Raw genomic sequence first — 144179 nt, forward strand, 5'->3', positions numbered from 1 at the left:
TAAATATCAATATCTTTAAATTTAATTCTTAACAGCAGTGGCAAATAAACTGAGAAATTAGATAACTGTGCTTGAAGTACAGGTTAGACTTAACACCAACATATATAAAAGGGAGCAATGATAATGGTAGTTTTAGTATAATTATCATAGTTGTACATAATTTATTGTAAGGGAAATGAAGGCTTGAAATTGTTTTATTTTTATTATCTGAACAGTTCAAATTGTCCTTGACATTTAAAGCACATGTACTGAACAGTTGCCGGAGATAGTAGAGTATCTTCAGGGATTCTTTGTAATGAACTGTTTAAAAGGGAAGAAAATTGGAAAATGTCACTGAGCAATCACTGACTCACTAAATCATTCCAGGAATGTGAGACTGTAAGTGTACCTCAATCACTTCTTTCCTGTATTACTGTAAATATTATAAACTTATTTCATGTTTACATGAACTGTGCTGCAAGTTGAGTTTAAGTATGCATATACTTTAGTGTGATGAAGTGTGTAAATGAATGTTTATTCAGTGATTTTCTGAGGAAATAGGGACAGGTCCTTACTGACGTTATGCAATAGAGCTGTTTAAATGTGTATTCTTGAAATTGCCTTAAATAGATAATATAAGATATTTAAAATTTAGGTGCAGAACCTTTCAGGACCCTTATATGACTCATTATTTAAACATTTTTATGTTTTGTTCATAGATTGTCAATTGAATTGCCTTAACTGATAATTGATGCATCATGCTATACATGCTGCAGTTAATGTAGTTGTCCACACAAGGACGCTGTTGTGCATTGAATTATAGGGACCTGATTCTTTAAAGGCACACTGGCAGTTTCATTGAAGTGCCATGTTCTCCCACAAAAGAAATGGAAATGACTTTACTGAATCTACAGTGACTAGTGACAAGTGAAAAGCTTTCATCGTGCCAACATCACCAGAGCCCCTGTTTATGATGATCAAGTGGGAAAGGATGATTACGCCTGCTCGAATGTTTTAATCTGTATTGTCAACAGCAATGGAAGGCATAGTACAACCCCTATGAGCAACTTGTGAAGTTTTTACCAACATTAAATAGGTCACTATTTAAACACTGGATTTATTCCAATTTCCTGCTCATGTGCAATCATTACTGATAGCTCATATTCAGTATTTACTGAAATTGTAAGCTTTAAGACATTGTCTTAAAGAATGATAATAAAAAATGACTTTATAATTTTGTGTTTGACAATTTGTCGGTGATTATCTGTACAGACAGAAATATCTGTATGTGAACCCACACTTCAGGGCCTCACTCTCATAACTACATGACTTACATATCCGTAATACTCAATAATTTATAGTACATTTTATAATTAATAACTAAATAATAAACATAGAGTTTAAGGGGTTAAACATGCTAAAATTTAAAACCTTCATTAGTGCAGTAGAATTGCCAATATTGAATCTAGGACTACACTTCAGATGAGGGCACTAGAGCTATAAATAATTTGAATTTCACCAATTTTTCATCTCTGAACTGCTTAAGCTGCACAATCGGTCTGCATTCGTCTCAAGAAAATGCACTTTTCACCCCACTTGGTGCCCCCATGGTTGGAAAAAGCGTTGTTAAAGAGCCCTCCAGAGAGGCAGAAATGAGAGGAAGTGTGCTACTGGATGCCCTTTACATGAGAAAAAACTGACTGAGTGCCCCCTAGGATGCCCCTTCATGCAAGAAATCATGCTGATGTGCCCTCTAGAGCAAGAAAATTCAATAACGTGTCTTAATGAGTGCCCTTCTAGTGGAGAAAATGTGATGTGGTGCCCTTACAAGAGTCTAAACTTGATGTTACCCATGATTGCTCTTCCAATGGAAAAGGGTGTCATTATGATGGGCCCTCTATGCCATCCCTACATGACAGTGTCCTAAAGGGTGCCCCTCCAGTGAATAAAATGTGATGTGGTGCTATATAGGTGCCCTCACAATGGGACAAACTTGATGTTCCCTACAGGTACCTTTCTGTTGGAAAACTCATGAAGTGCCCTCGTAGACACCTTCCAAGTGAGAAAACACAATGAAGTGCTCCTGCAATGGAGAGAAAACAATCACAGTGAAGAAAATGAGATGCAGTGCCCTACAGTCTCCCCTACAACATGCCCTCTAGGGCAGGCTTTGCGAAATTGGGTGCCGTGTCGACAGTCTAGGGGTGCTGCCAAATACTTTGAAAAGTATCTTTTCAGCAGTTTTGCAAGGGGCCGATAAGTTAGGCTAATATCTAGGTAGCATTTTGATGTGATCTCATCTGCACTGTCCCTGTTTTTTTAATTTTCAATGTACCCTGTGACTGTTAACTGAATTTGCTAGTACAATGCAAAGGAAATTGTTGCCAACAATGACAAAAAATGTTAAAAAACTTACATCTATTTCATCCATTTAAGATGCTAGTTTTAGCCACACCCCCTCTAGAATGTTCAGAAGTCAGACGGGGCTCAATACAGTCTGAGCTGTAACCCTGACATCCTTCAGTGTGTGAGGGAGTAAATAGAGCAAGCTTTCTTTGAGACTGAAAAGATTGTGTTTTACCATTGATGCGTTACTAAACACTGGTGTACATACACAGCAAGTGCTTTTAAAGATAGCCGTATCACAATTTTAGTCTAGATTCCTAACTAACAGAGGAGTTAATCGAACTAAATAGATACCTTGCTTAGCTGATTCTATGATAACCTGTGGACTCAATTTGGAAATCAAGCAGTAGTGAAGAAATCTTTCGCTTTTTTTTACAAAATGCCGATAAAAATTAGGTGTGAATTGCATTTTCAATTAATTTAAGAGTGAGTACTTCTGACTACCATGCTCCTAAATTATAGTTTTCTCATTGACATTATCATGTCTGCTTGTATGTGTGTGTTTGTGAAGCAAATGTTAATAGTTCCCTCTCTGTTCTACATCAGAAGTGTGAAACAAACATTTTAAAGGTTTATAGTTCCTTGTGTAATGTAGATCACCTAATAATATAATGTTAATCAAGGATGAAGACTATTTCATCATACACAATGAATCATAGCTTTTTGGTGGGGCCCCATGTCGTGCAGTAGGTGCCCTTTTTATTTTTTCGCCCCTGCCCTTTAAATAGCCTGAGTTCGCCACTGGTCCTCAAGGCTCCCCAGGTCAGGTGGCCCTTCAGGCCCAGTTTGAGAACCACTGCATTAGACTTTTCAAACTTTGGATTCCCACCATTCTGACTCTGAACAGTTCTGAAACTCTGAATAGAGCATTTCACATCAAACCATGACTGTGACTTTGTTTACATCTTAACAATTGAAGTATGCAGAAATATTACAAAGGAGAAATTTCTCAAAAACGTTATTGTGCAAGGTCTGTACTCACACTCATGACTCTCAGGTCAGGCTTGCGCAAACAGCTCGGTGCTGCCCCAGTGTGGCCACTCTGCAGTGCTGACAGTGAGTCCGCTGCTAGGCTACATGCTGGTGTTTGGGTGGACGGCTGGGTCACTGAGGCCTTGTCACTCTGCAGCTGTGCAATACGTTGACAGTCTATCAGTGTACCCGCTGAGTGCTGTTAACAGAGATGTTTACACTGCTGGGAGGAAGTTGATATGATGTGTTCTTCTAATAGCTGTGCTGAAAGTGAGCCCAGGTTATACAGTGTTAACAATGGAGACTACAGCTCCAAATTTTGCTCATATTATTTTCAGAAGAAACTTCAAGGCTTGTAAAGAAATGCATTTCTTTAAAAGTGTCCCACAGTGGGTGATAGTGGGAGACCAACAGCACTGTGTAAAAGTCAGAGACCACATTTTCATTTATTTAATTTCTGGTCAAAACTGCTATTAAGTACAAGTTGTTACTTTTTGAACTTCAGGAAAAAAGAATACTTATTTAACAGAAAACTACACAGAAGCTTCAACAAATAAATATAATATCAGTGTATTTTTCAGTATTTAGTGTGACCACGCTTTGCCTGTATTAGAGCTTCCATTCTTTTCACGAGACTTGCTTTCAGTTTTTCAAAGAATACGGCAATGATATTTACCATACCCCCAAAGTTCAGTCTTAGAAGTTGGTTGCGTTTTCTACTGCTCATGATATAAATAATATCAACTGCAAATTTACATCAATCAGTCCATAAAACCTCACTCCAATCGTAGGTGTCCAGTTTCAGAGTTCTAGTGCAAACGTTCTTTCTGTTTGATCTATTTCTTTTTCTTAGTAACAGCTACACATCCTCTCAGGCCCATAGCTTTAAGGTATCTTCTCACAGTGGAAGAATGGACAGAAACACCTATGGATTGTTTTTAGATTTGAAGAATGGAACTTAATTTCTCCTGAAATCTTGGATTACTGTTTCAGAAACTCCTATTGACACTTTTTCCCTCTGTCCTTTCATTTCCTTATTCAAGTGGATTACCTTATATAACAAAAGATGGATGATCTCTGACTTTTGCACAGTACTGTAACTCACAGGTAGGAATGAGCAAGGACTAAACTGAAGGAGATCCCCTCCTCTTCTCCAATGACTGCTAATGAAAATACTGATCATGATTGTTTGCGCTCCTGTTTACTTTGCTTCGTCCTTGCTGAATGCTAATATACATGCTAATATCTACCATATGGGTGTTCCTGCAGTTCTCTCCAGTGACTTTCCCATTAAACTTCCTCTCGCCAGCCCTCAGTATATTTTAGGCAGTCTAGCACACCGCTATCAGGCCTTGATAGTGTGCATGCCAGGTCCTCAGTGTCAATGGAGCTAAGCATATGCAGAGTGAAGCTGATCATCTATCCCCATGGTGTTCTCCATCTGAAGGTGTCCAGCTGCTTATTGACGGGCACTGGCAGGGGTTTTGCTTGACTAAGCACAGGTCTCTTTACTGAGGCTTGCAGTAGGTGGAGAAGGTTCTTCGTGATCGATGGATGCCAACCCTCTATGTCCAGCCCCCCCGTCCCTCATTCCAGACACACACACACACACGCACCATCCCACACCCCCCACTACTAGCCATCTTTCAAAACCTGGTTGTGGACGGCAATGCTGCCACACTGCAGGGACAAGATCCCCACGCATGATGTGCCGGCGCAATGCAGAGAGGGGATATGACTACAACATCTTCTGTCCAGCTGCGGCCACACACAGACAGGTAAAGAGTTTAATCTTCTTATACCTGAGCCATTATTTTCACCTGAGAAAACATGCAGTTAATTGAGGAACCACTATGATCATAGACTTTTGATTCATCAAAAAGTTTTCTGACCGGTTTGAAATTAAAGACCACTCACTAAGCCTGCATGATTCTTTCCTTGCGCCTGGATAGGCACTGATATTAATGGAATTGTCTTGATAACAATGCAACAACAAAGTGTGTTCATTTGCAAATACGACTCGAATGTTAAACTAAAATCTAGTGATTTTAAATGAGAACAAATTGAAAACTGGTCATTCGAGTGCATATGGACCTTCTGAGTTATAAATCATATGGTAAGCATATATGCATTCTAGACTTTTTTTGTCATAGCTGGCAGTGCTTTACTGTGGACAATGATTTTTAGCTTTTTGAAAAGACAAAAAAGTATCACATATTCAAGAAATCTGATTCACAGATTCTTTAAAATCGGCACTCTTTGCCTTAACCGAATGCATCATGTTTGAAGCAGTTTCTAAGTTTAAGCAGAAAAGCACTCACATGTTTTGAGTCAGTTTGAGTTAGTGAGATTGGGCTTCAGACTAGAAATTGCAGATTATAAGAATAAATCTATAAGAATAGACAATCACAAATTGGTTTAAGCAAGTGTACTCAAGCTTTTGACCTGTAGTCTATGTTTTATTAGTGGATAAGTAGGACCAAGACAAACTATAGGAAGATATATGATAGCTAAGGTGCTGATTCTGCAACTCCGTGAAGTATCATAAACAATCTATTTTAGGATGCTCAGAGTTCAGACAGGGCAGATTGAGTCTGAGATTGGGACAGTAAGATGAAGAGACCCTGTGTTGCCTTATTGATTTCTTTCTGTCCTCCCCGTCTCTCCATGGCCAATTCCGCTTTGTTCCCAGGCAGCTCTACTGAGGCAGAGAGAGGGGCTGTGCTTGGCTGCTGCACACTCTGCAGTCTACCTGTCCAGTAAAAAGCCCTGATACAGTATTACTAGAGGCACACAAAAACACTGCTATAGCTTTAACTCCTTAAGCTCCGCTTTACACAATGTACCTAGACTTGATACCAGTCAAAGGACAGAGACTTGCATGTCATCACTATCTTCACAAAACCTCCCAGACATGGCAAAAGTCAAAGACCAGACTTCATATTTTTAATTTCAGTCAAAACAGCCATGAAGTACAACACATTAATTTTGCAAGATATATTTTTGAGGAATACATACAATGAAATAAAATAAATGAATATAATGAAAGGAAAAGTCAAAGGAAAAGAAGTGAAAACAAATAGAGTTTCCGAAACTACTTTCAAAAAGTTATTAAAAGGTATATGGGACTCCTAACAACCGTGCAAGACCTGGTAGACCACCAAAATGGTTACCATCAGATAAACATACTTAAGACTTTTATCTTTAAGAAAGAGAGGACCAGATAGATCAGATCAGGACCAGATTTTAACCATTTATTGACCAGATAAATGGTTAAAAATTGTTTTAAACAATGCTTGAAAGCCTTTTGCGCAGTTTACACATGTCCATTTGATTTTCATTTTTTAAAAAAGTGTCTTTGTTTCAGTGTGTATGTAATGTATTCGATACGCTACATTTCGCTGAAATAGCTTATCCTTTTTAATAGATCTTCTCCTTGGAGGAAATGATATTCATACACATGCTGTATTCGAACCAGCATGTCATCTCAGAAGCTTTTGTGCACAGCAAAATCTCCAGTGTTGAGTTAACACCTGCAGTGCTGAATGACCCCCGGAATGTTTATATAAGTCCCACTGGAAACGAATAATTTACCACTGTAGGTGTTAATTCTGCACTGGGGATTAAGCTGTGTGTGACCAGTGATTTATAGCTACATGTCCCAGGTGGTCCCTGCCTGCTAAGCAGCTACTGTAGAGACTGTGTTTTTGGTTTAAAGGAGCTATAGGCTTTCTTATAATCTATTGCCCACCCTAGCCCACAAGCTATCCACAGATAAAGCAGCAGGGTGAATGGTTATTGCCCTTTTGACTCATGTAATCAGGGCCTCCCAGAGGAGAATGGGTTTTTCCTTTTGAATTTTGGTTCCGCTTCCTGCTTCTCATGGTCTTAAGGAGTTTTTCCTGAGGCTGTTGCCTTTGGTGGTGCTCAGGGGTCCAAACCTGGAGGCCTGTAAAGCTGCTCTGTAGCAATGTTTGTTGTAAGACATACAAATAAGATATAAGTATAACTGAACTGAACTGACTTCTCAGTGCTTTACCCACAAATGCATTCTATCATAGGAACTGTTGCCAGAACAAGCTTTACTGAACAGTGTAAACATCTGGTCTGTTGGTTAAGGAGAAAGGTCACTGGCTTGGCCATGTATATGCCTCCAACTACATCAAGAAAGTCAAGACACTTGCTGTAAGTGATAGAAAGAGACAAATCTTTAGATCCTAATGAATATTGTTAAGCAATATAAAGACCATATAAGGTGACAGATACTTGCTGTAGGGTGAGATTACATGACGAAAAATACTTCAAATGGGCTCACTGGTGTGTGAAATGAAAAGAAACTTATCAGTCTTAGAGTGAGTTGTCTGGCCCGTTCATTTCTTGCCTCGTATTCAGCTTTGACGGATGAGTGGGTTTCTGTAGCCAAATGTGTGAGAGCAGAAAGAGAGAGTCGTGTGCTGAAATTGTGCAGGAGAAAGGGAGGGAGGGGGACTTCTCCAGCTCAGTGCAGAGCTCTTGTGTGTTTTTCTGCAGCTTCCCCACTCTCCTTCTCTTCTTTCTTTTCAGAGGAATGCAGAAATCTCCCCACATGAGTCCACGTCGCCTGTCAGATATCAGCCCCCAACTCCGACAGCTCAAGTCCCTTGTCGTTGATGAAGAAATAAAGGAGGAAGTCAAGTGTTCCCGGTCTGTGGAAGACATCAATAATGCGTCCATCGAGGAGCGCATCCTCAGGATCACAGGCTACTACGGGTACCAGCCGTGGAGCACAGCTAACAGAGGTGAGGCAGCACCGGAACACCTGAAGATTACACTGCACACACTCATTTTAAATCATACTTACTATACATACCATAGCTCATTAAATCTTAACATAACTCATTATGCGAACATACCGTAACTCATTATACCTTAACATAACACATTATACTTTAACATACCATGACTCAGTATACCTTAATGTAACTTATTATACTTTAAAATAACTAATTATATCTTAACATATCATAAGTCATCACACCTTAACACAACCAATTATACTTTAACTTAACTCATAATATTTAAACATACCATAATTCATCATACCTTACCATAACTCATTATAACATAACATTTGAACTTAAAGTTATGTGTGGCTTATGTACCAAAATAGTCATAATTCCATTTTTCATCCTCTCTTTATGCCTTAGAATTAACAACACTGTTTTTGTTACTGTTTTCAAACTCTTTTATTTAAGAAAGGAAGTGAAAAATGATCAGTTTTCCATGATATGGGCCCTTTAACATAGCACTCTTCATTATTAAACCTTGAATGTAACACACACCCCTTAAAAACAAAGACCAAATGGAACCGGGGTTCTCTGGAGCAAGACAGTCCATTTCTGTTGTCTAAAGAACCTTTAAGTGAATGATATCTTTAAAGAACAAAATTTGTGAAGAACTGTAAAGAACTTCCACATACTGTACAGGGTCTATACTAATTAAAGTTGTATTCCTAGAACTGTACATTCAAGCCAAGAATTTTAAGGATGTAACCTGTAAGCTTTTGCTGTCTTTCCCTTTTTTCACACTTTTCTAGTACATCCATAATCCAATTGTCCAGATTTTTCAGGCTACAGTATTTCCACCTTTTAACTATACTCAGGCTTTTCCACCACTACCTTTTGAATTCGAATGCTTCTTCTCTTGATGTCCCATAGTTTAAAATACAGAGAGCTGGAACTTCTTGGAACTTTTGCTTGGTCATTGTGAAGTAGGTGGGTACACTGAGATTGGGGTGGATGATGGATGTTTCAGTTGAAGCGAGCACTTTATGGTCACTGTAAACACATTGATCTTAGGCTGCCACTACAAATACACCTCTGCATAAGTTTAAGCCACTCTGCTCTGGAGCTTCGCTCCTCAATTCAGCAGCTCTCTGCTATGGGTCTGGATTTGCATGTGCTAATGAAGCATATATAGAGGCAGGAACACACAATCAGTTGCATAACTAAAGCAGAAGGTGTCGGTGATGAAGGTTATATACAGACATGATAAAGTGTAATGTTTCCATTATATGATTATATGTGCACACAGTTACCTGTTGCATCTAATTACAAACCATTAATAAGCCTTTGTTCTCTGTTGGGGGCATCAGTGCTACTTTCTCCAGCTGAATATGTTATTACTATACCTCTGTCGTGATTCTACTGTAAATGAGAAAGTAGCAAAGGCTGCTTCTGCTGAGTCATCAGAGCTCGGGGAAGACTCCTAGCGAAGCTCAATCTCCTTCTCTTGCAGGATGTGGTATAGCGTGGATGAAGGTTGATTTGTATGCACTCTCACGTACAACTCCACCATCCCCACTGTGCCTGTGTAGCGCAGTGTTGAGAAGAGAGCGAAAACTTTAATCTCTGCCGTATCGCTGTGGAGTCAGGGGTGGTACAGCTTGCTGCAAAGTTAACTGCACATTCTTTGCTTTACATTCCGTGAAATTATTGTAGGGAGCTGTATAAATACTGGAACAGGAGATGCATTGAATGCCCTTAATTCACCTGCACACTTACTCAGTTATGAAATTATCCAATTAGCCATTCATGTTGTAGCCGTGCATCTCTAGAGTTTACACAGAAAACATCCAGTGAGTGGCAATTCTGTGGGGAGAAACACCATGTTAATGAGAGAGTTCAGAGGAGGATGGCTAGACTTTTTCCAGGTGACAGGAAAGATACAGTAACTTGAATAACCACTTGTTGCAGCAGTAGTGATCAGAAACTCATCTCTGAACACACAACACATCAATCCATGAGGTGGATGGGCTACAACAGCAAAAGACCACATTGGGTTCCTTCTGTCAGCCAAGTAGACACATGCTCACCCAAACTGGACTGAGCTGAAAATTGGAAAAATGTCACCTGGTCTCATGAATCTCGATTTCTGCTGTGACATGCAGATAGAAGGGTCAGAATTTGGCCTAACAGCCAGAATCTATGGACCAAACCTGCATTGTGTTAACAGTTCATGCGTGCAGTGGTGTTGTAATGGTGTAGGAAATGTTTTCTTGGCCACCTAATGCCAATCAAACATCATCTGAATGCCACTCTGCAAAAAAATAAATCCTACACTCTCAAAGAGATGGTTAAAAAGATGGTTCTTTAGTAAAGACAATGGTTCTATATACTTATGAACACTCAAAGAACCACTGGCATGCTTAAAGCGTTCATTGCATCAAGAAATTGTTTTTCAGATTGATGGAGAATGTGTTATACAGCACCAAGAAAGGTTCTTCTATTGTTGCAAGCTTGACAAACATTTTCAAGAAGGTTCTATATAGATCCATATATAACACATTCTCCATCAATCTAAAGGACCATTCCACAATACACAGAACAATTAAGTATGTAAATAGTTCTTTGAGTGTTTATGTTTCTATATAGAACCTGTCTTTACTAAAAGAACCCTTTGAAGAACCAAGTGTAATTATCTCATAGCGAGGCCATTTTTTTCTAATAAGTTGCCTTACAAAGCACTGAGAATATTAGATTATTTTGTTTATGTTAAAAACAGTTACCTTTAACAGCCCAACTGCGAACATTTGCCTTATTTTAAGTCATTTATAGCACAAAACAAGTCACTCATCAGCTTATTATGATTATTGTGTCAATGGTTTTTTCACTTGTTTCGAGAAACAGCCACTTCTTTGTCTAACTTCACGGATCAGGTTATTGAGATGGCATTTGTTATTTGACAGACTTTGAAGGACAGAATTCAAATATGACCATTTTGAGTCTCAGATTACTAGCAATATAGTCTTGACAAGAGGCTTGAATGAAAGAAATGGTTTGTTGTTATTTTGTATGAAAACTGAATCTTTGATGAATATTTCACACACTAAAATGAAAAATTATATGGTTACATATTTTATTATTAGTTAAAAATAGGTTGATGTGAAGAACCAGACATTATGGCTTATTTCAAGAAATCTTAAATTTTGCTTATGCCACTGGCAGTTTTATTTGTTTGTTTATTTGTTTGTCTGTTTGTTTGTTTTACTTAACATAAGCATTTGCATTTTCAATATATAATCATTTACATCTCATTTTCAGTATGTTTTTTCTAGTTTTTGTGATTGTCTTTTTTCAGTGCCAACTTTATCTGTGTATATTGTCTCTATTCAAAAGAAACACAGTTCTCAAAAATAATAACTTTACAGGTGAAGGCAGAGGAGAAGGCAAAAGCCTTCTTAGTCATTTTAATGTAAGTTAATGTAAAAAGGTTTTATTCCATGTTATTTTGGAGAATTTGCATTGGTCCAATCATCATGCAACTCTCACACAATGTAAAGCACAGCTGCTTTGCTCAAATGATGTTGGAAAATAAAGAAACAATAATTGAGATACAGGATTTTCTTTGGGCAGCAACAATTTGACTTTTTCATTGAAGGGTAGCTAATGCAGTCAGCTCACTGACACTATACAGCATTCATTTTCTGACTGCTCTGTATGTATAAGTTCATCCAATGTGTTGGAGCTGAAGTGATCTGATAGAAGGTCTTTGAACTGTGCCAAGAGTGACTCTGTGCTCTTACACTTGTGGGGTGAAATATGGAGTGTGACGGCTCCTGTCCAGATTAAATAGCGATCGATGGTGAGATGAGACTTAGTGGTCAGAAAGATGAGACTTTGTGGTCAGACAGTGTCACAGAGGAAACTATGTCTCTCAGACAGAAAATAAAACACTAGCTAAAATGGGCCCCTGTCAAAGATATCCCCGAGTCACTGCATAGAACAACTGGTGTCTTTGTGCCTCTTTGAGCGGTAGCACAACGCACTATTTTCCATTTTCAAGCTCCCACTGCCTAAAACTGCAAGATTAGCAGCATCAGGGTTGTGCTGGGAAACAGTAGCTCAATGCACTGCGGAGAAATGGAAATATCTTGTGAACCATGTCAAAAGCTCTTGCTTGTTCCTTTAATTCATCCAAGGCAATATCGTGGTTTGACAGTTCTTAAAATTACATCACATTAATGCTTAACTCTCTATAGTTCTCCCTGAGGCCAGAAAGAAAAGAGCAGGGAAAGAGAGGAATTAATGTGAGCCTGAAAATGAGAGGCACTTTAGTAAGAAAGACAATCTTGGTCTTCATTATAAAAACAGAAAGCATTTGCATGAGAGAAGGAGGCATTCATTTAAGATTCTGCATCAGCCCACTGACTGAACATACCCAGCCCTTCTACATATCCACTGAAATTTCTTCACAAACTAGTTAGCTTGTATTTTTAAGTGTGAAGCTGCCTTTCACTCACTCTCACGTTCACTCACTCACTTACTCACTCACTCGCTTGTTCACTCATTCACTCACTTATTCATTCATTCAATCACTCACTCGCTAACCCGCTCAATCACTCATTTATTTACTCACTAACCCACTTATTCATTAATCCACTCATTTACTCACCCACTCACATGCCTGCTCACTCACTCACTCACTCACTCACCCACTTACTCATTCATTCACTCACTCATTTATTTACACACTTGCTCATTCACTCACTCACCCAACCCCTTCCTCACTCACTCACTTATTCACTCACTCACAGGCTAGCTTGCTCATTTACTCACCCACCCATTCACTCCCTCACCCATTCACTCCCTCCCTCACTCACTCACTCACTAATTCACTTATTCAAAACAAATGCTTTGGTCTTATGATTCTGTAACTGAAAATCACAGCAGCCTCCTGGATCTTCTTGGAGTATTTCAGCTCTGCGCCTACATTATCTCTGACCTGCTGATCGCTGTGTTTGTTTAAGGGACGATCGATACCACTAATTTTCTTTTCAGTCCGATGCCATATAATTCCATGGCTAATATCCTGATACCAATATTGATATTATTATTTTTAAAAGCGTCCTTGTACACTTTAAAAGGGGAATTCATTGTTATTTCTACAGTGAAAACCAGTAAAAATATGGTAAACATTTTTGAAAACCTTAGCATTAGTGTCGAATAAATTGCCACATAGTCTGACTGTTTAGGGAAATAACTCTCCCACAGTCTGATGAGGCTGAATGTGCCTACGAGTGTGAGAAGCAGAGGGAGAGAGTGGAAGGAAAAGAAGTTCCTACATGTTCATTTGCATAGTAATACTTCTAGTTTTATACCACTAATGTTTATTCACTTTTCTGCTTAAAGAAAATACTTAATATCAATATTGTCTTTTTACTGTCTTCTGTTCTTGGCGGATGACTTTCATGCAATTCTACACTATGTTTCCAAGTATGCTCATTGGTACCTCTGATTTTTGACTTTCATCTGCCTTTGTTGATGACTGGTCGACAGATTTGCCTGCATTTTCTATTTTGTAACCCCTGCCTCTTGAAACTCATCCAGTGAAACTTCTTATCTACATCTGACATGCAGGTAGACTGCATGTCACTCAACTAAATAAGGAGTACAGACAACTCAACTTAGTCATCTTTATGCTTGCATATTAGGGGCTTGATTGTAAAGCTGCTCTGTGACAATGTCAGTTGCACTGTATACTGTTGTATGCAAAGATTTGGGCACCCCTGACATGTTTTTGTTGGTTTTCTAAGTGAAAATAAGTTAACTCATCCTCTACAGAGAACACATAGCCTGTGAAAAAGTTGTGGCACAATTTATGTTTTATTTTTTCCAGTATGGTAATCTCACCACAAAAGTAGAATTCTTACTAAAATTTGCAGGAAATGCCATATTCATGCTTGTTCCCTGGAGAGAATGTGTTCACTTATTTTCACTTAAACATATGTAATCTGTCAGATGAGTTTAAACTTTTGCAAATGGCTGTAAGTAAAATTGAATTGAAATGAATTGATCTATCTATACTTAAACAAACAAGTTTTTCTGTAGCTCCCTTTGCCAAGTTGGAAAAGTTTTACAGAACACTGGCAAAAGTCCCATTCAACCTAATGAGACATTGCACCACTCTTTGTTTAGAGTTGCTGCATGATTTTCCAGTTTAAAGTGTTGCACTGCCTAGCTGGACTGTTTTGCTGTAGCTAGTGAAAATATCCAGGTTGGAAACAACAACACTGAATTTGCCCCCATACATACATTAGCTTGATTGCACAACAAATAATGCCCAATCTCCTCTAACAGTATGATCTTTCACCAGTGTACAAAGTAAACGTTTTGTAATCAATGCTGTACAATGTCTCATTAGATTGAATGAGATGTTAGATTCAATGAGATGTTTACCAACAATCTATAATTCTAGCAATTGCTACCCCCAAAAAAGCACATTTGCAGGCAAAGCATGGATAGGTCAATTGCACATAGTTTATTTCCTACTCAATTATAAAACTCAGAAGTAAGACATTGCTTGTAAGTTGTGTCATTCAGAGTTTTGGAATAGAACTTCAGAACTATCAGTTGTTTTATCAGATCTTGATTCACATTACTGTACAGTTTCACTATACATTGCATAATAGTGTAATCAAAGTGTGGTTTGCCTGTGTGCCCATTCATTAGTGCTTCTGCTGTGTAGTGGCCAGCTCTAGGGCTCAGGTCACATAAGCTATCTTAGTGATTGGTCCCTGGCGTCACCATGATGGAATAATGAGCGTCTCGCTTTGCTGCTTGGGGACAGTCTGTCTGCCTCGAAGCCCTTCAGCTTACTGACTGCTGCACTGACAGCTCAATCCAGCCCTGGCACACACTAGAGTGGCTGCTTAACCTCCTGCTACAGCCCTACCAGAAAAGTGTGAGTCAGGAATTTAGAGGGAAACAAACAACCATGACAGACACAATAGTCTGTTAAATCTGATTACTGGAGTTTACTCTGATGGTTTATGGAAAGTCATAGTCTTTGCTTTTTTGAGTTCATTCAGTTTGGCTGCACAAATGACAAATGAAGATGTTTTTATTAGAAAAGTCTTTTGAGTAACTTGATTAGTCAGGTTTAATAATGACATTTATTGTTGTTAAATGTTTTCATTGAGCACATAAAGGTATTCTCAACTCAACTGCCAGCACTGCATTTAAATTTGCTTCAATATGTTAATATTAAATCCTGTAGCAGATGTTGCAGGTAGGGATATTATACTATCTCACTTGAAGTATAAGCTGTAAGCTATAAGCTCTCCAAGGTAAATTACACAAGGGTACTTCCTCACTTTTAGCTCAGGAAGGACAGACATGACAATGTACACTGTGTCGTCATTTTTGTTATATACAAACACCTTGTACCTACATTCTTTGGCCATTTTAGCAAAAACAACTACCATAGTGGCACATTTTGAAGGTATCCAGTTACTGACTGTAGGCCATCTGTTCCTGCACAAATTGTCAGGCATCCTTTAGCCCGTTCATTAATTTAAAGGGACCACCATTGGACCACCACCGAGCTCCTATAATTTGGTGGACCATTCTCAGCAAAACAGAGGCACTAATATGGTACAAGTGTATCCATGAGATACTGTCCACCAGTCTTATTAGTGTGCCATGTAGGTGTACAGTTAGAGACTATAGCTTTTCCATGTGTGGTTTGTGTAAACATCTTCTAGTCCTCTGACCACAGAAACTAACCACAGAAATTGATACTTTTGGCCAGCAGACTATTCTCAACCCAGCAGTGACACTGAGGTGTATAAAACCCTACATGTAGTGTATACATTCCTACTAACGGAACCAGGGTTCAAATTGTGGCAGAGGTATTGGTGAATGCTATCTTCACAATGTATTTTTGTGAGGTTTACCCCTGTAGGTTTTACATTTACATTTATGGCATTTGGCAGACGCTCTTATCCACAGCGACTTTTTGATCAACTTACAGAGGTAGGAGAAGGTAGTGTTAGGAGTCTTGCCCATGGACTTGGTACACTATACTATATTGGTATAGTGTAGGGTGCCTGCCTGTATTAATATGAATGCTTTGTACACGTGCTGATGAGAAGACACAGCAAGTAGGTCTAAGAGGGAATATTTTCTCAGTTAATGGATTAAAATATTTAATTTAGGATAAAATATTTAGGATCAAATTTACAATTAATTAGTCTTTAGTAGGCAGGTTTGTTGTAAAATTGAATTATGATTCAATTTGCTGAACAAAAACATACACATCTTATTATTAACGCATGATGCAGTAGGCTACTGTGAATGTTACCCATTGTATGTTCTTGAATAGCCTAAAATGAATCTTTGTGATCAAAAACACATTAGTTGTCTTGCATAATTATATTCAAGGATATAACACTGGACCCTCTAAGTTCAATTTTGTCTCTCTCAATAGAGCTGCTTTTGTCCAGGACAACACTTTCTGCCAATTTGAACCCTGAGCTTTACACACATAACCATGTCACTACCATATTGGCACATCTGCTGCACTAAAAATGGTCCACAACCCAAATAATATTTAGTCTGCAGTGGTCCTATGGTGGTCTCTTTCCATTGATGGACAAGATAGGGTCCTGCTGATGAATGTGCAGCAACAGATAGGATATTGTACACCTGCATTGTGCATATCACTGTTGTCGGAAGAAAACCTCGTATCTCCAAAATGGTAACTTTACAGGAAAAGGAAAAAACCTACTTTACTTTTAATGTAAGTCAATGAAACCAGCCTTTTTTTCAAGTATTTTTGGGTTGTTTCTTTCGGTCCATTCTTCATGAAATTCACACACAATGTAAAGGCCAACAGGCATTTTTAAATTATGTCAAAAACTGAAAACGACAAAAATAGAGATACAAGGTTTTCTTCTGACAGCAGTGATATGGTAGGTGTACCTGACAACATGGTCAATGAATGTCAGTACAGGTATAGGTACTGTACAAAAGTCAGAGGCCACCCTTCATTTATTTAATTTCCAGTCAAGATGGCCAATAAATATAAAGTTTTTCATTCAGGAAAACAAAAATCAGAAAACATACCTAATAAACTAGTAGCTCAGTGTATAGCAATTTTGCTATAGCTAAATACTCCTTTCAGTGTATGTTGTGACCGTGTTTACAGCAATGGAGCAGTCGAGCAGAGAGAAGGTGGAAGTGAAGGCTGATGGCCATGCTGGAGCGGGCATGGTGAAGTCAGAGGGCATGAGCAGTAGGCAGAGAATGCGCTGCTGTCTGCGTGTGACTGCAGTCCACCTGCGGCGGGCGCTCTGGGGGGTCATCACCGTTCTCTGCATCTGCTCGTCCTGGTCAGGCTCCACCCAGCTGGCCAAGCTCACAGTTAGACAGCTCAACGTTCCCTTCACACTCACCTGGTTCGCCACTTCCTGGAACTGCATCATATTCCCCCTCTACTACCTGGGCCACCTGTGCTGCAGTAAGGACCGGCAGACCCCTCGACAGCGCTTCAGGTGAAAGACCTTCCTGGAGAATCAACTTACTCAGGCTGACCTTTGGAAAGGCTGATTAAGTGGATTCTGTGGTTCTGATTACCTGAACTGTAAAGGCAGAAACTCTGACCTTTTCCTGATTTCCTTAACTGGCTCCCATGGGCCTGCCTGCAGTTCTTTAGTTCTTTCTGACAGCTCAGCAGAAATCAGAAAGGTTTCAGAGGTTTGAAGTTAGACTTAAAGTAGGCAGAGTTTTTTTTTCAGACTTTTTTCATTAGGTAGACAATTTCATCATTATTGAAGTGGAAGTTCAGCAAAAATTCAAATTTTACCAATTTTCTGCTTTCTCCAAATGTGGTCAATCAGCCAAGATGTTCTCGGTGCCCAAAGTTTGTTTCTTTAGTTTTGTACTGGAACTAGGAGGCTAATGCAGTTAACAAGTAGTGGAAGCTTATTCACCCATTAGCACTGTGCAAACTACAGGCTTTAATCATTACACCCTTGCCTCAGACCATGTCTCATTGTTAAGTAATCTCAACAAAGGCATTTGTATAGATTTGAGGGCCCTAAGCAACATCCTCTTTGGGGGCCCTTATCACTTCATCCATTTTTTAAAAGAAAAAGAAAACTGGTAAATAGTAAAGACAGTAAAACAATAAATAACTATAAACAGCATATAAGTTGTATATGTAACATAAATAAACTAAATACTACATGCTTGCTAGGGACATCTGGTGGCTCAGAGACATTAAGCAACTGTTTATACCACAAATAGCTAGAAACAGGCCCTGAGTCACAAATAGTCTTGTGGTTTCAGGCAATGTATGACATACTGTTATCTATAAACATAGGCAAAGTGATAGCTGCTACTACTGTTTGTAGTTCAGTGGTACACTTTTATTATTTGTATAGATGAATGTAGCCAATTATACAGATAAATTTGGAGATCAAATTTGACCATATTTTTGCTACATTTAGGGTAAAGGAAAAATTGTGCAAATTAGATTTTTTGCTAACTGCCAATTTAACCCCTTAAACTCTAAGCTTATTGTTCAGCTATTAATCTTAAAGCTTATTCTGCAGTAATTACCGTACATTACACAGTAAATACTAGCAAACTAATATGCTAAGTATGTAGTTCCTCAGGGTAGTTGAAGTCAAATAGTGGCATTTACATGTTGGCGTTGAAAAACTGTTCTGTGCCTCATAGCAGTACATTGGCATGGCGACAGCACCATGGGTAAAAATGTTTGGCTATCAGAGGAGAGGACAAGCAGTGCTGATTATTTATTTCAGTTGGAAAAAGGAAGGACACTGAGCCCTTTTATTTAGTTAGTTTTTGTTGTTGTATAATACTGGACATGAGATGTTTGGCATTTAGGTGTAGTCCACATCCATGGTTGACGGCAAAAGTTGGCGGACCTCTTGACGGAAAGTACCGCTGACCCCTGCCGTTGCCGCTGGCGGAGGCAGAAATTTCCACTGCTGCTCCATTGAAAACAATGGACTATCCGGTTTGCTGTCAACTGTTTACTGCTATTATGTAAATAAAGCATTATAGAGTTAAGGATTTGAAGGGTAATTGCACTGTTTTTTCAAAATTTCTCTATAACTCAGTTGTTGAGATGTAAACAAAGTAATTCAGAATGATTTGATGTGCAATGGTATATTACAGAGAAGCAGAACAGGCTTGGATTTTTTTGCAATGGTAGTGATAGGAACCAGGTGTTGTAACATTGCAATGGACAATTTTGCCTTACAACACCTTGCATGTACCTCTTTCCTTTGAATGGATTAAAACAATGTGTTTTGGGCAGAACTCTTCTCTAAAACTATTGTAAAACAATGTTTCAGGCATCAGGCAGCACATTTGTAACCATTTAATGAAACAGTTTTCTGTGAGGTAGCTTTAGAGGAATTAAACGCTTCAGATGTCTGGTTCCTATCACTAGCGCTGTGGAACAATTCTGACTTGGTCAGATCTCCAGAGCGGGATGTTTCACATAAAACCGCTCTGCATAACTTTCTTTAATGACCTTAATGATTTGGTTATGCAGAAATTTTGAAAATCAGTTGAATTCCCCTTTAAACCTGATGCTGTGCTCACAGTGTGAAGTTAGGTCGGTTTGTGCTGAGTGATGATCAGTGTTTATCTGGGCATAAATGCAGGGAGTGCTGTCAGTTCCTGGGAGATGATGGGCTATCGGTGAGGACGTTGCTGTCACGGGTGGCTCCATTTGGAGTGCTGTGGATCCTCACAAGCTACCTATACCTGCAGGGCCTGCGCAGGATCCCCCCCACAGACGCCTGTGCTCTTTTCTGCTGTACTCGCGCCTTCATCTTCCTCATCTCCTGGATCGTGTTGCGTGACCGCTTCATGGGCATCAGGGTGAGAGTCACACTGTGACGACAGTCGCCAGTGGGATTTCATATTGAGCAGATACTAAACAAAGTGATGGTGTGGATTGGTGGTGCTTTTCTCCACTCTGATTTAAAATAAAATTCCATAGTTTTCATCTAATCTTCATCTGTAATGTACAGTCAATTACCACAAACAATAATTATGATGTATACCCCCTATACTTACTAAAGAACAGAAAACAAGTTGCCTCAAAACACACAAATATTAGAAGCTAATTGGCAGGTGCTGGACTTGAAGCACCCTTATAAACACTCTTATAAAGTATCTGCGCATTGGCTTCAATTAATTAGTACTGTGCAAAATTCAGAGACTACCCTTCATTTATCCACATTAAAACAACCATTAATACAAGTAAAAATAGCCAGTAAGTACATGTTGATCATTCCTTAGGAGATATTTCTGAGGAGATAACATACAAGATAATTCACTTTCATAAAGAAGGGGAAAGTCAAAGAAAAATAAGTGAACAGCAAGAGTTTCCAAAGAACTGTTAAACGATACAAAGAAAATGTGATTCCTAACAAGGAACAATCAAGCTCCACTGTTGCTTCAGATCTGAAAAAATTCACAGGTGTTTCTGTCCATCCTTCCACTGTGAGACGACAACTCAACACTGAATGTGAAAGGATGTGTACTGTAAAGAAGCCATTACTGATAAAAGAAAGCAGACAAAAAAGAAGAAAATGTGCAAATCAAAGAAGCTGCTGGTTTTCTCAGAACATTGGACTGACCACCCCAGAGTCCAGACCTCAACATTATTGAACATGTTTGGAAGAAGAAAATGCAATCGGCTTCTAAGACTGAACTTTGGACATGTGGAAAAATATCCCTGCAGATTTCTTTAAAAAAATTGAAAACATATCTCCTGAAAAAAAATGACTGTAATAAAGGCAAAATGTGGACACACTAAATATAAATATATATATATATTTATTTAGTTGTTGAGTCTTTTGTGCAGATTTCCATTACATAAATGTTTCCTGATTGTTGTTTTGACTGGTATCTGACTACTGTAATTATGTCTAGTCAATGTGTTTTCTGTTCAGACTAAAGTTCAGGAAAACTATTGTCTGTGGTAATTGACCATACTCCAGATGTGGCAGATAGACATTAGGCTGAAAAACGCTGCTCTTTTAACATCTGTAGAATGCCTGTCAGACTTTTCTTAAAGCTAAAGAAAACCCTTTCTGTTTCCTCTCTGCATGCAGATTGTTGCAGCCATTTTAGCCATTGCAGGCATAGTAATGATAACCTATGCGGATGGTTTCCATAGCCACTCTGTAATTGGAATTTCACTGGTGGTTGGATCTGCATCCACAGCAGCCGTGTACAAGGTAAGCAAATATGAATGAGTTTTATGCAACATTATACCATCAAGCCCCCAAACTGGGCACTAAAGTGCTGCATTGCTTTCTGAGCATGACTGAAGGGTGATTTATGAGCATGCTCCTGTCTTTCTGCAGATCCTGTTTAAGCTAGTTTTGGGTAGTGCCAAGCTAGGTGAGGCAGCGTTGTACCTGACTGTCCTTGGAGGTGCCAACATGCTCTTCGTCAGCATTGTTCCACTCATACTTCTTCTCACGGGGGCAGAGGATGTTGGCTCTCCTGGAGACATACCCTGGCTCAGTCTGTGTGGAATGGCTGCACTTCTGCTGGGTAAGGACACCCTTAATTTTCAATCACACATGAATTAAATTATGTCCATTATTTCCAAAAACAATTTAAAAGATGGATATGTCAGACCACAGGACACATTTCAACTTGGTGTCAGTCCATTGCAGATGAGCTGGAGCCCAGAGAAGTCAACATCAATTCTGGATGTTGTTGATATATGGCTTCCACTTTGCATAGTACAGTCTTAACTTGCATTTATAGATCCAGCAGCAAACTGGGTTTACTGACAAGGGCTTTCCAAAGTATTCCTGAGTCCATGTGGTCATATTTATTACAGAAGCCTGTAGGTTTATAATGCAGAGCCACCTGAGGAATCAAAGGTCATGGTCATTCAATACTGGTTTTTGGTCTTGGCATTTGTGCACATACATTTCTCCGGACTCTCTGAATCATTGACTGTAGATGGTGAAATCCCTAAATTCCTCGAGATCTTGCATTGAAAAAATGTTGCTCTTGCAATTTTGTGCAAGGTGGAGAATGTCATTCCACAAGCTTCCCAATCTTATATTGCCCCTGTCCTAATTGGGGATGTGTTGCAGGCATCAAAGTTGGAGTTACAAAAGTTTTCAGTAAAGTTAAGATAAGGTAAAAAGATCTCTTCTTTGTGCTGCTTTCAATTAAATACCTGTGAAAGGTCACAAAAAATCGCTGCTTTCTGTGCATTTTACCTTCTGTCCGATTTTTTTAGAATTGGGTTTGTAATATTGTTGGTTTATTGTTTATGCAAATATTAGAATTTAATCACATTGTACCCTTTTACTTTTATTTTTTCCCAGTGTTCAACTTCCTGTTAAACTTTGGCGTGTTGATAACACTTCCTACATTGATTTCTTTGGGTGTTGTCCTGAGTGTACCTGTGAATGCAGGTAAGTTGCCTTCACACCTGGACTGCATGGACATCTTACACTGAGTCGCCAGTCGATCAACTAAAACTCTTTGGCTAGTGAATTATTTGCATGAGCACAGCAGCAACACAAGCATTCTATCTGCATGTGAGTGCTTGGGGTGCTGGTAAGTGTGTATCAGGCCTAGTGTTGTTACTGGTGTTTTAGATGAATAGCACCTCATGAAACTGGTTTGTAACTCACACACTCACATTTAGCAGGCTGAAGATTCTCCACCAGGGGGCCCCATTAGCAGTCAAATAGCTTTCATAAGAGCAGTGCTTCGCCCTCATGTTGCTTTGTGTTCTTATTAAATTTTGTGTACACTCATTGGCCAGTCTATGAGCAGGCGTGGAAAATACTTAAGTAGTTGTCTTTCGTTACTATACTATGTAATTGAATACTATTATCCATTATCCATATTCCCCCTTTGAACTAAGTAAGATTTTGTGTAGTTGTGTTAGCCATTCTCTAGTCCTTCATCAATGGTCAGTTTCTTTAGAAGGCATTACTTGTCCGCTGCAGTCTAGTTTGTATATTTTGCCTAATAGAAACTGCACCCCCTCCCCTTCTTTTCAGTAATAGACCGCTACATGTGTGAGATCCAGTTCAATAGTGTCCGAATCATCGCAGTGTCCATCATCTGTCTGGGCTTCCTGCTGCTGCTGCTGCCAGAGGACTGGGACCAATGTCTGCTGCAGCTGCACACAATCCTGAACAACAGGGACAAGCCACAAGAGGGCACAAGAGATACGAATGCCGAAACAATGCACATCCGACCCAGCCAGGCCAGAAACTGCAATACCAAACCAGCTCTTTCACACTAATCTGTAGTTTCTTTGATATAACAACATCAATACTGCATTCCAGCCCATTCTTTATCTGCCTCCGAGGAATGGGGGTTGCTAAGCAATTACATTGCAGTAACAGAATCCACATGGAAAATAAGGCGCACACTTTTATTGTGGCTAACTCTTTATTTTCCTTTTGCTGAGTTTAAGACACTGTTGCAATCTGAAAAGAGAGAACTATGCAATACTAATGATAGAATAATGGTTTTAAGTCTTCCAGTGGAAATATAAAGAATAAGATGAATGCTGAATTAATTCAGGGTGGGCTGTTTTAGAGTGAATTTTTGTAAGATTCTTTTCAGACATGAAACACCAGACTGTATAATGTAGCATCTTTCATATTTGAAAGTGAGAGTCATAGGTAGTATAGGTAGAGAGTATTTCTGCACCTGCTGCAGTTCTATTCTATATTGCATTATGATGCCTTATGTAGGTGAATATATGCTACTTGTGTACTGAATGCATATAAGGATTTGCTGAATATTATTCTTCAATTTCAATACATTGCCACAGCCTTCGCAGTCCTGCTCTTGTAATATGCTATATAATCACTATAGTGTCATTTTTCTGGGCTTTTATGTAATCCTGTAAAATCATGGGTTTATCAAATCAATATTAGATTATATATTTCAGTAACAGTGGCAATACATTTATACTATATTCCTGTGGAATTGTGGCTTACTGTAAACCTTTGTAAGGAATGACAGTTGTACTTAAACATGCTGAATACCTAAAATAAAGAACTCAAGAACACTTACTGTTTTGGAGAAAATCTATACGATGCATGTATTGCACACATATAAGGCAATTTCCTCAATATAACAGACACTCATAAGCAAGATTGGGATGTAATACACGCCACTGCAATCTGTATCCAGTCCAAGTTATATTTTGTAAAGGTAGAATCCTTGGTAACCAATAATAACCAAGCAGTGCTTGGTTATTATTTTATAATAAACGCTCAGCATGTAAAAACATAGTTTGAAGAAGAGCACAGAAAACAGCTTCTTTACAAACACTGGAGTTCCAGCTAAAGCCTGAGTAGACTGATAAATCAGTGATAGAGCCCATAAGTAAGGCCAAAATAAACTCACTGATCACTTTATTATTTAAATATAAAAAAAACAGTTTCACATGTATGTTACTGAAGTAACACAGACAGGTACAAAGCAACTTTAAACAGATGTGTCACAAAAATCAGGCAGTATAAACATACATCATGGCGCGATATTACAAAAGAACTCTAAAACAATCTGTTTTTTGGACTGAAATGTAACATTGTGCCTCCTCATATTTTAGTTTTAAAAATGGAGTGTCACTGCTGAAACTTCCTTAATGATGCAAGACAGACAACTACTCTGAATGATGGGCTTTGCCTACAGAAATCACAGTCGCAGTGCTACATTAACTGGCTTTATCCTGTCAGATAGTTCTATTGCTAAAAATATTTTGCTATGCGTAAGGATCAAAGGCACACAATATACATCACTGCACTTTCCCTTTTAGGAGAAATTTACAATCTTCTCTCCACTTACTCCTGAGATGTTTTGGAGGCAGCTTTAAAATTTTGTCCTAACAAACACCAAAGAAATGGGTATACAACAATCCAGTTGTATGAGGATACTGTATGTGCTCCAATGTCTCTCGCATCAAGCAGGCTCCCAAATATATTCCAAATATATGCAGCCCGTGCTTCCTTCAGATGAGGTATAAAGTCTCTTTTCTGAAATGTAAGACTCTTCCTTTGAACTGGTTATTTTTAAAATGTAGGCTTCGTTCTTCAGAAACAAATGTTCCACAAGGATGGACAGCAGAGTAGCCTGTTCAAATCTAAATGATTTCTTTCTGGGCTGAGCCAGTTGGTCGGCGGAAGCATTTGTAGGCAAGTAAGCCAAGGACAAGTATCATCAAGGAGAGGAAGACCATGAGTGTGACATAGCCTCCGTAGGGCAGGGGTGGAGTGTCCGGAGCTTCTGCAGGGATCATGTTTGTCAGGTTGAGCATGTAACCCAGCGTCCAGCCAGCATCACTGTCCCCGATCTGCAGAGACACAGGGAGTTATACTGCAAGCCACACTTGAACAGCTAAAAACAAGACATTTAAGCAATAGAACATGAGAGGGAGTGTGTTATTGTTTCAACTGTGATGTTATGCACAAAAACAGAAGACCTTGAGTGGTACAATGTAAGTGTTACAATGAGTGTTACAACAGTTTTACAATGTAAAAAATAAGGTAAAGCAAAGAAACTCCAAACAATGTTTCAAATATTTTTAAAATTTGCTACTTTTTACTTCAAAATTTTGTATAATTAAATCATTGTTCTGATGTGAAATGCATAGTTCTAGAGAAACTTACTGATTTAGAATTGTTGACAATGGTAGTGATAGGAACCAGACGTTCAAAGCGCTTAATGCCTCAAAGCTACCTTACAGAAAGTTTTACACAAAATAGTTATGAATATGCTGCCTGATTCGTGAGACACTGTTTTCAGATAGTTTTGAGATAAACTTTTGGCCATTTAAATATGGCAGAGAGCTACATGCAGAGTGTTGCAAAGCAGTACTCAAATAACCTTTTTCTTTTTTTGAGTATTATCAACATTATATATAAAAACTTGTGTAGTAGGCTGACTGGTCATTTTGGATAGTAAATACATCGCCTATATTTGCATTGCCAACATGGTAACCCCTAGTTCAAAAATTCAATTTGGTACGTTTTTCTACAATGAACCACTTCACATCAAACTACTCAGAAAGACTTTGTTTACATCATAGTGATTTTGAAAAATCAGTGTAAGTTCCCTTTAAAGTAACCAGTGTTGTTACTTAGCAACCAGCTATCATCAGACATAACACAAGCAGAATGCTTTTCAACCATATCAACCTTTTCAACCTATCAGACTATGTTGCCAGGACACACTGTTGTAAAGTATTTGAGTTCAAAGTATTCAAATGGGATTATTCATCAAACAGATCAATAATCATTATGATCAATAAGCTGTGCTTACCTGCTTGATAAATTCGATGTCTTTCCAGTTCTCAGAAGTAAAGTTGTATCCATCTTCCAGCAAAGTCAAAATGTAGGTACCTGAGAAGCAGTATTCGGAAAGATACTTTTCCTTCACGTCAGGGTGGTTTTGCTTTATCTGCAAGTTCAATATGAAGCTTCAGTTCAAAATAAATCAAAACAGGCTCATATTTTTTTTAAGTGAGTAGAAAATTCTTACAATGCTCCATGGTGTGGCACAGTATCTTGCCAGCTGTTCTTTAGCCTCATCTAAAGAGTAACTGGTCAGGTTCAAAAAGTTCATCACAAAGTAGAAAGCAGAAAATGCCTAAAGACAAACAGTGAAAGTCAGCTATGTCATATTAATGTATTTCTCTATGCATTCCACAGATATTATACAAAACTGTATGTATTTTACATTTTTTTCCAATATTGCATTGCCTTACCCCAAACTTCCCATCCACAGGGGGCTGGAAGACACCATTGAAGGAGCAGGTTGAATGAGTACAGTGACTGTCATTAAACACTTTTCTGACTGCTGCACGACATGCTGTTCCATTCCCAAGACCCACATGCATGAAGTCTTTCTGGGTCAAACTCAAGCCTTCTACACAAGGGCTGTTAAAGACATTCTCAAAGTTTTTGGGAGCTTTGTAGCCTTCATGGAAACAAGGGTCCTTCAGAGTAATGTTACCTGTCTTAAAAAAGAAAAGATATAGAGAGAGAAATATAAGATGCACTTGCCTGGCATGAGCTAAATGTAAAATGCTCTTCATTTTTCTCAAATATCTTACCAATTTTTGATATGTTGATCGTATTTCGTTTGCCAAAGAAAGCTTAAGGACCTGATCCTTTCCATAGCAGAGGAAACTGTGGGTGTATAGTTGGTAATCGTTTCCATAAAGCCTAAAATCAATAGAATTGTCTGGAGACTCCAGATTCTGTCCAGACACAAAAGTGATCTGAGTAGAGGCTCCACCCAAGTCAAGAGCTCCTAGAGTTCCTGAAGCCTGCATTTAAACACATACACACAAACTTTATTACCATTAATATCCCAAGCTACCAATCTAAATATACTTTTTAAAGGAATGATTAAGTAAAAAATCTAACTTATACAATTTTCTACTAACTCCAGAAAAGTCTTAGCTTGACTACATTTGAGGTTAGTAGAAAATTTTGTAAATTTCGTTTTTCAGTAAACCATTCTTATAAAGATGGCCAAGTAAACATAATAACTAATAATCATTTAATCTGGTGGTTCATCTTGTTCAACTGGATTAAGGAAGATGGTTTTAAAAAAAAACATAAGTAGAGATGCACCAAAATTCTGGCCACCAAAACATCTTAAAAATGGTTAAAAGAGGCACTTTTGTTTTTTTGGCTGAGAAAAAAGCCTCAGGTTTTGAAATAATTACAAATTTCACAAACAACAGTGCCAAAGTGCAAAGTATAACTAAAAAAGTAACTGTCTTGGATGATCAACCATTCTGTTTTTGAGGACGCTGGATTTCACTGGCACATTCTGTAGCCTATATACTGTAATAATATTTTTTTTAATTGTCAGCTCAGTTTTGTCTTATTAAAAGCAGATTTGATCAATAATGAAAATGTGTTTTCTTTATTATCTTGTAGTTTTTGTTTAGTAACTTCATTCTAAATAATAAATTAAACTTAATTACAACTTAAAGTTCAACAAGAAAACAAACAAAAAAAAAAAAAGATTTTTTTTGTTGTTGTTTCTGTTTTCAGCCACGTATGTCTTCATTTTCAGTTTTGGTTTTCATTTTGGTGCATCACTAAATATAAGTAATCAAATGTTATGTGTTGTATGTTATGGTCCATCTTGTTAATCTGGGAGCAAAAGACTAGATGAATGGACTTCTTAAGTACCTTTCTTAAATAATCACTCAGGTAGTTGACAGTGATCCAGCCAAAAGCTCCCTCTTCTTGGCCAGTTATAATTCGAGCTCCCTGATAGGAAAATGGGTAGGTTTGCAGGAATCGCTCCACAGACTCCAGTACCTTTTCTGAGGCAGCGTCATTCTCCATCCTTAACAAACATTCTGTTATCTATAGATATTCACTACAGTGCAGTAAAGAATTAGACAATGACACAAACGTTGTAGTTTTTACACTCCAGCAAATGGAAGAGCCTAAAAAGCTTAAACGCAGGGTGTTATCAAGGGTATATAGGTCTATATTGGGCGAACCATGTAGGAATCAAAGCTATAGTGCTCTCAAGTCAGAGGACTACAAATTATGTTTAATACTGGTTATCTGCTAGATTGTTTGTTATTACTAAGCATCTAAATAGTGCGTTGTTGCTTCTTTAAGCAACGTTTCGATGCACTTAATTTTGGCAATATTGATCAATTTATGCTGATTTTGCGCATTGTGATGATGTGCTTTACTCACACTGATTGTTCTTGGCTCCTTGACAGACTCCATTTGCAAATGCACAACTACACAACTAAAAGCAATTACAAGTATTTTGGTAGAGCTTTTCTGCTTGACTTAATGACTCAACAACACATAGCAGACTAAGAACCAGTTTTCCAGTTATATTCTTTTCACCCAACCTAGTGGTGAATACCATGGAATTAAGACCGACATTCTGGACTTTAACCTCATAGTCAATGTTTAATTTCAAACAAAATGTTCTGGAGTCAACAAAAATGATACCACTGTCAAATTTCTTATGGCTAAAATATTTGGTAGTTGGTAGTTGCAATAGTTGGTAATAATAGGTCAGTAAACAGTAATGAATACTGTATTATTTGTTAAATGTAGTCAAATATAATAAATGATTAGCATCTTTCTTTCAGTGAAGTAATATGTGTTAAATTTTCTGTATATCCCACATAATGACTTTCTCTACATCTTCTAATGATATTAAATATTATTTACTTGAGCAGTCTCATGCCTGCTGTGGCTCCGAGGTACACTGGTGTCTCATGGTGCCTGTGGTCAGGTATGGTATTCCTGGCTTCATCCATGCATTCCTTCAGAGACTCACCAGCCTTCTTTGGTTCAGCTGAATAACTGGAGATGCCCTTGCCTGTTAAGAAACCACATCAAGTGCGAAGGAGAGTTATTTACTTTAAAAAAAAAGTACAGAAGCTCTTACTGAGTAACAGACAGCTGCAACATTCTAATGAGTTTTATGCCAAAACTTGTTGCAGTAATAGAGCCTAAAGCATATAGTTTTCAAAGCTCAGCTTGCTCGAGGCATGCATAATTGCAGTCACGTGGTGAAATCTGTGTAGGTTTAGAATTTAAAGCAGCCTTTCTGATGAATATGGTTGACTATGCTGTTAAACAGTATATTTAAAGCAATTGTTCTGATGTACCTTTCACATTGCAGGCATGCTTCTGCTGAACCATTCCAGTGTTGTTTTCTTTTTCTGCTGGCCACTGGTAGATATAGACAGATGTATGGGAGGAGCCTGCATCCAGAACTATCCCATACTGCAAAGCAAAGAACAGACACAAAGCACTGAAAAAGAGCATCTATGACAGTGCAGAGCACATCCAAGCTTGCATGATGCATGAGAACAGTCTAAACTTGTCACAGCAATTTTTCTTAATTAACTTATTGTTTGGCCTATAACCACTCTCCATAAATCAGGCTTGTAAACATTTATTTCTGGGCACATTTAGAAATTTTATTGCTATGCACATGTTAATAAAGTGTCAGTATGATTAAAAACCAAAGTCAACAAGAGCTCATCATAACACATCATCCAAAAAATGGAAACTGTGGTATTTTCTCAGTAGACAATTGTACAATCTTAGCAGTAGCACCCATATAAGCATCAGCACGGTATGTTCTGACTACTACAAATCATGTTTTTTTATACTTGTCAGCAAACGAGAAAAGGTATTTTTGAAGAAACTACAGATTTTTAAATCAGAAAAGTATTTGTAACCAAAATGTTTTCAGCTGTGGATGGTTACTGCTGATAAGTTACATTACATCATTAATAAGTTTAAAGAGGGATTCTACCTGCAAAATTACCTCTAAACAAAGTAATGTAAAATGCTCTTTTGTATAGAAACTTGCAAAGTCAGAACTGTTCACAGTGGTTGTGATAGGAACTAGATGTCTGAAGCGTTTAATGGTTCCAATCAACCTTGCAGTTGATTATTTCTAAAATATATTTATGGCGGAAGCGCACATGCAGGGCATTGTAAGGCAACACAGTCCCCAAAGAAGACATATTTTTTCAGATTTGCCACTATTTTAGCATCATCATGCTACCATAACATTAAATACAGAAACTCAGAGCACAGTGTAATTTCACCGGTCATTTTGGATCATAAATGAAAATATTTACAATTCTATATTTGCATTGTAGACCTGATGACCCCCTCCTATCATCACCACTTTAAAGAACTCAGCAAGTAGGTAAGTTTCTCTACAATACACCATTACATATCAGACCATTTTTAGCTATGCTTACATCTCCATGACTTAATTGTGCAGAAAAATCATAATTTCCATGTAAACATGCTAAAATAAATGGAATGCTCTTAGCACATATATTTACAGTTCAGCTGGTTCTGTGAATTGTTTGTTTATTATACTGACAAATAAGAATTTGGCAATCCAATAAATGAGTAATCCTACATTAAAGACATCTAGAGAGCCCCATCATTGTGTCTCCCGGAAACATTACCATTTTTAGCCCTTTATGGTTGTACTCAAACACTTCTAGAAAAGGTTTTGATATACGACCAAAATAGGTTCTATGAATTATAACAATAACAATTGGTATTATATAAGACCATGTCTAAAAGCTTCTTTAGAGAACTATATAGGACAGTTTCTCCATCATGGAAATTATACATGATAATAATAATATGCCTAATAATACTAATAAAAATGTATGTAATAGAGATTATTATAACTGACCATCAAAGCCTTGTGGAGGCAAATGTAGTATACTTAGCATGGCACACATTAAAAGAATCTAAGCAGTGAAAGATCTTTTTTGAGGTCTCTTAGTTCTATATACCATGGTATTTACTAAGGAACTGAAGAACCCATTACCTTGTACTTCTGGTGTAGAGGTTTGTTCTGTACTACTGCAACGGCCACCATTGTGATGATTACAGCGGCGAAAAAGACACCGATGCAGATGATCCACGGCCTTCGCCACGGATTCTTGGCTTTCATTTCTAAGATAAACAGTGAGGAGAAGAAAGGGACTGAGTTCATCTGTTAATGCACAAATGTATTAAACGTGTCTAAATTTAAACTAAAAAAAAAAAAACAGTTTTAGAAATTGACGTTCTGTGACTTTTTAAAGATCATAAAACCGCACCAGTTTAACTAATGGATTATCACGGCATCTAAACAGCCAGACACCATAATGAATAACATTAAATTACCTGTCATGTCGGAGAAATTCACAGTTTAAACAGAATTGTGGAGGAAAGACAATGAAAGGAAACACTCAACTGTGAGCCTCGTGGAAAATCAAATAAGGTATGAACCATCACACTGTTTACCCGTCTCCTCTCTATCAGGTACTGCGGCTTTCCACTGTTTATACAAGGCCATGCTCTGCTTTTGATCTGACACAGGCTTTGCTTTTTCTCAGCCAGAATATAAAAAGATCACACTGAGTGCAAACTATACACATACACTGTGTGGTCGGCAGGAAACTGAACAGTCTGTGGCCGACATTTTGTTGTATTTTTCTTTTTCTGCATTTTAATACTTAAGATTTTAAACAAAACAGTTACTGTACATTTGAGCTTTAACCTAAGGCTGAATCTTTTCATACATAGTGTTCCTATTTTAGGGAATATAAGTAATCGGACAAATGAACAGAATCTTAAATAAAATAGTCATGACTAGTACTTTGTTGCAAATCCTTTGCAATCAGTGACCCACAGACACCAGCAGTTTCCTGGCAATGATTTCCCAGCCATTTCTGTTCCTGCTAGTGTAATAAATGCCCAGTTGGGTTCAGGTCTGGAGACGGACTTGACCAGCCAGGACAATTCCAATTTGGTCCCTGAAAAACTCCTTAATAACAGTATGTTTGGGTCATGGTCATAGGTTAAGTACCATTCATTGCATTTTGAGGTATTTGGCTAGATTTGGATCATAAGCAGTTACCTGCTTTTCTCTAATCTTCAGGCCATCTGTCCATTAGACTTCATCTCAAACAACAACATTTCATGTACTAAATACTATAATTGTAGCTCAGCATACTGTTCTTGATGCTATTCTTGAGGCTTACCTCAGTTAAAACCCTCTGAGGTCATGCAGGTGTATTATTTTCTTTAGGGTAGTCTTTGACACAGCTATACTTATAATCTGGACATGATTCTTGGTCTGTTCAACAGTTTTGTTTGTGTGTGTGTTTCCTTTCATTGTTTTAAGTATTATTTGACCATCCACTGCTGTCATTGTCTGAGATCTGCCAATTTACTAAGTTCATCCGTGTATTCTTGTTTCTTAATGCACCAGTTGATTTGATCACATTTTGATTTGGTCTTTGATTATTTATTCTGATTTTTCAGTCCCAAACTGATTAATTCTGACAGCCTGCTTTCACCCATGAGACAAAATGTTTTCTTTGGAAAGCAACAATATGTAACAAGCATCTCCAAAATTGTCACTTTACAGCACAGAGTAGAAACTTTCTTAACCTTCAATGTAAGTTTATGTAACTAATCTTTATTCAAAACAATTTTGGAGCATTTTTATAGGTCCCATCATTGTGAAATTTTTACACTATGTAAAAGACAGCTGCTGAGCTCAAATTATGCAGAAAGCTAGAAACTGAGAAAAAAAAGAAAAAAAGATTGAGATACACATTAACTACATTCATACCCGTTGCCTTTTAGGGCAGTGGTGTACAAGGTCAATCCTGTAGACCCCATGCTCTGTACGTTTTTGTGTTTTCTGTACTCTTTAACACACAAGTAGCTTATAAATTAGTTACTGAGTTGAAAAAGTTGTGCTAAATGAGGGAAAACACTAAAAACGTGCAGAGTAGGACTGGGATTAGGAATCGCTACACTTGGGATAATGACTAAATGAACGCTGGCCTATTGCCCAACGTCTGTTCTATTTCCAGCTATATCTGATCCAAAGTAGCATATCATCTTGATAGAAGGCCAAACACAAATGCATCTTTAAATGAGTAAGTCTTGTTGCTAAGCTGAATGCCATAGGGACGGCAGTGGTGTGCGGCTGCTTGCTGCTGTTTAGGCAAGCGGCAGGTTCAATCCCAAGTCACCAGACACACAGAAAAGCAGCTAAAGGAGCTACAGGAGGCCTCTAAGAGAGACTAGCTTGGAGCTAAACGAGCTGAAGGAGCTAAATGAGGCCACTAAGAGTGACTAGCTTGGCCTCGACGGCTACATTCCTGAGCGTCTGCGCTTCCTACAGCACATCTCCACTCCACACGCAGTTCTGTGAGTAGTTAAACAGAGAGAGAGAATAGCCTACGGCTACGGGACACAGGAGTAAGACTACACCTTTACCTAAAATCTGGCCTACATTCCCACCGGAAGAGGTGCATGAGGAAGGTGAGTCCATCAGAGGAAGGAAGAGCGTTTCGGTCACTTCCACTGTGAGGGCTCTGCTCGCCATGGAAACCCGGCTGAGCCGTGTTAGCGTGACCGCCGGCTGGAGAGCCCCTGATCTTTGATGTGTTGCTCAACATTAGTGTTGAATGCTCTGTACACCGGTCCTGTCTAACTGCAGAACTGAACGTTTCCTTAGTTGCGCTATGTTTAAATTTAGGCCGTAGCCCAGGGACTCGTTGTTTGCTTTGAGAGTGGGGGAGGTTGCCAGGGCCACGTCTTCTGTTTATTTTTCCCCCCAAAGTCACTTACGACGCTTGTGTGGATTAAGTTCCAAAAACCGTCGTGTTAAATTCATTTTAAATGACCATTTCCAACCTCTCTGTCCGTTTGAATTAAACAGACTGTTTTGTTACTGTGTCTATAAAACCGATAGCTAAATGTAAATCGATTGCTCTGATTGCCTCGTTTCGTTCAAAAAGCAGTCCGGGTTGAAACGCTCCACATAATTCATAAATCCTCCTCCTCGGATGTTCCTGTTTAAGATTTCGGAGGTCTTAAGCACGAGGTAATTTGTGTTCTGGTGGTTTTGGTCAGAAACAAGATGGCCACGCAGGAAATGATGCATTTTTGCATTTTTTTTCTGTGATTAAAGATAGTAGCTAGGTTTTGTGTAGCTGCAACAAAATGAAGAGCAGAGGATCCTTCTGAGATGAGTAGTGTTTTTATTCAGGTAATAGCTTCACATAACATGTGCTTATATTTTTATTTTGAGTGTGAATGCTTTTAGCCGGCAGTGTTCAGGTGTGGCTGCTGAATAACTAAAATGCAACCAGTTTACAATACAGTACAACTATGAGTGGCTGCCATTGCTTTATTGTTGATGCCCCTCACTAGGAAAATTGGGGCTCGTAAAAGAATCAGAATAAATACAACATTGTGGTGGCGCTTATCTCATAAATACCACATTTCCAACACAACTTCAATACGTATGGGTGGAGCTAATCTGCTGTAGGCTGGATAGGCGTAAATACGTTGATTTTTGTGACATCACAAAACAATTAATTCAAAATAGGATGTTGTATGGACTGTATGGACTGGGGAGTAAACGGTACCTTTTAAAAGAATAAAACAATTTACGTACTACATCAAACTCTTTTATTTCAACAATGCAAGGAAGGTTTTGGTTTGGATATGGGCCCTTTAAAACACATTGCAAGAATCTGCTGCTGCGAGACCAGTGCTTCTGTATCTACCAGCTTCTATCATCTGAGTAAAGGCTTGCATGCAAATAGAGTCCAAAGTCTAGCACCAAGATAAAACAGTATTAAATTAAGGCAATAAAATATTTTACATCTAAATAGTCTAGGCCAATAGTTTCCAACCCAGTCCTTAGGGCTCTCCAGATGGTCCACATTTTTGCTCCAATCTAACTCGTAATATGTAGGGATAAGGGGGGTGGTCCATCTGGGAGGCCCTGAGTACCGGGTTGGGAAACATTGGACTAGGCCAAGGAAACTAATGCATTGTTTCATTACTGCATTACAAAAAAAGCAAGGACTGAGGCAAAGCCACTCATGTAAACTGTGATAGGCAGTATAGCATTTAACAATAACAAATGCAGCAGTAGACTCTTATCACTGCTTGCCTCACTTCCCTCTCAGCACTGCCCCGCTCATTGTTCACCATGCCTTCTGCTCTAATGTTTACATCCAAACAATATCCTTTTGTTCCACAACTTATCATTTTTGGAGTTTTTTTACCCTTGCTTCTCATACTGTGATATGGTCAGCTATGGGACTGAGACACCTCAGGTATGATGCAACTGAAGCATTGTGGATCATAAGTGTCCATTTGCATGAAATAGTCTGAGGTCCGTTTAAAAAACAAACTTGCACAACTTTTCCTGTCTCGCTACATCTACGTGGAAAGGATAGGTGCAAGCTGAAATGTAATGAGATATTAAGAAAATGATAAATATTTACATATTGAATATGTAAGGGGGAGCAAAGCACATGGAGTAAAATGTAACATGGACTTTTTAAGTAGTTAAACAGATTCAGGTCAAATACTGCTGCTGTCAAAAAAAAAAGCCCAAAAAGCTTTGTCAGTTTTGGTCAATTTTTATTTTTGTATGTGTTTTGAACACGCTGACCTTTGTGTAAAAGATATCATGATATCATGATGAATGAACCAACAGAAATGCTCCAAAATTGCTTAGAATAAAATCTCTTTACATTAACCTATGTTAAAATTAAAATCGGTTTTTGCCTTCTCCTGTGAAGTTGAAACTCCTTGGACAGCAGCAAAAGCTTTTTTGGTCAGGTTCTCATATTCCCATAGCAACATAACCCATGAATTTTCTCCCTCAACATAAAGACTGTTTTTGTGCCCTAAAAGTAAGTATTTTTTATCATAAATGTTTTTCTTATTACTAAGCTGTGTGCATGTTACAGAATTACACAGATATTATTTTAATCCCGCTCTTGGTGGCTGCAGTGTGGAACATTTTTGAAGCATGTAAATAACTCACAGTGACAGCTGGCCAGGCTAATGTATAGCCTCCATGCAGCAGGGTTAGTTTAGTAAACTGTTACAACTAACACTCCCAAAGAACACATTAAGAGAAGTGTAAATCCCCCCCATTTTGAATTCAAAATAGTTCTTTATTTTTTGGAAATTTTTATGCATATCATCACTGTTAAAACAAAACCTTGTATCTCTGAAATGGTAACTTTACAGGAGAAGGAAAATCATTCTTAACTTCTAATGGAAGTTATTGTAAAGAGATTTTTGTTCCAAGTAATTTTGGACTAATACTATGGGTCTGTTCATGAAATTTAACACAGTGCAACATGTGACTGCAGTTTTCTATTTATGCCAAAAAAACAACAGAAATGGAGATACAATGTTTTTGCCTGACAGCGACAACATATTCATCAAATAATAATAAAATCTATTCACACGTTATTGTTCTGATATTTGCTCTATTACGTTGTGAACAAAAATAAGTTTGCCATGTTTGACACAGCCTCTTTTCACAATTTATTTTTTTGTGTGCATGTATTGTTTGTATTTATGCTGGAAAGCTCCTCTCATTCAAACAGTATATATTTGTATTGAATTAATTTACTTTTTGGCAACTGTTGCAGCTGTCCCCTGTGTAAGTAACTCTGCCTGTGGGATAAGTTGGAGCATTTGCACTCCCCCACTTTCATCTGAATTGTTCACAGATGATAGATGCTAGAAAAAAAGTTTATGTTGTTTGGGCAAAAATGATGCAAATTACTTTTTCGTCCAGTACCTACAAAGCTGCGGCCACTAAGCCAGTAATATGTGACTAACAAACAACGTGAAAATGTTTACTCACTGTTTTTACTGTTCTTTTTTTTCCAAGGAACAGTGATAGAGTGAACCGTGAAATGCTGCATTTCTAAATAAACCACTGTTTACTTAGTAGTGCAATTTAACTGTAAGCATGTTTTGAGAAAGTTTCTCTGGAAAAAAGCATTTCTTTTTAAATGATCAACAAGAACACACACCCACACTTCACTGAGGACTGTAGATTTGTATACTAGTATAAGTTTTGTGATCTTGTCCTTGACCTTTAACATAAGTGATTTAAGGGGAAGTTTGTCTGATCATGAACATTGTGCCTTCACTGCGTTCCTGCAGACCCCCGTGCCAGATCAAACACATCATCTCTAAGCTTTCTTTGCCTAATTGTGAGTCGTTCGCTAACCCAGGAAATGGAAGTCGTTACTACAGTAACAGTGGAAACAAATAAACTCTACTAGATTAAATGACCTGCTGCTTTGCTCTAAATAGCCAAATTATCTGCTTTAAGGCAACCTCCACATGTCTCTGATACAAACTGTTAATACACAATTATGTTTGTTCTGTAGCGGTTCATGTAAAGAATATGTTATGGCTCAACTCTCTAAGAGAAGACGGGAGACACTCACCCTCTCTGCCTAGTAAATCTTCACTTCTGGTCTGGCTCCAATGCAGTATGTCTCCCATGAAGTTTTTGACCATTCCTTCTATATGTATTTCTTAGGCACTTTATAAGTATGTCCCTACACCGCATTGAGTATCAATGAAGGAAGAGACTAGACTGAGGCTGGGGTGCCTTAGGCTAAACCAGGCACAGCAAGATTTACGCATCATCTGTAGGCTTGTCTGTGCTTATCCTGCTTCATTTGCCTGAGGGTTGTGCAATTCAAAGGATTGTTGTCTACCTGAGCCTTTTTGTAAACAGTCTAAAACAAATGGAAGTAGATACATTTGAACATTGTATAGTTCCGTAAGGTCTCAGTTACTGGTGTCTATTAGTTCAACAAAAAACTGTAGACATGGTTACAAATTACAAAATGTAACATTCATTCTCCATTTCCATATATGGATGCTAAGCAGTAAAAAGGTTTTTAAATGAATAGTTTTTTGGTATCATGAAGACATTTACATACTTCTGCATATTCAGCAGTTTAGCTCTGCCCATTCACACTGAAGTCATAAGAAGTGTTTTAGCCTGGACTGCTGTTTGAATGAGGCATGATACAGAGTAGCCGATCAGAACAGTGCTTAAATATCAATCTTAAAGTCATATTAACATAAACAGCTAGGTGTAAAGAGATATTTGCCATGTAATATGACTGCTCATGTAAAAGTTAATTTGATGGTTTGCTACATTAAACCATATAAAAGTCATACATGGACCTGTGTGGAAAAACAACTGTTTTAAGCATTGTAACAGCAGCGGCTTTAACATAAAGGTCTCTTTGGGTTTTCGTTGGTGGAATAGAACAGAAATATCAAGAAATGATAGTGCAAACAAATTAAAATAACCTAGATAAAATACATTTCCAAAACCAGACAGTGAGACAAAAACACATTACATTTTCACTTGTTCATTAACAGTAAGATCACACTGGGGGTAAAAGATATTTTAAATGTATTATACTGTAACTTAAGAAGTCTGTAGTGAGATCCTGCTAGAAGAAAATGACATTTTACATTTAGAGGATGATCATCTAATAAAATAATCAATTCAGCCCTATTTAAAGGGCCTACCTTGTGGAAAAACAACATTTTTTTTTAAATAAAGGAGTTTGATGTAGATGTAAGCTGTTAAAGTTTCACTCCCCAGTTCTAACAGTCCATTTATTAAGGCTAAGCTGCAAAAACAGCCTGTTTTGAATTCACTGATGTTGCACATTTATGTATGTCTACCCATTCAGTCCACAGCAGTTAAGCCCCGCCCCCAGCCCTTCATGGTGAAGTTATAAAGAGTGTTTCAGCCCAAACTGCTTTTTGGATTTGGTACTAAACAGGACAGCCAATCAGAAGTTTTTTTGGTGCTATATAGAACTGTTTATAGCACCAAAAAGGGTTCTGCTATTGTTACAAGCTTGACATCGTAACAATAGAAGAACCCTTTTTGGTGCTATTTAGAGCCCTTTTCAAAAAGGTGCTATATAGAACCATATACAACACATTCTCCATCACTCTGAAGAACCCTTTTACAATGCAAAGAACCTTTTAATCATGCAAAGGGTTCTTTGAGGGTTCATGGTTCTATATAGAACCATTTTCTTTACTAGAAGAACCCCTGAAAGCCATCTTTTTAAAGTGTGTACATAAACTTACACATATGTGGACCTAAGGGGAAATAATTCAAGTACACCTCTGAAATAGTTGTTAACATTTTATAAGCTGTCCACTAATTTATCTACACCATTAAGGAGTTTCTTGTTTCTGATACTCCAGTAATCAAGCCAACAGATAAACGCAAATGTCAAAACTGACCCAATAAAAGACTGACAACACAATGTCCTAAGATGTGAGCATACCTGAAACTTAATGAATTTTGTCAAAGTTTTGTTTTTCTCTGGGTGCCTCATTTGATATATGATGAGTTTTAGTATTTACACTCAAAAAAAAAAGAAATTAAATAAATAAATTGTGTTGTCTTTAAGTATCTGGTTTATGTAAGATTGACAAAATCTCAGTGAATGAAAACTATATACATTGATCCATAGAGAATTCCATCTCAATGAAACCAAAAATTTCAATTTTGTTTCCTCAACAGTCAAACTTCGTGTTGAGGTAACAAAGTCTGTGTAGACTGACTACTCAGTTTGACTGAATGGAAATGTTTGGCATAATTGAATTAAGTGCATAAAACAGCAACAGCAAGGTTGAAATGGAACTTTGACAGGTTGACAGGTGAACTCGCAAATCTCATTGCAAGGACAGATTTCAGAATTAGAGTGGGACAGGAATCAGAAATAGTTAAATGACATTAAAGGCTTTTAACATTTACATAAATCAAAGCTCAGCTGTGTACAACACTCAGCTTTAAGCTAAAGAATCACAGCAGGCCTGGAGAAGGTGCATGGTATCTGGTTATGTGAGACTGCATTATGAGGGATCAGAGGACTGAAACCACATTTTAATGACAGTAGGGTAGGAATTATGTTGATAACAGGTATATGATCACTTGGATACCTTCAGCTTTGTGTGAGGCCTGCAGTCAGCTCATTACAATAATCCAGATGTCGGGCTGACAAAGCCACGCATCATCACAAAGAAATTGTGTCTGAGCGTTGTGTCACACATGTCAAGTATTTAGACAGTCTCAGTACTGTACCTCATTCACTGAACTGAAGTTTCCTATTCAGTCAAGTGCTTTTAGCAAAAGATGAGGAAATGCCTCCTTGTGCTACCGCTGTTGTCAAATCACCTAACAGAGTAAAAAGAACCTTTGTCCTATTTTGAGAAAGCACTGTGATGTCATTGAGAGGGTTAAAACCACCTTTTAAACTAGGAGCCTTAGATTAACTACTCTGTTAAAGGGCCCATTAAGTTATTTTTTGCTTTGTTTTCTGAAGTAATATGTACACACAGTGAAAGTATTAAAATGTACTATTCACTTCCCATCCAAACATGGACACTAAACAACCCATTTTGAATTAATTGTTTCTGTGATGTCACAAGAACCAACACATTTACATATATTCACCATATAGCATTTTAGTTCCACTCATTCATATTGTAGTTCTAACAGGTGTTTCAGCTCTGAGTGCTTTGTGAATAAGGTGCTATTCAGGACAGCAGATCAGAACAGAGATCATTTACAATATATTAGACTTAAAGGCACAGAAACAAAAAAAGCCTATTTAAATTAAGAGCTAAAGAGAGGTTGAAAAATGGTCTTGTAAAAAAGGAATTATGACTGTTTAGGTGCATAAACCACACAAATGTTATAAGTGCGCCTCAAGGAAAAAGTGGAAATTTAAGAAAAAAGTCAGATATGTAGGTCGTTTAAATAAAGACATAAATAAATTCTGCGATGTTCAGTTTTGTTGTGCTCCAAAAGCTAACACTGCATAGTTGGTGTTACCAGTTGAGCAAGTGGGGAAATCCCTTGTTGTATCCAGTCAGGAGAACAGGAGAAACAGTTTCTCCACCAAGGAATCCTCAAAACAAAAACTGAGATCACTATTAGGACCTCACAAGATTCAGGGTGGTTTTCTCATGGCTATGATTTACCATAATGAAAGGAATGTTCCTGACTGAGAAAGGAAAGAGATGTGCTTGCAGTTGAGATTTAGGAAGAGATACAGAGAAAAACCACCAGGCCTATTCTGTGTTTGAAGTGCATGTTCTTGAGGTCTCCCAGGTGAATGCAGACAAGTCAGTGCAAACGTATCTTTCTGATGTGTTTCCCAGCAAGGGAGGAAAATCTACATGTGTGACTACATATGGTCACATTTATCACGTTAGCATTGTGAAGCTTTTTTCCATTGTCTTTCAAACAAAGTGCTTGAACTCTGTAAGATGTGCATCTGAACATAATTAAAATGAGACTAATGAAATTATTTCCTGTATAATTAGAGGAAACGCCCTGTTTCCAGTGGCTAGTGGTGATACTTTATACTTTGTTTTGGAGCTAACATAACCAGAACTCTGACATTGGAGAGTAGAGATCTACACTATGATGTTCTCTGATTAGCCTGATTAATCTTTACTTTAGTAAATTCTCATCTCAAGTAGCATAAGGTATATTTTTGAAACAAATAGCAGATAGGCCTTGTAGCTTTAAGGTCAGAGGATGTCAGCATGTCTGTGCTGCGTGTTGTTAACTTGTGAAATGACTAACGATTGCAGACAGAGCTAGACATGCAATACCTCCCCCCCTTTTCCGTGATGTCATCACAGCACAATGGCTTTGTCTCAACACCAAATACTACATTTTTGTATTCTACTGACATTAAACAAGGAACCTGTGTAGTGTAGTGTAGTGATCTCTGTGTAGTGATCATTTAAATTGTCTTTGGCTAAAGATTGTTTGCAATTAATTCATTAAAGGGTCAATATTCTATGTTTTATTGTATATAACTTTTGTGTTTTGTTTTGCATGCCAAAAAGGCCATAATTAATTTTTATATGACCATTTTCCAACCTCTCTGTGTCCCTTAGTTTTAAACAAACCACGTTTGTTGCTGTGCCTGAAAAATGTGTATCTCCAAAATAGTAACTTTACAGGAGAAGGCAAAAACATTTTATACTTTTAGTGTAAGCTAATGCAAAGACATTTTATTTCAGACAATTTTGGAGCATTTCTATTGATCCATTCATCATAAAATTTTCACACAATGTAAATGGGAGACGATTTTCTAAAATAATGTCAAAAAATGAAAAATTGAGATACTTGTTTATTTTGTTTTTTTTGGACAGTGACTATATGTAAATGATCTCTCTTTAGATTGACTGTGTTGTATTGCACATCATATATATATATATATATATATATATATATATATATATATATATATATATATATATACATACATATATGTGCTAGTTTTCATGACAAAAAAAAACAATTAAATCAAAATGGGCTGTTTTTGCAGCTTAGATTCCATATATTGACTGCATGAACTGGGGAGAGAACAGTATGTTTTGAAAAATTAACAACATTTACATACCATGTTAAAGTCTTTTGTTTAAAAACAAAGTGATTGAAATGTTGTTTTCAATAATGTGGGCCTTTGTGTTCTAGGTATAAACCTTGTGCCTTTAACTCTTATCTACATAAATTACCTCTAGTCAACTTTATATTTTAAGGTTAGGTCAACAAAAGAGTTTAAACTGAACTAACGCAACTTAAAACAAAAAGTGAATGTGAAATGTCAAGTTGACCTGAAAATTTTCAGGTTGACCTTTTTATAGCGTACCTCATTTGAATTGTCTCAGCTGAAAAGTGCAGGAAAAAATGTTTGGACTGAAATCCTCAGGAAAAAAATCAACTTCAGGGACTTCTGTGGATCCTGTGGGAGGCCGCAATAACAACTTTTGCGTCCAGACACTCGGGAACAGCACAGTTTAGACATTTTCTACTCATCTTCCACTCCAATAACACTGCTACAGACTGTCTGCAGTAACAACACTCCTTTTCACTTCAACATGAATGGGTGGGGACAGAACTAAAATTAATCCAGCATTCATTTGCATATATGAACAATGCGTAGTACAGTAAATCCTATATTCCAAACTGATTGCTCAGAAAGAGCCCATCATCGATGGCCCATTGATTTACCAAATCCTAAAACTTTCATGAAACAAAGACTGTTTGCTTATGGTGTCCAAAACTGTCAGGAGGCATGAAACAGTACATAATCATGTCCTTTCAAGCTAGAAAAGTCACTATGTCTCATTTCCTAGTAGTGGCACTCTCCTTAATCTTATCAGTCAAAGCCAAGCCCAGGACACTCACTCCCCTTTGTACACTAAAACTTCCTCTGGGAGGCCCTGGGAGGGTGAGCACACACTGAATCATGTTTTATTTTATTAGCCATCACATTTATATTTATATAAAAACAGCAGGGTGAAAAGGCTGTTGATGATTGCAGCCATGTTGGTTTGTTTTTGTTTCCTGACATTTTTAACTATTGCCCTCCTGAAGGAACGAGATAATCTGTTACATCCCCTTTGGCTGACCTCATCTTTGACCCTTCCACATACTACTGTTTTGTGCACCTCAATAGCTGAATGCATTGTAGATTCCTTAATGCAGTTTATAATGAGATAATCATCAACATAGCTGTAGAGATGATTGATATACAAAGTCTTTTCAGAACCTCATAGGCCTTTTCATGTTTCCATGGCTGTGTCTAGAGACCCCATTGTCTCTCCTTTGTTATTTAAAGTAGGTGTGGGTTATGATTAACTGCTGTCAGGCTTTCAAGTAGGAAAAGCCAGCTCATTGCTACCAGATGCTTAGTGCTCTTGGTGCTAGTGATCGGACATATGGCCATATATGGATGGATAGATACTTTATTGATCCTGAAGGAAATGTAGCTATATATATATATATATATATATATATATATATATATATATATATATATATATGTATGTGTGTGTGTGTGTGTGTGTGTGTGTGTGTGTGTGTGTGTGTACATATATATATATATGTATCATAAAGAGTCAGGTATATTTCAAAATATATGTACACATATATATTGAGCACATATATGTAAGTATCAAATATTGGACATAAATGCATAATATATGGATCATGCATATATGTCTGATAGCTGCGTAAACAAATATATCTCTGCTGTTGGAAGAAAACCTTGTATCTCCATTTTTGTGGATGATGAATAGACCAAAAGAAACGGCCCAAAATGACTTGGAAAAAAAGTCTTGTTCCATTGACTTACATTAAAAGTAAAGTAGGTTTCTTCCTTTTCCTGAAAAGTTATCATTTCGGAGATAAAAGATTTTCTTCCGACAACAGCGATATAAAAACTATATGGATCATTTATCTTACGTAGTCTGATCTATATATTAAATTATTTAAATGTGTCAGGAAAAATATTTTCACTTATTTCATGTTTAAATGGTTCTATAGCTTGTAACAAGTTTAGTTATGTAGCTATTGTACAAATAATACTAATATTATACTAATGTTTATATATTGCCAAGTATGTGTACAGATATTTGTTTGCACATATGTGTAACACACATTGATATTGTTGAAATATGGCTGAAATATATGTGCCATATTTGAAAATGGCCAATTTCAAATAAGTTGGCACATATATCAGATATATGCCCATATGTGACAAAAATAATTTGAAAATAAGGAAAATCTATTTATGCTAATATATGTCATATGTTTAAAATCCATACATTGCCATATATTGGAATTCTGTATTGGCTGGTAAAGTAATTAGGCATTGGTCATTGTTTAATAAATTGGAGCTAAGAAAGGGAAATATTTGTTAACATGTCAGGAAAAAAAATACATTTTTATACTGTGAGAACTGGGATCTCTCAGTGCTCAGTGTCTTAAGGGAAATGACTCACTTAAAATGTGATTTCAGCAACACTTGAACCAGTCAATTCATTTCTGCACACGAGTGCAACAGCTTTTGCCCACAAGTTGGCCACAGTCTGAGTGCATATGACACTGCTTCACATGTGGGCCAGCCTGTGACCAGTATAGATATATATGTGTGGCTGATATGTTTTAAAAAGCCATAAGTGAAACTTTAGAAAAAAACATATCCTGTGTCTGTGCCTGTAGAGGGTCAGGTAACACTTGCCTTTACAGTCCCCTAAGTCTTAACCAGGTAACTGTGAGATTCAAGCTCTTAAGTACTAGATAATTATTTTGAGCAACATGTTGGTATGTTCTGAGGTAGTTTAAGTAAGCTATTCTGAAATACCCAAAAGGTTCTAGGTATTAACTGAGTATGTGTGGGGAGCAATCTCCAAAGTTCTGTGTAAGTATTCTAAGCGCCAACACAGTCTCAGTAAGCTACACTGAAATGATTAACAGGTTATTAAATTGATAAAGAACATTTAAAATTTGGTCCCTGTCCAAGTGATTGCTGCTGATGTGGATTCGTTAAGGGGCAGGGAGTATAACTGGACCTTGGGTGAAAAATATAATACAAGAATAATGTAATATTTTGGTCTTTTCAGGGACTGTAAAAGAAGACCTTGCCTGTCATTCTCTTAGTCTCTTCTCTGTGTGCCAATAGGGCGCATAAGTGGAGTATGGCATGTAATATAGTTTAAATTGTTTAACATGTGTGGCTTTTCAGCAAGTCCATATTCAACAGTACTGTGATGTGTGAGAACAGTCACGATATAATTACTCTCACACAGATCTGGAGCTGGTCTCACTGCTCCTCATTAGAGCACTTTCACTTACATTACACCTCCACTGCGGAATGATCATAGACTCTGCCAACTGTGGACATCAGCACTGTTTATTCAGCTGTGCTTTTAAGGTTTTAAGACAGAATATTATTCATTTAAGTTATAACACAATCTCTTTATTTGACAATCCTTAACCATTTAATCATCCAGGCCTAGATGTTCTGATGTACTGATAAGGCAGATAGCGTTGCAGATGGTAATTAGCTATACAATCATTTTTTTTCTGTCTTCAGCCTGCATGTTTGTGCCTTGCTTGTGAGCAACTCGCCCTATAAAAAAAGGGAATCACCGAGGCCCCATTTCTATAACAGTCTCTAGAGGACTTCCTCAAACAACACATGACTGGAATAATAAGGAACGTCCACACCGACCTTGTTGTGTCAGCGACAGGAAGTTTGGTTTCCCCCAATGCAGTAAAAAAAGAGGGGCTTGTTGATGGGGGACAGGGTGGTGGATGGCACTAACTGAGTGACCAGGTCCATCCTCCAGCATAAGAATGAGACATCAGAGTCATCTGCTGTTCCCAAATGTATGGCCCTCTTTGTTTTAGAAAGACTTAAGGTGAAATCAAGGTTTAAGACAAGGTTTAGTTGTAAAACTTTCTTGTAAACCGTCTGCACTTTAATAGCTACATTGTTTTGGAAACACTGCCAGGCCTTTGTTTTGTACTGTTGGCTTTCTTCGTTTCCAGATGGCCTGTATGTACTCACAGAGCAATTCCTCGGGGTTATGTAACGGTCTTTCCTCGCACTTTCCTCTCAGACTGTCCCTCTAGCACTCTGAGCACAAGAGCAAACTCCCTGCCCCTCAGCGAATCCACATCAGCAGCAATCACTTGGACAGGGACCAAATGGACATATTAGCGTACTGGTCTGAACTTCATGTCTTCGTTCACAAGAGATCCGGTAACTTCCATTAGTTGTGGTTCTACTCATAATGGAAATCCAATTTTAAATCAGTCATACTATGAGGCAGCTTTTAGCTCTTCCTAAAGCCAGGTGCAAGTCATCCCAGTCATTTTTTCAAGGAAGTCGACAAGTCGACTAATATAGCCATTCTAAAACTACATAAGCTTCCTTTGAAAAATGATGTGCTGTTGAAGGTTTGTTTGACAGCCAAACCTGATTTCTTTTTGGCTCAGTGGTGTATACTTTAAAAGACCCTTTCCAGCTTTTTTGAAGGTTATTTTCGGTCATGCTCTTTTATGGAAATTTGGCAGACGTCTGAAGGCTGTGTTCACTCATGCAATTTACAATTGCTTCGTTATGTCAAATGCACATGCCGCTGAAATTGGTAGGCTGCATTCTCAAACAAGTCAATGAATCAGTTAAGGCCGGAAATAAAGGCAGAAGTCTGTTAAACCACACACCAGTGTCGGAATAAGACAAATCAGATTCAGACGTGATGAGATATGTATATAACCGCTCTACTGTCCACATCAATAGTTCTTGGGGAAATCATCTGTAAGCCATCTGGACCCAAGTAATTTGACTCCGCTGGACCGCAGCCTCCTGCTTTATATGCAGCCTCTTTCCCGCCATTCATGAGCTTACAGCTTGTCCTGTGGTGAACAGTCAGAGTGCACATAAACAAGAAAAAAAACGCTTGACCTACCTGGCTGATCATCCATTTGTGCAGCTTCTTTTTATTCCTTTCTCGCTCCCCCCTGTCTTCTTCCCTCTGTCACTCTCTCTTTCTGGGTCTCCCTCTGTTTGGTCTTCTTGCTTGATGGCTTGTATTTCTCAGCCAGCAGGTCTTTCCCATTCTTGAGGTCCTTTATAAGGTGGGGGTGGGGGGTGGGGGGCTTAAGAGTGGGCGGGATTGCCGCCAGCAGTCTTTTCCCCTTCTCTCTCTCTCTCTCTCTCTCTCTCTCTCTCTCTCTTTCTCTGTCTGTCTCTCTATCTCTTTCTCTTTCTTTTTGTCTCTCTCTCTTTCTCTGCCTCTGTCTCTCTCTCTCTCGCTCTCTTTTTTTCTTTTTGTCTTTCTTCCCTTTCTCTCGCTCTGTCTTTTGCTCTCTCACTTCCTCTCTCTGTCTCTTTCTCAATCTCTCTCTCACAAACCCTTACTCACTATCTCTGTCACATCACTCATGTGCCCATGTCGTCCTTAGAAAGCGGTAACAAAACCTTGTATCTCTGAAATGTTAACTTGATAGAAAAAAGCAAAAAACATTCTTAAATTGAATGTACGTTAATGCATCTAGATTTTATTTCAAACACTTCCTGGCAATTCCTCTTGGTCCGTTGTGTACTGTAAAAGTGAGAGAGAAAGAGACAGAGAGCAAAAAATTGTGTTCAGCTTATAGAGGAAACACAGCTAGGTGCCTGCAGCTTCAATACATAATCCACACTCTCACACTAGCTGCCATTGTCCTGCCACTGTTCCCCTCCTAAAGGGACTGACTTCCGGCCAAGCTTTCATCCAACACAAAAGCATGCTTGTTTTTTTTTTTCAACGGCGACAACTGCCTTTCACTCCCGCTTCTCAAAAAATATACTAGAACATTAAATGCTAAGTTATTGAAAACTGAAAACCATTGTTGCAACAAAAATTCTCATGGATTAAATTACAGCCTTTGTCCCTGTGTATTATACATCATTTCCTTGGGGAGCGGAGATGGCGCAGTGGATGCTGAGAGAAGATACTAAATGCTGGAGGGAAACAGACCTGAAAGATCAAGTGTGGGGTTGCGCCAAAAGAATGGGAGAAAACTAGATATAGAATATCTTCAGTCTCTAATTCCTCAACAACTCTTATGTTTACCCATAGTTATAAAAAGAAATATGTGGCACAACCTAAAGAAGGGCAAAAACAGGTTCAAGTAAAACATGCTTCTGGACACTTTTCTCATTTTTTTATAGCAATGCAGAATCAAACATTTCTCGAGATCCACATTTGTCACAGTTGTACACTTTTGTATGATAAAAGTATCTTTCTTTTGCTGGCTGTAATATAGCATTATTTTGTAGCACTATATAAAGAGCTCACAGCAACAGCTAGCCAAGCTAAAGTTCAGCTTCTACATGATGGGCTTAGTTTTAACACACACTTTTAAAACCAATGGGGCTCCAAGGGTTCTTTAGTAAAAAAAAATGCCTCTATATAGGACCATGAACACTTAAAGAACCTTCTGAATGATTAAAGGGTTTTTTGCATCATGAAAACATTTTTCAGATTGATGGAGAATGTGCTGTAGATGATTCTATAAAGAACCTTTTTGAAAAGAGTTCTAAATCGTACTAAGATGGGTTCTTCTATTGTTATGATGTCAAGATTGTTACAATAGCAGAACCCTTTTTGGTGCTATATAGAACACTTTTTTTAAAAAGGTTCTATATAGAACCATCTACAGCACATTCTCCATCAATCTGAAAAACGTTTTCATGATGCAAAGGGCTCTTTCAGTGTTCATGGTTCTATGTAGAACCATTTACTTTAATAAAGAACCCTTGAAGAACCATCTTTTTTTAAGAGTGCTGTTTTACAACTAAGCATCTCAGAGTCTGGGAGAATAAGTCTAAACATGTTACAGAAGAAAGCAAACATGGTGTTAAGAGTTTTTCCCCATTCACACTAAAATAGTAAAAAATGGGTTAACTTAAAAAGATTACTTCATGTGGTAGCAAGCAATTGAACTAGTTTTATTTAGCTCAGAAATACTTGTTTACTAAATGCATGTTCCCCTCACTGCATTATGTTTGGTTGTTGCTTTTTATACCCATATAATGCAGTATGACATTTTCTTAAATAGACATTGTTGGTGATTTATCATTCATCAAGCCTCCCATTATAAACAATGAGAGAAGTCCAAACTTTTTATTCACAGGTACTATGAATGTTATGAAAATGAAATACATTTTAATTGTATTTAGGTTGGAAAGCACTGTATTGATAGAACTGTATTTAAATAATTCTGTTTATCAGAATTTACCTGCAAGCATTACAATTAGCCCCTCAGTGTGTTACAATTAACCCCTCCTGTGTAACATTTGTACTTGCACCACTTTCAGCTGAATTGTTCACGGTAGTAGGTGCTCGAAATAAAGGTTAAGTTTTCATTTGTAGCAGAAATGTGTAGGTTGTTTGTTTAATGGTGCTCATATTTTGTTTAGAGGTACTGGAGCTGAACAGAGAATGGGGGAGTGATGTTAGTAAGAGTAAGAGAAAGAGAGAGAGAAGTTTAAACGCTGATTGCCGAGGACTCCCTTTTTCTCCATCAGCATTTTCAGTTCTCATGTAAAAATTAGGAAACTGTGCAGAAAAAATTAGGAGGAAACGTAAAAAAGGAATAAAGTGTACTTTCAAACTCTGTAATACGAAAACGTTAAATGAAAGAGGAAGAAGTGCGCTTTCCTGGTGAGATTATGAAAGTTACAGATCCGCCCTCTTATCGCAGCTGTAGATTTAGTTATCATATAATCTTTGTCTGGAGGGAGCACAGCTGTGCAGTGCTACTTTGAAGTCAGAGTTATTTAAAGATTCTGTGAAATTACCGCTATATCTACTTATTTAAATCAGACTGTATTACTGGGAGAAGCTGTGAGAAACGAGTTCATTGTATTCTTTGATTGAAAATTATTTACTGTTTCTTTAAAATCTGCAAAATAGAAACCTGCATAAATACAGTATTATAATTTGTGTTTTTAGCATGTAATAAATCAGCAGACTTTTTGACATATGAAGAATGGTGAGCATTGATGGAGTCATGGAAATTATCTTGAAAGACATGGTCTCACTAAAAGGAGCATGATCTACCCAGTCTATTTAGAACATACTTATGTCTCTGTGGCACCAAATGCATAATTCATAGCATGAAAATCTCATCTCTCCAGCTTCCTTTTGGAGAAAACACATGGCCTCCAAAGGGGCACAGACATACCACTTTAATTAAGCTTTCAGAATGCTGTTTCTAAGGGGATGTTTGTTAGAACATAGGAACGTAAATAAATGTCGGCATTTGGTCATGTTTCCATGTGATTTTTTTTTTCCAAGGCAACTTTAACCATGAACTAAAACACTGGATGGGTGTAAAAGTCAAACTGAGCATTACTGAGTCTTGGTTGATGCCCAGCTTATACTTGAAACATTGTTTCCCATTATAACATGACCATTCAGAGACCACTTAGTGTGCTGTGCATGACCTTCACTGAAATATGAACCAGGAAATATACCTCATCCAGACATTAATCATATTCAGCCCCTAAAGGGAACTAAGCATAAAAGAGTTTCATGTTCTAGTCAGTTCTTCCAAGAAGCTATGCAGTCTTATATGACATAAGAAGTATCACTATCTTTACTTCTCTCAAAGTCTTCTGAGCTTTCGATTGAGTTTCATTCAGTTGAAGTTTTCATTATGCATATGCCCAAGTGTACATCACACAATGTAAAGAGCAGATGGTGCATTCAAATGGTGCAAAACAATTGTCAGGCATTCTGTACAAACTGAAAGGGTGCATAAAGAACTATGAATGTGACAGACAAGTGTACACAAGATAAAAGACTCAGTGTGAACCCTCAGGCCCTTCTAATGATTATTGTGAAATAATTAAAAAAGGCTGTACTTTGTTTGTTTATTTTTGTTGAGTATAGTTATCATGCTGTCATTTTGTAAACTCTACGATTGTTGTAGTAATTATCTTACTTTATTATTAAGTTTTTATTTGAAACAAAAAAGTTAAATTCTTGAAGCAGCCCAAATTGAAATTGCCCAAAAATATTTTTGCCTTTGATATCTAGGTAGAAACAGCCAAGCGAGCTCTCCCATTAGTTAGGACTTCAGGAGCTGAACTCAAGGCCTAATTGTCATATTCACCACTAAAATAATTAAAAACTAACAGAGCAATCAACCAATCTTATTTTGATTTACAAAGGGTGGGACCAGTTCCATGAGAAAAAACATCACTGTCGGCCTTCTGGAAGTTCTAAATACATCACTGACTGCATTTCAGTCAAATGTTAGAAATAGAAGACAGCAGCATCAGCTCCATCCCAGAGTCCTAAAAGAGACACTTTAAAAATACTACAAGGTAAAATATGTAATAATGTCTGTTGCAAGCTTTCAATAAAACATTGAATGCCTATGTTTATCTAGAATGACCAAAAATGTTCAAATGAATTGTTTTTAGCTTAGCGCTAGCTACTAAAATCCAATAGGGGCACTTGCAGAAATTAGCATTAGTTAGAGTTTTTTTTCCTTTTTTTGGGTTTTGATATTTATGTCCCAAGAAATGGCACAATGCTAAGAGAGGTCTAGTAGCTGCTGTGCCATCTTATTTACAGATACTGTAACTGCTTTGTTGGCCATCTGTTACTTCTCAAACTACTCGAACAGTCTAGCACCAAAAGGCTTCCCCCTACAAATCTTGATAAATAACAATAAATGATAACTATCTTTTGAAGTAGTACTGTTTAGAAATCCCTCAGATGTTCCTAGTACTTTTATTGAGACTCTGAACACCTGTGAAAACAAAGTTTCCAAAAAAACTGCGAAATTAGAGTGTCTTAGATTTAGAAATATGCAATAAATGCTGATGGATATTTTAATGATTGTGCAACGTGTAACATGATTGTCATCCAATTTATATTCTTCTTATTTTTCTTTTGCCACATTTTTGTCTTCTAACTTGTCCCACAGTTTTTGAGACATCGGATGCTTGGAGTGATTGTGAGAAGTGTGTAAAAGTTTTTACACCCCTCTTAGGTCAAAATTATACAAGTACAGCAGCAACACCAGAGCAATCACCTGAAATATAATAACAACCACCTGGGATATGTTAGCAACCACCTAGCAACTCCCAAGCAATCACCTGGAATGTCATAACAACCACCTAGGATACCATGGCAACCACCTAGCAATCCCACTCTTATTTTTCAGTTTCAGTCTGAATAAGGACTCTGAATAAGGAAGCACTGGAATGTGGTTTCAGAACAGAATTTATTTCTGCTCAAATCCCCGCAGTGGTTTCTGAGAAGGTTTAGGGGAGGAAATGGCCTTGATGCTATATTTATCATAAAAGTGTACTTAGAAATGAAATTGCTGATTGATTTGATTTGAATTTGGCTTATGCGGCTAGAAGGGGGTTTGAAGCATCATAAATTAATTTGTGCGTGGAGAGATACTATGTCGTAATGCATGGATATAATTTAATCAAGCTATCTAGGCTGTCTAAAAGAGGCTTGAAAATCACACTTAGACATCGGAGGATCAGTCCAGAGCAGTACAGCTGGTGCATGTACACAAAAGCACACACAAACATATGGCAAAAAGCACAATTCCATGCATACCAGACACTTTTTATGGCAAGAATATACCAGTGTGATGAGAAAAACAGGCTGAAGAGTCTCTGTGTTGGCCCTAAGGTTATACAGGCCTTTGATGCCTCTGTCCACCACTGGGGACACATTTCTCACTTAGAGCTTGCAAGTGCGTGACTGCACAGTGTGGAAAATGAATGACACCTGTGGGTACATCTGGATGTTGTCCACTATAGCAAGTGTTCTTGATAATGATCACGGCTTTGCCATAGGCCAGGTGTAGGCTTTTGCAAACCTTTTACTCTAGAATTGGCGTAGGCTATTGTAGCTCAATTTGCTGTAGGAGGGATGTACCTGATAAAAATTCTATAGCTTTGTGGGGAGGGGGGGTAACCTATTGTAACGTTTTGTCTGAAATGTGCACACAAACCAAAACAATCAAAGATTAAAGTAAGCAATCTCTTTAACTCTTTATTTGAAGGATACATACCAAGAGGCTTCATAACACATGCATAAGCATTGAATAATTTATTTAGAAAACACTTTGCTATATTGATATCCAGACCTTAAATTAAAGTGACAGACATTTCTAACACTGTTATAAAGCATTATTCCCAGATAATTGAACATATAAGACAGAGAAGCCTGGTTAAAAACTATTTCTACTTATGATACAGTATAAAAGTACAGTTTCTATTAAAGAGACCTGTGTAGATGCAAACTGAACAGCTTACTCATTTATGCAGATTTTCATTTCTCCAGCCACACAGGGCATCAAAATAATACAGGGAGTCTCATAAAAATTGGCATCATTTGAGATGTGAATATCTGAGTAACTACATGTCCTGGGCAAACGAAATTAAATAGACTTCATGTTGAACAATACAAGATTTATTTATCAAAAGTCGAACAAGAAATTCAGAGGGATGTAGATTTTAGAACCGATTTCACAAAGCTTCACAAATGTAATATCTTCCGATACTGGTGGTCATCCAGATCCCTTTGCCCTGCACAGACAGCCTTCCTCTTTGAATTTTTTGTGCCATGTCCAAATCTGCTTTCCAGTTGGTGCATTTGTATTGAATTTTCTTGAAAATGCACGCTGCACACTCTTGTTTGACTGTGTTCGAGTATATTCTAACACACAAAATGCCTTTTCATTTCTAGTGAACGCCATTCTTCAAACTAAAAAAAAAACATTAAAAATTAAACCTGGTTAGTTTTTACACATTTTGTTAAAATTTGAGATCATTTGAGGGAGAATTGTGTTAATAGACTATGAAATGATGTGAATTTTTTTGGGACACCCTGTGTAACACAAAATCTATAAAAACTCACAGTACTAATTTTGATATACAAACTGTTTAATTTTGTACTTTAACACAAGTAAAATATAGATACAGGACTTCTACTTTTAGCAATATTTTATCAAGGGTATTTCTAATTCTGCTTTCATTTTGGACTTTATCAACCACTGGTAGGCTATTTACATGTGGGAAAGTATGTATGAAAACCACCACTTTAGTTTAAGGGCATAACAATCTTTCATTAACCTGCTATATTTTATTCTGAAATAGGGCCACCGTGGTATAAGTCCCACTACATGACAATGATGCTTCATAGCAGTGTTATGAATGAAACAAATCTGTCATGGGCTGTTATGTCAATACAATGTAATTGACATCATAAAATATCTTTTATCATTTTAGGAACACTGACATTAGCAACCCATAAATGCTGAAGTATTGAAAATATCTATTTATTTTATATATTTTTGTTATTTATGGTTTAGGCATGTACCATGAGGTTCCTATGTAAGTAGACTTCAAATAAAGTGTTACTGCAAGCTCTTACCAGAGAATTTGAGAAGAGAGAAGAGAACTGCCAAGTGTTCCACATTGGTCAAACACTAGATGGCGCTCTCGAGCAAGTCCAAAATAAATAGGTTAATCTGGAGCATTTGAGCAAACTCATAGTTTGTAAATGATTAAACATTTTTATATAGAAGAATACATCCATTTCTTGAACACAGAACAGCATAAAACAGTTTAACACTGCTGTTATATTTTTAAGTACTTGTGAACTTTTGAACCCCTCATGTACATTCACTCAGCTAAACAGCTGCTTCTCGCCTACCAATCAGCACGCAGTAGCAGTAATGCCAGTGTCCTACTGCCCAAAGCCCCTTTGCTACAGAAAGAAGTAAGAAATATACAGAGAATTTCTTTGTTTTTTAGTGAAATACATCCTTCTACTTTATAAATGCTGTAACATTTTTAATGCAAAAGAATACATTCATTTCCTGAACACAGAGCAGGATAAATCATTTTAACACCAATGTTATATTTTAAGTGCTTTTGAACTCGAGTTATATCGAGTTTGAAACTGCGCCTTGTGTACTTTCATGTCGTCAGTGAGCGCAAACAGCCAATGAGCTACTCCGCTCGCCAACCAATCAGCACTCAGTAGCAGTAATACTAGCGTCCTGCTGCACAAAACCCGTTTGCTGTAGAAACTCTGCAGCTGTATATTTTTCTGATTTTGCTTATAACGCCACCTGCTGTTATAGTGTAAGAGTGTCTTGCACCCATTATCACCACTTAATCCGTAAACCCACATGTTGTCGGCACTTTTGCTCAAAATCTCCCCAGGTCTATGGTAGAAATTCGAATGAGCTCGTTCAAGTCCATGTTGGTGACAACTTTTCTGAAACGAAAGTTATGTGTTATTACTGAGCAAAGATGTCATATTTATTTTAGTGTTTTTTTGCTACGTAAATACATTTGTGAATCGCGCCACTAGGCAGCGCATGCGCAGTCTGCGTTTCCACGTAGCTGCATGTCAACATGGTCGAGGAGAGAAGCGGAGCAGCCACGAGTTGATGTGGCACTCAGGACAGCAGCCCAAACACACTGAACTTGAACCTGGAGACGAAGTTTAGTAGTTTGCAGAACAGGGTATGTAAGAGTGCACTGTGTGCAGATGTAACGTTAACTTCTTTATGTTTTTCCAGACAGTAACTTAGCTAGCTGTGGGATTATTATCGTAAATTAGCTGCTGTCTGTTAGTTTGCTCGCTAGCAAGCTGGGTTAAATGACCCATATAGCGTTAGCTCGCTGTGTTTATGGAGATGCCAGCCACACTGCAAGCCTGTCTGAAACTATGAAGCTAACTTTAGGTAGCGCTACCGCTTTTATGATTCTGAAGAATTAGCAAACGGGTAACGTAAATCTAAAATAAGTTCAGAGACCTTTATTTGGCCCAGGTTGCAGTAGAGTGGTTACATGGCTGGCTGTTTGTTATCGGGATTTACGTTAACTCGTTAGCTACATGTTTGTTAGTTAGTTAGCTGTGGAAGTTACTTAGTTTCACAATTTTCTCGTTCAGGTAGTCAGGAGCAAAGTAAACACTAACACTAACCACCTAACCGAATGTTAACTTGTATGTTCACCCATGTGGTTATATCCTACACTCTTAAAAAGATGGTTCTTCTAGCTATATAGAATAAATTAATTCTTAAATGGGTCTTTGCATGGTGAAATGGTTCTTCAGATTGATGGAGAATGTATTGTATAGGGTTCTATATAGAACCTTTTTGAAAATGGTTCTATATAGCACCAAAATGGGTTGTTCTCTTGTTACGATATAACGTTAGCTAAAGCTTCTTACAATAGAGGTACCCTCTGTGGTGCTATCTTGGACCATATACAACACATTCTCCATCAATTCACCATGCAAAGAACTACGTAATATTTACTCATGGTTATATAGAACGAAATAGAACTATTGCCTTTACTAAAGAACCTTCTAAACATCTTTTAAGAGTGTAGCTTTGATAACCTTAACAGCCTGTTTGTTGTATTGAAAAAGCTCAGGTGCATTTAATAAATGATGCAATGTCGGTTTTCAACCACCTGCTGATTGCAGCATATGTGTGTGATGAAATAGCAGATTGTGATGGATCATTAGGTTATTTGAGACTAGGTTGCTGGATCAGTAGCAGAGCGTTTCATCCAGATAGGTGGGTTTGTTTATAATGAAACCTGCGGTGACAGACAAACCAGCTACACTGTACAGTACCATTACTTCCACAAACTATGTGAAGAGTAATAAAGTGGCTCTGTTACAGTGTAACACAACCCTAGCACTGCAATGTCTGGTCTTCCATAAGAATGCAGTGAGTAATATTCTCTTTGCTCCAAAAAGCCATGTACCATCTATTCTAGCACTGAGCGTAGTTTCTCTGGTTTCTCTGAGCAGGTTAAAGCACTCCACAGCACTGCTAAGTTGCAGTGGTATGCAACTTCTGTGATGGGTAGTCTACATTAGACTATGATAGGTTAGTGAATTATAAAAAAAAATAAGTATTTAAGTACATACATAACTCTGTGTGGACCATTTTAGAGAATCTGTGCACTGGAAACCACATAAGTAGGCTTTGAATTTGATTTCATTCTAAAATTCTGCTTTGTATATATGTTGCAGTTTAAAGAGCGTGGCCGCCATGTTGCTGCAGAGACTGTCTCTATGCTCCCGGCTCTCTGTGGGCCCAAAAAGCCTCCGGACCTCCACAAGATCTGTTTCACAGGGAAAGAGTGGGTTTCCTTTTCATGTATTTTGTAGTATTTTACATCTTCATTAAAAGTAGTGAAGGATTGCAACCTGTTTGAAAGCCCTAATTATTATTATATATTTTGTTCCTTTAGTGTGTTCTATGTTTGTTTTTTTTTCATTAATTTTTTTTTTTAAATGCTTAGAGATTTATTTTCCGTTATTCCCTGCCCCTCCCCACATTCTTTGTGTCCCTGTCTGCTGCTCTCATTCATTCAATTTCATGCACTGTTCTGCGTTCTGTGCTGTCAGCAGTGGGGCTTGCTGGCTGGTTGCCTTTGCTGATGTGGCACTTTTAACACTGTCATTTGCTTTCAGTGAATGGGGGTGGGGCGTGCTTGTGTCTTTAGCAAATTGCAGTTGTTTAGATAATATCTAAAAATATTTTTATTGGTCACATAAATTGACTATTTTGTTCATATTTAGGCATAAGGCCTAAAGCTCACTGCTCTTTTGTTATCTAAAGTACTGTGGGAAATCCTGCTGGCAAATGCATGACTTTGTGGCAAATTCTGAATTGACCAAGTATTTAAGTCAGTAGGCATCCTTAGTCTTCATATATTTTAGGAAGGTGGGTCCTTCAGTTTAATGTCTTTCAGCTGTTTCTCTACATCTATCATTACCTTACACATTATCCTACACTACACGCCACCCCTAACCGGATTGCTGCAAGGCTGTTTGCTAACTCACCCATCACTCTCACCTCCTCTTCATTGGCTCCCTGCATGGCACGGCTCCTCATTGGCTCCCTTCGTGGCTTTTTCTTCCACCAGATCCCTCTACCTCTCCATTTGTCAGACTCCATGCTGTTCGTCAATGGAGTAACGTGCCTTTTCTTACAGTGCCACTGGCGCGTGCCCATGGTAAGTCATTCGCCCACCGCAGCGAGCTTCGCCAGGCCAAAAGGATTGTGGTCAAGCTGGGCAGTGCTGTGGTAACTCGAGGTGATGAGTGCGGCCTTGCACTTGGGAGGCTCGCCTCCATTGTTGAACAGGTAAGAGAGGTCTAAGGTCATTCTTGGAGAATTTGCCTGCTTACCATTGTGCAAGCAAGCTGGAGGTTTATGGCTCAGTGTTTTTTAGTCATAGTCATTGTCATAAAGGTTAATAAAACAATTATTGTACATGCATTTGCAACCCATGCTGACGTATTTGAACTGAGTTGTTGTTGTTGTTGGGGTGATCTAAGGTGGCGATGCTGCAGAATCAGGGCAGAGAAATGATGATCGTCACTAGTGGAGCTGTGGCATTTGGGAAGCAGAGACTCAGGCATGAGATTCTTCTCTCTCAGAGTGTCAGACAGGCTCTCCACTCTGGACAAAATCAGCTCAAAGACATGGTGAGTAGGGCTGCAACAGTTATGATGTTTAATAAATAAATAAACAAAGCCGACAACACTGACATTTAAAACAAAAGCGATCATATTGCAACCCTTTTTTTGCTAATTATGTTAGCTGATTCATTGAAAAAAATAGTTGATCATAAAATCATTTAGAATTGATTGAAATATAGAAATAATTGCAGCACTAGGGGTAAGCAGAACAAATTAAAATGGGTATACCCATCACACTCCACATAATAGTGCTGCAGACAATCGTTATTGTTGGAAGTGTGATTAATCAGTTGAACAAAAAAGAAATCAAGTCTAAAGAGATGTCCAATGTAAAGCATGAAATATTAATCCGAACCTGACGAGACCTGACTACTTGTGCACGTTGTTTAAAATCATTTATCATGGTAGTAAGTGTGTTATTGCTTGTAAAAACACAATATAACCTTAGGGTTAATGCAAATAAACATAAATAGAGGAAAAAATTAACAAAAATTTATTTCTTATATCGAAAAAAGTAGTTGATATCCTGTTAGCTGGTTTGATTCCCCATGTCTTCTGGACTCTTCCAGCCTTCACATTACTAAATTTCATCACCAGCACACTTGATATAACATAATGAAGCTTTGATTGACCAAACTCTGTTTTGGATGATACCCACAAAGAATACTGGGCAGTTTGGAAATGGTTAAACGAACATACTGACTTGCATAAAATCACTACTAATCCTATTAATATATTTGTATTTATTCCAACATTATTGTTTTCCTGAGCAAATAAACAAGGCCTGCCCAGATAAGCTTTTTAATTCAATTTTTTCAGGTGCTTAAAGATTTGCACAATACTGTATATTTAATTTAACTTTAGATTTAAATTAACTGACGCTGTTATTAGTTATATCGGGTTTTATTCATCACTTTGGGTGATGTGCCAGTCTGGGTTCCGCACAAAATTTTGTCGGGCTCAGGTTAGTGTTAGATTCCAAAGTTGTGGTACCAGTCAGGTCGGGCTTGAACAGAAGGTTGTCAGCATGTACTCAGGTTCAGATTGAAATTTCAGATGAAAGCTCTAGTCCAGTGATGTTTTCTGCTTTTCTTTCCAGTCTCTGCCCGTTTTGGAGGCAAGGGCATGTGCCGCTGCAGGCCAGAGTGGACTGATGGCTTTGTATGAAGCCATGTTCACTCAGTACAGCACCTGCACAGCACAGGTACACTCACACAGTTTAAATGCCTTACTTTTTGGCTTTCTTGGATTAAGTAACTCACCTGTAACGTTTGAGCACATTAATTGAGTCTTCTGTTTTTTTCTTTCCAGATCTTGGTCACAAACTTGGACTTCCATGATGATCAGAAGAGAAGGAACCTGAACAGCACCTTGCATGAGCTGCTGCGTATGAACATTGTGCCCATCATCAACACCAACGATGCAGTGGTGCCTCCTCCAGAGCCCAACAGCGATCTGCAGGGGGTAAACGTGGGTACAGAACAGAGGGGATGGGAAAAGGGACTGGCAAACCACCCCAATTTCCCAGTGGCCATTGAGAGCTGCATGCAGGGAAGGAGCTTTTAACACATGCATGCTGGAAGCCAGAGCCTAGAAGAGGCCGGAGCTGAGTGGAAAACATTCGCGCAGCTTGACTCTTCTCTTATTTCCTGCACTTACATGGAAAATGCCATCATCATTCCATTTTCTGTAAAATGCTGTTGCTTACATACAGCATTCCTCTTTGCATGCTTTGAAGCACTGATTTAGTCTTCTACCATAGTGGTTTTTGTAAACATCAGGGGCTAGTCCCACTTAATCTGTATCATTTGAACTTTTTCTTATCTCTCTATACCTTCTGAAGTATCAGTTTATTAGGTAACATCTACTGCTTTGTAGGTGCTGACTCTTGCACATCTATTGCTGCTTAATTTGTGTCACCCTCTACCCCATCCATCACTGAAAAGGACCACCATAGGACGCCACTGACCAAATATTATTTGCCACTGGTTTACAAATTGTCCGCCAAACAAAAATGTCCAGACAGTAGTGTTTTTGTGGTCGGAAACTGACCAGTGATGAAGGTTTAGTGGGTGACACAAATAATGCATTGATAAAGTATATAAAGTTGGAGTTATTCATGAAAACATTCGATAGTATTTCAAAGAGTGGGCAATCCATTGTAGCTTACAAAGTCCTTTGGATTTGACTGTCATGTACTCCCTTTTGTCATATCACAGGTCATAAGCATCAAGGACAATGACAGTTTGGCAGCTCGGCTTGCTGTGGAGATGAGAGCTGACCTCCTCATTGCTCTCTCTGATGTAGAAGGTAAGACCCAAATAGCCATCATTATTTTGAACACACTTTAATGATGGGTCTTAGGAAAAATATTTTTTCTTTGAAAGTTATAAAGTAATCTGCTGCCTATCACAGGTCTTTATGACAGCCCTCCTGGGACAGATGATGCCAAATTGCTTGACACTTTCTACCCTGGTGACCAGCAGTCTATAACGTATGGCACAAAATCCAGGGTTGGCATAGGTGGAATGGAAGCTAAGGTTTGCCTGCAATCTCACTGTTTGAAGTATGCGATCCAATAGTGCAGCTCAGCTTTTCATTATTAGGATAATTAAAGATGAGCTGTTGTGATTTTTTTATTTTTTTATTTTTATTTATTTATTTATTTTTTTTTGCGTTTTCTTATGTTGTCTGCAGGTGAAGGCTGCTCTTTGGGCTCTTCAGGGGGGCACTTCCGTAGTAATTGCTAATGGCACCCACCCCAAGGTCACTGGGCATGTCATCACTGACATTGTGGAGGGCAAGAAAGTGGGAACATTCTTTTCAGAGGTTAAGCCTGCTGGTAAGTGATTAGTTTTAAGTCACTTGACACTGTGTACTGTCAGTGTACCGATTTTGTGTTTAATTGTGTTGTACCCTGATCTCATCCCTAGTACAACATGCGGGCATTTTAGTGCCCAAAATGTATGTTCATTATGCCTGGGCCATCTGGTCAAAATTATCTTTACATACAGCTTCCTTGAGAACCCCAGGCTTGAAGCTTTAACATAGCTTGAAAACAGTCACTAAATGAATGTAGATGTATTTAGTAGCCTTAAGCGACACTTGGTAGTGCTACGTAAAAGCAACATGCAACAACATTTGGCCAGCCATAATAAAAAAGGTTTTAATTGTAACTTTTTTTTTTGTTTTGGTATTGGACACAGTTTCTAATGATGTAGGCTAATAAACATTAGGAAGGCAGGCTCTTCAAGTCAACTATGTCTGAAAATAGCTGACCAATACTCATGACCAGACCACTACAAACATTCCAAATGCCTTTTTTTAATAAAACCAATATATGATTAAAAAAATAGCAATTTCCCCTTGGCAACGACAATGTTAAGGTTATACCCCTTGTAAAAATAATCTTAGATCATATTAGGTGATATTTATCATGTTGTTTCCAATGCTACAGGGCCCACGGTGGAGCAGCAGACAGACATGGCTCGCACTGCAGGGAGGACTCTGGCTTCCTTACTCCCAGAGCAGGCAAGCACACAACATCATCTCATAATGCTGAATGCAGATGCTCATAATGATATGCAGTTTTGTTTGTTTGACATGTTTTCGTTAGTGAGGCACGATGAAGTGCACCAATTATAATTTCACGTCAACATATGATGTTTCTTCTCACAGAGGAGTGAGATCATTTACACCATGGCTGACCTTCTGACTGAGAAAAAAGAAGAAATTCTTTCTGCCAATAAGAAGGACATGGAGCTCGCTATTAATTCAGGTACATTTCATCTGAACCAGCAGGATCATGTTATGTGTTAAATAAAGGGCCATCTTAAATTTTTCTTGAAATTTTTTTCTTGGTCCCTGTGTGGTCATAATTTATTTTTGCGTGGCTGTTTTCTAACCCTTTTTAATGCCTTCAAATTAAACAGGCTCTGTTTATTATTGTACATTTAAGACTGAAATATGTAAATGATCTCTTTTCTGATTGGCTACATTGTATTGTGCTTCATTCTGGACTGAAATATTCCTTATAACTTCAGTGTCAGTGGGTGGTTCTAAACCACTGTAGGCTGTATAGGTGGATGTATGTAAATGATTTGGTTTTTATGATTTCACAAAAATTCAAAACAGGCTGTTAGTTGAACTGTATGAGCTGGGAAGTGAACGGTATGTTTTGAAAAACTTCAACAGCATTTACACACTACATCAAACTCTTATTTCCAAAAATGCTTGGGAAAGTTGTTTTCTATGGAATTGCCCCTTTAACACTTAGCTTGTAACCATAGGTCACCCACCTGATATGATGAAGTGAATTTGGCCTATTTATTTGAGAGGTTTCAGTATTTTTACAGTAAGCTGAAGACTTTACTGCTTCTCTCTTGTATGATAGGGCGTATGCCTCCTTCGATGCTGAAACGGCTGAGCTTGTCCACATCTAAACTGAACAGTCTGGCCATTGGCCTTCGGCAGATTGCAGTGTCCTCTCAGGACAGTGTGGGAAGAGTCCTGCGAAGGACCCGTGTGGCCAACAACCTGGAGCTAGAGCAGATCACTGTTCCCATCGGAGTACTGCTTGTCATCTTCGAATCCCGACCAGACTGCCTGCCTCAGGTCCATCTCTCTTTATGTCCTTCTCCATGCATACACAGAACCCATGTTAAAATTTGACTTTTTTTTTTGTTTTGCTGTTTCTCTCAACAGGTTTCTGCTTTAGCTATCGCAAGTGGGAATGCTCTGCTCCTGAAGGGTGGAAAAGAGGCGGCTAACACCAACCGCATTTTACATGAGCTAGCCCAGGAAGCTTTGTCCGTGCATAATATCAAAGATGCCATCCAGCTGGTAAGATGGTAGTGTGATGTAAATATTAATTTCTTGCTATATTTTGACTGTTTTCTTTGCCATGATTATGCTCTGATATGTATCTGTTATCCAAGTCATAAAATGTGTTTTGTTGTGTGTTGTAGGTGAGCACACGAGAGGAGGTGGAGGATCTGTGTCGTCTGGAGAAAATGATTGATCTGATTATTCCTCGTGGGTCGTCTCAGCTGGTCAGAGACATCCAGCGTGCTGCTAAGGGCATTCCTGTGCTGGGCCACAGTGAGGGCATCTGTCACGTCTATGTCGACCATGAGGCCAGCATTGATAAAGTCATCAAAATTGGTAAAAAGTAACCTGCATATTTCATGTGGTTACATACTACAGTGGTAGCACGTGCAGTGAATATGTATGTATGTATGTATGTATGTATGTATAATGATTTTTTTTGGTTTGTTAATGTTTCTCTGCAGTCAGAGACTCAAAATGTGACTACCCTGCAGCCTGCAATGCGATGGAAACCCTCCTGGTTCACAGAGATGTGCTCCGAACTCCACTTTTTGACCAGATCATTGACATGCTGAGAACAGAACAAGTAAGATTGTTGGAAAAACATGCTCTATTTCTGTTATATTTACCTAGCTGTACTTTTTTGATTGTTAATAGATGGGCTTATACAGGTGAAGATACATGCTGGCCCCAGGTTTGCATCATACCTGACGTTCAGCCCTTCAGAGGTGAAATCTCTGCGTACAGAGTATGGAGATTTGGAGTGCTGCATAGAAGTGGTGGACAGCATGCAGGAGGCTGTAGATCACATTCATAAATATGGCAGTTCACACACTGATGTCATCGTCACTGAGAATGGTAAAGCTCCAATCTCTCTTTGTCATCTTAGCTGATCTATTCTGATTTAGTCTTAGCACATCTACCAAGCAGTGCAGATCTGTTGGCGATCTGTAGAAATAATTAATTTTACGTTGTGTTAACTTGAGTTTTATTAGTTATTAACAATATAGTTAGATGTAGATGTTGGATGCTTGAATTAAGATGCTGCAGCCTTTACTGACTTGGATGATGTAATATTTTAGCTGCAATAGTGCCATCTTGTGGCAAAGATGGTATCTTACACAGGCGCTAAAATAATTATTTTGGCCAGTCATTTAACTGTTCTTTATTAATAACAAATGTAGTTACATCAATCAATTAAAATGTGTTTATGTAACAAATTTACTGAATTTCACTGTTTGCAGAGGAGACAGCAGAGCAGTTTCTGCAGTTGGTGGACAGTGCCTGTGTGTTCTGGAATGCCAGCTCACGGTTTGCAGATGGATATCGCTTTGGTCTTGGTAAGATTGCTAATGCTCATATATTTGTTTTGTTCTGTTTCTACACTTTTAATCCTTCGGACCCTTTGCTTATTGTTCATGTATTATATCTTGTGATGTATTGCTCAGTAGCTATCATTCATTTCATAGTATTTACTAGTAACTCATATGGAAGTTATGTAGAGTGAGGATGTAGGGAATGGGGTGTGGGTCCACATATACATATATATTTAAATGTTTGAAAAAATATAAGTTAGATTTTTTTTAGGTTTTATTCAATATTTAATTTTTTGGGGGAACAGCAAGAAGTTATTAAATGATTAAAAAATCATTCTGGGTGCTAATTTATTGTAGTTGACAAATCAGATGAAACGTATGAAGTTTTAGTATCATAAAAGAATAAATATATGAGTGTACCTGCAACAAAATTAGTTTAATTTTAATGAAAATAGTGATTCCAAACTATTGAGTGGTGATTCCTCTTCCTATTCCCTTTTAAATGGTAGTTTGTGGACTGTAAGGGATTAAGTTGTTAGAGCTGCACTTTCTTTTCATGTTAACTTGCCTTGCAATGTTTAAACCTGACAAAGTTAACATCCTGAGACCTCTGAGATATATTTACTGCACTTTTATTTGCAGAAAACCAGTGTGATAAATGTTGCTCAGTAGAAAGTAAGGCATTCTTATATTATTGGATGAAGGGGGCAGTGCTCAGTGTACAGTGTTCAGTGTTTCAGATATGACAGTATGAAGCTTAAACCAACAGTAAATCTCCACTGACCTTGTCATCTGCTGTAGGTGCGGAGGTTGGCATCAGCACTGCTCGTATCCATGCCCGCGGGCCTGTGGGACTCGAAGGGCTCCTGACTACTAAGTGGGTTTTGCGAGGAGACGGCCACACTGCTGCAGATTTCTCTGAGCAGGGCAGCATGAAGTTTCTGCATGAGAACCTTCCCGTTGCACAACCTCTGACTGGACAGAGAACATCTAACTAGAGCCACTCCAAAAAAAAAACATTTTTACGTTGTCACTGCCCAGATGCTCATCATCCACTCCTCAAAAGAGCCATGTGACCTAAGATCAGTACTTGTTGGGAGTCCAGTAGCTTATCTTTTAATTAGAACATAAATGCATTTGCTTTAATTCACAACCTACTTCTAAATGGGTTTTCACAGTTAACATTTTGGCTATGCTTCTACCTCAGCTTGTTAATTGGCCTGATACAGTAATGAGCAAACCATTCAATTCAGATATCTCAATTTGTATTTGATTTGTTCATTGGATGCTGTGGCTTACCCATAAGTTCCATGTTATAAGTAATAACCGTTCAGTAATGGACACTCTAATTGTGGCTTTCTACCTTCTTAGCTTACAGTAGTATCCTCCTGTCTTCACATTTAGCGAAATGTTTTAATTTCCTGTGGTTACTCTGGCTCCATTTTTGCATTATTGCTGAGATTGTGCTTCTGGGCTTATTAGCATTGTTCATCCATGATTCTGTATGGTACTGATAGTCATTAAAATCACAGTATAGCTGTGTATGAATTTTATGTGGCAAAAACAAAACTTCAGGCCTATCCAAGAATAGCATACTTATTTTTAACAGTGTATAGAATTGTGGTTCTACGCAAAAGTTTGTGCACGCCTTGTCAAATGGCATGTTTTATTGATTTTCTGAAAATAAGTTTTTAGAGAACACACTTATGCACATTTTAATACACATTTATTGTTTATTTGCCAAATTTAGCATTGGGAAAAGAATTAAAAAGTAGCTTGGGCAGACATTGTGGCATTCTTTGTATGTGTTAAACTCAATAAATAAATAGAAACTGCATGCTAAAAATTGCAGAACATTAAGTTTATTTTCTGTATAGGGTGTGTTAACTTATTTTCAATCAACAAAACGTGTCATTTGACAAGGGCTGGTCAAACTTTTGCTAACGATGGTATGTGTTTATTTGTAGTGCCCACCCCACCACGTCAAATACAGAGAAAGTGCACCATGACTGTTGCTAATATGATGTGTAGTAGATCTGTGCTTTGTGAATTTATCTGTTTCTGGGGAGCTGTCCTGCTCAAAGGAACAATAATAGCAAGAGTGAACTTAAATTGTAAATCGATCACCTAAGCACAGCTATACCCAAGACTTGAGTTACTGTCTTACATTAGTGTAAGTGGACAGTTGCCAAAAGGTGCAGTGCTTTTAAAACCAGTAGTATATTTATTACTTATGACAGTGTAATTTAAGAGAGGTCATGTTTTCATGAAGGAGGCATTGTGCTAAATGGGAATTGTGGTTGGTTTGTGGTTTTTACCTACAGTACCTAATTTGATAAAAAAAAAAGATAATCTTCTCCTTAGTAGCAACCAAAAGTAATTTTTAAATATGAATGTGATAATGGGAATGTGTGGCACAGTAGTCAGCCTCCAGTCGTTTCACCCAAAGCCATCATAGGTTTGTCATCATAGGTTTGTCATCATAGATTTGTCATCTGCATCTTCTGCTGGAGAGTTTATCATCTGATATGTCAAAGTGCTGTAACATTCCAAAAGAGTGGCATTTTGGCGAAAAACAGAACACTGAAAATGTACAGGACCTGTTGTATTATATTTGCTTTGTACAATAAACATTTTGCATACATGTCTAACAGCTTCAGTACTTTCTGCATTTAGCATTGCTGCCTTCACATTGGTTTTAAATGAGCGAGTGTGCCTACCCAGTTTAATAGTTAGGTTTCCTCTTTTCACAGTGCAGAGAAAACTCAGGACGCTGTGGCAATTCTATATTAATTCATTAATCTTTATATATTTCTCAGCTGCCTGTCAGCATGTGAGACTTCAAGAAGCTTTCTTAAGGGAAAGGCTCTACAGTGAGTGCGGAATGGAAGAGTGAATACAATACTACAGAGGATTAATTATGTAGCTATTAGGAGAGAAGAAGCAGCTGAGAGAGAACTGAGTCTTGCCATGAAAGTGCCACTGCCTTTTGACATGTGAATCCTTTTCATTCGCCAAAATGTGCTGTTTACGCTCAATGAGCTCTCTCATCAAAAAGCAAAAGATCTGGAGATGAAGAGAAGCACAGTCTTATTCATGTATTCTTGTGTTCCAACTTTAGCGTGCCTAAGATCTATGATCAATGTCTGATTCAGATGAAAGACAATAAAAACAGCACTGAATCTCACTGCTAAAAAACAAAAGCAATTTATAGTGTAAATTTTACCTTCACACCTTACACTCACAGCAGTCAACCTTAAGGACACAGAACAGATCACATATTCTTGACCTTGACTATCCCCATCTTTTCTCTAGAAAAAGGCTAATTTGATCATGGACTGATCTGACCTTGGCCAAAACAATTCACCAAACCCTGTCCTGTTGTAGCAGCCAAATCAGTTAGATAAACGTCATTTCCAGATATTTGACTCAATTACTGCTTGCCTTGTTTATATTTCTCTCAAAATTTATACCTTAAATTGACAATATCTTATGCACTTAAATACTAAACAATATTCAAATATTCTATGATACCAGTATCCATAATGAATGTAATATAAGAATGACAAAGTCAGATCTACACTTTTAAAAAGGGGGGTCTTCAGGGGTTCTTTAGAAAGGCAATGGTTATATACTGATTCCAAAACTGGAGTTCAAAAAATGATTAAAAGATGAAGAGAAAACAGGATTTCTAACAACCATGACAGGTTTGGTGGTAGATAACCAAAACTGTCACCATCAGATAAACAGTACTTAAAGCTTTGAGAGAGAGGAGAAAATTAAGCTCCAGTCTTGGAGATCTGAAAAAAAAAATCCACAATTTTTGTCTCACTTTCTACTTTGAGAAGACAACTCAATGCTGTGGAAACGTGGGGCTGTCAAGAAGCCATTACTGATAGAAAATGGACCAAAAAAAATGTGCAATTCAAACAAAGAAGCTGCTGCACCTCAGAGTCCAGACCTCAACATCACTGAATGTGTTTTGGATTATTTGGATCATAAGAAGCAGAAAATACAACCAACTTCTAACGCTGAACTTTAGGGATGTGGAAAAATAGCCCTATCGATTTCTTTGAAAAACTGAAAAATCTGATCTGTTTAGTTGTTGTTCTGTCATTTTCTGTTAAATATGTTTTTTTACTTTTTTTCCTGATGCTGGAAAATCAATAACTTGTACCTGAAGCCTATTTTGACTGAATATTAAATGACAGTACTGTAGTTGTTTAAAGAACCTTTTAAAAGTAGTTCTGTATAGCACCCAAAAGGGCTCTACTATTGATGTTAAATTGTTTTAAGTGCTAGGTTCTATATATGTAGCTTTTTTTTAAACTGCATTATTTATTTAAACTGCATTGTTTATTTATTGGCAACATGGTTTAATATATTAAAGAAAAAATTACACCTACAGGCCGGTATAGACTATGTTGAACAGAAAAATATATAATTGATTATTCATGATATCTACACTAAGTTGAGCTTAATTTAAGAAAATATGAGGGAAAAAATTAAGATCAACGTGACTCTGCATATTGTTTATCAGTGCACGAGGCAACTGTGACTTTCTATCATGGACTGATTATAATGCGAGAAACGCATCACGTTAAAGGTCTGAAGGAGAAGAGGGGTCTGCGGATGTAGGAGTTCAGCATCGCAAGCTGTCAGACTCTTCATAGCAAATTTGCCACAGCTTTAATTGAACATTACTCAAGGCCAAAACTCATATTTCTTGTTTTGCTTGATCTTGAGAGACTCTCAAACGTGTTCCCTACAGAGCTCAAATTTCTTTCAAATCAATAATTAATCGTCAAAGTTATTTATTCATTTGTATCTTCGCCAATTATGGGTGCCTAATTAACAATTTCAATAATTGATATTTATCTCTAAAAGGACTTGGTATCCTTAGCCTATGAAAAATGCATGAGCTGGGATATGGACTTGGTTTTGTTTTGTGTTCTGAGAGAACTGCATGCTTGCGGCTAGTACCAGACCACTTTGACTCTTCCTCTTTGAGTCTGCACTGCCCTGTGATGTGCGGCTAATATGGGCTTCTTTCATGGGCCCAAAGCGCCTTCTACGTACCATGTGATCTTATAAAGACTCCTACATTCCCATCCTCAGATGCCCCCTGTTTGTTCTTCAATAACTCAGCTCAAAGAACCGGGCTGTTTCCTTGATAATTTTCCTTTGTCTTTTAGCTGTGCTGATGTCATTCCCGACCTAATCTGAATGCATATGAAACAGTGAACATTGTATGGCATTTAATGTGGTAGTAACAAGTTGTAAATGGAATGGAGAAACACTGGGATCAGTACCTCATTAAAAACTATAATGTAAGCAGTATAAAAGTCTTTTATTTGACTTTAATCAAATTTTCATTTATTTTCACTTCTAGCAGAAAAGGGTGGTGCGAGGGTGCTATGAAAGCTTACAGTTTACTTAGTCAACACAGGAAACAAAGCAGACATTCACCTTAGCTACTTTAAACAGAGGCATTTGGATACAGTGCCGAGTTATGGCATAAAGCACAAATTCAAATACTGCACAGTTCCACAGGCCCTGTGGAGTCAGGCCTTGCTTAATTGTAGCAAGAATAGCTCATGCTGGCAACATTTTAGGGAAAGGCACAGTTGGGTTGCTAAGGTTTCCACAAAAGGTTTTCAGTTGAAATCAGTGATACGCTTCAAGGAGCCCATGGCGGGACTGGGACTGCCCCACTCATTGAACCTCCTGTATTCCCCAGGTCGGAGGAAGTACTGCCGGCCGCTGTAGTTGGGGTGCTCGTGAAGGATCCAGTAACCCTCCATGACATTAGCAGAGGAGACATCCCCATTGTGGAAGCGCTCACGTAGATCAGGGCAGTCCTCCATCAGCTCCATGGCCTGGCCAGCAAAATCAGAGCGCTCGAAGATCTTCATCCTGTAGTTTCCAGTGTACTGGAAGGAAATTTGGTGAGATCTCATTATCATTTCATACAGAACATTAAAAAAGAAAGACACAATTTGGAGCCATGTTCTTAAAGCCCCAAAATCAGAACACTGAAAGACCTTCATCATGTACTTCCCACGGTACTAGAAGGAAATCGCTAAGATTTCTCATTGACATTTCAATAAAAATTTGGAGAAAGTTCAAAGATCTTCGTTATGTAATTTCCATGGTATTGGAAGGAAATTTTGTGAGATGTTTCATTATCATTCATACAGAACATTAAAAAAAAGGAGCCAATTTTGAGACATTTTCTTAAAGCCCCAAATCATTTTTTTAACCAGAATGAACTTGGTGATTACTTAAGTTCAACAGAAACTTCCACATTGTCTTGAGTTTACTTTTGTATTGATTTGATTTTGGCAGTGTGCTAGTGTGAACCTTTAACCTCACTAAGTAGACTGCTTTGCTCTATTTCACACTTTTCACTGGAATAAAAAAGAATCAGACAATCCATGGCCTGCCTGGAACAATCAGAGCACTCAAACATCTTCATCTTGTAGTTCTCATGGTGCTTAGAGGTACTGGGAAGATTACTGAGCCATGTGAATAGCAGTCATAATATTATAGCGTTCGCCACTATGTAGGGAGGCACACAGCTTTTCCACAACTGTAGACTTTATTACAGACTGTTACTGGCCCCAGCCTTGCCTTACAATAAGAGTCACTGTAGAAAAAAAACAGCAAATAAATGCTGTAGAACAACTACCCCGGAACTAACAGGAAAAAACATTTCCTAAACACACTACACTACCCCCTCCTTACATATGTCCTCATTCCTGAGGAATTACAAAGTCCTTAAACCAAACTGGAAGCACCACCTCCTTCTGGGTTGTGCCAGGGTGGGGAACCCCCTAGTAGTCTGTACTGACTGGGGTTGAGGGGATGCATTGGAAGGGGAATTGAGTTCAGCAGGAGTTCCCAATGCTCCATCAGCAGTTGCAGAGGCCTGAGATAGGTCTCCCTCTGGTCTGGTGCAGCCAGCCTGGGCCAGGCTGTCACAGTGTAGTATCACATGCCGAACTCAGCAGCTGCTTCTGTAGCATAGATTCTGTCTATACGATGTTGGAGCTGCCGGGCATACTCTGGGCCTGCTGGTTCTGGTGGTCTGGGGGGTGAACAAAAGCTAGTTCTGCAAGGCTCCTGATTTCCCTCCCCAGCGTTAGTAGGGCTGGGGTACACAAGGTTGAATCTTGGACTGCAGTGCCATCAACCATGAGGACCAGGGGCAAGTGTTTGTCCCAGCCATGCTGTTGCTTAGATGTAAGAATAGCTAGCCACTCTGCCAGAGTGCAATTGAACCTCTCTACCAACCCATTAGTCTGGGGTGGAGTGAGATGGGGTGGGTCTTCCTGACACCCACTGACTCAGTCCAGGCCTGCTGTGGAACACCCCCCTCTAAGTGTAGGGTGTCAACCTTGGCACACAGCCCCTTAGTGTATGGAGACAGGACTGCCACCACCTCACAGTGGGGCTGTTTTTAGGGCTCACTCACTGTGTCACTGGCTGCAGGTCTGGGTCCCACGTTTGTTGATCAGCCTGCTCATTGCTGTCCACCTTTCATAGTACAGCACAGCTTTGAATGGTCGCCCCACGTGCCACCTCAACCTGTATGCCTTCACCTTGTCTCATCTCAAGTACTCACAGTATTGCATGTTTGTTCACTACATGGGCGCCAGGACAGGGCAACAGCATTACCATGTCGTTTACTTGCACAGTGGGCTATAGTGAATTCGTATGTCTGTAGTTTCTGCAAGGGGCATGTTGGGGTCCTGGGGTGCCAGGGCAGGCACATTCATTATGTCTTGCTTTAAGGCCTCAAAAGCTGACTGACAGTCCTCTGACAAGTTGAAGTCTTGTCCTTTCTGCTTATTTGAGGGGGTAGCGATGCAAGAAAACCCCCACATAAACTACCTGTAAAAAGAGGCTAGCCCTAAAGAACTCTTCAGCTTTCTGTAGCAAGGGTGGGCCACTCATGTACGGCCTTGTCTTCAGCAGTGTCAATTCCTTCCCCACCTATGCTGTGCCCCAGGAAGATCAGTTCTTTCCACAGAAATTTGCACTTCTTAGGGTGCAATTTCAGTCCTGCTGCCCTGATTCTTTCTAGTACTTTGCACAGAGCAGCTACAGCAGAGTCAAATGAGCTTTCATGCACCAGTATGTTGTCCAAGAAGACCAGACACTCTTGTTGCGGAACCCCTTTTAGCACCCTTTCCATCAAGTGTTTGAATGTTGCTTGTGCATTGCAGAGTCCGAAAGCAAGAACCTTGAAATGCCATAGCCCCTGCCTGTGTGAAATGCTGTTTTGGGTCTAGCTTCTGGGGACAGTGGGACCTGCCAGTACCCAAGTCTAAGGATGAAAAACAGGTGGACCAGGGCACTAGATCTAAACATTCATCCACGCAAAGAATGGTGCATGAGCCTTTTAGGAACCACTTCAGCACGGGCCACCGTAACGGTCGACCCAGTATTTATCAATGGCGTGTATAGAACTCCCTCAATGTGGATGGAAATATAGCCAAAATCAGATGTAGATGTCTGCCCCACCACCCTCACTTTGGAACGGCCTTCTATGACGTAGCCGCCGAGAAATGCAGCCTACCTCAGCTGCAGCCTAGGCTTTGGAACGCAGCTAATATCTCCCAGTGTGAGCTTGCAACATCCTGATACCACATGTAGCATTCGCTGCTACAATGGGAGGCACACAGCTTTTCCACAACTGTAGATTTTACTACAGGCTGTCTCTGGCTCCAGCCTTGGCTCGCACATTGCTCTATCCTAACTTCTCTCTCCCTCCAGGACACAAACACACATCCAGTGGGCTAGCCCCACCTTACAACAAGAGTACCTGTAGAAAAAACCCAGTAAATAAATGCTGTAGAACCCCAAAAGAACCCCAAAAGTACCCCAAAAGCAACAGGAAAACCTTTCCCGAACATCCTACAGTATGTTTATACAAATAATTAATGTCCACTGTTATTTGAATACTGTGAATAGCTATTGTGAAAAGACACTTACAGGAGGTACCATGCGGCAGGAGCGGATGCAGTCATTGAAGCCAGCCCAGTGCTGGTAGTCAGGGTACTCTCCCTTGTGTAACATGTACTGATAGCCAGAATAGTTGGGCTTCTCATAGGCCATCCAGCAGCCACTCTCTACACGAATGGAGTTGCAGCGAGAGAGGTGGGACTGCATCTCAACACAGTCACCAGTGCACTCATATTGACGACCCTGGAAGTTCCTGTCCTCGAAGAAGGTGATCTGTCAGAGTGGACAGTGAAGAGAAGTGGACATTTTTTAAAAAAATAAGAGATTTATACCTAGGGATATTAATTAATACTTTATTGCCTATTTTTTTCAAAAACTACACTTAGATAAAGAGATAAACCAAAACAAGAGTCTGGTTAATCCAGTCTCAACTAATATCACAAAAAGCTTTGGTGAAAATACTTTTTCTTTGTAAAAATATCTCTTTTGTGTTCTTGGAAAAAGAGACAAAGTTTAGTTGTTATTAATACTCACACAAATAGATAATAAAAAAAATCTTTAAACACAAGTACAAGGCAGAATACTACTAAAATGTTACTATTAATAGCACTAGTAAAGATAATACTGGTCTGTTTCAGGTTGCTAATGTCCCCAGCTAAAGCTGTTTCATTGAATTGACAGCAGTCAAATTATGTGACTAAGCCACTTATACTTCTGGGTCACGGGGGGAGCTGGAGCCTATCTCAGCAGTCACTGAGTGGAAGGCAGGATACACCCTGGACAGGTCACCAGTCCATCGCAGGGCAGACAGACAGACATATACATTCACACACACTCTCACATCTAGGGGCAATTTAGCATGTCCAGTTAGCCTGACTGCATGTCTTTGGACTGTGGGAGGAAACCGGAGCCCCCGGAGGAAACCTACGCAGACGCGCATGCCTTACGAGACTAGCAAAACATAGAAAAGCTAAACTCATCAAGAAACTGCAGCCAAAAGGACATTAAGGTAAGCACAGCTGTGGCCTGCAACACTGAAACCCTCACAATTAATAGCTAGCAAGATGTTTCTGCACTTATGTTGCTGTAGGCTGTTTGTTTTTGTCACAGGTCATTGTTCAGTACAACAGTATAAGAAAAACAAAAGTACAATTTGATGAGATTGAATGGAGCATTTTATTCAGCTATCAATTCCCACACATTTATTTATTTTGAGAGCTGCTTTGCTATTCGTTTCTTAGCCACAGCTTTGAGCACTAGTCCTGAATGGTTTGGTTGCTGTGCTTTCACACCACATCAGTTGCAATATAGCTTGCAAAACCTTCACCCTAAATATTTTCCATAGTATACTTATGATTCTTACCCTAGATTTTAATTTGTATTCTTTTCTTTAGTACCTCCCTTTACCCACAGACAGTGATTTGGCATGCTTACCTTGCCCATAGTGACTGTGTTCAGACCGGAGCAGGCCCATTCAGAGGCCAGAACCTTTTTATAGACTGAGCATTCCTCAGAGCTTTTTGTATGTGGCTGACAAAGCTTTGCCCTGTCAGCAGATTGTGTTCTATAGACTGCGTGCCATTATAGGTCTGGCTGGTGTATGGCCCCTCTTTGTCTCTATCAGAGCCCTTTTTTATCGCATGGAAAACACAGAACCACTGCACTTTTGAGCACCTGACAAAAAGAGTTGCAAACTCTGCTTTTAGTTAAAGAGGGTTTCAGACATGACCTGTCAGAAACGAGGAGAGGGCCTACACAAAGCCATCTGCATTTGTGCAGTTGGACTTGTTTCTTCAGTCTTTCTAGTTCACATCTTTGTGGAGCTTGCCAAAATAACTAATATAAGTTGGATTGAAACCTTCCACTTTATTTTGAGTTTAATGTATTGATTTGATTTGGCAGTGAAGCAGTTTGCACCTTACTGACTAGACTTCTCTGCTGCATTTCACACAAAACAGTTCAATATAATCTGAAAAAAGAGGCAATTTGGAGACATGTTCTTAAAACCAGCCTTTAATGGTACCCTAATTCCACAGGTTCAAGTTCAGTCTACATAAAACCACCTCTCATTCTCCTGAAGGAGCCAATCATGGGGTTATAGCAGCCCCAGTCTGCGCAGGCTCTGTACTCCCCGGGCCTGAGGAAGTACTGGCGGCCTCTGTAGTGCGGGTGCTCGTAGAAGATCCAGTAGCCTTCCATGACATGGGCGGAGTAGATGTCACGGAAGTGGAAGCGTTCATAGACGTTGGGGCAGTCGTCTGAGAACTCCATCATGTGTCCAGCCATGTCAGGTCTGTTGTAGATTCTCATCTTGTAGCCTCCTCTGTACTGTAGTGTAGGGATAAAAAACAACACTCATGATGTTAGACACAAACTTTGAAATCTGGATGTTGCAGTTGGAGCTAAGCCTTTGATCAAGACCCCCTGCTGTAAATGTGATTTTTGAAGTAGACTTTTAGTCATTTTTGTTGAGCAAACTTTAGTGACAGTGCAATGATTTTTCCCCCTCTCTAACCCCCAAACCAGAGGGATGAATAGAATTATAATGAGAGAGCACAGTCTTTAGAGCATGTCTTCTCCTCCGTTTTATGCCTGAATCTCCTGGTGGACTCTCGTACACTTTTTATGCCGCATCTATAAATTACTTCAAAGGTTTCACTGATTGACATTGATTTGTTAAGTTGTTTTAAAGTGGGGAATAAAACCCATCAGTTTGATTGACTTACTGGGGGATACATCTGACAAGATCTGATGCAATTGTTGAAGCCCATCCAGTGGTGAAAGTCAGGGTACTCCCCACGGCCCAGGATGTACTGATAACCCATGTAGTTGGGCTTCTCGTAGGCCACCCAGTAACCCCCCATGACCCGAATGGAGTTGCAGCAGCTGAAGTGCCTAAAGGTGTCGTAGCAGTCCTCAGAGCACTCGTAAAAGCGCCCCTGGAAATTGCGTCCTTCGTAAAAGATGATCTGTCGGGAGAGGTAAATGGTGAAAAGAATATTTTAAAGATTAGATTTACAAGTAGCGAATACTTTAGAATAAGGCAATATTCTGTGAGTCTTTATCAATAAACTGTTTCCCTCTGTTTAACTTTTAGTACAACAAAGAAGAATATAGACTATCAAGAAGAGACAATTACAGCCCTTTAGTGATTCACTTCATGCAAATTTTAGTAAATCCTTGGTATGAAAGTGCTAATTCCCTGCCAAACAGAGAGGTAAGATGATGTTTGATACATATGTTGTATTGATGTCAGCTAAGCTGGTAACACTGCCCTGGGAGAATACACTTCTAACGGAACAGAGAAATGGCATCATTTTTGCATGGCAGCAAACTGAGTAGGCCTCCTAGGAAAGATTTCTACACTCTTCAGTTTGAAAAATATCACTGATATGTTTGATTTAAGCAGTTCTAAGCAATGCGGTGTACTATTTAGAGTGACAGTATTTAGTCTATAGATCGGTCATTATTTTGAGTACAATGAGTTTCTAATTTGTGGCATTGCAAAAAGCAACCGTGAACTGCTATATTTACATTTACTTAATTGATGTTATTGTAGACAGTAAGGATTTTAGACACTAAACATGAGTACTTTCTTACCTTTCCCATGGTTGCAGGGCAGGATGTATACACCGTCGCGTTGTTGCGGCCCTACGGACCTTTTATATACTCTTCTTTAGAAAGGGCCATGTATATCCACTGTACTGCCAGAGGCACGTCAGAGAGACTAGAGTTTACCTTTTGAAACGTCACAGGCCTTTCCCATTATTCCTGCCTCTAAAAGCAACTAAACCCACTGCTCCTATTATCCCCAGTGCTAGAGTTTACCTTTACAAATGCCCCTCAGGCTGAGGGCCTTACTGCTACGACAGGCCTTGTTCAGCTATGACCTGGTGATGTGGCTCTTTCACTGCATCCCACAATGGGTCAGGAGTGTTAAAACAACAAGCTTTTTGTTACTTTCACTATATGTATGACAGTCCTTAGTAGACGTGACGTAAACATTTTCAGCAGTATAGCAACTTTTGATGATAAACAATCCTCATTCTTAAACTTCTACTGTTTAAGATTTATTTACTGGCTTGGACCAGTTTTTATTAAATTCCAAGGTTACTATTTCCTCTGTTTTTTTATTGTCCATTCTTTTATGAACAACTGACGTTAGGTATCTGTAGTATACGCTGGCAGAAAAAGAACAGCAAATTTTGGCACTTCAAAATACCTTACTTGCATGATACTATCTATAGTAGGTTTTTGATGAACTTGTGGATAAAACATTCCAAACAAGTTAACTATTTTTAGTTTATATAGGGGCAAACAGGCCTCTAGTATTGTTTACTTTGGACAACTTGATAAACTGTGATAAAACTGACCCTGCCGTGTGGAGGCTGTACTAGCTCTCACTGGAGTTGTTAAAATGCTGCTACAAGAACCATGATTATTAAAATAATATTTGTGGATCCTATGATTTACCCAACACTCAGTAATTAAAATGATGAAAAAAGATCATCATACAAAAACAGTCTTTAGGGTGAATATTGAGAAATGTCTGTCAGAAAACTGTTGCAGTTTGCAGATGATTTTGCTGTAATACATTGAGATACTATAGAACACTATAGATGAACCAAAGCACATTCTACGTGGAACTCTTTAAGTACATTATTATTTTTTAAATCATTTTACCCTGTTAGGTTGTGCCAAATCTCTCCCACTTTATTAATGCCAGAGCAAAATTCTGTTGTTTCAAAGCTACAAGGGCACAATAAAAACAATCACCAAACATTACAAAATAAATAAATACATAAATATATTATCAGACACCTGACTTACAGTGTGATAGTAATAAGGACTGGTGATTTTGTCGATAGTCATAATCATTTATCTGCTTCTCTAAGTGAAATATCCTCATAATGGCAGATATTTTGTTTGGAGCCTGTTTGGAATGTCATAAAGGGTTCGTTTATGAATATTTGATAAACAATAACAGCTGCTGTCTCATTTTAGTTAGGTTAATATCCAAAAAAATCCAAAATCAAATCATGGAGGAAGCTTTGTAATTGTATTCATCGTAGCACTGTAAAGTCTTGTTTTTCATTTGGACCAGTAGCACATTTAAGTGATTCTGACACTATTGATTGTTGTAGAATGTGTTGACATAACCTCCGTCAATATGTTGCCTCCTTTCGCTTCAGTTGCCCGAAGACCAACTATGATGCAAGGCCATGCTAGCGTTGGTGGTGAGGCGATCATAAGTTGTCTTTGTGTGTGATTTGTGTGATGGCTGTTTCAACTCTAGGACAGTCGACTTTGGCATATAAGCGAGCCCCTCAGCTGACAGGCGAAAGGCCAAAGAGAATTGCCCTTGCGTGTGTGGTTTTTTCCTTTCCCTTCAAAGTCAAGCTTCAGTCTCCTCTCCTTTCAGTGATGCTCTGTTTTCTATTTTGTTTGCTTTTTGCAGATTTCACTCAGAAGAAAGAAAATGCTCCTGTAACACAATAGCCATACTGTTCTTTGACTGCTGTCCTGGCATCACATTAAAAGCAAATCAATCTCTCTCTGAGAGAGAGTGAAAGTTGGAGCTAGATTTCATTTCCCAGTCAATTACTTGAGCTGACAGTCATAGAGGCTTTTAATGTGTCATTTTAAGGCAGTCTTTTTAAAAATGACAAAGATTGATCCTCAAAGCTCATCTGTATCTATTTCATCACAGTAATTGTGGCATATTAGCCCAGCCAGATGGTGTTAAATCGGGCTTGGAGCATGATTCGGTTAGTTTGCAGAGAACGGGCCCCAAAGAGGCCATCATGTACTCATGCTTTGGAACAGTTTATCTTTTCTGTCCTCATCAATATTACATGCTTGTCATATCTTAGGCAGGGATTTATCTGCCTTATTTTGTGCTGTTACTTCTTAGCTTTGTAATTACTGTGTTACTGGTGCTCGGCACTCGGCAGGAACGGTTCTCCTTCTTCGCACGCTCTCAAATAATAATCTTAAAAGCACTACAAGACATCTCCTCCCCACACGGAGAGAAGCACATCAAATAAGCCCCAGCATGCTCACTCGCTTCCCCCAAGAGAACAAAAAGCCAACACTCAGGATCTTTCGCTTCATCTCCAAATGAGAGAGCGCGGGAAGGAGGCTGCAGAGAGTTGGGCTGGGGTACAGCCATAGTGCAACCACTGTGTATTTCTGTGCAATATGGCCTATCACATCACTAATGACTACTGTGCATTGTTTACAGGCCACCAGATATGACTAGGAGACTTTTGTAGAGATGGGCAAGAGGAGATTGTGATGCTGCGTGTGGTCTTGGGGGAGACATGTAGACTTCACACAATTCCATAGGCTGTTTGTGATACACAGTAAATGTTTTGAAACAAATCCCAGTGCTTAGTTGCGGTGTTTCCCCACCGCTTTTAAAAATAAAGGTTTTTAAATGGTTGTTGACTTGGACGTGTGGTTCTAGGAAAAAACTTTGGCTGGTATAGAGCATTTATATTATGTGGATGTTTGAAAAGAAGAAGTTCTTCACACTCATGCCTCATTTATGAAGGGTTCCCTGAAGAACCATTCAAGGCTTTTTAGGGAAACTAAAATGGTTCTTCTATTGTTCCAAAAAATACTTTTATTTTTAAGAGTATAATTGTCTGTAGCATCATATAAACACTATTGTTCCCTCTAAGTCTCTTCTTTACACTGTTAGCAAAAGGGGTTGTGTATACACTGTTAGATATAAAGGTTCTGGGCAGGTACATTTTCCGTTCATCAAGGTACAAACTGTGTAAATCCTCAAAGGTACAACAGTGGTTTTAGGGTCCAACTGTGTACCTTAAATAAGTTTTTCAAGGTGAAAAGTATATATTTGTACATTTCTATAACCTAATGTTTTAAAACAGAACAATAAAATAAAAAGCCTGGAGACAAGACGGGGTGTGTGGAGTCAATACAACTTAGAAAATATAATTTCAGTGGTACAGTGATACATTATAGTACAGTTATGTTCCCTGACTAAAGGTACTGAGATGTACACTTCAGGGTACCACCCCAGTGATAAGAGGGGCACTGCCCCAGTGACAGTTTATTAACTTTTTTTCTGAAGGTGTCCTAAAAAATTGACTTTGACTTGCAACTATAGTGGATCCCTTTTTGGTGTTGTACATCATTTTTAAAATGTTTTTCAAAGAACCAACAGGTTCTCCATCCTACACTGTTAAAGACAACAAAAAAAATGTAGATGCCACAAAAGGTTCCTTGAGCAATGCAATAGAACCACTTTTGATCCCCAGAAAAAACACTGTTTGTAAATGAGATTTGTTAGTGTGAAGAACTTTCTAAAAGTTTAAAGAACCTTCACATATTACAAAGTTTCTTCTGCCAAATTAAGAGTTCCTCCTAGAACCTTCATATGATGTGGATGTTTTTTAAACATTTAAAAAGGTTGTTCACCCAAAAATGGTTCTCCAAAGATCCATCAATTGGAAGGTTATTTAGGGAACCAAAGGTGATTTGTGCGATTGTTTTGATCATCTATCTTATGTGAACAGTTCAGCTAAGAATGCAAAAGTTACAGCTTAATCCATAAGCAGGGTTAAATGTAACAGTCTGATGGGCTGAGTTGTATCATTCAGTATAAAAAGAACCCTTTTTGACACCTCAATTTTAACAGTGTAGAGAAAAGCCTTTTAACTGTGCACAGAATCATTTAAACATTCAGTGGAATTTTTGACTTTACGTGGTTCTACATATAACCATTCATTTTTTAAGGTTTCACCGCTTGTGCTTATTTGATGTTAGTCTGTCTCCAGTTTTCAAATAGTTCAGCTAATCACAGTTACAGAAAAGTGTTTAAACCAAAATGTTTAGGTATTGTAGTGTAACTGTCTGCTAGTTCTGTTTAATGACATACTGCTGGAGTTATAAAATTTAAGATAGAAACGATCAATTTTATATTCCATGCACAATTCCCCATTTAGAACCAAAGCACCATTTGTCGTACCCTATCAGAGGATGGCAGAATACACAGAGGAATTTGCCAGCACAGATGATGAGTATTTAAAGAAGCCTTCAGTGTAGTTCTAAAGAAGAAAACGAGTCATTTAAAGTGCATTATGAAGCTGAGGGAAATAGCGTAGGCCTTGTTGAATGGCAGCTGCCATGGCAGCTTTCTGTCTCCAATTAGCCGTGGGTCTGTGCGAGCGGGGCCTAATCTGTTGTTGAAAACGGTGTGTGATGTACCGTGCCGGGGCGAGCCAAAGCCTTGTGCATGCGTGTGTGTGTGCATGTGTGTGAAGGAAGACGAGGACCCCTCAGCTGAGAGATCATCATGCTGTTGTTGTGCGGAGCTGCAGGCTGCCTCTCTCTGCGTCCCTGGCAGAGCGAGAGAGCCACTCTATCGGCCACAGCAGACGGAGCGTCCGCCCTGCTGGCGCTCTGAGAGTCTGCCAGCCCCGGATTTACACAGATGCGTCTGATGTGCTCCATCTTTTCTGTTGAGGGATAATTAAAAGAGGAATGGTGGAGGGATACACATTGAAGGATGAGGAATTGGTGTTTGGGGGAGGGGTATGGTGGTGGTGGTGGAGGGTTCTGGTGCCCACAAATAATGGATGCAGCTGTTATTTCTTTATTTGAAAGTTTGTCAGAGCATCTCCTTCTCTGACTTTTAGGGGGAAAAAAAACATAAACTTTTCTCAGAAGTTTAGTAGAATTTGGTGCCTGATTCAGCAGCAGCATGTTTTTGAACATGTATGCTGGTGCTACCTTCATCTTCATATATGCTGATTAGCATTTTGTTTTTGGGTGGATTATGAATGCAGGTGTTCCTCATCTTTTTTGAAAGCCTAGTCTCAAGTCTTTACAGCATTTCCTCTCACAACTTTCGGCACTTGGAGAGCATAGTCACGGCTCATATCTAAACTGACGGATAAGCCTGCATTCTACTGCTCCTCTAAGTTCCTCTCCGTTTTTTTATGAAGAGTCTGAAAGGTCCAGGGAATGAAAGAGCTGGCATTGACGTGATGTATCCCCCACCGCCCCGTAGCTCAGAGTTTAAAGAGTAGGTTTTTCTCGCCTGTGATCAGGCCTCCTTCAAAACTAGTCATGGTGTTTACTGACACATGACACACACACAAAAAAGAGAGAAAAGGTTCGGATCTTTTTTTATCTGCTCCCTCAGAAGGAGAGATCACCTTACAATGCGGCTGTGTTTAAGGCACGGCTTGGCAACAACAGACACGCAAACTTCAATGGAGCCCCTTGAACATGCAGGGAATAGTGCTCCAGCGCTGCCGAGCCAGCCTTTCAGCTGCCCTAAATATATAATCACATGTGATGCCATTTTTTGCTTCTTCAAATTTGCCATCAAAGCAAATGTGTTCTGACAACAGTTAGTGACACGAGTGCCAAAGGAAAAGGCGCAAAGTTGGCTGTATCAATTATTGATTGCGCCGCCCCCGACCAGCGCGCGGGCGGCTTCTGATAATGAAATACATGATTTTTAAGAAAATAAATAATAGAAAAAGGTCCTCCCTGTTGTTGTGTAGGCTTATGAGTTTGATTGACTGCCTGCACATTCTCTTCGCTCGCTGCTAAAGGAGATCAAAGGCGGACTCTTCTTTTTGCCTAAGGCCACTCGCAATTTATTTAGAGGCCCTGTGCCGATGTCCCAGCAGGTACTACTGTTGGGTTCAGCCACTCAGGGTAATCAGAGCTTTGAGGTGTCTTTCTGTCATCGCCCTCCCTCCTTTCTCCTTCCTTCCCTCCTCCCTTTCTCAACCTGTCAAATGACCATGACGGAGAAAGAAGTTCATTCACCTCACCCGCCGGACTCACGTTTTAGGGAGTGGATACATTGTTTGCAAGCAGAGAGAGATGAAGTTTATTATGTACTATGTAGATCAAGGGTGTAACAGTGTATTTTTTAGTTTATATATATATTTTTTTAGCTCTGAGATCAAGATTCGATAAGATTTTTGACATGTTAGAAATGTCTTGATTCTGTAGAGCCACAATTGTATACGCTCAGAGAGGCACACGTTTTCTTTGTAGATGTAGATGAAAGACTTTAAGATAGGGGTGCATATATGCATGGGGTGCATATATATATATATATATATATATATATAGGTTTTTCCCCTATGCTTCATGGTTTTCATGAAAACACCAAATGAGAGACCACCAAAGCATGCCAAGGGGCCTATCTACAATGTTAGATTTTGCTATTAGTGTTTTTTTCTATTTTGTATTGAAATTGTTACACATTAACCATTTATGAAATGTTTAATTGTGTGATTGAATTATTTTTCTTGCTATTAGAATTATCCTTTCATGATCCCATCAAGCCTGTTTTGACCACATTGATTGTATCCTCATGCTGTTTGCAGGTAAATAACTGTGATTAGTAATTGAATTGAAACTATAAAATGCAAGCCTCAAGTGCCCAAATTAGCTAATTATCTAACTAATTATCACTGCTGCTCTGTAAAGGTGCTGTAGTGTTCGAAAGATCCATGATGTGTCTCAGTAAATGTGTTATCTATTTGCCTCAACCCAACAGATGAAAATGAACCCAATTCCCTTTCTGTTTGTGGCGTAAACATATGATTGTGAAAGCTAACAAATGTGAAAAGTGATTGTGATCAGCTCAAATGTTTGGAGTGAGGGTAAAGTAATAAGTGTGAAAGGCCTAGTCCTGTTTAATTGGGGTGAGATGCCATTGTTAAATATACAGCAGTATGTACTGTGCTAAAGTTGATCAGTGCTCTACAGTAGTGGCCCCTGAGTGTGCTAGAAGAAGAAAAGGGTGTCAAAAAGAAAGAAGGAGGGGAAAGTGTGCTGTAAACATTGATAAAGAAATTTTCATATGCAATAGCGAGATACACAGCCAGGAGCAGCTGTGAGTACAAGAACGAGACAGGAAAATAGCTATAAAGCCTGATGCAATTTATTTTTAAGTGAAGTAATACTTGAGAGTAAATGTTTTTGTTCATTTCCTGATCACCTTTCCCTGAGATGCTGATTGAAAACCGACTTTGTGTGTTCCGCTAATAATAGACCTGTGAGGGAATGCGTAATAGAGAGTGCGGCCTGCTCCTGTCTGCATGATGAAACTCTATCCCTCCATTAAACAGCCGCATGTACTGTAGTTATGGTATTAGTTTTCAATAATCTAGATGTCTGGGTGCTTTCATGCATATAGAAAGGTTTTAGCGTTCCCCACTGCAATGTAGTGTCACATAACATAGGATAATAATAGGACATATAACAGTATACGTTGAGTAAAAATCAGATTTTTTCAGTCAGATTTTTTTTATTGTTCTTGTTTTGCTGGATTATTTTTGTTGGATTCCATCTTGTTGGATTATAAAAAGTAGTGGAGTTATTTGCACAGTAAATGTTAAAGTGGGCATAATGAGCTGTACTTCATGAGTGATTGCCCACTTGAATTGTATGTTAATGAATGTTGTAGCAGAATCATCATTAATGATACAGAGAGCATAGCTTTTAGTCACCTTTCCTACCATTTCAACCATATTTCATCCCACTCAGGGGGTTGTATGCCCTTTGGGAAACAGGGCCTTGGTACATGAAGCCCCTTGAAGTGGATGCTTCAGTCCACCAGAGGGCAGTAGAGCTTTAAATGTCTGCTCCTGCTTTCTCTCTCTCTCTGCTGTCTCTCTTGCTCTCCCTCTATTTGTAAAAATAAATCTTGGAAGTAGTGTGCAGACAGATATTTACTGGCTGTTTCATCTGTCTGTGCTCTAAATTCTAAATCCTATCAAACTCAGCAGCAGGCACTGCTCAGGGCTCAGCCGCACAGCCAGGTCATTTCACACACACACACAAACACGTAGAGACATATTCACATACATGTACAAACTATTGTAGTCTTCTTATACACACCATGTGCATGGCACAGATGGGAATAGTCATATAGGGTTGTGCATGTCAAATGAGAAAATGCACTCAGTTCTGTTAATCCCTTAAACTTTTAGGTTCAGCCATCAGTGGATTAGTTCCTCGCATAATTACATACCTTGCATATTATTTTCATTGTGATTACTGAAAAAGTTGTAATAGTTACTAGTGGTGGGCAAAAAATCTAATATTACGATACTTGACAACATTTTTGTGATACATGATATGTATCGATATTTATTTTTTTTCAAAGTTGGAACATGCAAAAAGCAACAGTGGTGCCATATTTAAAAATTATATACTAGGAATGTATTGTGGGCCAATGTCAATGTCCAAAATTTTGATGTACACATCTGTAACTGATGCTAATATATGCACACTTATTTGGGATTAAATCTACCTGGATTAGCATTAAAGAGAAATATAACATGTATTTATATAGGGTTACAAATGCAGTGTAATGTGGACATTTTAGTATATTAGCCCAGTATTACTTAAACGTTCTGCTCTTTTAGAGTAAAATAAATAGAAAAAATATAGGTCAAATCTAGTTATCTATCTGATGTTGCTAGTTTTTTTATTTATTTGTTTGTTTGTTTGTTTTAAGGTAAATATCCTGAGGCCAATATGATTCTGCTATCATCACGCATCCTAAAAAATACTATCAAATGATTTTTGATTTAACCTATATGTATATTTTAAACCAGTCTCTATCTGCTGCATCTTTCTAAATCTGGTGTTTATTGAATGTTTTGGCAGTATGTGCATGTTTTTGTCCCCCTAATAAACATGAAAACCCTATAAAAGGATCTTCATACAAAACTATAAATTATATGAAAGTTTTCTTTATGAACATACATTTATGTGTACAGTCGTCCAAATACATGGACACCATTTAAACATTAGTAAACTTTAATAAAGTTGTTCATAAATGTGTAATGATGTCTGTTTTAGAGAAGAACACTTTTAGTACAACATCAACCTGATGGTGGACTCTGTGTGGGAGAAAGCCTGGAGAAGAATTCCAACCAGACTGCATTAAGAGTACTGTAAAGCTCAGAGGTGAAAAGCTTAAAGTCTGAGGCTGTTCTTCTTACAATGATGTTGGTGAACTCGTGTTTATTGATTAGATCATGAACTCAGAAGATATTTTGGATGCAAACTTGCAGAACCAGATAAGCTGCTTTTTGAAAATTCTTTGCCAAAAAAAAAATTGTCCGTCTTGGGATTTTGTTTCCTAACACAATTAATTTAATACATTTTAAGTATGACACAGATATTTTTGCGGCTATTGTATATAATTAATTTGGTATAAATGTACATGCTACATACACCATTCATCTCAGAAGTGTGAAAGTAAAAAGTAACAAGAATGTATTTTTTTCCAATAAAGTAGTTGATATGGTTCAAAGAAAGTTTAATTCCAGATTTCTCCTCGATGCCTCGAGCCGTCACATAGATTTGTAATATTCCATCAGCAGCTCAGTTGGTTTAATTTAATGAAGTATTGATTAGACAAATGAGGTATTGCATGATAACTACAAATAATACTGGGCTGCCATGAGGAGAAGATTGGAAATGGTTAAGCAAAACACAAAATCACTACTTTCTGTATTAACGTTATTTGATTTTATTGTAATAATATTTTTTTGGATAGATAAATAATAACTAGATAAACAGCTTTGTAAAATGTAATTTTATTGAGTGTCTAAAACTTTTGCACAGTACTGTATATATATATATATATATATATATATATATATATATATGAAACACTGCATGTACCAAAGACCCTCATGTGTAAGTGCTGCAGATGTACTTCTGAACCCAAATTAAGGAACTGAATTGTGTGACTGAGGTAGTAGGTGTGTGTTGTGGAGCTGTGAGTGTGTGTGTAACTGAGAGGCCCACAGGAGGCTGAGTGTGTGTGCGTGTGTGTATAATCCCTGAATGGCACACGCAGGCCTGCAGCACCATCCCTGGAAGCCCCCAGTGTGTCCTCAGGAGAGGTTCACAAAATTAAAAAAAAAGCAGGGAAATAACACCAATTCCCAGCATCAATGCTAAGATTCTTCTTCTTTTTTTACTTTTTGTTTTTCTCTTTTTTCCCCTCTGTCTCTCTCTCTCTCTCTCTCTCTCTCTCTCTCTCTCTCTCTCTCTCTCTCTCTCCTCACTCCCTCGCTCCACTTCCCTCCCATCTTACTGTTGTTTTCTTAGTTTGTTTTTCTCTCGTACTCCCCTCTCTGTCGCTGAGCGCTGTAGCCACTTTCAAAGGCTCGGCTGTCACGCGTCGGCTTTGAGAGCCGGTTTAATTTTTAACGTACATGTTGTCAGGGTGCCGTCAGCGGTGATTGACAGGTTCGTCCCAGAGCAGCCCGGCTTGGCAGACTTGCGTCTTTTGTCAGAGCGAGCGAGGGGAGGCAACAAAGAAAGGAGCAGAGAAGGAAAAACACACATAAATAAAACAAAATAAAAAACACTTACACTTTCCAATAGAGATTCAATTAAACGAAACTTAACATGTGGCTTTTTTATGCCAGGAAATGGACTTGATATTTTCCTTTTTTATTCCGGTGATGAGATCTAGTTCAGGCTGTTCCTGTCTTAAAAGAGGAGTAAAGTGGAGAGTAAAACACAGACATTAGGAAAGGTGTGTTGTGCGTCAGTTATACTAGTCCTATTATTCCTGTTCTGATGTGTGTAACAAGAAAAGAAAGCCAGCTGGGACTTTTTTCAGCACATTGAGATTCAGATAGTGCTGGGTGGCACTTTTATATTCAATATCACAATATTTTCCAAATGTTTCATGATATTTGATGTTTAAACTTATTTTTGATTGTTGTGTTTTCTTAAATTTACAACAAAGGGAAAATGTTGGTCCTGTCGTTGGGATTCTAAGATTTATTCCTCACAATGCCACAGTCATCATCACCAGGAGTCCAAGAGAGTATAACTGGCCACGCTCTCTCTAGTTGTCTGACCTCCCTACCTCCCCTGGCCAACACACTTATGTAGTGCAATGCTAGTCAACACCTTCATCTGTTAACTCAGGCCTGTCAAACTGGGGACCTTTCGAGCCAAAGTGCTGCAGAGATTAATGTTTACCCTCATCTAACATTCTGAGTTCATGTAGGCCTTGCTAATTAGCAGATGAGCTGAATCAGGTGTGTTTAATGAGGCAGCGTGCTGAAGTCTGCAGTGTTTTGGCCCGCGAGGACTGGAGCCTGACACGTGTGTGTTAACTGATGTAACAGAAATGGCAATTAGTGTTCTCCTCCAAGCGTGTTGAGGTGTCCCTAGGTGATGCATTAGTGGCAATTTGATTTGGCTTGGTAGCATCATGTGATGGAGAAGACCTAACAAGCACTTGGAAATTGGAAAGAAAATTTTGTAAAAATCAAAAAACATACAAAAAATTTATTTGTGCATTTTAAGGTCTTATTTCAAAACCATTATATTTGTTAGTCAGCTCAGTTTTTGTTATCTACCAGTATCACCACAACTAATTGTCCTTACTGTTGTGTGACACCCATATTGGTAAGCCTGTATAAATGATATATCAGTCAGTACAAGACTCAATAACAACAGCAGACTAATCACTGGTTGGAGCTTTTCTTATGAGTTATGGAGCTGTGCACATTGTGACCCTGCCAAATGGAAAAGAAAAGCACAATCATCAGAATAAACAGGCACTGGCTGCCGGGTGTCTTTTTGTCTCTGCGCTGGATTAGGAGTTTTATGGATGCCGAGTGTGACTGATGGTGAATTTGTCATGGTGGGGAAGAAGCGGCTAAGCCATAGATTACCTGAGGCAGAGGCTTTGCCCTTACATTGACCTCAGAAAGCACCTTGCAACAGCAGATACCGTATAGTGTCAGCTTGTGTAAGCAGCTGCGTAAATTGCCGTGGATTGTCTTGTTAGGCAAGCTGAAGGAGTCGGGCGAGTAAGTACGCAACACATTTGCTGGGGATTTCTCCTCTGTCAGTCCAGCATGATGAAGACATGCGGCTTCTCTAGAGTAAACGCAGAACAGGACTTTCTTTGGAGTGTCAGGATTCTGACAGGGCGGCCGCGAGCCACTGCGGCTCCGTCCATGTCTAATGGCTCTGCAGTGTGTATAGAGAGTAGTGCTGGGTCAGGAGTCTTCTCCACTAATGATAGAAATCATCATTTTTCACATTCTCATGGGCCTTGCCAGTATTTCCAAATCTGAGCAAGTTTTTTTGAGTTTTTGTCCAAGTATTGGTAGACAAATCAATAAAAAAGCTTAATTAAAGGGCTGATATTTGCCCTTTTGCTGGTAATGGGAAGCAGCATTTTAACTCTTCTTTGCTGATTAAATACGTGATGATGCATGAACACATTCATGACTGAAAAGGCACTTCTGGCTCAGTGCCTCACCCTTAGCCTCAATGGATTGGTTGAATTGATTGAATCTTAGTTTAGAGTTGTTGTTATGATGCACAAGTCCACTGTAGCCAAACAAATGTGAGATGTGCATGCAATTTCAAACCTGCCTGAAACAGCGTATTTAGGTTATTCGATAAGAGTAAACTTACTGCTCATTGTAGTAGCTATTTAGGCTTTATCTTGAAATGTTACTTTTTAAAAAAAAAATATGCTGTCTAGATATTCGATATGTAGAGATATATAAAAGCTTTTATTTTGTTCCATTTAATGTTTCTCTTTAATGTTTTTCTATATCCTTATATTTGTTCATCTCATTTTCAAAATGTTCATACTTTCCAGAAGCTGAATGCATGTTATTTTTATATAATGATCGGATTTTTAGTATTTCATTAAAGATTATGCTTAATGTTGTTTTTGTGCAGGAACTGTGCCCGTATAAATGTTCATACTATAAGCTTAAAATTTATGGTGAGTAAATATCAACCCCATATATTAGGTTGCCAGCCTCCTTGTTTACTAATAATTAATATCAGTATCAGCCCTAAAAATATATATCACTCGATCCCTATTATGTACAAGTGTTTTTTTATCCTTATAGGCTTCTAACAGAGATGTTCCACTTCATCATCCCTCACAGTGCTGCTTTTTGCAGGAGATAATTGAGTGTAGTATCAGTGTGGCACTAAATTTGATTGCCTGATACAACAAAACATATCTAATATCATCTTTGATATCTCCTGCTTTTCTGAATCAATTAAGAAATAGGGCTACACACTCTGAAGGTGGGTGGATGTGGCCTAATCTGTGTAAGCAGTGTGTGTGTGTGTGTGTGTGTGCGTACTAGGATGGAGGGCCACACACACGAGCGAGAGTGGCTTTCACGCCGTCTCAGAAAAGGTTAGGATTTTTCCTTCTGCCAGCAGCATGTTTTTAAAGAAAACACGTCTTGCGTTTGATAACATTTTGACATTTGACAGTCCGTTCAGACCAATCAGACGGCACTGATGTTTTTTTATTTATTTATTTTTCCCTTCCACTCCCCATCATCCCATGTAGCAGCACAGGGGAAATGCAATCCTGTCACTTTTCTGATGCCTATCAAAGGCAGCCGTAGCCACCGCCATCCACATCTGATGCTGTTGCTGCTGGTGCCGTCCCTTTATTTATTTATTTTATTTATTTATTTATTTTTGTATTTTGTAAACCAGCCTGTTGAGACATCACTGGTAGCATGACTGCATGGAGAGCCACACTTTTCATGGACAAGTGATGGGTAGCATTCTCTTCATGAAGCCTCCGTGGTTGGTGGCTCGCAATATGTATGTGTGACTGTCTCTCCTGGTACACAACCCTAATCTCAGGGAAAAACTGGCTGACCTACTGTCCTGCTCGTCCACGTCAGCGTTTCCCTAGATTTTTTGAAGCGATCAGAGCTGTCGTGTGTACACTGTTTCATCAAACACCTGTGAGGCCAAAGTAGTATCTTCATGCAGAAATATTTAATAAAAGTTATTCTACGTTGTGATGAATACAAGTTTTATTTTCAAGTATTGTGATTGATTCATCAGTTATGATTGATTAGGAGTTTACAGTTTTATATGTGTACTCATTCATAGTCAGCTAATTTGTATCAGAAGAATTAATCTGCAACTGAATGCTTTACAGTTTATATTAGGCCAAAGAATAATTCACACACATTTCTGTAGAAATCTATAAGAACAGTGTTGAATGTTCAATACAGCCATAACAATTTATGTAAAAATACCAAATGTTTAAAATATCACAAGGGGCCAGTGTAGGCTTTTACCTTTGCAGCTCCACATTTTTATTCCCTGTGGGTTCACCCCAACACCACATGTGTAATATAAATGTGTAGGGGGTGTACAGTGTGAGGTTATTGAAAATGTGTTATTTTATATGTTCCTCACAGAAAATAAGCAAAGGTCAATGAATCTGAGGTTGAAATAATAATAAATTGTATCATTTTTTCTTTTGATAAACATTGAAAATGGGTCTCACGGACTCGAACACCACACAAGGGTTAACACTAAATACTGTTTGTGCTGTAAACTCTAAGGGAAAGCCCAAATAGAGTTGCATTTGGTTTTTAGGGCTTGGTATAGGACATTGATTGCACAGGTCTGCAACCATCCAGAATGAGGATATTTTTCAGGGTTTACTCGTCAATAAAACAACAAAAAACACCATGTTTGACTTTCTAAATCAATAAAACTACCCCAAACTAAAAAATGAGTTTGCAGAGAAGCTTTGTTTCATTGAAGACCAAGATATTTTGTGATTAAAGCCTACTGTGACTAACCTAGATGCTTGAAGACTAATAGAGCTAGCTAGACGCTGCTCCTCCGGTACAAACCAGCTCATCTCTGTCACACACCACTACGTCATACTGCTGTATCAATCATCAGATCTTTGCTGGACTTGAGATCTAAATTTGGTGCATCTTTATATTTAAAAATAGAGAATTTGAGAATTTTACTATTTTACCAAAAAATCGCATACTACATAAAAACTGAACACTAAAAGCCAATGTTAGCCTGCCAGTTACTTTCTAATGTCTGAATCTCATCCAAGCTGGGCAGCACATATGCCAGGCCTGTATAATGATAGGGCAAACTCTGAACATATACACTGGACATCGCCGTACACTTCTCCACCATGCATGGCATCACTAGATGACACTCATGCTGCTTGTACTATATTCAGAGCTGGTATACTATGGGGAAGCAGCAAAGTTTCCAGCCTACAGTTACATAATTTATACCAGCCATAATCAAACAAAATTTAACACGTTGTCATTCATCTAAAGCCACGTGTGAGGAAAAAGCACGGATAACTCCAAAGTAATAAATTAATAACACAGCGCCTAGGGAGCATGTGAATGAGCATGTTTAATCATTCTGTTTGACAACAAAAGGAAAGTGTCTGTATCCCAGGGTGTCTCGTCACTTTCTTCCTCCACGGCTAACCCCCACACCTCCACCCTGAGAGAGGCAAGATAGAGATAAAGTTAGTCATGAACAATGTAAAACACGAGAGAAGCGCAAACTTTCGCACACAGTTGCAGAGCTCGTCCTGAGAATAATAGGAACAGCTTAATTTTTGAAGCAGAAGTATTTCATTGCAGAGCAAACAAGAAAGTGAGAAATTCCTAATGATGCACTGATCTGATGTGGTGGATCAGTATCAGCACCGATAATGACATTATTAAACAGATCGGGTATTGAACAGACATGAGACATCCTTATTCAGTACTGCCTTTTAGTCACAATCATGATAAAATTGTAACAGCACATTATCCAGTACACTCTTTTTAAAGTAGCACAAAGGCCATAATGCCATGACGCCAACCACTTATAGTTCCCTAAAAAAGCATGTTTGAAAGAACCTTCACATAATGTTTACATCAATCTTCCTAGAACTTTTATATGATGCAGAGGTTCTTTAAACCTTAACGGAAGCTCTTCACATTTAAACATTTCATTTGCAAAACTGGTTCTCTAAAGAACCACCCACTGAAATGTTCTTTATGGAACCAAAAGTAGTTCTTCTGTGGCTTTTTTACAAGCATGTGTCTTATTCTGTCACATGTAATTTATTTCTTAAGATAATTTCAGGTGGTATTTCTGAGAAGATTAGATATCAAAGGAAAGAAAGCTCAAAAAATTATTAAAAGATACAGAAAAAATGGGTCTCCTAACAACCAAGCAAGGCCTGGCAATACCAGCTAAACTATCACCATATCAACAGCAAACAGCAGCTTTCATCCTTGAGAGAGAGGAGAAAATCAAGCTCTACTCTTACTTCAGATCTGAAAACATCCACAGGTGCTTCTGTGCATCCTTCCACTGTGAGAAGACAACTCAACACTGTGTGAGTATGTAAGCGTATGTAACTGTTGTTACTGAGAAAAGGAAATAGACCAAAAAAAAGAGGAAAATTTGCAAAGCAAACAAAGAAGCTGCTGCTGTTCTCAGAACAATAGACTGACCACTCCAGAGTCCAGATCTCAAAATCACTGAATGTGCCAGGATTACTTGGATAATGAGAAGCAGAAAATGCAACCAACTTCTAAAACTGAACTTTGGAAGTGTGGAAAATTATCCCTGCAGATGTCTTGAAAAGTTCTTGAAAAAGGAAACTGTAATAAAGGCATACTTACTTGGACATACTAAATGTTGAATAAAGTGATTAATATATTATAGTTTTTGAAGTTTCTTATATTATGTTTTTTTAAAACTGAAAAATGAATAATTATACTTAATGGCCATTTAGACTGAATATGATGAAAAAAATGACAGCCATGTTACCTTATTCAGAGGTTCCACACAATGAGATATACAAATAAAAAATTGGATCTTTACTATGTCATGTAAACAGGTATTCAGAGTGGTTTGATGTTAAATGCAGAGAAACTCTCTGGCTCAAATTTCTTTACAGTAGTAGTGATGGGAACCAGGGGTCACGATGTCTACAACACAACCTCCACCAGTGAACCTACAGTTTTAGTATCTAATATTGATGATGGTAAAATAGTGGTAAATCTGAAACAATACATTTTTTTGACTATTTCTCTTTACAGTGCCTGGCATGTACCTCTTTACTATGAGTAGGTTTAAAAAACATGTTTTAGATTAAAAGCTTATGTCTGCTGTATATATCTAAACATTTTCCTAATAACTTTGTGTGAGGAAGCTTAGAGGCATTAAATTCTTCAGACATTTGCTTCCTATCACCACCACTGTGAACAACTGTGACCCTCTAAGTTTCTGTAGAACAGAGTATTTCACATCAAGCCATTCTGAATAACTTGGTTTGCAGCTCAACCCTTTAATTATGATTACTTTTTGATAAATCTGTGGAGTTCCCCTTTAACAGTGCTGAATGAGATGACAATTGGTCTTGTGAAAGCAAAATATGGGATTGTCAGTCAGTGCTTAGTAGAGGTTTTTGGCAGTAAAAAAAATGTTAATTAATGAAGTAAGTAATTAAAAAACAGGTAAAACATGGATGTCCACTTATTACAGATCTGATGTCAGCAAGGTATTAAGTGTTTAAATGTTTGGAGTAATTATTTGGAATAAGATAAAAAAAAGCTTCTTTGTTGTGTGTGTGTGTGTGTGTGTGTGTGTGTGTGTGTGTGTGTGTGTGTGTGTCAGAGAGACTCACTCTTACTCCTCACCATTGTAACAACTCGAACTTATAACGACTCACTACAGATAAACAAACCTTCAGATTTCAAAAGAGAAGTCTCAAACGTGTGCGTTTGATATATATATATATTTTCTATTGTCAGTGTTCTCTGTTATCATCATGAAAGGCAGCTTTCAGTGTGCTCTGCAGTAGACAGCCTCCTGCCATATGTGCCTAAAAACTGCACTGTGCTGCTGTGTACCACTTCAGTGCACCACAGAGAGTCTAGGTCTTTAAATGGAACAGTGCTGAGCTATTCCTCACATTGCTTTTTTTTTTCTTTGGTCCTCTGGATGCTTTGACCTCTTCTTTTGCACTAGGTGTGGATTTCCTTGATCCAACTCTTCCTCTATTTCCAGCCCCCACCCCTCTACCCCTTTGCTATGAATGATTCACAGGAAGAACAAGCGTTCTCCCTCCCCGAGAGTGAAGAGCATGGTGAAAAGCCAGAGCAGCCCCAGCTGAAGCTCCACTCTGATCTCACCATGTTGTGTAACTCTTGAGAAAGCTCATGTTCTTCACACTTTCTTTCTTTTCTCTCCCCCTTCTCTGTTTTCCTTTCTTTTTTCTAGCACTTACACAGTCAGTATTGACTGTTTATGTGTTTGAATGTTGTGTGGAGAAGGCCTGAGGCTTGTAATAGTTGGGGGGGGGATCGGGGGGGGACGTTCTCCTTGACACACTTTAACGCCCCCGTAGTGAACTTTAGCTCCAAAGCGTTCCCGGAAGTACAGAGACCTCGTCTCCAGCCGGCAGTGTGCTGGAGCACCAGCACCCAAAACACAGCAAAGACACACAAAAGACACTCGCACAAAATATTTACAGCACCCAACCCCCCACCTCCCTTTCACTATCAAAGCTGCTGAAGCGCTCTTCTTCTGTGCTTTCTTAAGGGAAGTTAGAGGGCACCAGCGAGAGAGAGAGAGAGAGCAATACAGAGAGACAGGAAGAGAGATAGAGAGAACATGAGAGAACACGAGAACCCCTGAAAAAGGGCACGCCTTGGTCACCTCCAACAGAGAGAACGACTGACTCTCTTACTCTTTGTCTGCCTGTGTTTCATTCTCTCTCGTCCCCATGCGAATCAGTTGCTTGGAAATACTCTTGGATCGAATCTGGCAATAAATCTATGTGGGCAGCATGCAAACGTCGGGGTTACCATGGTGTTATCTCTCAAATCTATTCCAGCTGGAGTGTTTACAAATATCATTTTTTTTAATAGACCAGTCAGCATTCATTAGTGTGAGATGAGCAGAACAGAAATGTGAGTGTAGGTTTTCTCTGAAGGTTAGCATATGCGAGGAAATTATATGCAAAGAAAGATTACCAACTTAAAAGTGCTTGCCTCCTATATATTCATATCTGTGGGAAGGTAGGTCAGACACTTTTCTGTCAAGGATGACCTGGTCCAACTTTTTCCCTAACAGTACCAATTCAGATATCTACACTCAGGGGTTGAAAATATTTAAGTGACTATATTTTGTCACTATACATAAGTATTATTTTTGGAAGATCTGTGCTTTACTACTCAAGTATTATTAAATTGAAAACCTAACCACTACTCAGTTGCATTTTCAGAAGGTAAAATCTACTTTTTACTTTAAATTGCTCATTACAAATCTCAAAAACAACAAAATTTCTCATTTTCTACTTTTTCTCATGAATACTCCGAGTTCCTGCACCTTTTTATTATTTTTTTTAAACTAAATAAAATTCATATCAGTGTAAAACTTATCTAAATCTTTGTGCAAAGACCTCTAACTAGGGTTATGTAGAGCAGATCAGCCCACCCTTGAATTCACTTTTTAAAAACATTTCTGTTAATTGACTTACTTAAAGATGCTTGCATATTTTTAGACACTTTTTCACTTTAATGAAAATACTTGTTGACTCCATATTTCCACTTCCAGTATTTGAATAACAGGGCCATGCACAGACATTTTGAATAGGGCTAAAAGGGGAAAAAGGGGCAATGTTGCAGTTACCAAGAGAGACACTGCAATCATGATAACAGTGTTAATAATCAGATAAACCCAAGCATGATGTTACAGTGCATATTTTTTTGGTACTCACTATGCTATTGGTGGAATTTCCAGCCCTATGGTGATGAGTGACAGGTCAGAGTTGCTGAGGAGAACCACAGGTGGTTAGTTCTTCACCTCAGGCAGTGCCCAAGAGCGATGAATCTTGTAGAACCCAAGCCAACCCACGAGCTCTATTCCCAAAGCGAGGCTGAGCCTCTTCTCACTGACATGATTTTGAAGAATGGTAGAGGCAATGTAAAATACTGTTCTTATACATATCTACTAAGGGGCACTCGTGCCTTCTGAGGGCAAAAGGGCAGGGGCTTAAGGCGAGTTTCAGTGCGCTCTGTTAAGACAGTCTTATTTCATACTAGCAAAGTACATAAACATAAATGCCTAATGTACCATTCTGTTAGGAATTTTCAAAATAAAGCTGTAGAAGGTAAAACTGCAATGCTACACTTTCATGACGACCATTACTAAGAAACAGTGTCGAATTTTGACTGGTCATGTCTGACTGACAGCTGATTAGCATTGGGGCAATACAGATTGGAACATCACTACTTAGTATTGACATGATCTTGACATAAGGCACCCTTTTCCCTTAGAACTGAAGTCTCATCTCTGATGGGGTGTCTATGCTGGACGGGAGGAGAGGTATCCTGCTGGCACTGAACACAGTTGAATTTGTTTGATTTGATGTGATTGACTCTTTCTTGGCATTACTGAATCTGCTTTTGAAGCTCTTTGCATCTCATTTGGTGGTGGAAGTTGCGTGTGTCCTGCAAAAGATATGCTTTTAATAGAGCTGCTCTGAAAGGTTTTTTGGTGTTTAATTTGCGACAGTGTGCAGTGTAACACGGTCTACAGTGACAGCTACTTCTGTAGTGTCACTGTACGGAGATTAAGCTACAAATTATACAAGCTCTCTTGTCCTGCTCAAGCCACCGGGGAATATACATTTTAGAGCAGTAAAAGAAAAACACACTGCTTTATCTTATTGTATGTATGATAAGAAAACTTCATATCCCCAAACAGTAACTTTATAAAGGAAGGAAAAAGGGTTCTGAACATGATTTAATCACAATAGTAACTTTAATAAATGGACTATTACTATGGGTGCATTCATCAAGAAATATTCACATAATGTGAACATCACACTTCATATCTCCAAAATGGTAACTCAATAAGAGAAAAAAAAACTTGGACCATTTCAACTGGTCCATTCATCACACAGTGTGAAGACCACATTTTGTATTGCTGCTGTCATAAGGAAACTTTGAAACTCCAAAATGATAGTTTAGTAGTGGAATAATACACACATGTGTATATATATATATATATATATATATATATATATATATATATATATATATATATATATAAAATCATGTATGAGGTTTTGTTCCAACAACAAATTTCCAAGTAATTTTTCTTTTAGTCCATTCATTATCAAATTCACACACAATGTAAAGGACGAGGCATTTTTAAATAATGTAAAAAACTGAAAAATTGAGGTTTTGTTCCGACAGCAGCAATATATATATAAATATATATATATATATATATATATATATATATATATATATATATATATACACACACATACATAAAAAGTGAGTTACAAGAGTCGCTTATGATAGTTATAACATACTATTACCAAGTTGCTGGACACTTTTGAGTATTTCTGTTTTTCCAGAGTATCAGTGAATATAGTCTGTAATAGGCACAATGTGTCTGGCAGCTGTAGAACAAAGACACACAGTGGATATGGAGGACCTGTGGTGTCCACGTCCAATCCCACCCCCCTCCCCACTTCTAAAAAGGAAGACATCATAATGTGATAATGAGAGGAGGCAGCTAATGCCCCCTCCACCTCTGCTTTACCCCCACTACTTTAGAACTGTCGGCCACTGCGATTCCTGCAGGCTATAAGGCGTCTGCGTCAAAGCGGCTGCTGCTCGAACCATATTGATCGCTGATTCGATGAAAGGTCAGCGTAGCCCTCCTCTTAGCCATCACCTTATTGGAAGACGTGCAGGGTCTACCTCCCTGCAGACTGAGCGCACCTCGGCTTTGTGTCCCCATAAAATCACACACACACTCGTGCACACACACTTGTGTTGGTGTACTGTCCTTGTGAGGACTTCCACTGAGTCGTATAATGCTGTATCTGAATAATACTACTCCCACACTCTTAAAAATAACGGTGCCACAAAGTGTTCTATGAGCGATCCTGTAGAAGAACCACTTAAAGCACTTTTTTTTAGTGGCTCTTTAAGCAATGTGATAAAAAAACATTTTTAGTTTCCTAAAGGACCATGTTTGAAAAAGATTAGTGAGTATAAAGAACCTTTTAAAAAATTATAAAGAACCATTCTTTACCAGTTTAAGGATTTGTCCTAGAACCTTTGCTATGTTGAGGTTCTTAAACTTCAAAAAGTTCTTCACACACATCTTCTTTGCAAAAATGGTTCTCTGAAGAACCATTCACTCAAAGGTTTTTGGGGGACCAAAAGTGGTTCTTCTAAGAGTGTACACAGTATTTATTCATAAACTTCAAAATCACAATATTTTCCAAATATATCACAGTATCAGAAGATTGTATAAGTTTGTATTAATACAGTTAACAGAGCCATGCCTCCTGAGTAGTGCTGCTCTGTGCTAGAAGAATGTCTTATGAACTTAACATACATTGATTTGACTGGACTGTTTTGTTAAGAATACCAAGGAAATCTTACACAGTACTATAAACATTAACCAGACAAACAATGCATTTTAAAACAGGAAGCTTAATAGCTTTTTTGGAATGCAATCTAAAGCACCTAGGGTAACATTTTACTGTAGGGATCTGTTCATAAGGCTACATGACACCTACATAAGCTCATCATGATGGCTGACATAACCCTATATAAATGTTTATAAATACTTTTTTCCAATAGGCGTCATTCACTATAACAGGTACATTTGCCAAATTAGACCCTACAGTAAAGTGTTAACGGCCCTAGCAAGTGTCATGGATTGTATTTATGGATCAGGGTCTGGACAGCAAGTGCCCAATTGAACATAAGTTTTATTATCACTAAAACTGAAATTCACTATTGTTGTGTGAAACCAGTTCCGGTACATATATATATCACTTAACACTACCGACACCCTTATTTTAACCTCTGGCAATCTTTTAGCTCTTTCAAAAAAGGCTACTGTTTTAGTAAAAACAGCATGTGTTCTTGAGAGGAAAAGCCAAATGTCCTCACATTTACAAAATCCTCATGGTTTTTCTATCATCATGTGGACATGTGGTCCTCACAAAGTGCTAAATACATATGCCCAACACAAATACACATACACACATACTGTCTTTGGTGTGTGCCCCCCCCCCAAACCCCCCAACTCACCAGCTGCCACCTGGGGGAGAAGGAGAGGCTGCAAACGAGCTAATCATCGCTTACCATGAACACCTCCCGACTGGCTGACAAATGTCAGGGTGACTTGTATGGTTATTTTTGAAAAAAATAATGAATTAATTGCACTGGTTAATTAGGTCCCTGAGGCCTGCACGCTAATTGCAAGCCGCAGAGCTGGCGAGGATAGAAAGCCTAACAAAAGAGAGAGAGAGACAGAGAGAGAGAGAGAGAGAGAGAGACAGAGAGAGAGAGAGCTCAAACAAACAGGCGAGCTCAAGAGCAGGCGTCCACAGACACACATACACAAAGACTCGCACACTCTGCTCATATGGGCTTTTTCTTCTCCTTCTCGGGCTTCCCCTCATCCTGCGCATTTCTGTGACCTGCCAAATGTTCTCGGCGTCTTGATGTGCGGCGGAATGAGAGAGAAGCGCGCAGCCGCCGAAATCTGCCACATTCCACAAAGCATCTGTCTCCAACACACCCCGCATTCATTAAGTTTGTACCAATTAGCTGTTATAACTTAGCAAACATCCATTCGTGCTTTCCTTACTTTGAAAATCCTTCCTAAAGTGACTGAGTCCCTCAATATACCCTTGTGTCATCCAACTTTATCTTCAGAAAGTGTTCCTCGCACTTAATTAGAAAAAAAAAAGCCATTTATTCCACATCTTCTGCTCCCCGGCAGTTTCCTTTGTCTCTTTTTTTATATTTCCTACTCAAGTGCACCTTGAGAGCTGGTCTGCTTTGTCAAGGAATCACACCAAGGTTGTTTGAAAGACTGAGAGGAGTGAGGTATGAAGGAGGAGGAGGAGGTGGAGGAGGTGTTGTAAATGGGGTTCCAGAAGCTCAAGAAGTCTCTCTGCTCCACCAGCTCGGGCTGCTGTTTCAACAAATTATCACACACTCTGATACTCAGTGATGTCTTTCTGTCAGCACTCGCTCCTTTTTAAACTCCACATTCAACTTGCCTTTGAGCCATACACTCCTTGTGTTTTTGTTCTCTCTCTCAAAAAAGGCGCAGTGTGCGAGGGCGTTCTGATACGTTTGAGTGGAGTCACATCCCTTAAGTACTACAACAGGATTACAATTGCGGTACGCCTTAAGTTGAGCCTTGATGTCAGATGGGGAGTGCAGGAGAGCGCACGTGGAGTCCGGCCTGTCTGATCACACAGAGAAAGAGAGAGAGAGAGTTGAGTGCATGTGGAAGTGATCAGTGCGAGTACTCTTGGTGGTCTGCCTGCTGTCTTGCCTCCTCTGTCTCTAAATCAGTCAGACTATCGCTCCTGGTCAGTTTTCCAAGGGAGTTAAAAGACACAGTGATGGGAGTGGGGGTTCAGTAAGTTGTTAGTGGTTGGGTCTGGAATATGGTGCACCTGAACTAATTGTTTGCCAGCACAGGGAAAGCAGCTGTTCAGGTGGCTCGAAGTTCTGGTATTGGTTGATTTGACCCCTAAAGGCCTGTATGTCGGCCCACACTTCAGTCCCTCTCTCTATATAACTGAGATTAGCTCCATAATACGTGGATAATAACTCATAGTAGTTATAGAATAATTCATAGTACACTCTTAACAGTGTCAAAAAGATTCTTTGGAGCTATGTCATACTAGAATCACTTTTTGTAGTAGAACCTTTCACTAGCAGGTTCCTTAAGAACCATATTTGTAAATGAGATGTGGGAATGAAGAACCTTGTAAAAGTTTAAAGAAGCTCCACATAGTGTTAAGGTTCTATACCAATCTGTCAAAAAAGATGTGTTCCAAGGGTTCTTTAGTAAAGGAAATGGTTCGATATAGAACCACGAACACTCAAAGAACCCTTTGCATGATTAAAGGATGGATTAATGAAAAATGTGCATAAATGTGCTATAGATGTTTCTATACAGTGCCTTTTTGAAAAGGGTTCTATATTGCACCCAAAATGGTTCTTCTATTGTTACAAGCTTGACACCGTAACAATACAAGAACCCCTTTTGGTGGTATATGGACCCTTTTTGGTTATATAGAACCATTTACAGCACATTTTCATGATATAAAGAACGCTTTCGTCATGCAAAAAAGTGTTTTTGGTTCCATGTAGAACCATTTTTTACTAAAGAACACTTGAAGAACCATCTTTTTTAAGAGTGAAGCCAGGAACAATTTAAGAGCCTTTATTTTTATGTTTGCAGTTACTAAATAAGTGTTAAGATTAATAATTGAATAAAGAGCCTAGAGTTCAAGGTGTTAACTGCCTTTCTGGGATCAAGTCAATCCAACTTGGTCATTCCTTCTCATCACAGCTGGATAAGGATAATGCAGCAGCAAAATAAACTATACAGTACACTATACAGCAAACTATACTGTGTACTGTATACTCCATCATACTGCATGCTATATATACTACATACTGCATGCTATTCTTCATCAGTAGGGTACCAAACAGTATCCAATATATGTCAAAAGCCATGTGAGATACTACAGGGAAGGGGCGCGATTAGAATGCCAACATCAGTGACTGAGCCAATCAGATCATCTCAAGGCCAGCCCCATTTTCTTTAGCCCTTGAATCACTGCTTAGCAACCATTGCTAGCCGCTTTCCAACATGTACATTTATATTTTGGTCAAAAGATGACTTGACCAAGTGACATTTAAAAGGCACTCTATGCAAAGACAGAGGGCAGGATGCTGTTTTTTTTCTCATCTTCAAAGCCACAAATAAACTTGGGATTGGTCTGTGTGGTAAACCTGTGCAGGCTTCCAAACTCACCTGTTTTACTTCATTTGTGAGTAATTTCGGTTTCACTACGTTTGTAGTTTGAATGAAAAATAAGCAGTGTGACTCCATAAGTGAGCCTGAAAAGCTGATGCTGAGCAGATTGTATGGCTGAGACCAACTTTAGCAAGTTACTATTTTAGCCACGTTAAATATGCAGTAAGTTAACTTTTAAATAGACTAAGAAAGCAAACCTTCCTCAAAACCAGCAGAGAAAGCTGGTGTGGCTTCTTACTTCTAGATTTTTATGGTATAGAAGAACCATTTTCGGTTCTCTGTACTCTTTATAGAACCATTTAAGCCCCTTAAAATGCCAGACTTATTACATACTAAGACGTATTATTCAGTAATTACAATGACTTTAATGCAAACTGGTTGAACAACTCTAAGGTTATAGAAGTATGTAATGAAACTTTGGTCTCGCTGGCAGGCCCTGGCCATTTAAGGAGTTATTGAGGTGTGAACTAAGCAGAAGCAGAGCACTTTTTGGCAGATAAACCTAGAGTTCAAATTATGACCATGCACCAAAATGGTAATGCCATGAATTATGTGGGAAAAAGAGTGTTTGAAGAACCTTTTAAATGTTTAAAGAACCTCCACATGATGAAAACTTTTCCTTACAAACTTAACCCCTTAAAGTCCCAGTCTTATTACATTACATTAGTATACTAAGGCTTATTATTCAGTAACTACAGGCACTTCAATGCAAACTGGTTGAGCTATTCTTAGTTTATAGAAGTGTGCAATAAAGCTTTGGGCCTGTCAGTGGGCCCTGGCCATTTCAGGGGTTTAAAGGTTCTTCCAAGTAACTTTACATTATGTGGAGGTTAAATTTTAAAGAGGTTCTTCACATTTACATAATGTGAGTTCAGCAAAACTGGGACATCAGGTAAACTATCATGAATACTAACCACAAGGATGCTTGTTATTCAGCATCATTTGCCTGGCATTACCATTTTGGTTCATGGTCATAATTTCAATTCTAGCTTTATCTGCCAAAAAATGCTCTGCTTTTGCTTAGTTCACACCTCAATAAGTTTGTGAGGAACCTTTTCATCATGCAGAAACGTATTTCAGCTTCAGGGTTCAGTTTTGTGTATTTGTTTTTTTTTTTATGGAATTAAAATATCCATTTTCAGATGGAAAGATCTAGCTTTACTTGTCAGTTTACTTAGCAGGAGATCAGAGGTTATTAAAACATGCTGTTACACATGCCTGTATTGTTCGGATGGTGCTGCTCTTTATGGCAGTGTGTCCATGTGTGCAAATAAGTGGTGACATGCGTGAGAATGGAGGAAATCTATGGTATGCACACATCAGGCTTTAGTATCAGCATACATGCTTTTCCTCTTGTTAAATAAGGACTTGACCTGGGCTGGTTTGGATGTTGATTAAAGGCGTTTAATAAGTAATGTCACAAATAGTATAGCATTCAGATTTTTTGGAACTGAATTGTACTAGTAGTACTTGAAGACATTGCTGAAATTTAGATATAAATGTGTAATAGTAGTTGTATTTATATAAGGGATAAAGTTTTCAGTAGTTTGGACAAACAAAAATCTAAAAGATGTTGGCTGTTCAAAATATGCTAATGTGTTGCAAGTCTATTCCCACGGCAGTGTTTATGCAACATTTGAGGGGTAATATATGAGGCCTTTGTAGCAGCCCACCCTAAACTCCTCATTAACATTCAGAAACATCTCTGACCTCTGGAACGGGGCATTAGCACAGTCTGATTGGCTGCTAAACAGCGCTGCACTCTGCGAATGCCCCCCAGCACCATCTCGATGCCCTCACGCTCAACTTTGCCTCTGACCCACAATCTTCTGCTCTGTGGGGACTGCTCACACATGGGCTCAGCGGGGAAAAGCATGCCTGTGGGTCAAAGGTCATGTGCAGAAAGAGAGCGAGGGCTTCCTCACACTGATAAATGAATGAATAAGAAGGATAGAATATGATGGAAAGCAAATGACGTGTTTGTAAGGGTGGAGTAGATGAGACTGGGGTATTTAAACAGCTGTATGAGAATGTAAAGCATATATAAACGCATTCATAAAGTGATTTTGATGTGCTTTTCTCATGGCGGCATGCAAAGGCCTTCATAAGGGTTTGTGTTTTCCCTAGATATTTGACGGAGGATGATCGTGTTCAGCAAAATCGTTAGCGTTAGCCTTCATTTGTGTTTCTGGTGCTTGTGTAGTGGAACTCCAAAGGCCAGTTAACAATGTGCTGTGCCTTTGAATGTGTGGCACCTGCCAGTCTTCATAGAGACCCCACTGTCCCTGTCCCCCCCAGACTGGGCCATATCGATCGGCTTGTTATTGACATGACACCCGCTGAGCTGGGCTTTAGCTATTGATAACCGATGCTATTTCTGCCGCAGATCAAACAGCAACTGCCAGCTTTCATGTTTGTAAACAGTATTGATTTGCATAATAACCTCAGAAATGCGTACCTGGGATTAGGCAAGGACAAATGCACTTCAGCGTTCATTATGATGCATACAGTGCTGGCCTAATTAAGGGAAAAAAAAAGAATGAACAGACTGTGATCGGCTTGACAACCCAGAGCATCGTCAACACCTTTTGGAATGCCACTGGTAATGAAAGGCATTACATTAAATAATAAAATAACAACACTCAGGGAGGAAAAAAAAAACGCACCCCTGCCCCTCCCAGATCTCAGCAGACAAAGCGCTGATGCGTCACCTTTTTTACAAAGATGCAAATTATTGCTGTGTGTCGCGATCATTTATTCATGAGCGGGTGTGTGTGCCTGCGTGTTCACCTGTTCTCCGCACTCTCTTCTTCTTCTCCCCATCAGGCGGTGCAGCGAGCTGAAAGAGACGTCAGGGGAGAGAGAGTGATGAGGAGACTGCAGCTCACTGCTATCCAGCCACAAACACCACACCAGCTTAAGACCACTGAATTATGCATAATCTCTCTGACACCCTCCAAAACACATATTCATTACATATACGCTGCTGCTGTCATTATAGGGAGATGCATGAGCTCCATTACACGGTCAACTCTGGACTGCGTGCTCAAAGTGTACTTAATACTCATTGTTTCGTCGTTCATGTTAAGTTTGGACAGTTGTGTCTAATAAAGTAAAACTATTTTATGGCAGCCCGTTTTCCTATATTTATACCATGTCAAATCGCTTTGGGGTTTTACTTCAGCACCTTTGCAGTTACACTGTAGACTTTTATTAGATGCATTTTTATCAGGTACATCTAGTCTTTTGAAACATGTTCTAAATCTTGTTACTGTTGTTGACATGGAAGTATAGTACTGTGCATATTTCAGAGATCACCCATCATTTATTTAGTTTTTGGCCAAAACAGCCATTAAGTACAAGTTATTCATATTTTTGAGGAGATTAGATATAAAATAATCCACTGATATAAGGAAGGAGAAAGGCAAAGGAAAATAAGTGAAGAACAGGGGTTTCCAAAACCAGAGTTCAGAAATGATTAAAGGATGTAGAAAAAACATGACTACTAACAAATGTGCAAGACCTGATAGACCACCAAACCTGCCACCATCAGATAAACAGCACTTAAAAAAGACAACTCAACACTATGAGTCTGAAAGGATGTGCAGCTGTCAAGAAGGTGTTACAAAGAAAGGAAATGGACAAATTTACAAATCAAACTAAGAAGCTGCTGGTGTTCTCAGAACAATGGACCGACCACCTCAGAGTCCAGACCTCAACATCACTGAAATGTGTTTGGGAGGAGCAGAAAATCAACTTCTAACTTTGGAGGTGTGGAAGAATATCCAGGCAGATTCCTTTGAAAAACTGAAAACATGAATGGAAGAAAAAGGCGACAAAAAATGTGTATATATTTATTTGTTGTGCTCTTGGGGTAATTTTCTGTTAGACATGTTTTCTCCATTTTTTTCTGACGATGAAAAAATGAAAAACTTTTACATAATGACAGTTATGCCTGGAAATTAAGTAAATAAATAAATGAATAAAAAAGTTTTTCAACATTTGCACAATACTATATGTGGTCATGGCAGACCAGAAGTGACGTTGTCTCTAACTTTTTTATTCTCTCATCGCAGATTTGACCCACTTGAACAGCACCAAACGTGAACCAGAGAGAGTTTAGCATTAGGCATATCCTCTGTCCTTCCCCACTGGTACTTCAGAAGGATCTGAGCCATGTACATGATGGATATTTTTTAAATGTGTCAACTTCAAAACGTATGAAATAATTTTCCTCCTAAAAGTTTTTTTTAGGAAAAGCTGCTTACTAAACCACCATGTTGTGTTGAGTGTTTATGCATTGAAAAACATTTGCACTGTTTTCTGCATTATCTCTCTTTAAAGGTCTCGCTTACAGGATTTTCAGTCTTTTTACTTATTATTAATGTGCAGGCCTTTGTTACACAGAAGCCTGTGCATCTACAGAACAGTTCTTTTGCAGGCCTGGTGAACTTACTCTGGATTCTATTTATTTTACAGCATTTGAAAACATCAGCTGCCATTTACACTGTGTGAATACTTCAGGGTAAATGGGCTAATATAAATATGCTGTGTTCGGAATGGTTCACTGGAGAACAACTACAGAATGACCAAAGATTTATCAGAAAGAATTCAAACAACGCTGCACAATAGCTGACACACTGTATGGTGCCCTATTTCAAATACAACCACAGGCGAAAATTACTTGGAATAAAATCTTGTTACCAGTTAGTCTTATACTTCTAGAAAGTTGCCACTGAGTTTTGATGTGGACATAAAGAATGGAGGTGCAGTAAGAATAGGCCAGCTTCTATTGTTCTATTATTCTATTGTTCTATTGTTCTATTACTAGGCATAGGTAATGCATCTGCAGCCCTGGATCAGGCTATATTGTGTGTTTTGTACAGATGTCTAGTTGATCCGTTTGTGATCTTGAGCTATAATGTAAATACGATTTGTGTCTGACAAATGTAACTGATGTTATATATTGATTAGTTGGAATATACAGTACTGTGTCTTAGGTAGCCAAGAAAACTGTTTCAAACTTGTATGTGTTTGTTAGTATTAACAACAACAACACATACCAAAATATATAAATACAGTGAAACATAACACCTGAATAAATTTCATGAAGGACTGATTAGTCAAAATAGCTGTTGAATGGTAACTGTAAATCATGGCATTTCTCAAGGGAAGGTCTAACACACTCACAAAAAGAGGCCCATCCTACCCACCAAGACAGCGAGGCCAGTTGTGCTCTCTTGGACTTGTGGCCACAGTTGGCTGTAGCCAGTGTGCGAAATATGGTTCCATGTTGGCTGGCTACTCCAGCAATGGCTGGCTGCTAAATCTGATGCTAGCTTCAATGGCAACAAAATGTTTGGTTTAACAATTCTTCTTCTGGAAATGCTCTTTTCTAATTTGGTAATGCACTCTTCCACACATTAACTGAGATCTTAAACATCATCTCTCCTGTCTTCAATTTGAGAAATGAGTAACAATTCACTCTTTCCAAAGTTTTCAGATTTACAAAAATACTGCGGTATATTGTAAAGTTTTTCAGATGTATCTGAAGCATAGGACCATAGTTACAGTTAGGCTTTGAAAGACCAACAAGCTGAACCAATTTGCTACAGCGCCACCCTGAGGCAGACTAATGCTGCAGCTCTAGTTAGTCCAGAATACCAAAGACAGAAGCTAATTGTGGTTGACACAGTAAAACAATGAGTTTTCCTTGAATTTGACATTCAGGGTGTCCAAGAGGTTAAAAGGGGTTCCCGGGCCCCTCAGGACCCTCTGTGTTTCGCACCCTGGCTGTGGCATCACCGGTGATCTCCCGATGATGTGCTTTTTTGAACAAATAAATGCTTTCTGTCCAGATAAATAGCTTTACATATCATAAGATTTCTGCACAGTAAGGTGTGTATATATAATATAATATATATGTATATAAAATGCTTCAGCCTTGTTTGCCAGTTGAATTTCCGTTTCTACAACAGTAAAACCCTGATTCCCGCCTACGTTGGCTGCCTCCCCCAGCCTGTGCCACCTCACACAGGTCCAGACCTACAGTCTTCAGAATTCAGTGTTTATTTTTTCTGATACAAGCTGCAACTCTGACTCTCTGAGACAAGTTTGGCTTCTTTGCATGAGGTGAAATACTGTCTGGCGGAAAACCATGACACAAAATGTTGAAACAGAGGTATGCTGTGACTGTGTGATATGCGGCTAAAGGTGGGAAGAGTCAGACTGGAGTGCTAGAGAGAGAGAGAGACAGAAAGGAGTAGTGTGTTTGTGTTTGTGTGTGTGTATGTGTGTGTGTTGTCTTCTTTTTTCTTTTTTTCTTTCCTTTTTTTTTAAGCAGTGTCGATAAGAGCAGCTGGAGTGGAGATGGCTCTCACAGGCTCGCCTTGAAAAAATAATTCCACATGTGCATGGCTGAAAAACCACTCCCCACACGCTGGCTGTTATTTACGAAGTGCTGACACTGAGGCCTGAAAGAATTAGTATTCTGTTAGGTAAATGTTTTCCTCTGGGCTCCTTCTCAGCAACAGCTTGCAGATGTTTGGGGCGACGCGGCCAGGGAGAGAACGTTCCCACCGCGGCCTGAATGAAAAAGCATGTCAAAAAGTTCTCCTTGGCCAAGCTCTGACAGTGATCTATGACTTCTCACTGCCTACTCACCGCTCCGCCAGCCCTGCACTTCAGTACCACGTCTTTTGGCTGCAAGATATTTAGCACTGATTTGGTAAAACCTAAAGAAGCTTCTTCAGCAAAGACTTTTTTTTATTATTATTTATTTATTTAAGTATTAGGACCACCTGGCTGAAGTCCAGTAGCAGATGTTCTTTTGGGGCTGTGGCTTCAACACACAACTCCCACCATACGGCCCTGCTGAGACCCAGCTCTAAAAGTATGCTAACAGCCTGTGGTGTTCACTTTAACTGAAGGCATGAAGCTATACCCTTTCCCTGCCTCAGATAACACAGTCCTTTAGAGCTCGTGATCAGAGAACATGACAAGCCAAACTGCATTCACTCATGTATGAACTGAAAATATATTAATAGCAAATAAATAGCTGTTTCTAGCTCAGTTATTTAAGTTAGATAGTTATTAAATCCCAAATTTTGCTCAACTGTGTGAACTTTAGTTGTTAAACAGCACAAAGTATGTGCCTTCTCAGAAATTGTTTTTGAAAAGTTAGTGAAAACATAAATTTTTAGTCTTGTTCATTGTGACTGGTGGAAAACTATGGAGTCAAAGATTTAATCAGTTAATCAGTTAGGCCCAATTACACAAGAAACTGAAAAAATGAAAATTGATATTATATATTAATTATACAGTAATGAAAACTGATATTATATATTAATATTATAATGATGGAAATGTTGAATGTAGGCTCTAAGCTGTATGAAGGAAATCAATGTTTAGTTGGAATTATCAGCAGCAAATTTGAACAACTGTTATCCCACTGGTCAGACTGTGACTGTTCACATATTTGCTCTCCTATGAACGTGATATAAATGTGGCAGAACAGTCTTATGAGAATATCATCAAGAGACTCTTTAAAGATTAAATGTACCAAATATGGCAGTTGCAGCTGTTTTATAACATATTAATTACTTCCTTTTGTAGACCACTGATGTGGACATCATCTTTCTCAGGTTCATACTTGAGGTGAATGTCTCTGGTCAGGTGATCAATTACACTACCCACATAAAAATGTTCATATGTAATCAAAGCAGCCTATACTATCAGAATATATTTCACAATCAAACAGAAAACACATTTAAAACCTTATAAGAACTTTACAAACTCAAAACAACATTTCAGTCACAAGTGTGAAAGGTGGGATTAAATAAATTACCGAGCCGAGATTAGAAAGATGTCAGTCCAGGCTGGATCAATGTAAACATTTGATTAAACACCTGCCCAGTACATGCACACACACATGTATTTATACAGTGTCACTATGTACAGTACTGAACAGAAGTCATAGACCACCCTTTAATTATTATTCCTGTCAAAATAGTTATTAAGTTTGAGTTATTCATTTTTCAGCATCAGGAAAAAAAAGCAGAAAATAGAAAAACAGAGTAACAAAATTACACGAAGTCTCAACAACAATACATCAGTTTATTACAGCTTCCGTTCTTTTCAGGAGACTTGCTTTCAGTTTCAAAGAAATCGGCAGGGAGATTTTTCCACAGCTCCAAATTTCAGTGCATTTTCTGCTTCTCACAATCCAAGTTACACAAACGCATTCAGTGATGTTGAGGTCTGGACTCTGGGGTGGTCACTACATTGTTCTGTGAACACCAGCAGCAAATCTTACTTTTGGCTATTCTTTTCTCAGTAACAGTTTCTTGACAGCTACACATCCTTTCAGACTCATAGTGTTGAGTTGTCATCTCACACTGGAGGGATGAACAAAAACACCAGTGGAAGTTTTCGGATGTAAAGCAGGAGTGGAGCTTGATTTTCTCCTCTCTCTCAAAGATGAAAACTGTAATTACTGTTTATCTGAGGTTGAGAGTTTGACTTTCTTCTTCCTGATGCCAGTCAGTTATCTTATTTCTAATCTCCTCATAAATATCCCCAGAAAGATTTATAACTTGTATTTAATGTTGGACTGGAATTTACATAAATGACCAGTGCTCTCTGACTTTTGCACAGTATTGTATGTATATTTTCTATAAAATGATGGTTTCTAAGCCTACCTTTAAACATAACCCTAAACCTTAGCTTCAGTGACAAAAGGGAATTTCATTTTTGAAAATGAAACATTACATTACAAAGTCAGGACCACTTTTGTTTGTCATAGATAAACCTGTTTTCTCAGATTTTCCAACAAAGTCAGGACATTTTTGTCCTGAAAATGTAAGTATACATACACAGACATACACAGAATGGTGTAGTGGCTGATGGAGCAAACAGGTGCCATTGAATGTGCTGATATAGGTGCAGCAGTGAGGCGAAAAAAACATCCTTATCAGCAGGCTGGACAAAGCTCCTCGGCAGAGAGCGGCCTGCCTGTGGGCAGATAGAGATTTTATCATGGTCAGGGAGAGCAGGAGTCTGGAGGGAGCGCTGAGGTTGAAAGCCATGCTAAGGTGGGCCTGGTCTGGGCTGGAGAGGACAGTGCTGGTTCAAAGTTCCACCTCCGAGCACAGAAACATGAGTGACTATAACTAGCACAGTGAATGTATTAGGAGCAGCTGCAATGTGTCAGAGAATGACAGAAATTCAGAACTGTGCATGGAGTAATAGCCTACTGAAGCATTCAGATCATAATCATAATGCACAGATATGACAATAATGAATTTGTGGTATAACTCGTGACTGACCAATATTGGCTGTTTTTTTTTAATATATTTTGAGATTTAAAAGTATTTCAAATGAAATAAATATGTTGCCACTATTATGTCAAAACATTGTAACTGGATTTGTCTCTGTTTTTTCATTTCATGATGAATAAACCAAACCAACCAAAATAATAACAATCTTACTGCCCTATTGTATATTAAAGTTGAGAATGCTTTGTTTCTCCTGTGAAGTTACTAAGTTTTTAATATATATATATTAATATATTAATATATATATATATATATATATACATTCACCCTGTGATGTATAGCTGCCCTGTTGGATATTGTGGCCATACTCTGTCATTGTGACAACAATGTTTTTAACTAAAAGGAAAGTCTGACTGCAGTCATAAATTGAAAATAGACTTGTGCACTAATAAGGCCACGGTTTTTACAAACAGTCAAACTTTTTAAAAAACTTTTTCTGTAATTTTTTAAATGCATAGTACCTCATAGACCTGGCTTGAACTCACTCACTCGCTCACTCACACTTAACAGGGTGTAGATTTTGGCAGTATTAGCACTAAAGTAGATTTTGGAGCTTTTTAAGAGTGGTGCTTTGCATCAACGATACTGTGTGTCCCTGTTTTTCAATTATCTGCAATTTTACAGATGGTTTGCAACCTTGATGAGTCATAACATGTTGATGAAAAGAAGAATCTGAATAGTGTATGTAGTAGTTTGTATCATACTTCAGTTAGGGTCTGTTTCTGGGAGAGGGATTAACTCTTGTTCTGAACTGCACATCATTTAGAATTGAGATTCTCCACTGAAGGGGAAACATAGTCCAGGACTACCTTAATCGCTGTCCAGGAGTGCATTTGAGTCATGTTGTGTACTGAGCTTCACATTGGAGAGATCACATGATCACCATCTGGAAAATGGGAAAGCTCTGTTCTTGGACATGGCTGGCCATGAGTACGAAAACGTTTGGGGTCATTTGAAAATTTATGTTCACTGTCTTCTCTCGCTTTGGCCATCAGCTCGGTGTTCTCTCTTTTTTTGCAGCAGGAGGTATTTGTAGGATTTATATTTGATTTTGGAGAGTAATGACTTTTTCAAATGTGGAAGGCTTTGGTGGCTGGAAGCAGTCAGGTTATTGTGAATTGGAGATGTAGTGTAGTGTAGTGTAACTGCAGCACAGATGGGTTTTGCCTGTAATTTGTTTAAACCTATTCGGCCATGGCAGTGCGTGTGCACCATGATTGGAAGTAGCAAGTTTAGTGAATGCTGTCTCTCGCACGTTCGGCTGCTCGCGAGGGGATTCACTTCAACACACTTTTTAGGCTGCTAGTGTCTTCTGTTCTTCTTTCCCTCCCTCTTTCTTTCTTTTTCTCCTTCTCTCTCTTGCTCCTCAGATTTTCATCTGCTTGTTCCCAGGGTTGCTGTAAGTGTGCGAGTGCCAGAGGCAGGGAAAGACGAGAATTTTTTCCTTCTTCTCCTATTCTTTGCTGTGTGTGTGTGTGTGTGTGTGTGTGTGTGTGTGTGTTGTGTGTGAGTGAGAGAGAGAGAAAGAAAGAAAGAGAGGGCCTGAGCCACACCAGGGGGACAGTCTGTCTCTACTCATCCTCAGTCCGAGCAGGACCATACAAACGTAAAGCTGAGTCTGCTTCTCGCACTCTTTTCTGAGGGATTCATTATTTTCGTAAGAAAGCAGACGCTCCAGTTCCTGCCAGGCTGCAGAATCAGGGCTATGGGCGAGCGAGGATGTTACACCTGTCAGGAGTAATCAATGTGGCCCATAATAGAGCGCTGCAAACCAGACGGCTGGACCACACACACCCATAGACGCATACACACAAACCTGGAAAACAAACACAAACTGGAGTGCAAAGCACTGGCACTGACAGATGTTGGCAGAGGAATGGGCAGGAAAAAGAACACTTTCATTTCTCTCTTTCCTTCATTTGGCTTTCATGGTGCTGATTGCTCAGAGAGAAAGAGAGAGAGAGAAAAGCAGAGCGAGCGAGCTGTGGTCTGCCTATCTCGCTCCACACTGTGGCCCAGTCTCAGTCTCTGGTTGCTTCTATACCTTTATCTTCAGTTTTAAATGGAAGCCTTCATGCCAAGCAAGATTAGAGCTGGAAGAAATGGAGGAACAGTAGTCTGATATTTCTAATCAGCCATTGTGATGATGTTTGTATGTTCTTTTGCATGAGAGTTTACATTTGTATTTGTCCAAAGAGAACAATCTGAGTGCAATTATGGAATCATTTCCCCTGAAACAGAAAAGGAAACATTTTAAACTCACACTTCACTTTTAGCAGTCAGATGCAGTATAGTGCAGAAGTCAGAGAGTGCCCTTCATGTATTACATCTCCAGTGAAAGCTGCTATTAATTACCTAAATTATTCATTTTTCATCATCAGAAAAAAGAAGCAGAAAACATTTAAGAGAAAATGACACAAAAGCCTCAACGACCAAATATAATATCAATATTTCATTATTTCTCCCAGTCTTCCATTCTTCTTGTTTTTTTTTTTAAGGAAATCTACAAATATATTTTTCCACACCTCTAAAGTTCAGTCTTAGAAGTTGGTTACATTTTCTGCTTCTTACAATCCAAGTAACACAAACACATTCAGTGATATTGAGGTCTGGACTCTGTGGTGGTCAGTCTATTGTTCTGAGAACAGAGGCAGCTTCTTTGTTTGATTTACAATTTTTTTTCTATTTCTTTTCTCAGTAACAGATTATTGTCAGCTGCACATCCTTTCAGACCCATAGTGTTGAATTGTCTTCTCACAGTGGAAGGATGGACAAAAACACCTGAGGATGTTTTCAGATCTGAAGCAAGAGTGGAGCTTGGTTTTCACCTCTCTCTCAAAGATTAAAGCTTTTAGTACTGTCTGATGGTGACGGTTTTGGTGGTCTACCATGTCTTGCAGCGTTGCTAGCAGTCCCATTTTCTCTATTTTTTAAACTATTTTTAACTCCATTTTGGAAACCCCAGTTTTTTACACTTTTTGTCCTTCCTTATGTAAGTGTATTATCTCGTATCTAATCTTATCAGAGATATTTTTGGAAAATAAATAGCTTGTTGTTATTGGCTATTTTGACTGAAAATTAAATGAAGGGTGGGTATTGACTTTTGCACTGCACTGGATCTTATTCTGTTTTCCTCTACAGCTCTAAACATGTTCATTACATCACCGTATGGGACAGTGTCACACATTCCCTAATAAAGACACAAGGAAAGGCTTATGAGAGAAAGGGAATAATAAATGCTTTTATTAAATATTAGACGACTTGCGTTATGATCAGAGTTCAGAACAGTTATGAGTCTAGAAACTTATGAAGGAAGGAAAGAAGGGGCCTCTCATGAGGACTGTCTCCAAAAGCTTCTTGAATTTGCCATTATGTTCTTGACTGGGGGGTTTCTGCGCTTTGGCCACTGGGTGGCGGTAAAGCCCCAGTAAAAGCACAAAGCAGCACTGAGCGAGGCTCCTCACCGAGCAGAACACAAGCTCATATGGAGCAGCATATGGACGACTAGCAGGCCTTTAGTGATGAAACCCTAAAGAACAAGAAAAGTCGCCAAAGTCTTCTGCCTTTTCTGATGTCGCCAAAAGGTTTGTGTAGTGTTCTGCCCTTTAACTAGCCTACCGGAGAGCATTAGCTCCTCTTCTCAGGGATGAGAGATGATTTAGATGAGAAAACGCCGTTCAAACCGTCAAAGGTGTTTTATTATTGTTTTATTAAATTCATTCTTTCGTAGTTTTATATGGCTGTATAAATGAATGGTGTCTAGGGTTCATATAGCCAATACAACATGGTTTAATCAGTAGGAACATACAGTGTAAATACTGTGAGCCTTTAGCTCATTAAACTGTTGGAGTGACCGTTCATTTCCTTAAATGTCCTCGAACTCTTCACTATGAACTTAATGCTGTCAGACTGTTCAGCAGACAGGAGCAGAATAAAAGCCCGAAATTAGTATTTCCTTTTTACCTCTGAACACATCAGTGTTATTATATTTAAGTAATAATAATAATAGTAATAATAATAATATTTTAAAATCTTTTCTTTTTTAATATAATGATATAATATAATAATATAATGAAATAATATACTAATATTATTTCTTCTCATTAATATTATAATTTTTAGTAGTAGTATTAGGGTGTACTGATATGGGCATTGTATGCAGATGTATGTACATTTGTGTTTGTGTGATTGTACACAAATTGTGCAAAGAATATATGTATATATGATGCTGGTAAACATAAAATCTAGTAATTGAGTTTAGCATTACAGAGCTTTACAAATGCAGTAAAATAATGAAAGGCAAATATTGTAGCACAGTAACTCAGCGTCACCTAAATCAGAACCTGAATCACTTTATTTACGTACAAGGAATTAGTCTCGGTGAGTGCACACATATGGCATATAACATACTGAACAGACCAGACAAGCATACAGACTATTAACATAAACATTCTGCTTTGTGAAGTACAATAAATATTCATATAAATCAATCTAAAAATCTGTCCAATGTCAATATTTGTTTAAGCAATTATTTGCAGATACTGGTATGATTCTGATATTATTGTGCATCCCTGATAATTATTTATTTCAATAATAATAATCCTAAAAAGTAATAGATATTATTATTATTGTTATTATTATTATTATTATTATTATTATTATTGTATAATATAACAATTAGTCTATTTGCTTTACTGTAAAATAGTATTGTATTGTAATGTGTAGGTTTTGCGAATGTAGCTTGTGCATAATATAAATGGAACAGTGTGGGTTTTTTTTTCAGAATAAACAAATCTGAAATATTGTCAGGTCAATTTATCAATTTATTTTAAAACATATTTATACCCTGTGCAGTATTGGATTGTCTCTTAGCCAGCGAGATGAAGAGATGAGTGGTTTGATGAAGGGGGTTCTGTGCGTGTGTGTGTGTTTGTGAGGCTCAGTCCCGCCGCTCCTCGGGGTTAAACGCTCTCCTGCTGAGCTGGACTGAGCCCGCTGGCCCTCTGGCCTCAGTGCAGGACAGATTTTAACCCTGCAGGGCTCAGGCCTGCGCCACTCTCCATTGCATCACTACAGCACAACTAAAAGGATGGAGAGGGTTTAGAAGTCTAAACTCTTTATACAAAGCCAGGGAGCATTTTCAACAAACTTTGACAGTAGCATCACAGGAGCGCATTCGCCGCTGTTCTCTCCAGTGTCATCACATTACTGTGAAGGGACAGGTCTATATTTTTTAAGGTTTGTTTATCCCCCAACTATGTCACATCTCAGCATGATCTCGAGTGAAGCTTGTGTTTTGTGCTGTTAGGGTTGCATTTGTGCTGGAGAAAAGTGGAGAAACGCCCCCACCCCCCCCCCCAGTTTCTCTCAGACATGCATGTACGTGTGCTGTGTAGTTGTACATAACTGTTTTGAATGAGATACAGTAGTGCTGGCCAATAAATATCATCTTCATCTGTTGACCTGTTAGTAGCGGCAATATATTTGTACTGTTTGTTTGGTTTTAACAGTTTATAATACATCAAAGCAAGGTTCCTCACTGGAAATGTAGGTTTTTTAAGATTTAGTTTTTTTTATGTAATTTTTATTTAGCACTTACTGTACTAAAAAAAAATTCCCTTTGGCTTAATTTTTAGATGAAACACATCATCAAAACCTGCTAAGTCAGCTTTGCAAGACATTCTTTTAACACAGAGTACCAGTACTCAGGAATCATTAACGTTAGTAATGTAAACTTAAATATCATCTGAACGGTTATATTTTTGGAAAATGTTGTGATACTGAAATTTTTTTATTGTACAGTTTCTGATGTCCAGGTGTGGTATCAGAAGAGGAGAAGGCTGATCAAGCATCAGAGCAAAGGAGATGGTAATGATTGTAGTAGTGCTGTTGTGGTGGATGGAGAATACGCACAAGCTGAAGATGACAGGCCCTCTGATGGCACCACCTACATTTAACAGTTAGCTCATTCGCACCAGCTTCAGCCATGCCTGTGCTGCCTCAGTTAAATCAAAAGCATCACTGACAGACACTGGTTTTTATTGTGGATGTGAATGCCACATGCGTTTAAGTTCAAAGAGACCATTTGATCTAGATGGGAAATGTTAGGCCAGATTGAAAGACTGTAGTGTTTTAAGGTATACTGATGCTTTCAGTCAAATCAGGATAAAAGGGCTTTGATTGTGAATTCATTTAATATTCTATTTTAGTGTATTTTCATTGATAAAAGGACATAAATATGTTATAAAAGATTATGACAAAGCAGGAGAACTCCTAGAAAGCAAATTGAGCTGATTTTGGCAAAAGGGAATCATTTAAGTTGTTTTCACTACTTTTAGTTAGCTCTGTCCATGAGGTTTGGTATTATATGAGTTCTACAGTGACAAACTGTGACCGCTAAGGCTAGGCCTTCAGTCTGGGCCATAAATGTCAAAACACCTCTACAATAATGCTATTTTTTCTAGTGCATCTTCAGGAAACTACTAGTACATAAGTGTTAAGCGAACTGTGATTCACATTAACCTTTTTTGGCCATTCTAGATTAAACATTGGCACTTGAAGCTTGTTAAAGACATCACATGTTTTTTTTGAGGCTTATAACATATTAACATACATTTTACCTTGTATGTAGCACTTTGCAGTAGTTCTTTCAGTAAAGAGCCTTGGCATAGAGCTCTGTCAGTTCCTCATTATGTTAGCAGTTAGTCTGATATGTTAGGCCTTCAGTTCGGCTCCTGAAGTCCAAGCAGAGTCCTCTACATAGAACACACTTCTGCACATTTAATCCACAATTACTGTTTATTAGCTGAAATTAACACGTTGTGATAAAAATAAAGCAACGTATGGCCTGTGCAAAAGTTATGACACATTTTATATGTTACACTTTTTTCTAATGTGTTAAACTCAGCTAATAAATGGAAATTGTGCACTAAAGTTTGTAGAAAAATGCCACATTTACGTTTGTCCTCTGTAGAGAATGTGTCAACTTCACTTAGAAAATCAACAAAACGTGTAATTTGACCAGGGGTGTTAAAACTTTTGCATGCAGCTGTATACGATTTGTTTTAAATACCATTATCACATTCAATCCATCATCTCATCAGTGCTTTACACACTAAGTATCTCCAGAGCGCTGGAGCAGGCCACTGTCACCATGGAGACGGTGCAGTTCTTTAGCTCCTATGAGGAGATTTAAAAGTGTCTGCCCATTACTGACACAGGCCCAGAGACTCGAATGGACAGCTGTTATAAAAAGGTACGACTGGTCTCTTTACTCTCTTGGCATGTTAACTCGTGATGCACCGTGTGTGTGTGTGGACATGTGTTTCCACACGCGTGTGTGATGTGACAGGGCCGAGCTCATCTCCATTCAGCCCGACATGGCGTGCTCAGCAGGGGATAGCGCTCACACACTCCTCACACACGCACTCTCCATGCGCCATCAGCCCCTGTCTCCACAGAGCTGCCGTGCTAATCATTTAAACAGTACAATCAAAGCAAATAAGATGTTTCACACGCGGAGAAGAAAGCGGGGAGGAAAGTGATTATTAGTGTTTGTGAGGCGCAGGCAGTGTGATTGAGCTGAAGGGGGACTTTGATTTTGATATTTTTCTCCTGCATGCACTGACTCCAGGTTCAGCCCAGTAGTCCTCCTAAAAACTGCACTTGTCATCACGCAAATTCAAAGTTTTTAATCCATTCTTGCAGGGAGAGAGAGAGAAAGAGAGAAGAAAAACATACAGACACTCTGCCGAGTTCCAAAGGAGACTTCAAGTCTTGGACGGCTTTGATATTTTTATTATTTCATGTTGAAAAAAGTGTATTGGCTTAATCCTGTGCATCTTCAGTAATAGACAAAAAGGGGAAGAGGGTCTGTATTTAAATACAGATTCAGGTGAAAGTGGGGAAAAAAGAGTTGCATCTAAAGAGCAGAGACTTGCGATATAAATAGCGTGCAGTTTAACATGCGCATTGCTTCTGTCTGTGTTCAGTAATTCTGTTGGGTAAATGTGAGGAAGATAATAGACTATGGTGGAGATGAATCGGCCCAGCATTCTCTCTCCCCGCTCGAGCTGAGGTTAGTTAATAGACACATTTGATGTCATGCGGCATCACTTGTCTTGAAAGGGATTTGTATGAGCGTTGGTTTCAATCCCCCCACCCCACCCCCCCTTGCGAATGAAGCTACTTAAAACAATAAACAGCCCAGTGCACCCCAGACCAACAACAGCTAAACTACTCCCTTTGATATCAAACACCTATTAGAATTTTATTTAACGCAGCAGCTTTTCAGTATGTACTCTAGTGACATTAAAAAATCACAAGTCAGGTGAGATGTGAGCAAAAAAGCACTGTTTTTAGCTTGGCTAAGGGGAATGATGTTAAGAGGCTGACAGAAAGATGGGGCCTGTTACTGGAAGCCTGTAGCTTTGTTGCCCAAATCTGTGCATTGATATTTGCTCTCACAGCATTCATTTTTGACAGTTTCTGACCACACAGTAAATATGATGTAAAAATGACCTCTACGCTGGTAAACTCCTAAATGTTTTTTGGCTTGTATGCATGGCTCTAGAAAAAAGACAAGGTTCCTCAAACTTTACTCTTTTTTTGAAAAAAGTACTTTTCTAAAAAAAAAAAAAATGTAGAAGTACAAAAATACCAGGCCCAATACCTACACAAAGCTGCACTATGTAAGATTGGTTTTTCTTCCAATTGAAAAAAAAAATAGCATTACTGAGTTAAAAGAAAAAAGACACGCTAAAATATGGTGTGCGTGTGCTGCAGTCGCCCTGTAAATAATGAATTAAAAGTCAGAAGCGTGCGCTCCAATTTAGTGGGAGATTTTCAGATCACGTCATACCTCTTTTCATATTATTGTCACATGCACAGGCTCAAAAAGAAGGTCTGGCTCAAGGTGTAGGTCTCAAATGCAAAATTAACTGATGAAGATATGATGAAAACAGTAGACAATTCTCTTACATCCTAAGAAGAAACATCCTTCATCAAGTTTAGACTGAATTCTCTTTGAATAATCTTTCAGTGCATTCGCAGTATTCAGAGTCATCTGCTTAGAGAAGGGGCCTGAAACACAACCTACGTCACAAAATGTTCCTCCTCACGTTGCGTGCACACATTTACACCAGAGAGGGCAAAATCCAAATCCCCAAAAGGCCTAAATTTGCTCTCTTTTTTATTGAAACATGCAGTCAATGTTCTTAAAATATTGATGATATTCACAACATGCTCGTAAAAGGACATTGTGACATAATTTATCACAATAAGTAAGAAGATCTTTTAAGCAGCTGCAATAGTTGTAAAGACTGATTTTTAAAAATACCTCTATTTGCGCAGCTACCACAAAACTCTACTCAGCATTGACGGGCTGCGACTGGAGATGACCAAGGTTGAGCTGATTTTGATCAACCATGTGGAATAAAAAGGGTTAATTTCAATTTATATTTATAATAAATTTATTATAATAAACTAATAACTGAATGTAGATGCTTACTTGCAAGCTCGAGAGAAAGATCTAGATTACACTGCTGAGGAGGAGATTGGCTAAACATTTGTAAGAATATATATCCTAAGTGTACTTCTGTTGGGGTGCTACATATACTACACCTGTGTAGCTCTCTATATAATGTATCCTGAGTTCCCAGATCGCTTTAAATGCAAATTGGAGAAAGGAACATTTATACTTTTTGGCAATGCCCTATTATTGCTCATTACTGGAAGAGTGTTCACTCTGAAACAGAGGATTTTCCCAAAAATCATTTTCTGATGTTCCCAGTTTTATATCTTATTAACACTAATATTGATGATGTATTGGACTATGATTTAAAGAATCTGTTTATGTTGCTGACTTTTCCAGCCAAAAAAACATATAATTTTACTTTTGATCTACCACCAGTGTACACTGGCTCTCTCAAATATCAACACTACTTCTTTTGGAGAAATTGAGAAATTCCCTTAGACAAAAACTTTTCTATCTTGTTTGTACCCATTTTGGAAATCTTGGACCTTAAACCTCTCAAACATACTATACTCTGCTTTCTTCATGCATAATTGTTTGATCACGTATCTGTTGTATTCTGCAGTTGTGTTGACCTGACCAAAATAAAAGATAAATAAAAAAAGAAGTGCAGAAGTACTTCTCAGTACATCCAGCATCTAACCACAAAGGAAAAGAAGAGTGTTAGATGCTGTTGTTTTCTATGTGATGCACTCCTGGTCTAAAATAAAATAATAAACCTCAAAAGTCAGAGGTGTGACCCATTACATAAGGAAAATAAACCGAAATACACATAAACAGAATTAGTAGCTAAATTTTAAAGACTAAAATATAACTGAGTGAAAATGAGATTACTGTCCTCACAAATGCATTACAAATATGTAGTAGAAATAAAAGCATTATGATTTAAATCCCAGTACGGTTTACAAGACAAACACATCACTATCCATAACATTACAGTAAAATATCCCAGGTGGGATATTAAATTACCTGTGTTCTGTTACTGTAAATTGGAAATAATCCACAGAACTGTTGGACAGTATTGGATCGCTGCATTGGCTGTATATCAGAATTTCTTAATGCAGTTTTGTCATCACGTTTTATGCTCACTGGAAGCCTGTGAAAGGTTATTTTTGCTCTGTATCTTACTTTATAAATAGGTATCTTAAATCTTATATCTTACTTTATAAATATTTAATTACTGTTTAGAGGAAAAACATTGCACTATTCTTTTAATATTGTCTACTGTCTACCATCCACCTAAACCTAACAGCCTTGGTGTGTCTGATGCTATTGCTTGTGATTCCCAGAGAAGCTGAGTTGAGTGGAGTGTTGGTGCAGGGTGACTGATGTGTTGGAGTTGCTGTGGTGCTGCACTACAGCTCAGGCTGTAGAGCTCCTATATCAGCCTTCACCCTTCTCCTCCTTTCTCTCTGTTCTAAAATGGGAGTGGGAGGGAAAAAAAAAACCTGAAACACTCCCAGTTTTGTGCTGTATCTTCGGTCAGGCCACTGGCTCCTGCACTTGAAGTGCTAGAAAGAAAATATGGAAAAAAGAAAAAAATGTGAAAATTGTTGGTGTGGTTGATATATATTTACTTCAAGGATTTCTGCCCCTTGTGACAACTGTTAGATGTTGTTGGTTGGGTGTGGGGCTTGGTGTCTATATGTACACATACATGTCTATATATAAAAACAAGACAAATGTTACACTTTCAAGTTCATATGAAAGTGTCAATTATTACACATTATCTATAGTGTTTTATACACAGTATGAGCTGCACAAAATATCGTTTGTTAATCATTTAACTTAATAAATCCTGAATAATATCAGATGTTTGGTTTGTGTGACCCAACAATGGTAGATAATTTTGATCAAACTCATACAGGCCAAACTTTAATCATGTTGCATCCAGATGTTTTTAATAAATGGCAGGGCAAATTGAAATATGAAGCAGTATGTTCATAATATATTAGCTAAATATGAAGCCCTAACGTGTGTGCATTCAGAAATAGGAGTTTCTTTTCTGCACATGTTCTCTGTGTCTTCTGAATACAGATGTATCCTCTGGAGAATTTATTTTAAACTGAAGGAATCACCAAGAGCTCAAGCCAAAGCGGTCAATCCCAGTCTTGTTTGTTTGCGTAACTCTAACCAGTCATTATAGCCCTGATTGTACTGTGTTTTAACCCATTTTTGGCACCAGTGCTGAAGCACACATTTTAAGCACTAGTCATCAGGCCATGATTACTCTGTCCTTCACCACTGTCTTATGTGATGGTTAGGATGGCATGACAGGGCAGAGCAGTTGTTGACCATAGCTCCATAGATTTGACCATAGAGTCTTTATGCAAGCTGACTTTGAATTTGAATTACAAGACTGTGTTAGAGTAGAGAGTTCTTTTAAGTAAAGAAAACCGTCCAATCAAAACTTTATTTTAGTATGTCCTTGTGCTAGAGATGGGTAGCCTAAATTTACAATATAAGTAAAAGGATTGTTACTTCTGTGAAATAAGGACTCAAGTAGAAGTAAAGGGACCTTTTCTACAACAGAACTTGAGTAGAAGTATAAAACTACCAGCTCAAACAGGTAATGAAGTACTTAGTAACTTATAGAACTGCCGTTGAACATCTACCATTAACTGTGTATGTGCATAGGAAGTGAAATTTGTGAAGAAGGATGTTACGTTTGTTATTCTTCTCTTATTGAGATCATTTGTTCTTAAATAAAATGGTAAACCTCAAAAGGTGTGACCAGTCACAAGGCAGTACAGATGTTACCAATATAACATTGTGAAAATCTGCATAATTCGGTTGTCGAGATTGAGTGGTTCAAGATGAAATGGTGCAGTATAGAAAAACTTGCCTGTTCAGATTTCTTTACAGTGGTGGTGATAGGAGCCAAAGGTTGAGTTGTCTACAATACAAATATAGCCATTTCATTTACTACCCAAAGCAGCCTGTGAACCTACACGTTTTCTGAGTTTTCATATGTGATGCTGATAATGGTGAAGACGTCGTAATCCTATTCTATTTCTATTTTGCCACGTCTGGTTCCTGTCACCACCACTGTGAACAATTCTGACTTTGTAAGTTCCTCTAGAACCGAGCATTTCATATCAAACCACTCTGAATGACTTTGTTTACATTTTAGTGATTTAATTATGTAGAAATTTTGAAGCATCTTTGGAATTTTCCTTTAAACACAATTACAAACTAAATGTTAATGACTAAAATGTAACTAAGAAAAATGTGATTTTTTTTACAAACAAATATACTTGAGTTTAAGCATATGTATTGAAAATATGCAGGGAAATATAGTATAATGTAAAAATAAAATATAATACATGAAGTTTCACAAGTACATGTAACTGAGTGGACATCGCTAGTTATTACCCACTTCTGTAACAGCACACAGAAAGTGAGTTCATCAGCTTTATCAATGCAAACTTCAGTATCACTTGATACTGTGATATTGAATTTCATCGAACACTACCTTAACCCCATCCTGATGGCCTATACGTGAACCACATTTCTGTTCTTCACTGTAATAACTACATAACTGTATACTAAGCGCAGGGTTCAAGGGGCTGACCTGATAACATGTTCTATATACGCCTGGATTAATATAAATGAACTTGGCCACGCTGTTTGGTAATTTCCGAACTTGTTAGAGCTTCACTAGGCTTGACTTCGACAGAAAGCGTTAGTCTGAACATGTACTGACATCGGCAATAGCGCACATCAGTGGGGATTTTGATTTGGGATGCAGTTGTGTTAAGCAGAATCTAACTCTGGAGCGGGGAAAGTTTTTCTCTCTCTCAGCCCTTGTGATGACCTCATCAGAAAAGCGCCCATCCTTGGTGTGGTTTTTTGTCTTCAAACAGCGGCTGAGTCGCTGAGGTAGAGGAAAGCGCAGCCACACATCTCCAAAACGAGCGCTCTTCTCCTAGTGAGAAACCCCAGCACAATCCTATACTTTCTTTCTTCCTTCTCCATGCCTTCTTTTTTCCTTTCTCCCCCCACTCAGACACTTCTTTCTCACACTCTCTCCCTCTCCCTCTTGTGCTCTCTCTCTCTGGCTGGTTGAAAGTTGTCCTGCCTTTTATTTTCAGCAGTATTAATTTGGTGGAGTTTGCCAGCTCGGCAGTGGCGCACTCCTTTCTCTTGACGTTTTGCTGAAGTTTGTATGCCACTCGAGCCTGCCGTCTCCCTCACTAATGATAGCGCTGCTGACTCTCTGGGGAGCGAGGGGCCGCCTCGCTGCTGCTGCTGCTGCCGCCCGCCGCCCGCCCGCCCGCCGCGGATATTTTGGGAGGCAGAAGTGAGCCTGTGAGGCACATCACTCCCTCCTCATCTCTTTTTCCTTTCTCTCTTTCTCTCTCTCTCTCTCTCTCTCTCTCTCCTTCTCTCTTTATCATTCTCTAGCTCTCTCTCTGTTTCTCTCTCCTCCTCTCCTTCCTCCTTTTTTGTTGTTGTTATACTTCTGATCACGCATATATTCTGAGACTCAATTCTCTCTCACTCTCTCTCTCTGTGCAAGGGTGTGCATGAAGAAAAAAAAATCCTTTTTATTAACTTATTCATTGTATATGAAATCAAGAGTTTTTTTTTCCTCCTTTTCTCTTCTTGGTTAAGCCAAATGAATGTTTAAAGACGTAATTTACCGGGGCCCTGGCAGGATTCACATTGTGTATTGCACAAACATAGCAACAAAAGGAAATTCTAATCTAGACAGTAACATGGAGTGCGCTGAAGAATCTCAGCGGGAGGTCCAGATGAATTATACAACAATCTGTGTTCTCCCTCGTTTAATTTAAAGCTCTGTTTTCAAGGCTACCACCCGGCTCGACATCACAGGAAAGGGTTTGCCTGTAGAGGTCAAGCCCATATTGACAAATATCAAGAGGGGGAAAAAAGCAGCCAAAACGAAGAGATAAATAAGTAAACGTGCAGATAAGCAAACATAAAGCAACAAGGGAGTGGAGATGCACAGCACACCAAATGTGATTTTTGCTATGAAAATATGTCTGGAACATTTAAAGAGCTATTTTTCCATAAAGCACCTCCACAAGAACAACAGAGAGAAAGCCCATGTTTACTCTTCATTACCAAGCCACAACACTGAGACAAAAGCTAGTGTATCGATTAGATTTCCAAGGCTACTCTGTGTTTTTACTTGTAGTGCACCTTATGTTATGTAAAACCATCTGGTATTTAGCCTCCGCAAAGCGTTTATGTTAGCAACCTGTTGTTGTAAACTGCCTGTGTATGTTGTTGAAATGACCTGTAGAAAAATTAATTATATTGCTGTATGTTGTCAGTTGGTGATGACAGTATAAGAAGTTGTGACAGTACGTTTTTCTGGCTATCATCAGTACTTCTAGATCACTAAATGCATCATAAAAATGTATATTTAAAAAAAGTTGGTAACGCTTTATTACTGTGTATGTCAATTCAAAACCTAATAGGTTAAATTTCACACAGATCACTTCCATATTTGCATATAGTTGCCATATGGCAACACATTCATTTTACCATTTTATTAAAAGATTTATCAGATCTAAATGGTCGTAATGATGAAAATTAAGAGTTAACCTACCCCAGATAGTATTTAAATTTTTTCTTGAAGGAATTTTGCCTAAATATTGGATAATTAGTCAACTTTGGGAGCCCTCAGGTCATGACCATCTCAGTGTCTAGTGTCTGTGGAAAAAGGGAGTGCAACAGAATTTTCTGGTCATGTCATCAAATATTTGTACTTCTAAAGTAAGACACTTTTTCCACAGTTAAACAGAAAAAAGTGGATGTTGTATTATCAACATCATGCAACAGAGGGTTATATAAAACCTGTATCATAAATTTTTTTTGGCAACACTTCATATAGACAGATGATTTGTAGGTGCTTTCCCTACATTTAATTTATATTCTAAGCTAACTATCTGTTATCATATCTTAATATGATATCACCCACCCCTATTGTCAGTATATTCAAAAATGTACATAGAATATACTGAAGTATAATTTCAACATACAAATTGAGCAAAAGTCAGGAACCTCCCAAATATCTATGTGACATTGAAATATATGTTATTATTTATTATTATTATGTATTATAGATGTTGGCACGGTGGGGCGGTGGGTAGTGCTGTCACCTCACAGCAAGAAGGGCCTGGATTTGATTCCCCGGCCTGCATAACATATGCAGAGGTCACTTTTATATATATATTTTTTTTCCAGTAAGTCAAATTCAGCAAATAAACAGTAATTGTGTATTAAATGTGCAGGAGTGTGTGCTTAACTTTTTCTTTAAGAAAATCAACAAAACATTGTTGGACCAGTGGCACACATACTTGTACATACAAACTATATCTGTACTACATAATTATAATGATCTCATGGTCATCAATCTAAGGTTTAGTGTCTTATAGATATTTGGCTGTTTTGACTCTTTTTGACACTGTATCATATTTTTAGATGGAGATGGGGAAGTTGCATGTTAGAGGTTGGACAAATTCTTTAAATTTACTCGCTGACGTATCCAGTCTGCTTCAGTCTCTGTGTCCTTTTCTCAAGCAGTGACACTTCTCTCTGTCTCTCACTGTCACTTTTGAGTCTTCTCTCTGTCACTCTGTGACTCTGTCTGGCTGGTGTTTCTGCTTTGCGGCCGTGTGGCAGGTGATGACAGCCCACCCTCAATCTACTCTCGTCACCTCTGATTTCCTCCTAGCTCTTGCTGTCAAAGCCGCCACAGTCGCATCTCCCACGCTGCTCACCACAGCCCATCATACCGTGCCCAATCAGTAGGCCACGACCTTTGACCTCACCCACGCTCCCCTGCCTCTGTTGTCCCGACAAGGAGATGTTGACCTGCTGACCTCTAGAAGTTGCTGGCTAAATTGCCCTTATGTGTCGTAGTGGGAAAACAATGACGGGGGCTTCCAGACAAGTGACACTGACGGAGGAGAGAGGACATGTTTTCTTTATGGCTCCAGAGCAGCAGACTGGAACTAGGGGTCCCTTACTGGTTTTGATGATACACTACGGTATACAACTCAATGATGATCATAGCGTTTCACACTGTAATAATTCTAATAATCCTTTTCAAATCTTTGGAAAAGACTCATTTGTTTCACTCTTCCTCCTGCCTTTGAACAAACTGTTTTATGTGGTGCTATCTCATGTGTTGTCTCTTTGTTGTTAAATGTGTTGTTGCTTATGCTAATGGATGTCTAGATATGCATATTTCATGTCTGATTTAAAGTCATGTTTAATATGGTTTGTTTGTTCGTCATAAAGTGTCCTTGAGATGATAATGATGGTGGTGATGATGATGTATTACTGTCTTTTTAAAAAGTCATGGAGGAGGGAGATATCCTACTGCTAATGCTGGTCAGTATTGATAAAATTCAAGATCATAATGTTTTTCAAATATATCACAGTATTTAAAAATCAGATGATATGTAAAGCTCGACCATGCACATTTGGGGAATTTGGAGACCCCTCTGGTGTAATTGCGCACCATTTCTTGAAGAGCATTTTGCAATGTAGGTTTTGCTTCGGACCCCTTCCCCAGGCAGATGAATCTGATGATCGTGAGCGCGTTGAACTGTATGTTTTTCAAGGATGTAAGTGAATTATATATTATTGTCATCATCTTCGTTATCTACAATGTTGATTTTGTATTTAAGACCTAAACCTCAACTTCTTTTTGATTTGATCTGAAAACCTCCCACAAAACATCTCTGACTTATTACTTCACTTATTATTATTTTACTCAAATTATTATCTCAGGCTTTACTGTGTGACTCACAGCAGTGCACTGACACCATATTTTAGTGTGTTTTTTTCCTCCTGACTTAGTAATGCCACTTTTTTAAATTTAACAAATTGTACAGCATTTGCATTAGTAAAGTTAATGAATCTGTGCTTCAAAATGTGTTGTAAACACAAGCCAGACAAAAAGCAGATTTACAGAATGGAGTCTTACTGTTTATTTCATATTATGGACTTTAAACTGTCAAAAGAATCTGAAGCACCCAGCAAATTACGTGCATTACAGTTAAATGTCAGGTTGCATACTATAAATAAAGTACACAATATAAATATAAAAACTAAACAAACTGTTACAGAGATTCAGCAATTACATCATTGCTATAACACTCATTATCTATACAGTACTGCTTTAAAAAAAAAATCGCTAAAACTTTGTGTGTGATATCACAATGTACTGATATACATGATATATCACCCTGCACTACCAACTGCTACAGTTTCTATGTAAAACTGCGCAAGGACAGCACATATTTATGTCATTATAATCTGATCAGTAAAGAGTAGCACATTTATTTGAATAAATACGAAGGTTCACTACAACCAGGTGGAGTGATTTCAATATGTATTAGAGCTTTTTAAACGTTTTCAGTATAATTTGGCTTAGTTTATCATGGTATTGTTAAAGGATCTGCTTCTCGGACAGAGATTAGGCCTGCATTTTCCTTTCAACAAAAAATCTCTTTCCATAATGCTGTGTAGTCCAGGATGAGGCTTAATCCCTGTCAGAGAAACCAACCTTTTAACAATACCATGATAATACTGCAAACCTTTATAGTTTATAGAAGATGCTGATCGGAAACTTTAATATCTTCCTATTTCTATATTAGAAGTGGTGCTACATTCAGTCCGAGCTGCAACAGTGGTTGTCATGTGGTGAGTAATGAGGCTGTAATTTAAAACTACAGGGCTTTAAACAAAGAAACACATTGAGCAAACAAAATACAGGGCAGACACTTCACCACTACATGTAACAAAGTAACATGTAGACTAGACAACCATGAACTGGAACTAAGGGCTTGATATAGGCTACAAACAATAGGGAATATTTGGGAGAGGCAGGAGACAGGAACTACAAACAGGTGAGCATCCTAATAGGAGAGGTGGAGAAAGGGGCGGAGCAAATGAAACAAAAACAAAAGCACATGGTTAAAAAGCACATGGCCACAACACTTGGGGACAATGGGGAAACTGTTACAGTGGTTTTATAATGCAGGTTGACTAGGCAGACTGGATTTTAGCACATTTTATCAGCCGAGTGTTCAGATGGATAGTGTGGACAGTGTGGATTGTGCAGAGAGTCATAATAACTGTTGTCAAGCACTTCACTTTCACTTGTGAGAATCAGTGTAGGAAATTAGTGAAATAATTTTGAAAACTGTGATGCTGTTTGCTTAAGGCACAGAAAAGGCATGCTGCCAAAACTGATTCAGATTCCTTCAGTGAGATGATGCAATGAAGAAAAAAAAGTAGTTGATTTTACATGATTCAGATGTGTACATCAGCTCCACATGAATTAAATGAAGTGCTTACACATATTAATTCTGTTGATGTAATATATTTTATTCATGTGAAGCCCATTTGAATCAAGTACATTTAAAGCAGCCTTTGAGCAACTTTTTTAGTGTGGTTAAGAGAATTTTTCTTGGTTAAATGTAATTAAAACTTATGAAACTTCTTAAGATGCATTAAATGTATTGAAACTAAAATGTAACACTTTGAAATTTGAGGTTTTTGTTGGATGGTTGGTCAGTTTTCATGCAGTTATTACATATATCTTAACAGAAACGAGTCATCAGAAGAGGAGAAAGAATGTTTAATCCCACACTGGCAGATATCAAAAGAGTGGAGGTTAACTTTATGGTGAAGTTTGTAGAGGAACGCTCCAATAGAAAACTTAAATTCGCGTCATCAGCACAAAACTCCAGAGAAAGTAATCTTTGTGTGTGTGTGTGTGTGTGGTATGTGGTACCTGCCCTGGAGCAGAACTATAAGCTCAGAGGTGGATTGGAAACTTTAGGGAAATCCTTTTTTGATAAAAAAGCACCTATAGAACTTTGAAACAGTGTGATCTCCTTCACTATAGCGGCAAGGGGGAATGGGAGTACACATACCTGTTCCTTTAGGCAATTCAAGAAACTGCGTCTGTGTTTGTGTGGCCTCTGAGATCTCTACATCTAATTCTAACTCGCCCTCCTTTTTTGCCTCTGTTCTGTCTCTTTCTGAATCATCTGCTCGTACCTGAATAAACAGTCCTTGCTGATTTTGATTGATAGTCTTTTATATTTTCTATATAATTTTAAGAGTACAATCTCCATACCAGACGTCTGTATGTCTAGTGACCCATTGAGAAGATAGAAGACCTGGATTGCATTTTCTGGTCTTGTAGTATATTTCTAGATGAACTTAAACATGCTTCCTGCAGGTTTTCACATTAAGATAAATGCAGTCATGGCAATGGAACAGTCCCCACTTGAGCCCTTATCCATGCATGCATTAGAGCCATGATTGACAGGTTATTGCCTTGTGTGGGGATGCTCAGCAGGGTGTCCATAGTGAAGATAAGTAAGCTGTTTGTTCAAGCATACAACCTTGAAATCCTCTACAAATCTGTGGAGCGTATATTGTGACAAATGCTAATTACAGCTCAATCATCTCAGTGAATTTAGATGGAAACTGTAAGCCTGAACAGATAAATAAAATAAAATGAGCTACATATGTGTAATCTATAGAACAGCAGTCGACTTGCTGTATTTTTGTACATTCTTCATTTTTGTAATACTTTTAAACTCTATCACAATGTTAATACTTTTTCCATGCCATGTCAAGCTTATCAAAAATATAAAACTTTTCTGTGCAATATCTATATAATGTAGATATTTTTTTCCACTCATTCTGCACAAAATACCCAGATTGATGTTAATAGTCAATATTTCAGATAATTTGTTATAATATAGGATCAATAATGATATAACACTGTAGGCAGGGTTCCACCCAGCAGCCGAATAACCGAAATGTTATGTGAATGTTATATACTGTCAGAACAAAACCTTACACCTCTAAGATGGTAACTTTACAGGAGAAGCAAAAAAGTAGTTGAAGTCAATGTAACCAGATTTTTTACTGCACTATGCTGTAACCAGTATTTTTAGAGCATTTCCATTGGTCCGTTCACCATTAAATTTTAACACAAGTTAAAGGATGAGAGTTTACAAATTATGACACAAAAATGGAATTAAAAAAAGGGGGGGGGGTGTGCATACACTCTTAAAAACACATATAAACATATACACTTCAGAAAAGAAGCTTCCTACGGGGTTCTTAAATAAACAATGATTCGGTTTACCAGGAGTTCTGTAAAGAACAATTTCATGCTTGAATGGTGAAATGGTTCTTTGGGCTGATCTAGAATGTGTTGTATATATATATATATATATATATTTGCTGTGCAAATTCTACTTGCTGTTGTATTTCATATCAAGAAAATGGCTCAAGATCAGCTGCAGGCACCTTATGTCTGTTTACTGTCCGAAATTACCAATACATTTTCTTCTTGATGAGATAAAAGTATGTAGGCGTAACAGCACAAAAACTGCCTGTAAAAACAATTATGTAATTATTATGTAAATTGTATGTCAAGCAAGTGTACAAACTTTGATGCATATTTTGGAGATTTTATTCAACATTTGCCATTTCCAAGTTATTTTTATATCAAAATATGCATACAAACATGGATTGAAACCTAGCTTGTGTCTGATAATTTTTTGAAAAATGATCTTTTTTGTCTTTGTGAATCTAAACTTTGAACAGAAATGACTGTATAATCAGGTTTAGGTTGGTACAGTAGTATCAGCAACACCCGACACACATGTAAAAAGCATGAGCAATATGTTCACTCCAGCTGATCAGACGATAAATGGCTTGAGGTCTGCTGAATAAATGTTCAGTACTCTGAGAATGTTTTACATTGCTGAGCGCTCATAAATAAATCGCGCATCCCTCTGTGCACGCAGACCATGTTTAAACACTGAGGGATGAGGCCGAGCGATCCAGCACTAAAATGACATGCACGTGAGAGTGTGTGTGTGTGCGATCAGGGGATGTGTAATGAAGTGACAGAGATCTTGTCCAGCTCTTGGCTGCTTGTTTTCTCCATCATAAAGAATGACATATCAGGGAGCGAGAGCAGCTGTTGTGCCTCTGAGAACACAGTGCATATTTAGTGAGAGTAGGCAGATCAGAGATGGAACCTGTGCTTGTAAATGCCAGTTTTAAACAACACTACTTTGGATAAGCTCTAGAACTGTGGTTGATACAACTTATGTTAACATTTTATGCATATAAAAAACATTTCCATCAGACTATTTCAGATAATCTAAAGAACGGCATGTATTTTACAGAACATTTTACCTTTACTATTTTAGTGCTGTGCTGAACCTTTGAAAAAAAAGGGTTCTGCTATTGTAGCAAAAGAAGAACACTTTTTGGTGCTATGTAGAACCATTTTCAAAAAAGGTTCTATACCGAACCATATGCAACACATCCATTAATCTAAAGAATCATTTTACTATGCAAAGAACCAAGCATGAAATGATTCCATATAGAATTCATGGTTCTAAATAGAACCATTGCCTTCACCAAAGAACCCTTGAAGAACCATCTTTTTTCTATCTCTCCCACAAAACCAACCCCCAAAGCACACATACAGACATTGACTCGCACACATCAGGTTTGATTGATGAGGAAATAGATGGCAAATTGCATTGTCCATTCTGATGGATGACATCATTTGGCTGATGTGCTGATCATGTGTGTAAGAGTTGAGGCTGCTCTCTCCTCTCGCCTTTCCTTCCATTGATTTGTTTGAGCTTGTTCTGTTCTGTCTCTCTTTGAATCTAAAGCATGGAGAGGGCTGCTTGTCAGGGCCCTGTCTCTACCCATCAGCTAGTGCTCATACTATCCATCTCTATCTGAGGGGCACCTGGCCGTGACTGATTTACACCAGGATCCGCGCTCATTCCCCCGGACACCCACTGGCTCTTTTCTCCTAAATATCTTTTATTTTTGACTGTGATCCACACTATGTTGTGCTACACACGTTACAGTATGGATACAAATATTGGGTGAAATAAGAATTATTACGGTAGTCATGGCATCTTTCAGGGTTTAATCACAGCAACAAATGTTTGTGTTATTTAAGGGCTGTCACTATTAATTTTGTTATCCGGTTATTAATCAAGTAATCAATGTTTGAAGAATAACTAATAATAAAATTAGACAACAACAAGCTATGCATAGATATCCTTTTATGGATTGCTTTCGTCGGTATGTAATGTGTGTATATATACAGTGGCCCCAAAAATCATTTGAACATTTCTGCCATACTTAAAATGTGTTGAGTTCATTGTGTTGGGAAACAAAATGTCAAACCAAGTGACATTTATTTTAGACAGACCATTCCAAGACTGTCATTTTATTAAAGTATTACTTAAAGTATAAAAGTATTATTTGAAAAGGCAGCTGGTTTGTTTCAGCATTTGAGTAGATGCTTTGCAGGTTTGCATTTAAAATGCCTTTGTACACTTCATGATCCCACAGATGAACACAAGCTCAGTGACACCATTGTAAGAAAAACAGCCCCAGACTTTGAAGTTTCCAGCACTTAGCTTTACAGTTCTCTTAGTATAGTCTGGTTGGAATTATTTTCCAGGCTTTCTCCACTTAAAGAGTTTGATGTTGTGCTAAAAGTGTTTGTCTCCGAAACAAACATCATTTTTTTAAACATTGTATGAAGTAACTGAAAGAACTTTATTAAAGTTTGCCAATGGTTTAATTGTCAAAGTGCCCAATTACCTTTGGGGGCCACTGTATATATAGTCATGGTTGGTAAATAAATGCTGTATTTCGATTTTTTATATATATTTTTAAGTGATCAGACTGTGTCAAAAGTTGGACCAATGACATGACAGTTGGACCAATAGAAATGTTCTAAAATGTCTTATATTAATATCTTGTTCCATTAACTCATTGAAATTTAAGAATGTAAAAAGTTACTTTTTTGGAGATACAACATTTTGTTCTGACAGCAGCGATATAAAGATATGTTAATAAAAAAAGGGGTTTTGTTTGTAGTTTTATAAAAAGAATAAATTCATAGTGCAGTTCAACAGGCTTTGATTTCATGTTTAATAGAGAAAAATCTAATCGTGAATGTACTGCCAAAACATCTGATTTACAACCGGTTTACATTGTACTATTATTGTACTATTAAAGTAATAAACTTTTTTTTTTCTTTTTTCTCAGGTTTAATCAAACAGTTGTGACACAGTGTTCTGAAAAAGTCAACCAAAAGCAGTAAAAAGCAGCTGATTTCACATTCATATTCCTATAGCTGCCCAACTTTTTTATCCATAAAACAAACCATTCAGTATGACTGGGCTGTAGTGCTCGTTCTTCAGTGCTGTATTTTTTTTCTCCTGCTGGTGCGGAGTGGCAGGTGATGTGGAGCTGAGCTGATAGATGGAGTGTAGCATGCAGAGGCGGCCTGCTTTATGAGCCACACCACATTTGAATATTGAGAGCGGCTCCTCAGTGTCACACTCGCCATATTGTGAATTATTTGACAATGCATTATGTTCAAAATCTGTCACACAAAAAGATGAGCAAGACCTCCCTGGTGTGTGAAATTACGGAGTGTAACTCCGAGCGCGAGCCTGTATATCCTCCTCAGCATAACCCTGCATGGCCCTGCGCCTCAGCTGAGGTGCAGATCCTCACTGGAACACAGAGAAAATAATGCATATGTTGGGATATTTATCCACTACTGTATGTGGCACTTACAGGTATTAGCTTATTAGCTCATACATTACAATTGCATTCATACTGCATATCTGAACCTCAATTCCTGAACATAACTATTCTATTCTATTCTATTCTATTCTAGGGACCACTTTACAACAAGACTAACCTTATGATTTATGATTTATGAATGGTTTAAAATTTGTTTATTCATGGTTAATTAGGTCAAACACCTTAAAAAATCATTAATAAGCAGTTATAACACAATAAAAAGGGCAGAAGTGAGCTGTTATATATGATGAATATGAATATCTGATGAAGCTGACAAGTTTAATGCTGACTGATGGAGAAAACAAAGAAAGATAATTAAACAGCACAATTTGAGGTTGAATGAATGTGAGTTCACTACTAGGCAAACAACAGGTCACTGTTGCCCTTTTTATTTATGTGTTATAACTGCTCATTTATGATTTTTAAGGTGATTATGTTCTAATATACTATCATATATTACATAGTTAATTATTAACCTTTGATAAACTAATTTTAAACCATTCATGAACGCTTTATAAGCATAGTATATGCCAGAGTGGTACCCTATTTAATTCTATTTTATTCCTATTTTTAACAATAGTTATGTAGAAATACATTTATTATACCAAAATGTAAGAACTACATATTTTCTTGGTCACAAAGATGTTTAATTATTGATAATTAGTATGTGACAAATTAATATATTTGTTTAATAAAATTTCATTATTACTTTTTATTACTACTTTATTACTTGATCATTATTTATTACGTATATTGTTTTAAGTGATTGTTTTTCCTTTACTGCTAATGTTTTTGCTGTGGCTGTGGCCCTTTTTAAGAGCAATGTAACCTTGGTTATAAATGCTGAGGGTAATGTTCTTATATTATCTTACATTTTCACTTATTTTCAGAAAAATATGGGACACAGTTGAATTTCTTAGTTCCAGCTTATGCAGAAACTATATTGAACAAAATGTCATAAAAATGAAAGGACAATAATGCATATAAACCAATTCATGAGCATGTATTCACTATATTTAGGTGTTCTTGTATGATACATCTGGCCTGTAACATAATAATTACTGAACTGAATAAACAGACAGCCTGACATTTTGAATGCATTTCTGTTTGAATAGCATTACCAAACATCGGTGCTGTTGTGTTAGCATGTGTAGTTAATTCAGAGAGCCTCTTATCTCTCCCTCTCTGATTGGTTATTAAAGGACTCATCGGTGTGTGTGTGTGTGAGAGAGAGAGAGAGGCTGTGAAGAAGAGGAGAAAGGGGCTTGGCCTGGGGGGCCCATTAAGCCCTATAAGTGGTCAATAATGCCCACCCCACTTCAGCCTCTACACATGACTGACAGATGTAAAATAAAGCTACATGACTCCAGGGAATATGTTATTGACTCACGCTCATGGGAAAGAAGCTGTTGAACAGCCAAATTAATTTTCAAAAGCCCTCTTCAGTTCAACAGTGACTCTACATTATTATCGTACAGGATATGTGGTTAACCCTGGGCTCTCTATATCTCCTCCTGAAGAAGCCAGTGCCCAGCCCTGAGCTTACTACATAGCTCCGCCACCACTGATTAAACCTTATATTTTGAGCTGTAATTTTGAAATGTGAAGTTTACCACTGTATATATTTTAAGAGTTGTGTTTAATAGGAATCAAAGCATCATCAAAGATGCTGGTTATGATTCTCTTCTTAACCATGTAAACTTCACAGATGGAGGTGGACGATATGGCAAAAATAATATTGCAATATTACTTAAAGACATTTTCACGATACACAATATGTCACAGTATTTATCTGATCAAATGAACAGAGAAAAAAGAACCAGTAGAGCTACATTTTAAAAATACTACCAAAAACTGTGAACACTATCATTTTTATTCAATATTTGGGATACTGTGTTGCACTGAATCCAGTTAAATGTGACTAATTCTCCTCTTTATAATGAAACATACACTTAGTCCGTGTTCTATAAGTACTGATGTTATGCATGATATGTTCGGGAAAGCTATTTAACCATATCCACTGCTTCTCCTGCTTTTCCCCTTTTCTGTATCTCATAATAATGATAAAACCTTATTCTCTGCTCATGTTGTTCTTGTGTTATTGTTTTGCTGTCCAGTGCCAACCAGAGAAGGATGGGTTCCCCTTTTTAGCCTTGGTTCCTCTCAGGGTTTCTTCCACTTGCTCTTAGGGAGTTTTTCTTCCCACTTTCCCAATTGATTTCCTCATGGGGGCTTGGACACGGATTTTTCTGTAAAGCTGCTTTGTGAAAATGCCTGTTGTAAAAAGTGCTATATAAACAAATTTTGACTTGACTTGAAAAGCATATTGTATTGTATTTTGACATAATTTCTCACGATAATGATATATGTTATCATATTGCCCATCCCTGTCCGCAGACCTAGATTTCCATTCCAAACCATTCCATTCAAGTTGATGTACGAAGGGCACATAATGGAAAACTGAAAAAAAAATTTTTAATGAGTTTTGTGTGGCATGTAAATATAAACTACATTTACAAGCACACTAATGGTTCAGTATTAGTGTGACTAAGACTGCTAGTCTAAGTAAGACATGATCATGTAAATAGCATGGTTCAAGTCTCATGATCTGACCAATGTCTTTGCCTAATTTAAACATGAGGTCAGACTATGTGTTTTTGTGACATTTTATGTCTTTTTCTTTAGTAGCAGTGAAATGGCAACTGTTTTGACACTAAAACAAACGTGAGTCACAAAAGACTGCACTTTTATGGATAAACATACATGTCACAAAGTTGGTTATTTCACTTTGTCAGGGGTGACTATATTTGACTATGCTGGGGTGCATGTCATCAGAACTATAAGTGGACTACTCTTTTATGCAACTCTTGTAAATGTCTTGGTCCGTTCCAGTTTCTTAGACTAAATAAGAACTTATTTGGGCAATTCATAGTATTCTAATAACGCCACATAATCACACAGCCACCATTTTGGTAGGCGACTTTAAGATCTTTTGGCAGCCCCGAGAAGATTTGTTATGAGTTAACAAAGCCATACATGATCCAGCAAAGGCGGTAAGACATGTTTTTGAATACTCTTTCCTCTGCTGCATCCCAAACCACATACTAAGTAGCATACTAAATAGTAAGTAAAAAATAGAGTAGTACCATTACAAGTACACTCATTAGTGTATTGGCAAAGTATAGGAGTGTGTGGTTTGGGATGTGTTCAACAGGCTAGCAGCTCCAGTTCCAAATTATTAGCTGCCCATTAAAAATTTCCAAGCGAAAATTTAGTGGTATATTTATATTGCAGTGAAATTGTCAAAGGAAATTGTTTAAAGATGCATTTATTGAAATAAAAAGGATGTCTACAATTTTTTTCTGTGACATTTGCAAAATAGCTCTTAGCTATGCAGATACGTAATGAGGCTGATGCAGGCTTCTTATTGTAGGTGCCTGAATGTAACTGCACCACCATTTAAGACAGAAAATTTGAATTAGAAGCCAACTTTAGCTTCATACATATATTTATTGTTTAAGAGCTTTGGCAATTTTGGTAACTATTTTTATTAGTTTTTGTAAATGTCACACAATGGAATTTTCTGAATATGAGAGGTATGCAGGTTAAACCAGTCCAACACTCAAGCTAATCTGCTCCTCTTAGCGTTTTCTGGACACGTGTCAACATATTTTTTCATAATTTTCATGGTCACTCTGGTTATTTTGCTAGGCCTTCATCCTCCTGCAGGGTAATAGCTGCTACAACTGTCACAAGACAAGAAATGTCCAAGTTGCAGCCTGCTTACCAAAATGGCAGTGGGCATTCTTATTGACGTAAACGAATACTAAAATTGTGTGCATGTGAACATAGCTGTTGTTAAATTTTCAACATTTTCAGATCATTTCCCAGTTCACAGGCCCTAATTTGAATTAACTCATTTTGTAATGTCACAAAAACAACACATTTACATATTTCTGTCCATTAACCCAAAAGCAGTTACAGCCCCACCAGTTCATGCTGATGTTATAAGAAGTGTTTCTTCCTGGACTGCTTTTGAATAAGGCACAATACAGGGCAGCTAATCAGAACACAGATTGCTTACATGTATATATATATATATATATCAGTTGTACAGTTAAAAAAAACAGCCAGTTTAATTCCAGTAATTCCAATAACAGAGAAAGGCTGGAAATTGTTCATGCAAAAATAAATTATGACTGTTTTTGGTACATAAGACACAGATGTTTTAAGTGAACCTTAAAGAAAAAAAATTAAAGAAACATTATTTTGCTGAGTGAACGTGTGAAAGTTTATGGATTGTTTTGCTTTTATACCAGTCTCATTTGTTTGTGCTGTATTAGTATTTTCTTCTTGTTTGCCTTTTTTCTCACTGTCTACTGCTGCAAACTAGCCTTTGTTCATTGTTCATGTTTCACAACTTATGCTTCACCACTCTGCTATCTGTATGTTTCACAACGTCTATTTTTTTTTCCTTCACAGTAAGAAATTTAAGTTACTAAAGGTTACAGAATCCAAAACCAAAGTATGATAGATCTGGTGTTTTTGTAGATTTTTTGTTTTTTCTCTTGAGAATGCTCCCTAGGATATAATGTTCTGCACCATCATGTGAGTTTTGCAAAGATGATACAGAAAAAAGCATGCTGCTCCCCAGTGTGCAATTATATACAAGAAGATTAAAGGTTTGAAATGCAACATGTATAAACCCAATAATCTTACTCTAAACCATTAAGACTTAAGTTGTATATAGAGAGTTTTGACTAGGCAATTGAGGTCCTCCAATGAAAAACTATACATTAACCATTCCACCCTTTTTGGATTATCAGTTATTTTGTTTTCTTAATTTATGTTTATTAACCCCTTTATTCTAAATAAAGGACATCAAACAATGCCATACCATGCTCATATGATTTTTACAAAATGGCACATATATTGTTTTTGTTGCAAGGGCTCGATTGTGGAAAAAATAAAGCGTATTCAGGATCAGGACTACAATGTTGTTCTCATTTGACTGCTGTATTCAGACAGAATGTCTCTAGCTGATGAAGTTGCCTGAGAATCAACTTCAATCACCTGCACCTGAGACATGACAGCAAATAGCAAGTTACACAGCTACTTTTAATATGTGCTCCTGTCTCCATCCTACTTCATCACTGATGCGCTTTAGCTGTATAAAATAAAGAATAGCAGCTCAGTGATGGAACATGGTCTTTTAAGGCCCGTCTATTCAGTGTTTTTTAATGAGGCATAATTAATAAGTAAAAAAACAGAGTGGCAGTGGGTAGCACTGTCGCCTCACAGCAAAAAGGCCTAGGTTCGGGTCTCCAGCCGGGCGACCAGGGTCTTTCCTGTGTGGAGTTTGCATGTTCTCCCCGTGTCTGTGTGGATTTCCTCCAGGTGCTCCAGTTTCCTCCCACAGTCCAAAGACATGCAGTCAGGCTAATTGGACATACTAAATTGCCCCTAGGTGTGAATGTGTGTGTGTGAACGTGTCTATCTGTGTGTCTGCTCTGCGATGGACTGGCGACCTGTCCAGGGTGTATCCTGCCTTCCGCCCAATGACCGCTAGGATAGGCTCCAGCACCACCCACCCCTCAACTCCCCAGCGATCCAAAAGGTTAAGAAAATGTGTGTGTGTGTGTGTGTGTGTGTGTGTGTGTGTAGTTTGTGTTCAAACCACAAAAATGTGTCTCTTTTTTATTGAAAATACCAAATTAGCCTTATTATTTCTGTGATACCCTATCGTGTCTACATTGTAAGTTTGTGCTAAAGACAAACTTGATCATGATTCTACTTTTTTTTTCATAGCAAACTAATCGTAATGCAAGAACAGAAGTAGTCCTACAAAGATGAAGTGCTAACACTGCTATAAATAAAACAGCATCTAAAACATCCACTTTTTGTAGATTTTCAAGGGCCGTTTGATCATCTGTTGTTTACATCTGCAGTGGATTTTCCAAAGTATGTGAGCTACCTCAGGCTTTGGGGTTTGAGGCCACCCAGAGGCCTATGGCAGTCAGAGGCCCCTGGTCACTGGCCCTACTGGTCTTGTCAGTGGGTGTCCTATCTTATCCGCAAAATGCCAGTGTGGTTACAGGCTTTCATTCCAACAAAGCAGGAGCACATGATCAACTATTTGCTGAGACCTACTGACTAATCAAGGGGAATTAGTTGTGCTTCTGCTTGTTTGGAATGAAAATCTGCGGCCACACTCACCCTTTTCAGATAAGAACATCCCTGGACATCCCTGCTGTTGCTGCTCTCTCCCCATTTCATTCAACTTTGTCAAAAGATCCGTGCATTCCATGCGCACCCATTGCTAATCTGAATGGTTTTAGGAC

General features: G+C 38.3%; 6 protein-coding genes across 11 annotated transcripts in view; 3 read left to right on the forward strand and 3 right to left on the reverse strand.

Moving 5' to 3' along the window:
• Positions 1–1216, forward strand: part of kcnk1a (potassium channel, subfamily K, member 1a) — a 7195-nt gene extending 5979 nt beyond the window's left edge. The window contains exon 3 of the mRNA XM_036572644.1: positions 1–1216. This exon is cut by the window's left edge and continues 347 nt beyond it. The gene's annotated coding sequence lies outside the window, so the exon portion shown is untranslated.
• A 6690-nt stretch (positions 1217–7906) lies between these two features.
• On the forward strand, positions 7907–23457 carry slc35f3a (solute carrier family 35 member F3a). Its single transcript, XM_036571833.1, has 7 exons — positions 7907–8135; positions 17326–17671; positions 19820–20039; positions 21281–21406; positions 21536–21728; positions 22523–22612; positions 23210–23457. Exons 1-7 carry the CDS (start codon positions 7925–7927, stop codon positions 23455–23457), a joined length of 1434 nt encoding a protein of 477 aa, XP_036427726.1. The 5' UTR covers positions 7907–7924.
• Positions 23458–24566: 1109 nt separating this feature from the next.
• entpd1 (ectonucleoside triphosphate diphosphohydrolase 1) lies at positions 24567–48064 on the reverse strand. The gene is made up of 10 exons (XM_036572645.1): positions 47891–48064; positions 31542–31669; positions 29839–29956; positions 29396–29546; positions 28379–28538; positions 27283–27498; positions 26935–27186; positions 26709–26816; positions 26490–26627; positions 24567–25521 (listed from the first exon to the last, which is right to left on the reverse strand). The coding sequence occupies exons 1-10, from the start codon at positions 47904–47906 to the stop codon at positions 25312–25314; spliced, it is 1497 nt and encodes a 498-aa protein (XP_036428538.1). The 5' UTR covers positions 47907–48064; the 3' UTR covers positions 24567–25311.
• Positions 48065–56358: 8294 nt separating this feature from the next.
• aldh18a1 (aldehyde dehydrogenase 18 family, member A1) lies at positions 56359–68264 on the forward strand. Of its 6 annotated transcripts, none has more exons than XM_036572647.1 (18): positions 56359–56487; positions 58016–58125; positions 58915–59135; positions 59330–59479; positions 60573–60677; positions 60785–61024; positions 61693–61783; positions 61889–62013; positions 62171–62315; positions 62931–63004; positions 63152–63251; positions 63867–64087; positions 64178–64315; positions 64441–64636; positions 64765–64886; positions 64972–65158; positions 65545–65640; positions 66418–68264. In XM_036572647.1, the coding sequence occupies exons 2-18, from the start codon at positions 58035–58037 to the stop codon at positions 66612–66614; spliced, it is 2499 nt and encodes an 832-aa protein (XP_036428540.1). In that variant the 5' UTR covers positions 56359–56487; positions 58016–58034; the 3' UTR covers positions 66615–68264. The 6 variants fall into 6 exon arrangements, with proteins under 6 accessions (XP_036428540.1, XP_036428543.1, XP_036428541.1 ...); XM_036572650.1 differs by having other exon boundaries at positions 60785–60937; XM_036572648.1 differs by having other exon boundaries at positions 58984–59135.
• Positions 68265–71010: 2746 nt separating this feature from the next.
• Positions 71011–76059, reverse strand: crygmx (crystallin, gamma MX). The gene is made up of 3 exons (XM_036571718.1): positions 76021–76059; positions 74617–74859; positions 71011–71549 (listed from the first exon to the last, which is right to left on the reverse strand). The coding sequence occupies exons 1-3, from the start codon at positions 76027–76029 to the stop codon at positions 71274–71276; spliced, it is 528 nt and encodes a 175-aa protein (XP_036427611.1). The 5' UTR covers positions 76030–76059; the 3' UTR covers positions 71011–71273.
• A 576-nt stretch (positions 76060–76635) lies between these two features.
• crygmxl2 (crystallin, gamma MX, like 2) lies at positions 76636–78218 on the reverse strand. The gene is made up of 3 exons (XM_036571720.1): positions 78187–78218; positions 77313–77555; positions 76636–76914 (listed from the first exon to the last, which is right to left on the reverse strand). Exons 1-3 carry the CDS (start codon positions 78193–78195, stop codon positions 76636–76638), a joined length of 531 nt encoding a protein of 176 aa, XP_036427613.1. The 5' UTR covers positions 78196–78218.
• Positions 78219–144179: the final 65961 nt, after the last annotated feature.

The sequence above is a fragment of the Colossoma macropomum genome, unplaced genomic scaffold (genome assembly GCF_904425465.1).
Source record: "Colossoma macropomum unplaced genomic scaffold, Colossoma_macropomum, whole genome shotgun sequence".
In the NCBI taxonomy this organism is placed as follows: domain Eukaryota; kingdom Metazoa; phylum Chordata; class Actinopteri; order Characiformes; family Serrasalmidae; genus Colossoma; species Colossoma macropomum.

Bases quoted from the DNA above. Each gene is read 5' to 3' on its own strand.
- crygmxl2 (XM_036571720.1), bottom strand. The intron at 76,915-77,312 runs GTAAGTCAATCA...CCTACACTACAG, and splicing joins CTTGTCAGATGTATCCCCCA to TACAGAGGAGGCTACAAGAT.
- aldh18a1 (XM_036572647.1), top strand. From the start codon at position 58,035: ATGTTGCTGCAGAGACTGTCTCTATGCTCCCGGCTCTCTGTGGGCCCA. The intron at 61,784-61,888 runs GTAAGACCCAAA...TGCCTATCACAG, and splicing joins TGCTCTCTCTGATGTAGAAG to GTCTTTATGACAGCCCTCCT. The intron at 65,159-65,544 runs GTAAAGCTCCAA...CACTGTTTGCAG, and splicing joins TGTCATCGTCACTGAGAATG to AGGAGACAGCAGAGCAGTTT.
- entpd1 (XM_036572645.1), bottom strand. The intron at 27,499-28,378 runs GTACTTAAGAAG...GTTTAAATGCAG, and splicing joins TGAGTGATTATTTAAGAAAG to GCTTCAGGAACTCTAGGAGC. The intron at 26,817-26,934 runs GTAAGGCAATGC...GTTTGTCTTTAG, and splicing joins CTGTGGATGGGAAGTTTGGG to GCATTTTCTGCTTTCTACTT.
- crygmx (XM_036571718.1), bottom strand. The intron at 71,550-74,616 runs GTAAGTGTCTTT...ATTTCCTTCCAG, and splicing joins CCTGCCGCATGGTACCTCCT to TACACTGGAAACTACAGGAT.
- slc35f3a (XM_036571833.1), top strand. From the start codon at position 7,925: ATGCAGAAATCTCCCCACATGAGTCCACGTCGCCTGTCAGATATCAGC. The intron at 8,136-17,325 runs GTGAGGCAGCAC...CCGTGTTTACAG, and splicing joins GTGGAGCACAGCTAACAGAG to CAATGGAGCAGTCGAGCAGA. The intron at 21,729-22,522 runs GTAAGGACACCC...ATTTTTTCCCAG, and splicing joins AATGGCTGCACTTCTGCTGG to TGTTCAACTTCCTGTTAAAC.